The sequence below is a fragment of the Ziziphus jujuba genome, chromosome 11 (assembly GCF_031755915.1).
Source record: "Ziziphus jujuba cultivar Dongzao chromosome 11, ASM3175591v1".
NCBI lineage: Eukaryota > Viridiplantae > Streptophyta > Magnoliopsida > Rosales > Rhamnaceae > Ziziphus > Ziziphus jujuba.
The window spans coordinates 16355000-16498102 of NC_083389.1; the positions used below are offsets into that span (position 1 = coordinate 16355000).

Here is a 143103-nt window from a genome sequence, read left to right on the forward strand (position 1 = left end):
TATCAAATATGATTTTGCAAAATATGTATATATATATATATATAACTAAAGTGTTTAATAACCTACATAATACCAAACTAAAATTAAATGAAAAATCTAATCGTTTAAAATTACTTTTAAAATTCCATTTGAATAATAATAAAATTAATAAAAATTTAATTTTTTTAAAAAGTGATTTTTTTTTTCGGTTTGAATATTTATTTTGAGATGGAAAAGTTTGTACTTATAGAATTAAATTTTTATATGTGTAGAAAAGTTATTTATAAAGTGTTGTTTTAAGAATAGAAAATAGTTTTAGATTTTTTTTAAAATACTAATTTATGTTTAATTTATTATATAATATTAAATTTAATTATTTATAAGTTTCAACTTTTTTATTACTTATTAAATATTATGAAGAAAAATTTAATTTCTAAAAAAACTAATTTTAAAAAATTAAATTTTAAAATTAATTTCCTATTAAACTTTGATGGTCTCCATAAAAACTTCCTCTGCGGTGTTTAAAGGCTTGGATCCTTATTATGAATCTTGTATGAACGATACCTATCTCACTTACCGATTGCTCTGACAACATGAGACTATGTCCAACTTTTATGCACTGTCTTGGGCCGGCCTTCCTTCCTTACCTGGGCGTCGATGCTATTGGGCCTACCATTATAAAATTGGTCATGAACTGCGGCAATTACTAAATTAATACGCAGTGCACCAATAGAATAAAATTAATATTTTGGTATGTCTCCCCTATAAATTATATAGAACTAAATTGTTCCATTGCCACAAGGTAGTCCCACGGTAGGTGGTGTGTTCCCTACCAAACGTTGTAAAGTAATTAGTTTATTCTATGAAGGTTAAGTTAATTAAATAATTCGTTAACCAATGTTACGAGTCCTTGGTTTCCTTTTCATTTAGTTTTTTTTTATATTTTATGTATTTTATTTTATTTTATCGCTGATTGATAAATAAATTTGGAGTTATGGAATAGACAAAATATATAAAATGTGGTTTAACAATTTGATTATTTAAATTGTGAGCGAATTCATTTTCCTTATGTATAGTGGACCACCTTTTTTATCAAAAAGAAAAAAAAGAAAAAAGAAAGGGTTTTTCTACATGTCTTTCTATGATTATGTTTTGAAAATGGCCCATCTTTTCTTGGGTTTCTATGCCTGAATTATTTCATAGGCACATCTTACAAAAGAATGGGCTCACTTGAACCGTTTAATATTGAAACATAATCTACCTAAACAAAACCGAAATAAATAAAATAAAATAATGCGCGAGAAAAAAAATTAGCAAGAAAGGAAGAGTTGGAGGCAATCATACGGCAAGATGAAAATTAAGAGTTGCTCTTTTTGTACAATCAAAATTTTGTCCCCAAAAAAAGTGTTTTTATATATTCACCAAAAAAAAAAAAAAAAAGAAAAAAAGGTCTTTTCACTTAGCCGGATATATATTCGATAATCTTTTGACTTGTATACCGAACATACCATATTTATACCAAAAATATCTAATCAAATGAAAATATATATATATATATATATATGGTGTTAAAATAAATTTGATCTTATAAATAGAAACTCCCATAAATTAATAATTTGATCCAACCTTTTTTCAATCATTATAATGTGCGCGCATTTAGGTTAGATGTATAGGACCAATAAAGTAAAACCACTTTTTTTTCCATGGGAAATCCATATTATTAGAACTTTAATTCATAAATGAAAGATTTGTAAGAATCTGATTACATCATAATTAGCATCTCTATGGCAATATATTTTTTTTTCGATTATCGAAAAAAAAGACAGAAAAATGGACATCTATTTAAAAAAAAATTAAATTAAATAGATCTGTTTAAACATTATGTCAAATTGATAGAGTAAGAAAAAAAAAATTGATATTGTTAAGACAATCCTTAATTTTTAGAGGTTTTGTAAAATATTATAAAGTTTCTTTGAAAATAATTTTTTTTAAAAAAAAGAAAAAATTTAATAAAATATATATAATTAATTGATAACTATAAACAGTTTTTTACACATTATCATTAGAAAATAATTTTAAAATAAATAATATATTTATGCCATCTAAATTTAAATATTGTTAATTTTTATGTCAAATAAATAACAATTCACATTCATTGAAAATGCTCTTAGGCTTTCATAACTATATTGTTTTTCATCTTTTCTTCATGATATTCTAATTCTTTACTATAATAGTTAAGAGTTTTTCCCAATTGCTAAAAAAAGAAGGAAAAAAAAAGGAATAAGCAATCTTTTCATAATTGAGGTTGCATGCGTTAGTAGATTTGGATTTTTTTTTTTCATGAGAATTATTTAAAGTCTACCCGTCAATTGGGCATTTTTCATAAGTTTTCACCAAATTAAAGATAATTATATTTTGATATCTTTCACTTTTGAAATTTTATGACTTAAATTTTTAATTTAAAAAAATAATAATTTAAGCTTATAATTTTTTAATTTATTATGGATGGTCTTACTTTTGATTTAATCATATAAATTGATAAAAGCTTTGTCAAAACATTAATCTATTTTCCCACATATTCATAGACTTTATTATTAAAAAAAATTCCTAGACAAAACCGCTATCAATTTTTATGAAGAAATTGAGAATTTGACTAATTTATAATAAATTAAAAAATTAAAAATCTAAATTAATATTATTGAAAGTTGAAAATCTAAATTATTAAACTACATAAATCATGAATCCCAAAGTGCAATTAACTTCCAAATTAACCTTTAGGCTTTGTTTGGAATTCTAAAAAAGGGTGACTTAAGAATATGTAAACGAAAATAAAGAGGAAAACAACATGAAAGAAAAAAATTAAAATTACAAATCCATCTCATGTTTGGTGGTAAAATAAATGTGAGAGGAAAATAAAAAGGAAAAACATAAACTGCAAATAAAAGTAATAGAGAACCATAAATTGCTATCAATTTTTATGATTTGCCAAAGCTTTTCCAATTTGACAAAGTTCAAATTTAGAAGGTGAGGTGCTTTCCAAGGCTACAATGAATATTGAAGGTGAATGAAGAAGAACGAGAAGAACTGCTCTTTTGGGAAAAAAAAAAAAAATAATAAATAAAATATGGTAGCTGGAGCTTCATTGAAGTGTTGTCGGAGCTGTTAAAATTTGATTAGAGATGGATGGTGTTTAGATTGTAGAAGAGGACAGAAGAAAAATGTGAGTATTAGGATATATCTGAAGAAGAAAAATGATGAGGGTGCGGGCAACTATTGACTCTCGATTCTTTTCCCTTCAAGGAATTTATGTTTTTCTCATCTTTTTAATGGAAAACCAAAATCCTTCATATGTGTAAAATTTTCCTTCTACATTTTCGTCCATTTTTTTTTTTTACAACCAACAGTATAATTTTAAATCGGTAAATTATAATTTTTTCCTTCATAAAATTCGAGTTCCAAATATAACCTTACGATCTTAAAACCACTTATACATCATATTAGAGTGTAGTTTATAACTAATATGAGACTTTCAACTTTGGATTACCTCCTTCGTCTTAGATTAACCTCCTAAATTGTGGCTATAGAATCCACCATAGTCCATTGCACTACCTTTCGCAGAACATACACACTAGCTTAGTGGTTTGGCAGTCCATGAGCTCTCCCATTCTCTTGGGCCGTCAATTATTTCAAGGGAGATTTGGTCAAATACCCTTTTTTAAAGGACTATAAGGATATTTGCCCTTCTCATCTCAAATGTTTTTGTTTTGCCCTTTAATTTTTCAATACTCCTAGATTACACTTTTCAAATATAAAAGAAAAGGAAAAAATTAATGAGACGTATTCCATTTTTTCTCTAACCTGGACGGACCACGAAGAAAAGAGGAAGAGAAAGTGAGAGAGAATCAGGTCGTTGCTAGCAATCGGAGGCAGAGAGAGGTTAGCACCATTTGAATTGAAGATGGAGAGAAGCCACCTCAAGTCGCCGATTGAGGATTCGAGAAGGCTTGCACTTTTCGGAAATCGGCAGTGGTTGTGTGGCGAAAACCTGATGGAGAACACCGTTGTGCTTTCGCTTACGGACCAAAGTGAGGGCACGATCGAAATTTCAACACAAAAGAAGCATTTTGGGTAAGTTTTCATTTCATCAGAAAAATAAAAAAATACACACTATAAATTTTCGTTTCCCTCCCCATTTTTTATCTTTCCTGTTCTTCTTTTCTCTTTTGTTTCTGACATTTTGTCTGAACCATGGCAATTTCAAGCTACATTGTCCCTGGGTATCTCCTATAATTTCTCATCAATTTCTCACTTGAATCGGGTATTGCTTCAAAAAAATTTCAAAACCCATGCAATTTTTTTTTTTTTTGTTAGGGCATGGAAATAGGAGAAACTGTTATTTGAAGCTCAGTCCAATGGGATTCCTTATAAAAGGAGGTTTGGTGATCCTTCAAACGCTAACCTACAGTTCTGCTTCAAACAAATTTCATACTAGGAGCACTTTGGCTAGTTTTATATAAATCATTTGTATTTAAAAGCTAGACACAATGTGGTATGCATATTTCATCTTAAACATAAAGGCATATATCGCACTCAAGCATTACTATACATAATTTGAAAAGGAAAATTGATGACATTATTATGGTATGTGCTGCAGTGACAATAAAAAGGATAGGTTTATAAATTTTGGAGAGAGTAATAGGAATTATTGTGAGAGAAAAGGAACTTCATGCTTATTTTTATGATATTAAGACCAGTAATTATTTTCACCTAAAGATGACTACCTCAGCCAAAATAGTGCAGAATATATAGCTGGCAATATAGCTGGATTTAGCGTAATCCTCTATAGAAAGTAGCCCTGTAAGTATTAGATTGTGAGGGAGGAAAGGAGGAAGAACAAATGGTACCTAGGTTTAATCTATCTTCTATACGTCCTTTAACAGACTCTGGACATTCAAAACCTTGTGCATACATACTGAATATTCTTCATCTTTTTGGTGTCAGGTCAGTCATCATCCAATGATTGTTGCTTGCCACTGTGAGGGTAAACGATGGAAATTTTGAGGTGATAGCAATTTGAAGAGTAAATTTTAGGGTCACTCAATTCAGCTTGATCATGTTGTTCTTTTAACGGTGGAATTTGACGACAGAGAAATTTTTCAATGGAGTAAGGTAATGACTAATGATTCGACTAATATTCCTTTTTTTGTTTTTTGGTTAAAAAAATATTTTTTATATTATTTATTCTTTGTTGTGTTTCTGTTCTTTTTTCTACCAGGTTACAACATCAATTAACAACCTTATATTGGGAAAGCTCTATTGTGACCACTGTGGTACAATGCGTATACAGGGGAATCATAACTATTCTTGCAAGCTGAAATTCAAGGAGCAATCTATCATTGACCAAAATCCTCACCAGGTATTCTTTCTTTATCTTTTAATTTTCAAATGCTTTACTTGCATATAGTTTTATATGGATATTTGGAGGTCTTCTTGGATGACTGAAAAAAAAGCATGGCAATTTTTTTCTCTAAGAACGTAATTTGGCATAACTTCTTCAATTGTTTGGTTTGTTTCTTTGTGGGATGAGATATAATTATGTTGTTTAATAACTTTAATTTAATTTGATTGAAATTATACTAGGTGGAGGCTATCAAATTATTGAAATCTCTCTCCATATTTGTTGACAAAGGATTTATTTTATTTTTTTGAAAGCCTAATATATGATAAAGTCCGAATAGCCTATAATCCCATTATATTGGATATATAATTCCTTTAGTTTCTGAATATGATGATACCAACTTTGAATCGTCCAAAGGGGTTGGAGTTGACAGCAACAGAAATTTTTATTAGTTAATCCTTTATAGGAGTTGAAGTTGTCTGCAAGAACAATATGTATGGATTATGAGAGGCGGAGCATGAATCATGTTCTTACCCCTTTGGTTTTATTTTGCTTCTAGAAGAAAGGTGTTTTTTCTTTTTCTTTTTTTAAATAAATACATCAAACCAAAGGATTCTATTTTTGGGTGAACAGAATGGATTGAGGGTATAGATTCTGTTAATAAGTACTATAATATTGTTAACAAGCTTAAGGATTGTTCTTTTAAAATTATTGCTGTTTTCTTTTTCGGTCAGGTATGTGGTTTAGTTCAAGATAGAAATGGAAAAACGATAGCAATACTATTTGGAAAATGGGATGAGAGCATGCATTATGTGGATGGAAATTGTTCTGGGAAGGGAAAAGGATTGGAATCTTGACCTGATGTCCAGTTGCTTTGGAAGAGGAGCAAGCCACCCCAGTTTCCTACAAGATATAACTTGACACGCTTTGACATCACCATGAATGAACTCACCCCTGGATTAAAGGTAGTTTCAATGACTTCATTACTATTACTTAATGCGCAGGTTTGAAACACTACACTGGAACAATTTTTCTTTCTTTTTTTCTTTTTCCCAATTGGATTTTTAGAATGGACATGAATTGATGAAAAGAGATTTTAGAACATGCAAACAAAATAAAATCACTCAAGTGCTTTTAATTTTACTATTGTGTGAGTGGATGAGGACTTCTTAATCTTGATTTTAGTTGCAGGAAAAGTTGTCCCCTATAGATTTAAGGCTCAGGCCTGATCAAAGGTATCTAGACATTGATTGCTACAACTTTTTATCCCTCACCACAGGTAACATACATTTACATAACCGTTGTTGTTAAATTATTCATTTAAGTTATAATTTCCTGAAGCTTGTATCCCGAGGTACATAACAACATGTTGATTATTATGTTTTCTTTGTGGCTTGAGAGTAAGTTGGCTTTTAGGAAACCAGAAATACTACTTCGGTTGGGGAAACCAGAAAAGCATATGTGGATGCAAAGAGGCTGGGGACTTTTTAGAAAGAGTTCTTATGGGGAAATACTACTTTGGCTTACATATAAAGCATATGTTAAGGATGAAGAGGATGACAAAGCTGAGGCAGAATCCACTGACATTGATGCTTTGGATTGTGAAAGAAGAAACAGAGTATTCTAAAGAAGCAAATAAAGAGTCATTCATGGATGTCTTAGTTGCTTTAATTGCGAGTGAAGAATTTCGAGGAATAGTAGCGTCAGAAACCGGAACTACCAAAATATTGAATAATGTTTTAAGGGTAGAATCAAGAATATCAATGTCGCGTGGTCTTAATGATGAATCCGCACCCCAAGATTCAAACAATAGTTCAGAACGTTCCCAAGGTAATTCTTTGACATTACTTTCAGTTTAATGCTGGTTTGTAAACTTTTAATTTCCTAATGCATGATGAGAAAAAACTTGTGATTTATAGGATCAGCCTTATTTTGGCTTGCTGTGATTACAAGCATATCAATGCTAATTGCGATAAATATAGGTGGTTCAAGTCTTTTCAATCCTCGATATTGCAATGTGTAACTTAGAAGGAACTAATTTTTAGTCATTTTACTTCATCAATTAATTCTTCAAATCATAAAGGTCAGTTCACAAAATTAGATGCTTAGAAAACTGTCTTATTCCATGGCAGGCGGGGCAACATTTGTTGTTTATATATTGATGGTGGATTCACCAAGAAAATGAAAATAGTTTTTAGCAATTTTATAGTTGTTAGTAGAGGAATGTTCTATTGGCGGCAGAGAATTTTTGCTTCTTGTCAAAGCTTTATATACAGCAAGTGGAAAAAATCATCTTGTAATATTCTCTAGTTTTTATTCATAAAACACTTGTACATTTTGGTCTTACTAATTCAGATTTAGTTTTTAGTTTTTCTACATGATTCTCATTTCAAGAGGAAGTTTAAGGATCCAATTTCATTATTAAATTCTCCATATTTTTTGAGAAGTGGAAAAGCAAGAAATAAGAAGGATGAGAATTTAAATGGTAATTGAGTTCTCAAATATTGGCTCTCTAGTTTGGGACCATTTAAACTTGTTTGAATGGTATGCATTGAAATTTAGTTAGTTTTAGATTGGAGACTATTCCCAGCTTGAAAGCTTCTTCCAATCTCTTTTAGATATGCATTTCTCCTTTTTATAAGTCATCTATCGTATTGTGTTGGTAAAATATCATTCTGTGTTCAGTATTTTGTAAGTTTCTTACTGTTACAAGGATGCTATTAATGCCCAATGGTAATTACCGATGCATCGTCGGTAATTGATATTTGTCCACCGTCGCAAAAGAATCACCACACTTCCATCCGACAGCTTCGATAGTGTGTGTTTCCACCAAGAACGTGCTAAATCTAGCTTTATTAATGATAACCGTTGACAACATAAGAGAAAAAAAGACATTAAGAAGTGAAAACATTTTAATAGTGTTTATCCGAAACCAAATAAGAGAGAAACAGACCTTAAAAAGTGAAAACATTTAAAAAAAAAATGAATATGGATGGTGCATCGGTAATTACCAATGCTGACGATTTCATCGGTAATTACCGAAGGCCCTTCGATAATTACAATTGACAAATTTTTTGACTCCCACAAGTCCCCTAATGTGTGTTTCGTTCAACAACATGCAAAATATACGTTCATCAATGATCCTAAATAGCAAAATCCCATAAAGTTCGAAAAAAGTTCTAAAATTGCCAAAAAAATTTGATTACCGTAGGATCTTCGGTAATTACCAATGAAACCATTGGTAACCAAATTGCCCTTGCTGGAAAAATTACTGAAGGTTTCATCGGTAATTACCGAATGACCTTCGGTAATTACAGTTGACAAATTTTTTGACTCCCACAAGTCCCCTAATGTGTGTTTCGTACAACAACATGCAAAATATATATTCATCAATGATCATAAATAGCAAAATCCTCATAAAGTTCTGAAAAAGTTCTAAAATTACCAAAAAAATTTGATTATCGTCAGGCCTTCGGTAATTACCGATGAAACCATCGGTAATCAAATTGCCCTTGCTGGAAAAATTACTGAAGATTTCATCGGTAATTACCGAATGGCCTTCGGTAATTACAGTTGACAAATATTTTGACTCCCACAAGTCCCCTAATGTGTGTTTCGTGTAACAAAATGCAAAATATACATTCATCAATGATCCTAAACAGCAAGATCCCTATAAAGTTTGAAAAAAGTTCTAAAATTGCCAAAAAATTTTGATTACCGTAAGGCCTTCGGTAATGACCGATGAAACCATTGGTAATCAAATTGTCCTTGCTAGAAAAATTACCGAAGATTTCATTGATAATTACCGAAAGCCCTTCGGTAATTACAGTTAACAAATTTTTTGATTCCCACAAGTCCTCTAATATGTGTTTTGTGTAAAAACATGCAAAATATATATTCATCAATGGTCCTAAACAGCAAAATCTCCATAAAATTTGGAAAAAGTTCTAAAATTACCGAAAAAATTTGATTACCGTAGGGTCTTCGGTAATTACAGTTGATAAATTTTTTGACTCCCACAAGTCCCCTAATGTCTGTTTCGTGCAACAACATGCAAAATATACATTCATCAATGATCCTAAATAGCAAAATTCCCATAAAGTTTGGAAAAAGTTCTACAATTACCAAAAACATTTGATTACCGTAGGGTCTTCGGTAATTACCAATGAAACCATCGGTAATCAAATTGCCCTTGCTGGAAAAATTACCAAAGGTTTCATCGGTAATTACCGAAAGGCCTTCGATAATTATAGTTGACAAATTTTTTGACTCCCACAAGTCCCCTAATGTGTGTTTCCTGCAACAAAATGTAAAATATACATTCATCAATGATCCTAAACAGCAAAATCCCCATAAAGTTGGAAAAAAGTTCTAAAATTACAAAAAAAATTTGATTACCATAAGGCCTTTAGTAATTACCGATGAAACCATCGGTAATCAAATTGCCCTTGCTGGAAAAATTACCGAAGGTTTCATCGATAATTACCGAAAGCCCTTCGGTAATTACAGTTGACAAATGTTTTGACTCCCACAAGTCCCCTAATATGTGTTTCATGCAAAAACATGCAAAATATATATTCATCAATGGTCCTAAACAGCAAAATCCCCATAAAGGTCGGAAAAAGTTCTAAAATTGCCAAAAAAATTTGATTACCGTAGGGATTTCGGTAATTACCGATGAAACCATCGGTAATCAAATTGCTCTTGCTGGAAAAATTACCAAAGGTTTCATCGATAATTACCGAAGGCCCTTCGGTAATTACAGTTGACAAATTTTTTGACTCCCACAAGTCCCCTAATGTGTGTTTCGTACAACAACATGCAAAATATAATGAGTATTGATGATGGCATGCTGCTTGTGTTTAACCTGATTATCGTTAATACAATGAGTATTATTGTGTTTATACCACACCGGTCCACGGCAAGGCAACAAATAAACAAAAAAACAAATCCGCACCGATCTACGGCAAGGCAACAGATAAACAAAAAAACAAACCCACATCAGTCCACGGTAACATATAAACAAAAAAATAAAAACAATTACCTGATGATATATACCCGTTCAAGGGCGTTCAAGGGTCGTAAAAAGTGTATTTTTGTTTTTTCTTTGTTTAAAAGTTAAAAGGGACCTGAGATGAAGTTTTTTTTTTTTTTTCTTAAAAAAACAACATGGAATACTGGTGTGGTGTGGTGAAATTAACGTTTAGTAGAATGGATGCTGGGAAAGTAATATAAAGATACCTAAGTCATTTATCATTGTTTTAAGGTTAAAATGGATACTGAATGGTAGGAAAAAAAAAAAAAAAAGATAGCAAATAAAGGGGTACCAATTGTTAAGCTCATCCTCATGAGGGCATTGGGCCAAATTCCCCTTGTTTCAACCTAACAATGACTATGATATTGTTTGTAATGGCTTACTAGTCTACCAAATATCTCTCAAAAGTAACTAACTAAATTAATCTTAGGAATTTGGTCCATTTACCTTTGGACAGGCCTTAACAATTTATACCCTTTCCTCTGACATCTTTTTTGTTTTACCTTCTTATTTTTTAATATTCTTAAAATAGCCTTATGTCAAAATTAAACTTTTTTTTTCTTTCTTTCATCGTCAAAAACTCCTTTAAAGTCTTCCAAAAACTCTTTTGAAATCCATTCCTGCAAACTGGTTTTTCTCTTCTCCTTCATCAAGACGTTTTACTTTTTTTTTATTTTTTATTTTATTTTTTCTTCCTTTCTTTTTGTCTTTTCCTCACTTTCTTTTCTTTTTTTATTTTTTTTCCCTTTCTTTTCCACCACCTCTCTGCATTTTTTTTCCCTGTCAAAACCCAGCTCTTCTCTTCTCATTCATCAACATGACTTATTTCTTTTTTATTTATTTTTTTTTATTCTTTTCTTTTGTTTTTTCCTCACTTCCTTATCTTTTTTGTCTGTATTGAATCAAAAAGTAACGATTACAACAGAATGACAAAAGTGGGTTTTTGTTTGAGTTGAAAAGTTTTAAAAAATTACTATAGTGTGGTGGTATGGTGTGAAATTGGAGGAAGGTAAAGTGAAAATAGAAGGATATATACATCTTTTGAAAGTTTTTTAAGGGTACAATTAATATTCAAGGATAAAACAAAAAAAATACATAAAGAAGGGATATAAATCGTTAAGACCATGTCCAAAAGGGCAATAGGCCAAATTCCCCATTAATCTTTGAGGTCTTTTAAGCCCATTTATATACCATAATAAAACATAGTTGGACTTTTAACCTTGAATTATTTATCCTGACTCTACAAATGATCTTATCTTTCAATATGAACTTATATATAGAAATAAGCCAAATTTGGTGCATGCACGTATAATTCTAGTAAGTTTTGTTTCTACTTGTAGTCAGTTTCAAAATCAACCTCTATGTATAAATGTGTCTTTGATTTTGAAAATCACAATATATTCCCTCACATTTGAATTGAATCTCTTGGTCTAATACTATTAACTATTAGTCAATTTATGATTTTTTTCAAAATAACATTTTTGAACTTTAGTTACTAAGACTTTCATTTGATACAACTACCAAAATTTAAGTTAAACAAATATAAGTTTGTATAAATTCACTCTTATTTAAAACGTTACGTTTGTTAAGTAAGGGCAAATCATACTGTAAGGGCAAATTTTACTCTTATTTAAAACTTTACTTTTATTAAGTAAGGGCAAATCATACAGATGTTACTTTTATATTTTTTTGATCTCCTCACATTTTAAAATAAGAGTAATTAATATTTTAGAATATTAAAATGAATAATTATTGTACCTAAAAGGGAGAGGAGGATATTGAAATTTTTGAAATTTTTTAAGGATTCTGTAATTAGATATGAAGCTGGACAACTTACCAAACGGCACCGTTGAAAAAGAAATTATTTTGAATATGTGACACAATACCTTTTGTCACCATAATAGAGTAATATAATACCGATATATTTTTAGTAAATTAGTTAGAAATGAAAATGTTTGTTACCATTGATCCAAATAAATTCAAAAAATTTTGCCGCCAAACCTTACAAGGCTATTAATTACAAAAATATGTGACAAAATAAAAGCTTATAACTAATTAAATAAACCAATCACTAAAATGTGACCCAAAAAAAAAAGTTTTCGTCACAAATCATGTATATAGAGTGACAAAATTTGTCACTTAGATTGTTATAGGTCTAGTCAAGATTTTTATTAGAGAAAATCCACTATATATTAGAGAAAAGGAAAAAAATAAAATAAGAAAGTCAATGGCATTTATTTCACGATCTCTAAACAAGACAAGTAGATCGTAAAGAAATCATATCAAAATCGAAACGTAACGTTTTTGGCTATAGAATCATTTATCAAATCTGTTGGTACATAGAACTGGCCCATATATAAAAAGTTTGGCGGTTTGAAACATGTATTTTGTTTGCATGAGATGTACATGTCACTCTCTTTATAAAATCATCTTTGCATGTCCTAAACTTGTCATTTGCTTGGACATAATATTCTGAGATGAGTAATCACTTCTCACCGCCCACTGTTTTCACATTCAAATGCCAAAAATTCATGATTTAGTTTTCTCCTCTTTGGATTTCGTAATCTAGCTTTTTTTTCCTTTACCTACTTAATGCAAGCTTATACACGTGTTTTCCTCTTTATTATCTTTTTCTGCTATATATATATTTCTGGTATATATATCCACATACATATTGAAATGTTCTTCTGCAATATATAGACTTTTCAATCTTTTGCTTGGTGTGTTTGTATGTTCTAATCTCTGCTTTAATTGATCCAGAATGGAGAACAGTCCCATGCGTCAACAAATTGCTTCCATGAGGCAATCCCTCTTTGATGAGGTTTTCTTCTTCTTTAAACTAAGTATTTTTCATTTTCACTCTTTCCTAGTGGTAGAAACACTTGTTCAATATATATATATATATATATGTCCTTGTAATTAAGCTGGCAAAACCCTATTTAATTGTATGTTGTAGGAAATTCTTGACAATCATTATCTACAATTGGAGCAATTGGAAGATAGAGACAATCCCAACTTTGCAGAGGAGGTTATGACCTTGTATTGTAGGGACTCCACTAAAATCATAGCTTCTCTACACCAAATTCTGTGAGTTTTAAACCCTTGATTTCTTCATTTTCTTACTTAGTTTTTATCATTTAATTAAAATAATTTAATGATAACTTACTATAGGGAGAAACCCGGTCCGATGGATGTGAATAAACTCGACAAATTCCTCCATCAACTCAAAGGAAGCAGCGCCAGGTTTTCTCCTATGTATAATAGTGATTTTGCATAGTGGACGTCTGTCTACGAAGACTTTCTCATATATATATATATATATATATATGTATATAGCAAAGAAGGATTTTCTGTAAAAGCATGAATGTTTGATGAAATTGAATTAATATGATGTTAATTGTATATTTGCAGTGTCGGCGCTAACAAAATAAGGAATGAAGTGAATCTGATGAGGGAATATGTAAAAGAAGAAAACATTGAAAAGTACCTACCTACTTTGATTATGTTGTGGATCTCATTTATATTTGAGATTGAATATTTGATAATATTGGTTGATCAATTATAACGATGATGATGATGATAATTATGGGGTTATTTATCCATTACTTTATTCTAAATATATTATAAACAGGACTAAATCTGCCTTCCAGGAGCTCCAAATACAGCATGACATCCTGCGAGCTAAAATTGAACCTTATTTCCAGGTACTGTTTTCTGTTTCTTTCTGATAGAAGGTAACCTTCTCGTCTCTCTATTTCTTCGACCTTGACAGTTAATAAATAAATCAAACTCATATATTTTAGAAATTATTTACTGGATGCCATCATCCAGATTATTTAGGGCATATAACATCTCATTGTATGTAATTCCAATAATATAATTTGTTAAGTACATATAATCGGACACTAGAGGCTTAAGCTTAACATATCAAATCATGTATTGTCTGAGTTGTGCAAATGACAAATTTAATTCGTTCCTTTCAGTTGCTGCGACAAGTTGGGCCTATTGAAACGGCTCAGCGACCCAAGTGATTACCTCGGTGGTGTTAATGCAACATTTAGACCCTTCTATGCGGTCCAAAGGAAGCCCCAAGATGTTTTAATCTTGTGTATTTTGACTCTTCAAAGTACTTTTAAATTTTGTCCTGTGTTGTTGTATATGAGGGAAGTTCCCTATATATAAACTTCCTTTTCTCAATCTGTAAAAATGCTTTGTTTTAATTTCGTTGTCCAATTTATTGCTGTACTGTCTTACATTCTAAAGGGGTCCAATATATCTAAAACAGTAGGCAGACAGATAAATCTAAATCCACTTGTGCTCACATATGGCCTCTTATTTATCCATCCAATGCCTTTTAATTATTAATATTATTATTTTGAAGTAATCCATCCAATACCTTAAAACTATATAAACAGCCTTTACAACTCTTTTTATCCATCCAATACCATAAAACTATATATTATGTTAAACACAAGTTTTTTTTTTTTTTCCTTTATTACAAAATTAGTAGTGCATGATTGAGTTGTAGTATGCAGAAAAACATAAAGAAAAAGAGCTCAAAAAAGCAAGGTAATAGGTTGGTAAATAAAATTGTTTTTCTTTTTTTTTTAATTTTTCAGTTTTATTTTGAACTAGAAAAGAGTAGAAAACCGAAATTAACTACAGACTTAACCCGAATCCCAGATTAAGCTTGTTCTGGTGTTGGGTTTTACTAACTAGTTGGTCTACAATATTCCCACCCCTTTGCGTATTAACATTAGCAGCACTGGCATGACCCAATTCCAATCCCAACCAAATCATACATTTGGGCCCTCCATAAGGTCTGCCTCCCAAAAAAGAAAACTTCAATCTCTTTGTATCGACACTGACCCACCTATCAAAGTCCCTCAAAAGAGTTCTCTTCTCACTCCTCAAAGGCCGAATATGAAATACACCCACCTAGCATATTCATACAGCTACATAGTTATGTTTTAGTTATTTGCTGCTGAGCTTTGAAGGCTAGCAAGATTGAAGAATGCACCACGCTTGTGCTTTAGCTGAGCATATGTCCCTCTCTCCACCACCTTCCCATCTGCAACAACTGCAATGGAGTCCAAATTTTTGATGGTGTTAAGCCGATGAGCAATTACTATTGTAGTCCTTCCCACCATGATTCTGTCCAAAGCTTCTTGCACAACTTGCTCAGACTGAACATCCAGAGCACTCGTTGCTTCATCTAAAACAAGTATGGTCGGGTTCCGAATGATTGCTCTTGCTATTGCTATCCTTTGCTTTTGTCCTCCTGATAGCTGCACTCCTCTTTCACCACATTCTGTTTCATATCCATCTTTCAACGACCTGCAAATCAAAATATTTTTTTGACCAACCATTTATTAGAATCGCCATAATTTCATTAATGTACGAAATTTCGGACACATAATTGAAAACTGTTATTTGTCACCGCTGATGACCCACTAGCGGACTAACAATTTAACTAGCCACGATACCACAATTAACAAAACTTGAAAAAAAAAAAAAAAATGTAACTTTTTTTTGGGCTTAAAATCTACTTACGATATGAATTCATGGGCATTGGCAGCTCTGGCAGCTTCCACAATCTCATTCTCTGAAGCATCAAGCTTTCCAAACATGATATTGTCACGAATGGTGCCAGAGTATATGACTGGTTCTTGGCTAACAAGAGCAGTGTGCTTTCTGTACCATTGAACATCTACTTCTCTTATGTCTACTCCATCCACTTTTACTGATCCTGCTTCTACATCATAGAATCTCAGAATCAACCCCACAACCGTTGATTTCCCACATCCACTTTTCCCAACAAGTCCAATACTTGTTCCTGCCTTCACCTCCAAGCTGAATTGGCGCAGAACCAGAGTCTCTGGCCTACTTGGGTATGCAAAATCCACCTTCTTCATCTCTATCCTGCCTGTGACTCTTTCTAACTTTGTTCCACTGTTTTCCTCTCCACCCTGAAAAGCAAACAAGAAAAAAACAGAAACCCAAATCTCAGTTTAGTGTTTGATAAAAGGGTATTGCTATTTTTGTCAATGAGAAGAATGGTTATGGGAGTGAAAATTCAATGCCACTTACATTGTGAGAACCTGAAATGAGTGAATGGCGGTCAAGAATCTCAAACACTGATGCAACTGCTGCTGAACCTTTGGCTAAATCAGATGTCATGCTTCCGGCTTCGGCTATGACTTTACCGGTGCTAACGAGTATGAAAAATGTCTTGAAAACATCCCCAGCTGATATCTGTCCCTTTTCTACTAGTGTGCCTCCATACCAGAAGTCCAGAGCCCATGACATGAATGTTAGGCACTGAGCTGACCCCATTCCGATCCCTGCTAGCCATGACCTCTTTCTTGCCTCTTTCCTTGGTGCTTCTTGAGCTTCGTCGAACAGTTCGAGTACTTTTCGAACACTTCCAAATGAAGTCACAATTCTGTGATTGTATACTGCTTCCACTGCAATTTGGGTGCTATGGTTTTGTGCCATGACAAAATTTGCTGAAATGCTGGACAGAAGAACTTTTCTTGTGTAGAAGCATAGAATTGTGAGAGGTTGGACTGCGATCATCACAAGTGCTAGCTTCCAAGCCACAACTAGACCCAATATCATGGCTATGGTCACGGCTGAAGCGGTTTGGACTAACAAGGATACTCTGTCAGCCACGAGGGATTTAACCATGGAAGCTTCATTGCTCAATCTTGAACACAATGCTCCACTTGAGTTCTGTTCCTCGTCGAACCAAGCTGTTTCGAATGTCAATATCTTCTCCAGCATTCTGAGGCGGATTCTTTTTGTTAGGCACTCTCCCATGTAGGCAAAGTTGTAGTGTTGCAAGAGATTTAGAATGATAGAGATCAATGTGAGTGAGCAGAAAACTAAGGAATATATACGGATTCGAGAACGAAGCTGCTCATGGTTTTGGACAAAGAAAGCTGATATCATGCCACCAATGGTTAAGGCATAGATAGGCTGGATGGAACCAAAGGCTATAGCAGAAAGGCTTCCCACAAGGCCTTGTTTCCATTCAGGAGAATTAAGAGAGAGAAGGCGGCAAAAGGAAGCTGGGGGATGAGATACTGCTGCAGGCTGCGGTGTCTCTAGGGGTAATGGTGATTTTGCATAGACTGCTGGGCTTGATTTGGCAGTGCTGAGCCTTCCAGTGCTTCTTGTCGCAGAAGAGACTCCAATTTCGGAAGATTGGTCTTGTTGTTCGACGGTGTCACAGCTGAACTGCCTCTGCAATTTGGCAAGTTTTGCATAGTGACCATTCTGGCGGTTGATAAGTTCATTATGTGAGCCAATTTCAATAATGCAGCCACCGCTAACCACCGCAATAAGGTCAGCATTTCGGACAGTAGAGAGCTTGTGGGCAACCACCTGATCAATATGGTTCAAAACTTTGAGATGATGAAGATGAAATGTATACATACATTTACATATACATATATAATATATATTATTACCAAGGTTGTTCTTCCCATGGAGGCTTGATCAAGAGCATTTTGGACAATAGTTTCTGATTCATTGTCAAGTGCACTTGTTGCCTCATCAAGTAGGAGAATTACAGGATTCTTAATTATTGCTCTGGCTATGGCAATCCGCTGCTTCTGTCCTCCTGATAAAAGTGCTCCTCTCTCTCCAATCTGTCATAGAGTACATTTTATGTCAAAATTACTCTAAATTAATTGAATCATGGAAAACTATTAATAATCAATAAATATGCAAGCAATATAGATATATATATATATATACACATATATAATACATATGTAATGCTCTCTCTTCCTGGAAGAACATAGACTGCCTACAAAAATGGGAGTAAAAGCCTAAACTCAACTTTTCAGCATTCAACTTTTTTTCCTCAAATAAATGAATGTCAGAAAAGCAAATTCCTGTTTTTTTTTTTTCATTAACTTCATTACCATCAACTTTTTTTCCTGGGAACTTAGACAAAGAAAGGAAAATCCTTTCTTTTCTAAGGTTCACCCTCTTAATTAAGAAAGATGAAGCATTTTAAGTACCAAAAAACAAAAAAACAAAGATCAAGATCCTGAACTTAGTTTTGCCTAAAACTCGTTATATATAGTCATTTTAAGCATATGTTGGCAAAGTTACCCTAACCCACCTTGGTTTCATACCCTTCTGGAAGCTGCCTTATGAAATTATGAGCATTGGCAGCCATTGAAGCAGCCATGACTTCATCCATGGTCGCATCAAGCTTACCAAACATAATATTCCCCGTTATAGTTGTCCCAAACAAAGCATGTTCTTGACTGACAAGTCCCATTTTCTCCCTCAGCCATTTCAACTGCAGTGTCCTGATATCTACACCATCAATCCGAACTACTCCTTCATCAGTATCATAAAACCTTTGAACCAATGCAATGGCTGTGGATTTTCCACTTCCACTTGCCCCAACAAGTGCAACACTCTTTCCTGCTTCTACTTTGAGACTGAAATCCTTGAGGACCATTGTGTCCGGTCGAGAAGGATATGTGAACTTGACATTATCATATTCTAAATCACCTCTAATGTTGTCCAATACAATTCCTTTTGTTTCTTCTCCATCTATAGCTGGTACTCGATCAATCCTAACAAATATTCTCTGTGCAGCAACTGAGGCTTCTGTGAAGTACTTTAAATCTGGAAGTGCCATTCCAAGGGATCTGCATAACAAAATTCTCACCAGTTAATTTATATGTTTTTACAAACTCTAAATACAAAATAAGAAAGAAAGTGATCTTTGTTTAAAAATGAATGTTTAAAGCATGAATAAACAATTGCATATGCATGTAGAAGTGTAAGCTTATACTCCAATGAAGCCCTTCAATCCTTGTACAAGTGTTACTATGTTTACATTAGTTTATAATCAGAATAAACAATTCTTAGTTAAGAATTAGAATCAATATTTACTTCAGCTTTCATTTCACCTTTCCTTTGATCTCCCAATTGAAGTATCAAAAGGGAAAACAACTTCATCTAGAGAAATAAATTCCTTTAAGCAATTTGTTTATAAGGAATATGTTTCTTTTATTACAAGGCACTTCACTTACTTTTAGATTATGTGCACATTTTGGCAATGACATAAGATTCAAGGCATAATTATCTTGGCTAAAGATATTCATGAAATACATGAGAAATTTCTTGAACATGGCTAATTTTTTAGGGTATGTGTCCAATTCCAAAATTGATCTTACAAAGGCAACATATTATGAAGGGCTGCTTCAGTATGACAAAATTCTGATCTTTTCAATCACAACTCATTAAGTAAGACTAAATCTTATCTGATCAAGAACTTGCAACTATTTTCTTATATTTTTATCTCTTTGTTTTTTAAGATAACTACATTTAATCCCCTTAACTTTACTACCTTTTGCACTTTCCTCCCCAAATTACAAATCAAACTATTATTTTTCTATCATTTTGGTCCAATCATACCATTTCTCCCAGTAAATTTAGCAAAATATATCATGCATACTATCCAAAAATAAAATAAAATATAATAAAACAAATTCAAAACCAAGTTGCATGAGTTGTGTATTCAATTTCATCAAATTCATTTGTCAAAATGTATATTAAAACTTAACTGACCGGATTAATAGTTCAGGGGCAGTTAAGGGGTTTTCTAGTATAGGGGGCAAAGTACGAAAAATTGTATAGCCAAGGGGAGTAAATGTAATTATCCCTTTTTCTAATATTAACTCATTAATCAATTAGGAAAAAAACCAAATTACCGTAATTAAGATTCCTGTTGGAAACAAGCATATATACATGAGAACCAAGACAAATTTTTATAAAATACAAGCAAACAATTTTCAGTTGACATATATAAGGAACAAATTGCTATAATAAATTAATTTCTAAGAAAATTGAGAGTATCTTTTCAAGAACTCCAAGATGATATATATATATATATATATATATAAACCCCTATTTAGAGCCTTTTTTTTTTTTTTTTTTCAATTGTTGAAGCAAAAACCTTTATTGAGAATAAAGTTATATGACCACAACAAATCTTCAACAGCTCAGCACAAAAATGAATTTATTTGTTGCTAGATGGAAAATTTTGTAGTGATAAAAAATTCCACGATTCAATGATTGTTAAGTTAAACCCCGACAAAAGAAGTTTCTAAAAAGAAACAATTTTTTTTTTTTTTTATTTCATGTGCAATAATGACACTAGAAAAAGAAAATCAAAAAAATAAAAATAAAAATCATATGCATGATGAAAGAGAAGGCAGGAAAAAACATACAGTCCACTTAATACGAATGAAATTCCAGCTGCATAGATTCGTCCACCGGTTTCCCCTTTATACATGACCAAACGACTTCCATACCAAGCAAGAAAAGCCCATATCGAAAACGAAATCCCTGTGCTTCCCACGGCCAATCCTTTTGCAATGCCTTGTTTAATACCCAACTTTGTTGTTCTATCCAATATCTTTGAATACTTTTCAACAATTCTTCTCTCTGCAGTGAATGCATACACTGTTTTAATGGAGCTTAAAGCCTGTTCCAAGATGGTGTTTGCTTTCTGATACTCTTTCCCAGACTTTCTTGACAGAAACAGTAGGTACTTTCCGTAAATCATTCCGGGTATTATGAGAAGAATCAACGTCGGAAAAGCCACGAGAGATAGCCTCCATGAGAAGAAAGTTGAGAAAGCTAGCCCTGATATGAACACTGATGAGTGCATCAAGAAAATGGGTACCTGAAAAAATCCCCAAAAAAAAAAGTTCAAAGTTTGACCGAGATAGTACTGTTAATTCCTCGTCGTATTAGAATCAAAGACTTTGATGACCTAGTTCAAAAAAATTTGACAGCTTCATCCTAAATAAAAATATATTTAAAGATTTAAAAATAAGCTTATAAAGTTTATGAGTGAAGAAAAAAGTTTGAATGATATAAATGTAATGATGATCCATCCTTTAATATATTCAACTTTTCTCTTCTTTTATTTTTTTATTTTTTTTATTTTTTTCTTTTATTTATTTATTTTTTTTTAAATACCTTCTCGCTAAGGACTTCTTGTATGAGAGAGGTATCTTTGGAAATACTGTTAATGATCTCCGACGTAGTAGCCTCTTGTGAATCAAAAAACCCAACTTCTTGTCTCAGTACAGCTTCTAAGTACTTGAAACGAATCCTCAGAACCTGTCTCTCACTGGTTTTGCTCCAACAATATCCTTCTGCACCATTCATAATGATTAAAATTAATTAGTCATGGGATCTACAGAAGATTAAGCAAGTCCTTTTGTGAAAAGCATTTTATTTTTTATGGGTATTCGTTTTTTTTACAACTTGGATTCTAGGTTTCACAAAAACAAGCACTCTTTTACATGGATGTGATTCTGTTTGTGTCTCATTTAGCATTATTATCAACCTTCTCTGTGTGTGTGCGTGCGTGTGTGTGTGTGTGTGTGTGTGAAGCACTATTAACCGAGTTTGATTTTTGTGGTCAAAAATTCAAAACAGAAACTGTCCTTAGAAAGTAAAGCAAGAAATTAAAAAGGTTATTTGAAATTACCCATAAAAGCCAACACCATTACTGCTAATCCCAAGTATACAAAGTTCAAGCTGCACTGTTTGGACAAATCCCCAAAATAAAATAAAAAAAATGACAGAGAAAAATGTTAGAGACTAGGAAAGAGAAAAAAAAATAATAATAATAACGTTTAAATGAAAGATATGTAAACAAATAAGTAATTATATATGAGCTTTTGAAATTTACTTCACTAGGAAAAACAAAAAACAAACCTTTTCAACCTCATCCATGAAATTTCCATGAAACTGTTTGTTCTGACCGTATCCTAAACTATTCATAAGACGGCTTGCGAATACAAGCAAACAGTTTGTAGACATTCCATCTCCAATAGCTCCAACTGTTCCCAAAACCATCAGCAATATATCTACCCAATCTGCATATCTCACTATTATGGCTATGGAGGAATTGTTTTCCTTGTTCTGAAGCTCCTTACTATTCTTTTGTGGAGAACCCATTTCCATTTTCCTTCTCAGAAAAAAAAAAGAATAAAAAAAAAAGGATAAAAAAACTTGCTGGCTAGTACTTGGTTTTAACCAGGTTGCATATGCATATGTCTATATATATATTTATCAAGCACAAGAAGCAGAAAAGGGAGGAAAAACAGAAAGAAAGAAAGGAAGTAACAAAGAAAGAAAGAAAAAGGAGGGCTTTAATCTGTCTGCTCAAAGATAGAATATGTACAATTTTTTTATATATAGAGAGAGATGAAGTGATTGTGTACTGGGTTTAGTGATTTTGCCATTAAGCAAATATTTTAAAGTCTGTTTTTTATTTTTTATTATTATTATTTTTTAATATCATAAGCTTTTCGCGTGGGGTTTCTTTGAAAAGATACTCTGGTTGTGACTTTCAACAGTGTCCGTGTAAATGGAAAAGTATTTAGAGACTGTTGAACAAAAGATAACTATGACCAATAGTCCAATTGACTTAATTAATATTTGGGTTTTTGCCTTTTTCTTTTTATCTCACCCCTTTTATATGTGTATTAGTTATTCTGATGTGAGGTTACTTTTTGGACATACATGTCCTTTACTGTCACCTTTTTCTTTTTTTTTTTTCTTTTTTTTAATTGATCATACTTAATATTGAAACTGATGCTGTCATTAAAGCTATGGGGCTGCCTAGATTTTTGCTCTTATTCGCTGTATATCCATTTCATGTTTGCTATAAAGCTTTCTGATATTAATTAATTAAGTTCTTGTAATTATTAATATTAATTCTGCAAACCAAATCGGAGTGGGAAAAAATAAAGAGAAAAAGAGATATCCATGAACTTTCCTTTTAATGTGTATAAATATTTTGGTTTCTCTTTTCATATTCATTTCCTCTCCTTATAACTGAGTGTTGGCTCTTGATGATCAGGAGTTTCTTAATAGATTAAATTATTCTTATTTTTCTTTTTCTTTTTTTCAGAAAAAAAAACCCAATTCAATACGTGTGTGTATATATATATATATATATATATGGTAGAATACTTGCATTTAAATATATGATCCTATAATATTACAAAAGTATTAGAGCATTTTCATTGATGAATATAAATTATTCGTAATATAAAAATTAATATTATTTAAATTTAAATAGTATAAATATATAATAAATTATAAAATTATTTTATAATTGCAATATGCATGCAAATTAATGGTTATACTTATTAAAATTAATTTTTTTAAAAAATTAAGTTTTTAAAAAAAATTTACAATGTCTCACATAATCGTGTTCACTTTGATAATATTCTCATTGAAAATACTCTTATTCAACACGAAAATGGATCAATGTTGGATCATGAAAGCCTTTAAAGTGGGTCCAAGCCTTTAAGATATATAAACTAACTTGGAAGCCTTTAAAATATATCAACTAACAAACATAATTTAACCTAAAAAAGTATATGATTAAACAGTTAAATCAAATCGTAAAAGAGGTAGTGTAGGTCTACCACATCAATTATAGGACTTTCCAACTAAAAATTGCCAAATTTTTAATCAAAGGATTGTAGCTAATGTGGTAAACCCATCCTATTAAATAATTTCTTCTCTCTTATGATCAATTATTCTATATCAATTGGTATTAAAGCTGGAGATTACTTCTCTTATCATGTAGTAACTTCTATGAGAAATGGTTAAGTTTTCATCCTTCCATATTTTTCATTTTAATTTCTGCTCCACAATTGAAAATTATGTATATGTATTTTAATAAATATTCTAACTTATATATTATAGTTTATGTACCCATAGTTTACACACACTATACTAATTAATTGACTTTGAACACTGTAGAGTTAGTCTCTCTGAAACGTTTAGAAGTTTTTTGAAAATAATTTTGAAGATTAACAAAAACGCGTCTTTAGAAATTGTATATGTATTATATACAAGAAAAGAACCTATATAAAAATTAAAAAGATTATTTTATCTAAAATTTCATTTTAAAAGGAAAAAGATCAAGTATTTCTAAGTTGCTTTGATCATATGGTAAAGGAGAGACATATGTATATATATATATATATAGAACTTCTTCCTTTTTTTTATTTTCACTTTCTTTTTTGAAAGCATATTCCTTAATTTTCTTAATTGTCCCAAGGCCAGATCGTATATATTCTGTCACTCCACTATGTTTCTTAGCTGTATTTCTTGGACTCCTCTTTCTCTCTCTCTCTCCATGAATATATATAGTTTTCTAGCTAGCTACTTTTATTTTCCTCTTATTTTCACTTTTTGCTTTTAAATTTTGTAATTAATCCTGATACATATATATATATATATATATATATATATATAAAATGGCCGGAAAAATCAGATTGGTAAGCTTCCCAACCCATAAATGTATAAGGAAACTTGAATTTATCTTTTGGATTCTACCTTAGCATATCAAAAAACGTACCGAATTTTGACAAACTGCCAAAACCTACAATTTAATCGATAATATGATAATCTGACAGATTGTTGTTTGGCTTTCTTTTTCCCTCTAACAAAATTATCAACTAAAATTAAGGAAGAATCTTCCAGATCCCAGCTAATTAATAAGGATTATATATATATGTTACACTGTACAATCAAGTGGCAATAGATTACCTCTGCATGAGCATCTGCCTTGTTGTATGTAAGCAGCCCAACAAGATCATCCGAATATTCCCACCTGAAAAAACTAATTACCAAATCTCCAATTATCAATGTTTCTATTATCACATTATGTACTAAAGATATGCTCGAAGATCTTCCTTATGATTCCACCATTTAATCAACTCTATTATTTCCTTTTATTTTTACGGGAATATTAAAAATTATATAAAAACTGCAATTTTCCAGCAGAAGGGAATTGTGGTTAAAGCTGTTATTGGAACTTTATCATGATATCCACTTGACATATATAGATATATATGTATATATATATATATAGCAGCAAAATTCGAAAATCCTAAGAGGCCACTACCCTTTGTCGAATTCTTTCTGTTGTTTCTGCGTCCTTACTCAGATTTTGTGTTATTAAAATAATATTAAATCTTCTTTGTTTTTTTTTTCTTAGTAACAATAGCCACTGATTGTGGCATATATGTTTCTTTCTTCTTCTTTTTTTTTGGATTAATTATTGTGTATGTTTCTTGCTTTTTGGAAGAGAATATATATATATATATATATATATATATATATATATATATATGTATATGATATATTTCCATGCACGATTATTGGGAATGGAACAAGAACTTGCTGCCAAACCAATTAATTTACCATATAAGATATTTGACATGTGGTGGCACAGATTCGACCTGAAAAACAATTTAATGTTCCTATATATATATATATATATATACATACATATATATATATATATATATCCACCAATTTAATTAAAAGATAAAGATAATATGATCCATAATTTCTGATTTCTGATCCTTTTTTTTCCCCCTTTTTATATTGGAGTGGGAATTCTAAGACATTTGCCAAATAAAATGGTAGCGGTTGAGCTACTAGGCTACATGTTGGAGGAAATTACTACATCTAATGGTTGCATCATATTATCGTTGTATTACATTTAACTGTTATATTATGTGTAATTTTCATTAATTATGCTCAACAAAAGTTGAATTATCTACAATTTTGTGCAATATTTGAGAAAATAATAGTTCTTTTTCAAATATATAATGATCATTGATGGTCCAAATTATCATTATATATATATATATATATATGTAAACAAACATAATATATATATATATATATATTATTATACAAGGTAGACAGACAGATACATATTATTTCGTTCTTTAGGATATTAATTATAATTACATATAAAGCTTGTCAAGATAATCATTAATTTTACTTTATCTAAAATTATAAAATATTTATTTATATATAGCGCACCTGTGAAAGCTAATTAATCGATCCGTATTTGTTGGAGAAAAATCAAGTGAATCTTGGACCACCTTTCTCTACAAATTTACTCTATTCAAATATCAACAAGTGGTGTATCAAACAAAATATATATATATATATATATATATATATAAAAGTGGCAGAAATTAGTTGCTTAGTGCTTAAATTTTCCCCCGTCAAATGTTTCGATTTTTTTTTTTTTTTAATTTTGCCGAGTAAAAAATTCTCTATTTACCTTTTTCCTCAATTTAATCTTTTAATTTTTTTTTTCCATATTTAACATCTAAAAATAATTTTTCCCCAATTTAATATTTTTTATCAATACAATTATTTTTTTTTTAATTTTAATTTCACTGATTTGGCTATTAAAAATCCTATTTAACTAAATTTTTTAACATTTATGAAAATTTAAATAAAAAGACTGTAAAAAAAATATGATCCAGAAACCACTTGATGTTATTTCTCTACTACAGAAAATGCGACACGGGGCTGGATGCACGGCTGCTGGCTGTCTCCCATGATGAAAATTTGCAAGATCAGCACGTGTGGAATCAGCTTTTCTTAAATTGAAAACATTTTTAGTTTGGTAAATGAGCTCTTAATTAGTATTTTATTATTATTATTATTATTATTATTATTTGGAAATTCGTTCGGTTTAAAATGCACTAAAAATGAAATAATTTTTTTTATCTGGTTGCTTTTTTTTTTTATTATTATTACTTATTCGTCTGGGTGTCTATGCTTGCTTTTGAATAAAAAATAAAAATTTAAAACAAAAAAAAGAAGAATATATCGACAAATGGACCCGTATGTAATCAAAACTTATCAACCAAAAAGAATCCAAATTTTAAAACATATTGAATTAGATAGAAGATCCCAACCCCTTCTTCTAACCATACATACTATTACCACACAATCATTACAGGACCAAAAAAATTAATTTTAATATTTTACTATAACTCTATTACTTGATATCAATATCATTGTATACCTAAAAGTATATATATTATAATCAAGATTAACAAGAATGATTATAATTAATAAAAAAATCTATAAAAAAAAAAGTAATAATTAGGCCATTCTTCAAGCCGCACAAATTTATCAATTACCAATGATAAAAAAAAAAAAAATTGTCAACTACCATAAAATAATTCCTATCGTGAAAATGAACCAATTAGTACGTACCAATTAAAATCAAATTCCAGATCATGTGATGAATGATGTTGGAATATTATATACTAATTAAGTGCAATATATGTGTATATTTGTATATTAACTAGCCATAAGTGAGAATATACTCTGATGGTCCGGCTTTATTGGCGCAAATCAAGCTAAGTTTTGTATGGGGGATATTTTCTATGAACTAGCCCTAGAGGCTAAGGAAATAGGAAGTAGCTAGGAAGTGTAAAAGAGGGCGGCGATAAAACTAATAATATAAACTTGGTGGCTTTAATAAATAATTATAAATTATGTGAGACAATGTGTAGGTATCATTTTCTTAAGACACACCAAATGAACCAAACCTAATTCTTTTTTTTTTTTCTTTTTTTGGTGAATGAACCAAACCTAATTCTCTATCATCTATTAGAGCTTTTTTCTATTTTATACACATGAGACAGAAATAAAGGAAGGAAGAGATAGGAAGGCACACCTTTTAATATTGAGTCAACAAAACAAGCAAAAACCCACAAAGCTTTTTATTCCAACATGTTACGCTTTCAAATGTACGATCTTAGTGTATTGTGTATTTCCAAGTGTTTCACACATGAACCATGTGCTTTAATTGATATTTGATATATATATATATATATATACTTTTTTTCAATTATATATTCATATAAATACCATATTCCCATGATTAAAGTGTTGAAATAATGTCAATTTTATAATATTTTATGTACGTTTAAGGTGGCCTAATTCGAAGGAATTAATAATGTTTACTTATTGCCTTTAGACAATCCCTAAGAATGTATTTTTGAGCTAACCAATAAAAGGTGGACACACACGAGGATTCACGAAGTTCATTCTTGGTAGGTTGGTTTGTTAAAAGAGCATTATAATTTACTAAAGAGTTACTTCAAATTAACCTTAAGATACTTGTGTTTCTCATGACACGTTTATTATTTTTTATTTCGAGTCATATAGGTCCGGTGAAAACTACGCAACTTTTGACTGTTAATTCCTTGTAGAGCTTTGGTTCATTTTGTTTTTCCTTTTTGTTTTGTTCTTTTTGTTTTTTTTGTACTTTTTGTGCCTAATGACTTTTTGGTAATGTTTTTGTACCTAATGACTTGTATGCATAGTTTTCATCAAACTGATAAGAAATTTTTCGGTATACATATGTACTGATTTGGAATTTTATCTGGTACACATGACTAATTATAAAATACCATTTATATTATTAATTATATATTATAATAAAAACTGTCAAATCATCCAAAATATATTTTTATCCTTTTACCGTCTTCTATCTTATTTTAGTTATTTATTTTGCCTAGATTTTTTTTTTCCCCTTCTTATTGAAGCTTGCCTGCATCGTATATCTCAATTCCAATATATCCGTTTAGATCCATAGATGTTCATGTGGGTAAGATAGAAAAATTTTGATAACATCCATTTGTTCATCTTTTCTATCCGTTTGGATTTACACCTATTCATCAAAACATAACTTTGATGAAAACTATCTATATTTACACTGCCATCTTCTACCATGGATGCCTTCATGCACCCATTTTATTTTATTTCCTATTTCTTCCTTTGAACTTTTCTTTTTCCACCTTATCCCTTAGAATATAGACCGATCCCTTAGAATATAAACAGAAACATCAGTTTTCCTCTCTCAACTAAATTAACTTGATTATTCTTTTTTTTTTTTTCTATTTCGTAATTAAACCAGCATAAATATAGGAAACACATATGACTGAGAAGAATTTGCTGGAGCAGCACTACGCGAAAATTGATATCTGGTGACACTCATTTAGCGACGCTACGAAACAAACACGTCTGAAAAAACAAAACCGCGACTCTGAGATTAATGCGTCAGTAAAAATTCAATAAATATACGACGTACTATATAGATTGTGCGTCGCCTGTTCTCTCCTCCACTTTTTTTTTAGTTCTTTTAATTAATCTAATTTTAATTTAACAACAAATAACCCATAAAGATATTAGAGCAACATAACTGAGGTTGGTTTTTTCTTTTTTCTTTTTTGTTATACGTGTAACAGGCGACCCACTAGTAAGATTGTGCATCGCCTGTTCTCTTTTCACTTAATTTTTTTTAGATCTTTTAATCAATCTAATTTTATTTTAATAATAACAATCAATAAAAATATTAGTGCACCAAAACTGAGGTTTTTATATACATATATATATAGTTAACAGGCGACGCACCAATAAGATTGTGCGTCGCCTGTTCTCTCTTCACTATTTTTTTTTTTTGATTTTTTAATAAAATCAAAATAGGACCATAACAAGAATTGAACCCAGACCCTCTTACACTCTCAAGAAATCACCACACCATCAAGTCAAATAACTTGTATGTACAAATGCAACAAAAACTGCTTAATATAATGTTAGGCGACGAATTACTTAAAGAATGCGTCGCCAAATAGATGAACATGCGACGCATTCTTCAACAAATGCGTCGCCTATTCTTTTTTTTTTCAATTTTTTTATTCAAACATTTAAAAATAAATAAAATCAAAATAGGACCATAACAAGAATTGAACCCAGAACCTCCTACATTCTCAAGAAATCACCACACCACTAGGCCAAATGACTTATATGTACTGATACAGCAAAAATTGGTTAATATAGTATTAGGCGACGCATTATTTAAACAATGCGTCGCCAAATACAAGAACAGACGACCCATTCTTCAAAAAATGCATCGCCTGTTCTTTTTTTTTTTTTTCAATTTTTTTGTTTAAACATTTAAAAAAAAATAAAATCAAAATAGGACCATAACAAGAATTGAACCCAGAACCTCCTACACTCTCAAGAAATCACAACACCATTAGGCCAAATCACTTATATGTACTAATACAGCAAAATTTGGTTAATATAGTGTTAGGCGACGCATTATTGAAACAATGCGTCACCAAATACAAAAAATAAAATCAAAATAGGACCATAACAAGAATTGAACCCAGAACCTCCTACACTCTCAAGAAATCACCACACCACTAAGCCAAATCACTTATATGCACTAATACAGCAAAAATTGGCTAATATAGTGTTAGGCGACGCATTATTGAAACAATGCGTCGCTTGTTCTTTTTTTTTTTTTCAATTTTTTGTTTAAACATTTAAAAAAAAAATAAAATCAAAATAGGACCATAACAAAAATTGAACCCAGGACCTCATACACTCTTAAGAAATCACCATACCACTAGGCCAAATCACTTATATGTACTAATACAGCAAAAATTGGCTAATATAGTGTTAGGCGACGCATTATTGAAACAATGCGTTGCCAAATACAAGAACAGGCGACGCATTATTGAAACAATGCGTTGCCAAATACAAGAACAGGCGACGCATTCCTCAACAAATGCGTTTTTGTTTAAACATTTAAAAAAAATAAAATCAAAATAGGACCATAACAAGAATTGAACCCACGACCTCATACACTCTCAAGAAATCACCACACCACTAGGCCAAATCATTTATATGTACTAATATAGCAAAAATTGGCTAATATAGTGTTAGGCGATGCATTATTGAAACAATGCATCGCCAAATACAAGAATTCCTCAACAAATGCGTCGCCTGTTTTTTTCTTTTTTTTTCAATTTTTTTGTTTAAACATTTAAAAAAAAATAAAATCAAAATAGAATCATAACAAGAATTGAACTCAGAACCTCCTACACCCTCAAGAAATCACCACACCACTAGGCCAAATCATTTATATGTACTAATACAGCAAAAATTGGTTAATATAGTGTTAGGCGACGCATTATTCAAACAATGTGTCGCCAAATATATGAACAGGCGACGCATTCTTCAACAAATAAGTCTCCTGTTCTTTTTTTTTTTTTCAATTTTTTTGCTTAAACATTTAAAAAAAAATAAAATCAAAATAGAGCCATAACAAGAATTGAACTCAGGACCTCCTACACTCTCAAAAAATCACCACACCACCAGGCCAAATGACTTATATGTATTGATACCACAAAAATTGATTAACATAGTGTTAGGCGACGCATTATTCAAACAATGCGTCGCCAAATACAAGAACAGGCGACGCATTCTTCAACAAATGTGTTGCCTGTTCTTTTTTTTTTTTTCAATTTTTTTGTTTAAATATTTAAAAAAAATAAAATCAAAATAGGGCCATAACAAGAATTGAACCCAAAACCTCCTACACTCTCAAGAAATCACCACACCACCAGGCCAAATAATACAATAAGAACTAGCTAGTATAGTCGCTAAATAGACTAAAAGGCGACGCATTTGTAAACAACTGCGTCGCCGTTTCACCCATCCAATTTTTAACTTTTTTTTCAATTTGAAAGTTATTTTTAGTAATTTTTTAGTTTTGTAAATATGTTTTTTTTTTTTAAGTTGTAGATGACCAATCAACAAAACTAATTAAAGATTAAAAAAAGAAAATGGAATAGGCGACGTGTTTTAATGGAATTGCGTCGCCTGCTCCTTCAATTATTTTTTATTTTTTTTTAAGAAAAAGCAATTTAATAGAGTTTCAATTTTTAAAAACAAGTAAACTATCAATGACAACAAACACATGAAAGTTAAGCTCATTTAACATACTTATTTAGATAAATTGGTCAATAAATGATTGTTAAATTAGAATTCTATATTCGGTACCCTATTTCAAATTAGGTCTTGAGATATTTTGTCTCGTCTATACACATATATGTATAACTGAGAAGAGCATTGACAAAACTATTTTCTATTTTTAGATTAATGGAATTTATTTTCATTGGATTGCTACATGAATATATTTGTAGATGAACAATTAAAAAATTATTTAAAGATTATAAATAAAATATAAAAAAATGAAATAGGCGACGCTTTTCAACCATAATACGTCGCTTGATCCCAAAATTCAAGAACAGGCGATCCTTCTTGAAGAGAATACATCGCCTATTTTCTCAATTAACAAAAACAAAAATTTTGAAAGACATGCAAATTTTATAAAGAATAAAGGCATGTACTTGAAAAACAGAAAAATAAACAGCAATCTTCGATATTTTACTTCGCATTTTTAAGAAATATTTTAAGTTTTTATTTGTAGTTGAAAAATAAAAATATTAATCAAAGAAAAAAAATGCAATTGGGAGAAAAGGCGTGTTCTTGCCATTTTTTGAAAATTTTTGGCGCGTTTTTTAATTTTTACGCGCTCCTTTAAATCCATTTTTTCTTTTTTAAAACTACATCAAGTACACCACCTAATCGATATTAGATTTGGAAGCAATCTAAGAGAGACTTGAAGAATGAGATATTACAGGTTTCATTTTTCATTTGCCTACGTTGTCGTCGGCCGAGAAGCTAGATTTCTCTTTGTCGCCCTCGTGATTTTTTGGTTTTCTTCTTTCTTTATCTCCATCGTTTAGGTGAGTTTCTTTTTTCTTGACATGAGGTGGGTTGTTTTTTTTTTTTTTTTTTTTTCATTTTAACTGCAGCTTAGGTTCATTGGGTTTTATTAATCTTGTTTTTTTAGAAATTATGTTTGTGATATTGCTTGACATTATTTTGCTAAGCACGTTCAACAAGTATTTTGTGTTGAAGATTAACTTGAATCAAGATGGTCTATTAATTGTTTTAACTTCACCACAACATCGTACGGTTGTTGAAGAAGATGTTCTTGGAGATACAAAGATGGCTCACAATCCATTTGTCATATAGTTGCCAAGTGTAGATGAAAATGATAATGAGGATGAATGTGAGAGTGACTATGTTTGTAATGACTGTGAGGGGAGAAATGCGATTCGTCAAATCTTAAGAATAATGATAATATTTTTTAAATTTTCATTTATACTAAATTACAAATTTAATAATGATTAATATTTTATTTATTTTACATAAGTGCTAATAACTTTTTTAATGTTTCCATATACAGTATGAGGATGTAATATCGTCAACAAGAGGTCAACTTCCATCTCAATGAATATGCATTCATGGAAGTTTAATTAATATTAAATTTGTTATGAAAAATACAATAGCTTACAAATTATGTAAAAATATATCAATGAGATGATATTTAATTTATTTGATAATTAATTTGTTATGACAAAAGATTTATTTAAAATTTTTGTATTCTATTTATTTTGGATGAAGCTAGTTTTCATTTTTTTGTATTTTAATTATTTTTATATTTTTACTATTTTAATCACTTTTCACAAAATTTAAAAAAATTAAAAAAAAAAGAAGGGGCGACGCATTAAGAAATAATGCGTCGCTAAAAGTGTCGATCCGTGGTTAAATAGGCGACTCTATTAATGCGTCTCTAAATAGACAATTCTACTAATGCGTCGCTAAATAGTCAACTCTATTAATGCGTCGCTAAATAGGCGACTCTATTAATGCATCGCTAAATAGTCGCTTTATTAATGCGTCACTAAATAGACGACTCTACGAATGCGTCGCTAAATAGTAAACTCTTTTAATGCGTCGCTAAATAGGCAACTCTAATAATGCGTCGCTAAATAGTCAACTCTATTAATGCGTCGCTAAATAGGCGACTCTATTAATGCGTCGCTAAAAGTAAATATGAGTCGCTAAAAACTCAAAGATAGGCGACTCTTATAATGCATCGCTTGTTGTCTTATAGATTTAGCGACAAAACGTTAGGCGACACCGTGCGATACGTCGTTATTTATTTTGTGCGACGCATTTATTGCGTCAGTTATCAACGCGATTCTAGTAGTGCGGATAGTGGATAGATGGATGCTGCAATGTACACGATAGCCGCCGGATAGAAGGAAAAAGAAAAAACAGATGCAAAACTTGAACTTAACGACGTTATTCTTTTAATATGACTTGTAATTGCTTCTAAAAAAGAAATCTGACTTATTATTAATATTACATGTGGAATTACATGAGTGGCTATGTGTACCAAGTTAGCTGATACATAATGTGCATGGAAAAATTTCTCCAAACTGATAAGGATTGAAAGCTATTTTTAGACATTCACATGTTACTGCTAAATTGCCTCTTAAGTCTCAACCTCTCACATCATGCGGATTTTGAATTATATAATATTCGTTTTATATTAGGTAAAACTTACATGAAGTTTATATGAAAATTAAGTAGTGCTAGTTTAAAATGAATTAATGAACCAAATATCTACATCATGTATCAAAATCATTATAGAGGCCTATGCAGTGGTAGTACTTGAACCTCTTCCTTTTTAATCAAAATCAAAATATCTTGTCAATCCATCTAGTATTAGCATGGATACATGTACTTTTTATACTCACCAGCGTATATGGGACTCATATGCGAAATTCCACATGAAATTTGTATAGAATTTATTAGGTAAATTGACCAAATCATCAAGTACTTTCATACTAACTGGACTCCTTCAAAGAACAAAATCTTACTTGAAGCAAAATTATATTCTTATCAAATAAATTGCTAAGTATAAAATTTGTTAGGTTTTTGTTTAAAAGATGGATGACTTTTTAGAAAGCTCTAAACAAAAATCTTATACCGAGCGTGGTGACAGGTTCACCACGGGAGGCAAAGCATTACAAATGATATCAAAACTTGTACCTGACCGGAAGTGTAAGTGTGCCAGCGAGAATGCTAGGTGCAAAAGGGGGTGAATTGTGACAACCAATGTGGATGAGTGCAAGAGGCACTGACAGGCTAACTAATATCTAGTCCCATATCGTCTGGGTGATGTAATGATAGTCACTCTCATAATGTCGAGGCTTTTCAAATTAACTGACTTCAGAATTTGAAAAAACTTCAAAATTAAGTGTGCTTAGATGAGAGTAGTCTAATAATAGGTAACCTCTTAGAAAGCTCTGAATGAAAACTTTATATTAAATGCGATAGTTAAATTAGGGATAATATCGGCCTATACTGGATATGATTAAATCAATATAAGTTTGGCTCGATAAAAAAGGGTAAATATCACTATTGCCCTTTTATCTTGCTCTTTTTTCTTCTGCATTTTTATTATGAAAAATATCTAGATAAGTCTCTCATACTTCCTTTTCATTTCAATATAATCCTTTGGTAGTCAAATCGTACATAAATGCACATAATTTTTGGAGAATGACATTCTTAACCATTTCCTTACCCATGTATCCATGTAATTTATATTGATTATTCAAATTTTATATTTTACTATATTTGTTTTATTTATAAGTTATGTTACTTTATTATTTTTTTCTTTATTATTTGTTTTTGAAACAACTTTATTATTTTTCTATTAGGGATTTTGTTTAGCATTGCAGAGTGGAGACACCGATGCTTTGGCTTTGTCTTCATTGGTGAACCTTTAAGGTCTCGAATGAAGAAGCAAACTAGCGTGGCACTTCTTTTGTTTCCCTACGGATTGAATTAGAAAATACAACGCAAGTAAAACTGGTATCATAAAACTAGTAAAGAGAGGATGCTCTTGTCCTATATTTTCCTTCCATACATTTGCACTATCTTCCTTAGTGAAGCCTTGGTTATCTAACAAGGATCTCCACTTCAACCAATTCATAATGAATTATATAGGATTAGAAACTTATAACTTTCTTAACCTAATAATATTGACAAGGCTTGGAGAGAGAATAGGACAATTTGTATAGTAGTTTTATTAAATAGTTGCCCAGATTTTGGTTTCGATTTTATTTCCAAATTTAAATCACTAAAAGAAAGATGAAAAAGTTACTTACAGCAAGGTTATGTTTATCTCTTCATGAGCACAATTCAAATTCGACAAGGACCTTGAAGGTTCACCAATAAGGGCAAAATCAAGCATTGACATCTAAAAAGTAGAAATTTGTCTCATGATCATCTACTGGGGCGGAATATAGGGTCGTTGCTAGATGTCATGACTGAATTATACTGGCTTCAATCTCTAGTTATGGAACTTAGCATACACCTCAAAGACCCACCGATTTTGAACTATGATAATCTTAGTGCAACTTATTTATGTTTAAATCCTGCATTCCATTCCAAAATGAAGCACGTTGGAGCTGATAATCGTAGTGCAACTTATTTATGTTTAAATCCTGCATTCCATTCCAAAATGAAGCACGTTGGAGCTGACTTTCATTTTGTCCGTGAACGTATCACTACTGGCTCATTACGTGTTGTTCATGTTACAAATAATGATCAGCTGGCTAATACGTTTACCAAACACTTGTCTAAGCAGCCTTTTCTCTTTAATCAGTCCAAGATTAGTGTTCGAAAACAACCTCTAATCTTGAGGGGGCATAACAAGTCATAATCCCATATATTCTTGTACTTATCTCTAACTGTTGTATTATTTTAGATAAGTTTGTAGAGTTATTATTTAGTATATCCTCAGTAACAGTATCTTCTATATGTACTGTTTTAACAATCAATGTAAATAGTGTTCTCTTGCCAATTCTTACTCTCCCATTATCTTGTACTCTTTACCTAGGTGATTGATAGGAATTGATTATGCCCCTTCTGATAATTACAACTTTTTAGAGAAATGGTTACGTCATCCTACCTCAAACTTACAGATTTTTCATTTACCATTTTGCAAGTTCTGGTGGAAATTAGAAGATAACACTGACATTTTTCTTAGTTGCTATTTATCTGTATCAACATATTTCACATGGGACTTAACTTATTAGAATTATGACTGTGGATGATAAAATTTAGTAAGGTTCGTTTGGATAAGGAAAAATGTGAGCATTCACCAAAAAGATAAAATAAAATAAAATGTGACTTAGGCTTGCACATTTTTAGCAAATATGTGTGTTAAGATTAGCACGCATAGATGAAATTTCCATAGTCACTAACAACATTTAAGAATATATATCTTACGTAAATTAAAGTTGAGATTTTTTTTCTTATATAAAAAATTTAAACTTGAGACTTTGAAGATGGAATTAAGACAAAAAGTCGAGTCCAAATCTCTAAAGCCACTAATTATTTAATTCGGAAATGAATGCATGATTTACTTTTTCTACATGGGATAGCTCCATAATGAAAAGGAAAAAGAAATCAATTGGACAGATTTTTTTGGCATGAAATGATAGGGAAAGGAAAAAAGAAGAATTATGAGCCCAAGGACTGGGGACCTCCATGAAAATACAGAGAACGCTATAATCTCCATCACGTGACATGGGAAGCCTACCTTAAAGGAAACAAAAAACAAAAACGACGGGCTCGTGTAACGTGTTGGTTTTTTATTTTTGATTTTTTTTCCCCATTTAATTATGTATAATTTGTTTATTTTAAATGTTTATTAGTATTAATTAGTTATAATCAGACTGATAGGAATCTCTAATAACTATAAACATGAAAAAAGTGTTAACTAACTTTTGAAACAAACAAAGTACATACAATTAGGAGAAAAAAAAAAAAAAAAACAATGCTTTACCAAACGGCATCTACTTTCTATGTTTATGTTTTTTTTTTATCTTTTTTTTTTTCTGTTTGAGAGATTAAACTTTTATAAACAATAAATGACTCCTATGATAGCCATTTATAGTTGTAAAAATAAAAACATTTATCCAAATGGATCAGAATTCACTTTATAATTAGTTTGAAATGGTTCTCAATTTAGTATTTTTGAGTTTTTTTTTTCCCCCTTTAAAATTGCTGCTAGGTAAAAATCATTTAATGCATAATTCAACTACACATACAACCTAAATAAGACCGTTAACAAAAAACTAAAAATATAAAAATTACGGAAAATCAAAAGCTTTTCATGCCATACTACAAAAAACTAAAAATTTAATGCATAATTTTCTTTTTTTGTTTACATGACAGGATAATCTTTCTCTTTCACTAGCAAAATAACACTATGATTATTGCTTAATAAAGCTAATAATAAAGTAGGGCATGTAATGGGCCAAGTTGTACCACCATTACCATTTTGCTTAGTTTGATGAAGTGGGGTTCATTAACTTCAATGCAGGATTTGTTTTTTTTTTAAAGTTTTTTAGTTCCCTTTTTAAATGTGCTAATTCCATCCACTCTGTTTTCTCTCCTTATGGCCACACAAGAAAGACCAATCCACCCACTAAAGCCCTGAGCTGGGCCCGGCACTCATGTGTATCATTTCCTATTTCTTTTCAGCTTTATACTCATTTGTAATTGTGCCTATAATTTAATATCCTTGCATTTTGCCGAACCTTTTCTGTTTCTTTTTTTTTTTTTTTTTTTGTGGGTAAAATTGAATTTTCCTGACCTAAAACATAGTGCATCATCCGTATAATTTATATATATACATATAATTACGATTTTGATATATGAGAAACCTAATCATCCTTTCCATATGTCAAATGTCAATCGAAGGATGACACTCTTGACCTTTTGAATTTTAGCTTTAAATCAGCAATTAACATCATAACTTAATCACACCATTCTAGTCTCGTGATAATATCCACACTCTTTTGTATATCAGATTTTTCAATTTGAGTAACTTAATAGAAAAAAATAATACAATTTTAAAACTATATATGTGTTTTATTTCCTTTCAGTGAAAGGAAAATTTTTTTTCAAAAACAAAAAATGGAATATAACCATGTATTCAAACAAATAATTATACCATTACCAAAATAATAATAATAATTATACAAGTTATTTCAGTCTAGAGTACATCTCGAAACTTTATGCCTCATCAATATCTAAAATACTAATAAAAAGAAACATTGTCTACTTGAAAACAAAAATTGCCAAAAAGGCTTTAGTTAAAGGATGACCAACTGCAAGTAGACTGACCAGAAAATTCTTTACTAACAAAATCTTAATATACATTAATATTTGGTATACTTGGACTTTTTATCCTCTTTGCTTCTTTTTCTTGTTGGACCCTTTCTTTTTTCTTGGATTTTAGTTTTTCCATGAAAAACTGAAACCAGAAGGAGCTTCAAAAGTAGAATTTTCACAATTTACTCCAGCAAAACTTGAGTAAAATTCCATAAAGATTATCTGAATAGTTTTAACGGTCTATATCACCACAATCTGAAGGTTGTTGCAAGACAGAATCTACTCTTCCACCACTAAGAAAACCAAAAACCTGCTTAAGATTTCCTCTGGATGGCCGAGCGTTTACTACAAAGTTACAGATGAGTACCAATCTTCTCCGCATTTCCCATTTAGTAATACGTGTCTCATTGAAGGATTTTCCACCATCAAAGGTCCCTGATTAAATTTTTTTCGACAAGTCCAGAAAATTAGTCAACTTGACCACTCTTGTTCAAATTAATCAGCACTTAAATAGTAGTTATTCTGTGAATATCCAAGAGAGATGAGAAAATTGATAGATAAAATGTTCCCAAATCAGAAACAGAAGATCATGCTTTTGATAATGACCAAAACTGGCTATGCTTAAACAATTGGTATACTCCAGAGTATTTTGTTAGCCGGAGGTGAAAAATAATTATTCAATAAAATCCAAAAAAGTTAGAAAAGTCATAAAACCAACAAATCAGTTACATCAGAAATGTTTGTGCAAAATAACTAAATTATTTCCTAGTAAGATTAAGCAAATAAAATAACTTACCTTGATCATCAAATAACGATGTTAGGATTGCCAGACAGACACATACACTGATATCTTCCCCTGGAAAGCAGATGACACAATAAATTAGCAATACGAATAGACCCATTTAAATATACTAAATAATTACTTAATGAAATTGAAATCAATATTCATGGAAGCCTGAAAGAAATCCAGTATACATTACAGAACACTTGTATAAAATGCCACAAAACCAGACAAATATCTTTAATGCAAACACAAACTATAGACAATATAAGCATTTCCATTAGCATAAAACAATTAAGCCTTTAAAAAATATAACTCCATTAGGAGAAATAAACCTCAAGAGTTCTTACCATTCTGACAACAAATAAGGAGACTCTTCCCGTTGCTTAGATTTGATTTTGCAAAGTTTACTGCAGAAGGGAGATTGTTCAACAAGGAAAAGCGGTCCAGTTTTGAGATCTAGGCAGAATAAGCTAAAGTAAGTGGACTAAATACCAAAACGAAAATGGAAAAAGAAAATAGCATTTGATGGAGATACTCTTACCACCATAGGAAGATGTAGATATGCTTCAGTCTCAGGAAGGAAAGATATAGACTCCTGATCACAATTTAATATGCAATTAACATTTGACAGATTCGCAGCTGCACCATAATGTAAATAAAAGGTAAGCTGCATGAAAGAGGAAATGAAATAACAAACAGAGTAAAGAATAACACTCAAAGAAGCAGATGCAACGATTAATGGTTAACACTCATTATTAAGATGCAAAAAAACCGGATTTGAAAGATTTGGTTTTACTCGATTTAGAAGTGAAATTATTATGGAATAGAAATTTTGGACAAGAAGTTTATTTATCTTTCTACTTTTAAAGCTGTTTGAGTTCAACCCCTGTGATGGAAAGTTGAAACCTCAATGGATGGAGCAAGTTCAAGGGAATAAGAAGGCTAACACACAGTGTATAATTGAAGCATTCATGCAAGGGAAGAGAAAGCAGAAGAAATTACAAAATAAAAGGAAAAGCTAAATCATGTTAAAATTCATCATGAATTTCCATAGCATTTTGAAAAAAGAAAAAGGAAAAAGGGAAGAGTATCTAATCTATGTTAAGGGTAGCATTGTTGATTATAAACAACTTAAACGGCCATACAGATATGCATACTATCCCAGTGCTTTTAGTAAGAGAACCCTCGGGAATCAATGGTAAATTTGCAGTACCAAGTAGTTTCCTTTCGGTGTTTGGGAGGGAAGGGTGATAGGTAGTAAAACATTTAAATCATCAATTAGTGCTCTTGACGTATTTTTGAAGATCCTAAACTGTCTTTTTTATAAAAGTAGTTTTGAAATGTGCCTAGAAACCTTGAACACCTCCTGTAACCCAAATACTAAAAATAACAAAACTTGCAACATAAAATACGGAACAATACAAAGCATGCCATCTGCATACTATCACAACAAAGTTATGGATTTAAAAAAAAAAAATAAAATAAAATAAATAAATAAATAGTAGCTTATCAAGAGAGTTTTTTATTCAGCATACCAGCTTGAGATGTGCCTACAGCAAGATTAGTTGAACCCAGCCAAGATATTGCACAGCCTTCATCACAAGATTTAAGATCAATTTTAATGTTCGAGATATCAGCAGACAGTGTTGATTCTTCAAGTGAAGGATGAGCTAAATTGCCCGCCAACTTTTTGGACTTGACAATCACCTGAGGAGCATTTTGTCCTCTTTGAGCACGATAAACTCGATCTTTTTCAACTATATTAGCTACCTTCTGATTACATAATTCAGGCCCTGAGTTGATAATATCATAGGCATGATTCCAGAAAAGATTAGGCGATAAGCCCTTTGCCCAGCTCTCTTCATCATCTCCAGCCCCTGGTATATACCTCCAGCTAAACTCTGAGGTAGTCCTATGCTGAATTACACCAGTTGCGGAAGAGGCAGAAACAAGTATAATGGGTGTAAAATCCCATGAATCATGGTCAGGAACTTCATTCAACCAGATGACAGTTTTTTGAGATATCCATAGAGGGCGTAACGGTTTTTTCAAGCATGATGCAAGGGAGGCAATATCAGCTCCACTTTCATCCAACTGTTTCGTCCATTCCTCTAACCGATCCTCTATGGAAGCTCTCTCTGTCTCGGAAACCCACAGAGGAAGATGCAAGGAACAATCCCAATCAACAGAATTCTGTCTTTCATTCTGAAACTGTTCATCAGTAGTAGATAAGACCTATTATAAAGCAAAGGAGCAGATGGATCAAAAGTAAAGTAAAAATCTGAATCAAGTGAAGAAAGAAAAAGTTCCAATCTTGACAACCTAATTAGTTGAGCAATTACAGAAAATAAAACGCATAGGCCAATATTGAACAATTAGCTAGATCCAGCTCCTTCTTATAGTGAAAAGTTGAATTGGATTATCAACAAACTATAAGGGCAAACTGAACATTTTCAAGTTCATAATCCACAAGGGCAAAACAACTGAAATTAATATTCTTTACAAATAAACACAAACAACATTAACAACTTATGACATTTAAATCCAATTAACTTCTGGTTGGTTTCAAGAAAAGAACATTTGTATGTAGATGTAATTCCATTGGTTAACTACTACAGCAATCCATAGTAACATTACTCACCCCCTTCTCCAACTCTGCAACATCATGCATTTTGCTCAAGTGCTTGTGAATGGAACGATTCAAAACACAAGTCCAAATGGGTATAGTTTTGGACATGCTGTCCGGAAATCTCTTCCCTTTTCTGGTGGAATCCACTATAAAACACCCTCCCTTCTGTCCTACCCATTCAATCACAGGAAAAAAAAAAAAAAAAAAAAAAAAGGAAACAAACATTTTCAACATTAATTAATTGTTACCAATACCAAAATCTCACATAACACTACGACAGCCACCAAAAAAAAAAAAAGTTTCCCTCTTCCCAATTAAAACAAACAATTAAGCTCAAATTTTGCTGGCTGGAAAACCTCACTACGATTATAAATATCATATATTTTTGTTCTCTCCATCTTTTTTTCTCAAGTTCCAAACAACAAACAAGAAACACAAATCAATAAAAATTAAAAAATTAAAAAAAAAAAAAAGAGAGAGAATTGAGGAATGGATGTGCACCAGCAAGCTGAGCTACATGGAGGTTGAGACGAGAGGTGTTGAAGGACCAGTTATTGTTATGGCCATCAGTGGACTTGAAATAACAAGTGGAATGGAACTTGGGAAAATACCAGAGCCCACAACGGAGGTTTGCTAGGAGAGGGAGATCCGGCCATAGCTGGGAAATCTCACCCACAAAAATAGAGTCTTCGTAGATTGATCTCAAGGCGTTATAGAGGCTGTTGTCTCTGCGCTTTATGGTCCTGGCTGCTCTGTATATGCTCAGCTTCGTCGTCTCGTCCTCCATGGAACCTAAAGTTTTCAAGCTTTCTCGATTAATTTTATATGGGTTTCTCAATTTTTCTTTTTTTCCCCCTCTCTCTCTCTCTCTCTCTCTCTCTCTCTCTCACACACAGGATGGTTGCTATCAAATATGAAAAAAAATCGACTCTCTCTCTCTCTCTCTCTCTCTCTCTCTCTCTCTCTCTCTCTCTCTCTCTCTCTCTCTCTCTCTCTCTCTCTCTCTCTCTCTCTCAGGATGGTTGCTATTAGGATGGGCAAAATCCAATCCAACTCGTTCAATCCATCAAATTCAATCCATTTTTAACGGTTTGAATTGAATTTTTATATCAATTGGATTGGATTGGATTTAAAATATTATAAATTGTATGGATTGGATTGGTTATGGATTGGAAATATAAATCCAATCCAATCCAATCAAATCCAAATAATATATTATATAACTAGAAAATTATATATTTTTTTATTTTTTTTATTTTTATATATTAATTTTAGAATATTTTTTTCATTTTTATATATTAGTTTTTAAATTTTTTTTTCCATTTTTATATATTGATTTTTAATATATATATATATATATATTTTTTTTTTTTTCGTTTACATCCCCATATCCCAAATCCTAAATCAAATTGTAAGTTGTAACGCTAAACTAAACATTTACCTTTGTTGCCGCCCACCACCAATCCATCACCATCACTATAATATATATATTTTTTTTACATCCCCATCATATATATATCTACATATATTGTATCCAATTGTTACTTATATATATATATATATATATATATATAAATATTTAAATATAATTTATTGCTAATTTTATTGTTTTGATCTTTGTAGAGCTTATAGAATCAACTAAAATTAGTGAACTTGTCAACGTTGATTGACTTATGATTTACCAAAGTTTTAAAGTTAAAAAAAAAAGAAAGAAATTATGCATTGATTCTTGAGTGAATAAATTTTGACGAATGTATTATTTTACATTATTTATTCTAACAATTTTAATTTGATTTTATAAGAGTGAGATGATGACATTAATATTTGCTATTTAATAAGTGCATGATGTGTATCATTTGCTACATTTTCTTTTTTATTTTCCATTGTAGACTATGTTGTATTATTTTAATTGTATTTTATGTTTGGATAATTATAATTTATTATTTATATTTTATATTTGGATAATTTTTTATTTGTATTATATATTTATAAATTAGTAAGTTTCAAACCGATCAACCAATCCAAACCAAACCGATCATAAATGGTTTGGTTTGGTTTGGATTTAATACTTCAATAGTTTGATTTGGATTGTAAATTACAAAAACCGATATATATGAATTGGGTTGTATTTCGGTCCAAAACCGAACCAACCCAATCCATGCCCACCCCTAGTTGCTATCAAGGTTCAAAATATGAAAAACAATCGATAGAAATATCGAGAGTGTAAAATATGAAAAATTTTATAAAAATATCAGTAAATATTGTATATTTATAAAAAAAAATTATAAAAAATAATAAAAATTTATTTTAAAAGATAAAAAATTTTATTAAAATTTTAAAATAAGTTTATTTAATCCATCAATTATTAAATTGATTATAAAACTTACTAAAATATTGAATGGATATTATGTTCTTGTTAGTGAATTGATTTATAATGAATAATTAAATATTAATAACTATAGATAAATTATTATTAATAAAAATATATCAAAAAATATATATATGATAAAATTATTTATTAATTAAAATATATAAAACGATTATTACAATTACATTATAGTTCATAAATATCATCTTAATACCACATAGAACTTCTGGATGGTTGAAAATCATCGGTTTCTTCCTCATTTTGATTTTGAAATGTAAAATATGAGAAATAGTTATAAAAAAAAATATATCTCCATGATAGTTTTGCATATAATTATTAATATGCCAACCATATGGATCTTACATTATTGGTTGACTATGTGCATAACTACTACTCTCTAATGGTTGAGTTTGAGATGGTACCCATAAGTTGCTACTTGATGACATTCCATAATTATTTATTGAATAAGGGTTATGAAAATGACTTCCAACCCTCATAGATCCAAAATTCATAGAAATTGAATCTTCTTCTTATTGTGACATCTCCATCATAGATTTCTCTTTACGTGTATAGTCTTTTCCAACAGCATTGAATCCTTGACCTGCATTTCTACTTCCATGATCTTCATCCTGTGTTGCATGTGTATAATATTGTTCACCAGTAAATGGGCTTAATCCAACTTCTTGACTTGTTGATTCCCTTTGACCCCTACCTCTTCTACCTTCTAATTCAAATAATTTATTGAAGTTATCTTCATCACCACTGTAGCTAGAGTGACTACTAAGAATCTCAAATTGTGAATATGTACCACCTGATGGAGCTGAAGCACTAGTAGTTCTAGTTGGCTCTCTCATAAGCCTTTGAAATAAATCACCATTACTAGGATTTACTTCTTCAGTAATCACTTTTTGAACATTTATCCCTTCTTTTTTAGCTTGTTGAGCAATCTTTGGATTAGGATTCCCCTCATGATCATCTAAATGAACATCTCTAATCCATTGGTATATTTGGTTGCCCTCTTCATCATCATCTTCCATTATAGTTTCAAATATTATTGTTGGATCCAAGTCTTGATGATTTTCTTCTTCAGCTTCCATATCCCTCAACTTGAGTTTCATATTATAATAACAATAAACTAGTTTTTCAATTCTACTATATGCTAGTCTATTTCTTTGTTTTATATGTATTAGTGCAAAAGTGCTCCAATTTCTTTCACAGGCAGAGGATGATGCTGTTTGTGACAAAACTTTCAATGCCAATTTTCTTACTGTAGGTGCACTATCACCATACATGACCCACCATTCAACTGTTACAAAATAATTATTATATGATTACATATTTGTACTATTACATCAATTGATATTCACATACTACAATATTTAAACTTACCAATAGACATCTCTTTTCTAGAAGCAATTGCTGTTGGTCTTGCAAATCCTTTCCTTGCATCCTTGAAGTATGTAAGCTGTAAAATAAAATAAAATAAAGTTATAAACCCTTAAAATATATTATGTTAATAAATTATCATCATTATATCTCCTTTCCAAACTGGCTAATTGCGGCTGATTTAGGATTCAATGTAGCATAGACATCGTGTGCAACCTTTATAAGATTAGAATATTCTCCAACCCCAAATCTATATTGATATTGAGGATTTAAATAATAAGCTATATAAAAGGGAAAAATATATCTATATATATATATATATATATTTTAGTTTAATTAAAGATAAATAATGAAAGATATAAAGTATTTTACATTAACAAAAAATAAAAGTCTAACATATTTTATATAAATTGACTATGAGCTCATACCTGCTGCATGTAATGGATGCTTTAAGGTTTTATCCCACCTATTATTGATAATCTTTAATATCCACTTTGCACCATGCATTTTGTCAAGTTCCTCTTTAACAATTTGCATCAACTCATACACTGTTCCCATTGTTGAATAAACATCGGTGTCAACAATACGTAAAAACTTATATAAAGGCTCAAATAATTGACACATCTTATGTGCTTGATCCCAAAAAATATGATTAAGTAATATATTTTCCACTGTTTGGCCTTCTTTTGAAGCACTATAATTATGACTAGTCCAATCAGTAGATGTGAATAGTTGCTTAAGTTCGGCTTTCTTTTTAACCAAGCTATCAAGCGCAAGATAGTTTGTGGCAAATCGTGTAAGTCCCGGACGAATGATGTCACCTTTGCAAGTTTCACGCATCTTTGCTAGCAACCAATTATGATTGTAGATGTAAGTTGTGATTGCTCTAGCCTGCTTGATCACAATAGCCACATTCTCATTCTTCCCAATATCTTCAAACATGAGATCAATGCAATGTGCTGCACATGGAATCCAGTACAAATTGTAATCTCCCATCAATTTCTTCCCAGCTTTAACAAATGCAGAGCCATTATCTGTTACAATTTGCACCACATTTTTCTTCCCAACTTCCAGAATTATTTTCTTCAATTGCTCATATATGTATTTATGATCCTTTATTTGATTTGAAGCATCAATAGATTTTAGAAAAACTGTGCTTCCTTTTGAGTAAACCATGAAATTAATAATAGACATTCTGGTGGGATCCGTCCATCCATCACACATGATTGTACAACCATAGGTTTCCCATTTCGCTTTCATTTTGTTTACATGGTCTTTTATCTCCTCATACTCTATATCCAAATATTTTGTGCTGATCTCATAAGGGGTTGGAGGTTCTATACCTGGCCCTGCTTGTTAGCATCCTGCTACCAAAATCTTGAAATGATGGGATGATGCTTTATTTGCTGGTAAATTTTCATAAATAAAAAATTTACTTATTATTCTTCCCATACCTTCTTTTATTTTTCCTCCAGAAAATTTTTTTTTTATATTTTTTTGCTTTGCTTGAGAGGACTTGTATAAGCTTGGTGCAACAAATCTTGATTGTGGATTTTTAAGACTCCATGTCCGTTGTACTGCAGGTTTAGCACGACTACTAGATTCGCCTCCTTCAGCTTGATATCGAACTTTGTGGAGATGACTTCTTTCCCACTCTGATTGTTTAGAAGCACGAATTGCCTCTTGATAATCATTTTTCTCATATGGATCCATCCCATCCCAGGTGGATATGCTATGTCATCATCATCCTCATCATCCACATCATATGTTTCAGTATGCAGTTGTCCTCGTAAGTCTGCACGAATATCTTCCATTCTATTTGCTTTTTTGATCTTACGTTGTTGTTTTCCTTTTAACAAATCTATTATGAATTTTTTAACTTCAGGAGGCACTTGACCACAAGGTTGTACATTGTGTGAAGGATCAATACCACTAAGGTGGTATTTTAATCGTGTTACTCCACTACTCTTCATCACGCGATTACAATATTTGCATATTGTTCCACTTTTATTACCTTCAATTGGAAAACCATATTCCCATGCAGGATCACGTTTGCTTCCTCCACTAGCCATTATCCTATAATAATAATAATAATAAGAGTAATAGTAATAGTAACAATAATAATTTTAATATTTGTCTATGAATATATATATATATATATATTTGAATTTTTGATCGGAATTGGATAGAGATATTTGATTAAAATATTTTCTTATAACTATGAAAAATAATTTAGTATAACAAAAAAATCAAGATCTTTGAAATTAAATAATTCGTTTTTAATGAATGTACCTGGTACGAAAATGATTCCTTATAGATCTTCAATGCCTTGAGTATAGATGTTTACAATTGGAAAAGAGACAAAACACTACATAAAGAAATAACCAATATTTTCAAAGCAAAAAAAGAAATAACCAATATATTTAGGCAAATTTAATATACTTTAACAATGTATATTCTAGCTGACATATATATATATATATATATATATATATGTATAAGATTTATTTTCTAATCAAGTTTTTATTTATTGTTTATAAGTTTTAACATATTATATTATGAAGTTTTGCTTACGTAGAAGACAACATGAAAAAATTAAATGACAAAGTGGGTTTTTTAAGTTATGCTTTTTATCCAATAAGAAAAAACAATTATATTTTCAATCACACATCATACATTAAGTTTAAGGTATATATTAAATTTGAGTTTGTAAATCTAATCATTTATGATTACTACATATAAATATATATATATATATATATACACATATATACATGTTACATTTTCATCATATATATATAGAGATAGATACATATGTTAATATATAATTAATTAGCTTACAATTAATAATTCAAATAACAATAATACAAGTGAATTAAAGAATTTAGATCTTAAAGTATAAAAGTAAATATAAACCTCTTTTTTTTTAAGATAAAGAAACTAACCTGTAAAAAGGATATCCAAAGAAGTTGTATGAAAGAATTTGAAATTTTGTGAGAACCGAAAATATGTATAAAAAAAAATGTTAAGAACAAAGCATCAAACTTGCTCTTTAAATAAAATAATAATGTGATTTTTTTTTTCATGGAATATTTTATAATCAAAACCACACTCATGACTCATGAAGAATACGTATCGACTCTGGTAAAATATAAAAGACACGTGAAATTATGTAAAGATAAGAGAGTGGACAACCAATTATAGTATATAGAGATAAAAAAGTACCCAGGCAATGGTCAAATACACATTTATGAAGAATATTTTTTAATTTCAAAACTACATAATGATGTACTAATATAAAAGACATGTGAAATTATGCAAAGACAAAAGAGTGAACAAGCAAGTGTAATATATAGAGACAAGAAAGTGTCCATACAATGGTCAAACACACATTTATGAAGAATATTTTTTTAATTTCAAAACTATATAATGATGTACTAATATAAAAGACAAGTGAAATTATGCAAAAACAAAAAAGTGGATAAGCAAGTGTAATATATAGAGACAAGAAAGTGCCCAAGCAATGGTCAAACACACATTTATGAAGAATATTTTTTAATTTCAAAACTCTATAATAATGTACTAAGATTCTCTAGCATAAAAATATTTTTTCAAAACTATATAATAATGTACTGAGATTCTCTAACAAAAAAAATAATTTTTTAATTTTAAAACTATATAATACTATTATAAGATACCCCATGGTATAAGAAATTCATGGAGAGTATTTGGTTGATTGATATAATTGAATAATATATTGTCTTCTTCTTAAAAAAAAATGAAAAATATAATTTATGAATTTTTAAAAAAATTATGGATTGTCTTTTTCAATAATATTTATGAATTTAAAAAAAAAATTCATAGATATTTTTGAAATTTTCATGGAAATTATAGATTTTTTAACCAAATCATTAAGGAATTTATGTAGATATTTTACGGAAATTTTTATGGATATTATGGAAGTTTTATCCATTTCCATGTCGAACCTAAATTTTATATCGACCCCTTCAAAAAATAGAAATATCGAAAAAATTTCGAAGAAATATCGAATATTTTAAACCTTGGTTGCTATGCATATATATTACCTTATTCATATTGGACCGTGAAGTCCTATTTAGACTGCAATTTTATTTTATTTTTCGTCAAGAAATTAGATTGTAACTTGATAGAATAGAATTCGGATTATACTCATAATCCTTGTACGAATAATTTCAAGCCAAAAAAAAAAAAAAATCCTTGTACGAATAATATTTGCAATAAGGTTTAATTTCATCCACCATTATCATGTTTAACTCAAATGCAATTATTATTCACCAAAAAAAAAAAAAAATCTCAAATGCAATTATAAATGAATCTTTTATTATCAATTTCCCCTTACATTTTTTAAAATTATTTTATTTTCTAGTATTTCATTCATATTTTTTAAAATAATATCTACACTCTGTAATATACTAATTGTAATTTTCAAAATTTAAATAATTAAATTGTATCTATCATAGATTTTAAGGAGTTCTGATAAAAAATACCCTTGCAAAAACATGAAGCTTTTAGGATAGAATTGCAATTGACAAATAATACTTCCAACATTTAAATATATATATATATATATATATATATATATAAATTTATAAAATAATTTGAGATTCCCTAACTCTAATAAACAAAGATGATTAGAATATGTTCAATGGCACTGTTTATTTTTAAATTTGTTATCACATCAGAAAAGTAAACCTCCATTAAAAAAAAAAAAAATCTTCAATAGATTTGTCTAAACACTATATCAAGCTAATATAGCAAGAAAAATAGTAAATATTGTCAAGATAATCTCCTGTTTTTAAATGTTTTATCAAACATTATAAAGGTTTTTTAAAAACAAATATTTTCTTAAAAAATCAATAAAACATATATAATTAATTAATAGTCATAAAAATTTTTCTACACATTACTATTTGAAAACAATTTTAAAATTTACTATTTGAGAATAATTTTAAAATTAACTATATATTCATATCAGTTAAATTTAAAAAATAAATAATAATTCACATTTGCCATTTTTATATGCAATAAGTGCTAAAAGTTGCAAAACTCTTTATATTTCAATTGAAATAAATTAATTATCACTTTATCTAATGGTTAAACTTTTGTCATATAAATTAGAAATTCTCATATAATAAATTAACTCCATATATATATACAACTAGATTCTCATTTGGTTGACTAGATGATCTTACAATTAATATTTCTTTTTCAATCATTTAACTAACTTTATAACTGGCCATAGCTATGTTGGAACTAAATAATATTTACTTTGACCAAATAAAATTTTATTATATCACTAAATTTATATTTAGCTATTAATTAAATTTTAAATTCTAACCCAACTTATGATAGCAAATACACAAAAATACATTTATAACCATCAAATCGTTATTGATTTGATATTCTGTATTTAATTTTATTGAGTTTGTTTTGTTTAGGAATTCAATTTCTGTTGTTCAATAGTTATATATATATATATATATAGCATGAACCTAATTAAACCAATGTCAACATAAGATAAATATATATTTTTTAATGAAAACTTCTTTTTTATTTTTGAATTTCTAGTGAAAAAACATGTTGATTTTAAATTTTTCTTTTTATGCAAAGGCAATTAATTCTTGTTTATTATAAAGAAATATTGTCTACTAAAACAAAATTTATAAAACAATATGTTAATTGAAGTCAAGGTGTAAGGTCTCAAAATTGAAAAAGTTTAGCCCTCAATGGTAAAAATGTAAAGCCATGCAAAAACTTGAAGACGTAAAAGAAGAAATATGGACCTATTAAAATCGACATTTATACATTAAAAAAAATAATAATAATGAATAAATAAAAAGAGGGTAACTACATTTTACCTTCTTTCAATTATACCTCCTCCTCATCAGTTTAGCCTAATCATGCAATTTTCCCTAACAAATTTTGGTAAAATGGTAAAATTAGTCATAGATGCTATCTAAAAGTAAAGGAAGTTGAATAAAACGGTATTCCACATAATTACAAGAGTTATTCTATATTTAATTTCATCGAATTCATATATCAAAATCTGTAATTGAATTTAATTGCACAGGACTCACCCAAAAAAAAAAAAAAAAAAACAAAAGGAACTTAATTGTTTGGGGCAGCTTTTAAGGTTTTGTCGTATGGGAGGTAAAGTGTAAAAAGTATTAAAGTTGAGGGCATAAAATGTAGTTATCCAAAAAGAAAAAAGTCAAATGGGCTTAGACAAGAAATTAGTTTACTAAAAAGAAAAGAGAATATTGCAAATGCCTTACAAGTTGCAACACAGCACAAGCTGATTCGAACCCATGTTAAGTTTCACACCCACGAAACATGTTGTTCACTATGTTAAAATGGCTCTTTAAGATTTACTTTTTCTATTTTTTGCAGCACTTTTTAAAACTCCATTGGTGACAGATGATGAAGGATTGATTGCCTTGCGTATCTTAGAGATGTTCCAGGCAGTGTTAACACAATGCCCTGCTGTTGCAAGCGCATCCCCTGTGGCCTCCCCTGCACTTTCCCCAAACCTGGTTGCCCAACAATCATACACTAGACTATATTAAGTTATGAAGTTCAGTAATTCACATTTTAGTTGGACAGTTTATAACGTGTCGTTTTTGACATAGTAAAAATGATCCACAATGAAAGAAATTATCCATATAGGATCATGAATCTTCATGGTTCATAATGAATGATATTTTTTATTTTATGTCTTACAATTTAGTTGCCTACCTGTTGCTGACCATTCTAGTTGTTGCTGTGGAGGTGGCAGAAAAAGCTTGTTTTTCTGCTACTTCAACTGCATCTAAAACGATATCTGTACATTGCAGAGAGTGCACCATTTTTAGTATGTAAATTCATTCATCTTTTTTTTTTTTTTTTGTTTTTTTTAAAATATTTTTTACCATAGAGGGAACATAAAGAATGTGAACTTACTGACAGCATCAAGTGAAGCTAAGAGGACCTCTCCTGGAACCATGGATAGGAATGCCTTTCCTGCTTTGGATTTAACCACAGGTGCCATCACTGCTCCGGTTGCGACACCAACCCCATCAAGCATTGCTTTGCTTAGCTTCTCAGTCATCTTTGATAACTTTTTCACACTAAAGTGACATACAGAGAGGAAAAGGGTAAATCAAATCCTCTTGATTTGGGCAGAAAATTGTCTTGTTCACAAATTTATTCTAACGAATCATGTGATTGTTTAAAGATACATACCGTTTCAAGTTTTTGTTGAGTCCACTCTTCTTTGTTGTACCAGAATTCTTAATGCTGCTATCATTTGCTTTCCTTGTGACACCATTTCCATACTCAGAACCACCAGCTAAAGTCATTTCCCCTCCCTTCTGGACCTGCTTTTCACCTTAATTTTCTTAAACTGACTAATCATAACAATCTAAAGCAAGCAAGCATGACATGCTCTTGCACCAAAGAAATAGGTAATAACAAGTACGTAAGTTTAGCAACTTGCTACTAGGAGATTTTTTAGCATTCCTTTTTCCACTTTAGTTTAGTTACCATGTAACTAACCCATTGAGAAAACATTGAGATATGAAATTTTCTCCCCAGTGCATCTCAAAATCTATTAATGTTTCATAACTGTTCAATGTAATCAAATTTTGCTTTTTGGCTTTGCTTTTAGACTATGAAATTCAACATGTATCATAGAAAATTTTCTGTTTTGTTATCATTTTTGGGCTGAAATTCTGTTAAACTAAAAAGTATTTTGCAGTGTTGAATTTTTATAATTAACAAGTTGTTATAAAATATATATATATATATATATATATATATATTTATATATATACATATAAAAATCATCAATAAAATAACTTCCATATCATCCTAGAAATACTCCAAACAGATGGTAAAAGTGTGAGTAGTAGTAGTAAAAAACAGACCTGGTTGGTGTAAGCATTGCTACATTTGAAGATCCCCTTGACAATCTGACCAGTCCCTCCAGCAATTGCCTTAGCCAAAAAGTTGTTATAGTCTTCAACCCTCGGAGCAAACTCTTTCCAATCAACACCTTTACTCTTGTTCGATGTCAAGCCGGTAAAGCAAGAGTGTTCCTTCAAGAACGAGTCCAGTGACCCCAAACTACCACCATAGTGCTCTGGAAAAGACACACCATAGCTTAAGGGATCACCATCTTTCATAGGCAACGTAAACAGATAGCTGAGAGAATCAAGCTTCACTACTGGCTCATCTTTGGTCAATGGCCATTGAAGATCTTCTCCAACTTTCACTATGGTAGCAAGACAAATATCTTGGTCGAAGATTCTCAGCAGCATGAACTCCCCACTGAGAAGTTCTACAGCTTCTCCTTCATCCATCAGATGAACTCTGCATCCTGGGATCTGCAGTAAGATTTCTTGTCTGAGATTTTTGGGCTGTGAATTTTCTCCAACACCTTCTGATGTTGACGAAGATGAGGAGGCTTTCATGGAGGATGGGGTTTTTGAACTGCCAAAACTGAAGCAACCCATTATTGCTAATGCCGTTAATAACAAAAACTCTCTCTGTCTCCCTCCCTATCAATGTGTTATGGAAAGAGACTTTAATAAAAAGAAAGATGCTTAAAAAGTGACTGGCAAGAGGAAAAAGTAATAATTGTAGGAACTTGATTCGGTTTTTTTTTCTTTTTTTTTTTTTTTTCCCCCTCAACTTTATTATATTCCTGATGATTGGACTTTCGGTGGAGAAAAATTGAGCAAAGAGGATGACAGACTGATAAATATGTGAAAAACCAATAAGCAATGTGAACACAACCTCATTGGTGTAAAGCTAGATAGCTTTCATCAATAAGCCATTGATACAGTATTGGGTTGGTTTTTTTTTTTTTTTTTTTTTTTTTTTTTTTTTTTTTTTTAATGAGTTTGGAGTGGCTAAACTGGGCCAAACACGATTGCTTGGCGTCTAGCTTTCCTTTTTCTTTCATGCAGCTTCCCATCAAGACTATAATGCAAAATTCCCAAATTACTCTATTTTTGTTTTTGGGTTGAAGGTGGTTGCTAAGCTCCACTATTGTCAGTACAAATTTGTGAAGGTATTAAGAATTTGGTAATGGGTCAGGAGGCCCTCTTGTCCACTTCTGTAATTTTGTACATAAATTTTGTTACTTTGACTTGCATGTGGCAGCAATTAGCAAACTAATTCATTGATTGGTGTTCACCAAAATGTTTTCTTTTTCCCTTTTTTTTTTTTTTTTGGGTAAAATAAAAATGGACGAAATAGTGGTTTTATGTCAAATTAAAATAGAGGGGAAAAGTGGAAAACAACAGACGGTAGTAAGTAAATTATTATCCTTAGTATGCACATTGAGCCTCGTTTTTTTTTTCTGAAAGTGAATGATAATTATTAATTAAGGGTAATTATATTTGATTTTTTAAATCTGGAGCAATCCAATAGCGAACTGATTTGACGCTAATTGGGTTTGTATTTATATTGGGCGGGGGATTAAAATTATGAATAATGTTGGAATTACCCAAGAACTTTCTCAAATTTATTAGGAAAAGAAAGATTAAAAATGATTGAATAAAAATGATAGGACACACACCACACCATTGACCATTGTTATTTACCCGACCCATTTTTGAAGCCATGGTGCCGGAGTCCGGCCCGGATTGAACCGTTTTTCGGTTTCGTGTTTGAATAGACACTAATGCTACCAGTCGTAATTCGGATTCGGATTCAGTTTCAGTAGCAGTGGCTGATGAAAAACGTAATCTTGCAGTAGCTGCGAAACTCCTACTACTATTTGCTGGAGTTTGTGGCTGTGGGTTGGGTCAGATTCCATAACCTCTGGCTAATTTCCAAGCAATAGGATCTACTCCGGTGAATCCGCCGCTAAAAAGCTCTCAACTTTTCCATAACTGTCGCCGGAAAGTCAGACAAAGCAACCCTATTTACCCAAACCTAACAGGTGGTCAATCATCTTTCAAACCCATCATTCTTTGCATTTTGGATTCAAAATGTAGTTTTTTTTAACCCAAAAAAGAAAAAAAAAAAAAAAAACTAACTAAAAAACCCAATGTATCTTGCAAATTGATTTTTATGGTGAGCATTTCACCTTCTTAGGAGCAAATTTGTTAAAGCAACGGAAAGCCTCTGACAAGATATAAATGAAAACTGTTCCTGGGTTTTATGATATTGATTGTTACCTTTTTCTTTTTGTCTTTTTTTTTTATTATTATTATTTTTTTTCCTCCTTAGATTTATTGAGATTTTATTTTATTCATTTTATTTTGGTTTTGATTACTTATTTTAGTTTTTGGGTTTTTACAATCTGTCTAGGCAGTGGAAGGAGCTTGAGATATGATGATAGCAGTAGTGGCATTGGTCCTGGGTCTCGTGCTGGGAGCTTTCATTTTGATCCCTCGAAACCTAAAATCTGGTATCTTTTGTACTTTATATTTTTTACTGAATTATTTGGATTTAGATTTGCATTTGATTCCTTATAAAGATAATATTTTTTGGCGCAGACCGTACAAAAAATGATCAATCAAATGCCAAAGATAAGAAGGTAACTTTCATCCTTATTAACTTTCTTGGGATCTTCTAGGGCTTTAGGACTTTGACCTTCCAGTTTTTTACTTGCATAACTCTGCTCATTGCCTGTTTCTTCTCTAAAAAACCTGAGGAGAACGAAGGAAATGTTACGTTTAGCATTTTGTTGCTTTATTTGGTATCAATGGCATTGAAAGCTCATGTGTGGTAGATTGATCAGAACTCAGATTGGAATTTTTATTTATTTATTTTTTTTCCTTTTTGTTTTCTGTTTCATGCTTTCTTGGTTCCCAATTGAAGGAAGTCTTAAAATTTTGATTTCTAGATCTTCTTCACTTTGCAAAATCTTAGGAATGATTTTATTTGCCACTGAAGCTATTGTTGATTCGCGGCCTTCTGGCGACCGATAGAGAGTTAAGATGTGGAGCATGTGATTAGCTAGGGTTAAGGATAAAGTCTGCGAGTTTTTGAGTTAAAGCAAGATCTAATGCTGATTATAAATGTGTTTGATAAGAGTTCTCACAAGTTTTTATTATTTACAGAACTCATCTTATCATGAAAGTGTGTTTGCCTTTGAAACTGATTAGTTAAATAATAGTTTTATATCCCATAGTTTGGTGATGAGATCCTGCCAAAGCACCAATTACTACATTCTTTTGGGATCTTTATACGAAGTTACATATGACTAAGAGTCTATGACCTCTTGATTTTAGTTTTTTATACAAAACTTGGGACTCAATTACCATTTATTTGGGTTGATCTTTTTGTTTCTTGTTTATGGTTATGACCTTTCAAACATTGGTTGTGCTTATTTTTTGTTTGAGTACTGGTAGACAGCCCAAGCCATGAATTTCGTTGTTAAGTTGGCAACACTCACTTGTTGCCATGTGGCAGTGTGAGTCTCATGTTCTGCATATGGTGGTACCATCCCCAATGTGAATTTTACAAATTGGGCTGACAGCAATTTTCCTTTTTGCTTAGCAGCATTTGAAGCATAGACAAGCTTACTAAGTCTTTAAAATCTGTTTTATTAGGCATCCAAAATCTACAGCAAAGCTGAAGTCTCTTTGCATAATAAGAGGACTGATTGTTGGATCATTATCAAAGACAAGGTATCAATTCATCCTAATTTTTGGTCAGGAATTCTGATAAAGTTTCCAATTACTTAAGGTTTTTTGCATGTTGTAGGTGTATGATGTAACCTCATATGTAGAGGAGCACCCGGGTGGAGATGCCATCCTAGCACATGCTGGGGATGATTCAACTGAAGGGTTTTATGGGTATGTGGGCTTTTTCACTGAAAATTTTTCTGTTGAGAACTAATTGCTCCCTTAACTCTTATGTTTACAAAATTTTTTGATGTTCTGCGATAAAATGAATTTTTCATAATCATTTGGTTGGTTCTTTTTTCTGTGTTTTTTTGGGCACTCCATCGATGTTAGGCAACTTTATAATACTTTACAAAGTTTCTTTGTTTTTTTTTTTTTTAATTTCTTTTTTTTTTTTTTTTCCCAGTGCAAACTAATTAACACTCAAAGGTTTCGCTGGTGAAATAAAATGGTGCCTTATTTGCATTATAAAAATAAAAGGGAAAAATTATTGATAATTGATAAAGATTAATTTTCTAAGAAGAATGGGAGACCATAATTATATAAGAGCCCTGCAGGCTGCAGCGAAGCCTCTCTGATGCTTCAGTAGCTACAAAAATAAGCATTTGGCATGTTAGAAACTATGCATTTTGTTATAAAACAGTTTAACAATGATACTTCTCTTTGTAGTGAAACTCTATGAAATCAAATATTTCTTTTGTTCATGCCTTTTACTTCTATCTGGCAGGCCACAGCATGCAACTCGAGTCTTTGACATGATTGAGGATTTCTACATTGGAAATTTGGAGCAATAATGAAAGTAATTGGTTCATGATGAGTATAATTTGAGCTTCCAATTTTGCATTTGCTCACCTCTGTAGTTAATTCCAGTATTAGAAACTAATGTGAACTAGAATGTGCTTATATCTTTTCTTCCAGTCATTATAATTTCAGCTTGCAAGTTTAACTATTCTCCTGACTAGGCCCATTTCCAATTTACAAACACTAATCCAAGTTTCTATGAGATAGTTTAAGCTTGAGCTTTCAACCATGGCTTCTTCAAACTGGGCTAATTTTTTGGTGGATTTTTTTTTTTTTTTCCTTATTTTAATGTTCTCTATGAATTGTTCTAGACAAGATACTCGACAAAAACAACTTGTTGACATTCGTAGTTGGAGATGGTCAATCAAGAACCAAATGGTTGCCAATTGTTCTATCAATCTGAGTGTAATAATATTGATAAATATCTGGCTAATATACCGATCTAGGAATTTTCTTTGATGATCAAACTTCGGTAAAATTGGTTTTTTTTAGTAGAAGTTTTTTTAATCGGGCCTGTATCGGGAGGGATCCAAATCAAAAGTTCAATATTTGTCAAATCCAATCACTGAAAAGTTGCAAGGTCTATCGAAATATAAGCATAATCTTACAAGTTTCTATTATTATAAAGGTTGAATTATTTCAGAACATTATTTACATTTTATAAATTATTTCAGAACATTATTTAAATTTTATGTTACTAACATATAAGGTGTGCCCATCAGGAAAATAAAAAATAAAAAAAAAGGTTATTACAATGGGGAGTCGAATCTAAGATTGTTCTGGTCACCTTGAAACTGCACATAATTGGAAACCACATGTGCAGAACAAAAAATAAATAAATAAATAAAATTATAGATTTTTTTTTTTTTTTAATCCAGCAACAGGAAATTAAATAAAAAAATGGATAGAGTAGAAATTAAAGAGCGAATGGTAAATTACATCTCTAGTCTCTCAATTGAATTTCTAAGATTCTATAAATTACAAGGAGAGCATCAATACAGATTACAAACCAGCCCAGCCACAATTGGTTGAAATGCTGAAGAATGAAATGGATTGAATGGGGGACTAAAAAAATCTTCACAAAAAAAATCTAGACACTTTAATCAATCAAATATGGAATGAGCAATCCAACCCCAATTAAAATTTTCTAAAATTCTTACCTCCATGAGATCCCAAAAAGTGGGCAAATTTGATCACAAAGATCATTTCTAGATATCGAATTTCTTAGGCTGACGCCACTGTGCCAAACTTCTGGCTAAGGAGCTAAGGAATGAAGTTTTTGGAGGAGCTCCCTTCTTCCCAGACAAATGCTTTCCTCCCAAATCGGTATGTGTTGGACCCATATCCTTGCTTCTTTCAATCTGCAGCAAAATAAGAAAGTTGAAATAAGGAATTGAATTTTGTTGCTGCTCTGTCTCATTGTTCCTTCATATACTGAATAAAGTTGTGCTTTAAAAACCTCAGAGCATACCTTACTTATCTTCCCGTCCTTCAGGTGGTACCGGATACCAGACCAATTGATAGACTGAGAAAAATGTGATCGAAATGCGGAGACTGGGTATAAAAAGTTATCTACCACCAATGCGATAAATACCTGTCCAATAGAAAATGGTTCATTTTCACCCCCATCAAGATGTACCCAGCTCCAACTGACAAAGCTAAGTGTGGAGTTGTATATATAGTAAGGGTTTTCAAGAATATTGCTATTTTAATAGTCTATATCAAACAAAGCTCCTCTTTAGCTAACTATTCTACTTGCATATCCTGTCTACATCTTGTTGAACTATTAGAATTTGACATAGCACTTCTTGTTCTTCTAAACTTTCAACTTTAACTGCAGGCTTAATAAATATCGTCTTGCAACTTGGCACTGGCAGTTTTAATTTTGAATTCCATCCCAATGACTTGCAGTTGCATCAACTTCAAAGTTAATGAGATAATCAAGTCACGTAACAAAATAATGGCAACAAGTCTCTTAGCGTACTTCTACAATACTGGGTATCACTAAAAATTCCAGCTAAAATAAGGAGTGTTATGGTGATAGAATATATAACAGGTAGTATCCAACGCATGGGGAATGGAATTCCTATTTATAAGACAAGTTATTGGCAACAAAGAAAGAAATTACTTACCAGGCCCCAGTTGTAAGAAGCAAGAGTGAGTCGAGTTGCCTCAGGGGATAACAAGTTGCATAAATGAACTTCAATCCTTGTCAAGTTCCACATTGAAAAAAGTTCTAATAAAGTGCAAACGGCTAGACAAGTCACCAGTGTCAACCCTGAGCAAAAGTAGTTGGTCGTTGTAAGAACTACAAATGCTATTTTACAATCCAAAAAGAAATATCCAACTCTCAATGATCTGAAAAGCATCAATTTCTCATTCCAGGAAAGCATTTCAATAAATGAACTGAAACCCATAATTGAAATTTAAACAGAATAGAACTCATTAGACATATAGACATTTTATTAGAACTTTGAGTGGCATACTACAAGAATACCAGCTACAGATTCCACTCCCTGCTACATTACTAGAGCAACAAACATAATTCTTTTTTAAAGAGGGAAAAGGGAAAGATGAATTTATTCACCTTGTGAAACCCATTAAAAAAACAATGAATACATATATATATATATATGTATATAAAATGCACGCATCAATTTCACCAACTGAGAGATGGAATAGGGCTACCATGCAATATATTGGTCTATAACACCTCCAAAGATCAAAAAAGAAAGCAATATAATTGGACTTGCAACAGAAATAATCCAATATTTGACTGGGAAGATAAATAAAAAAGCACAAGCTGGTCTGCACCTTAATCCTGTGAACACTATCAACCTACCTAAAAAAGAAAAGAAGGGTGCTCACCACCAGAAGTAATCATAGTTTCCTCAACTGTATACCCTTTAATAAAGATTCGTAGTGCAGCTGTTATATGGATCATGCCCATTACATATGGCGCCACAAAGCCCCATGACAGGTAGCAATGGGATGTAAACAATGCACGGTTCATAACCCAATTAACCTTTGTTGCATATGATTCCAATACAAATGTTTGCTTTCTCAAGTAATTCCAATATCTACAAAAAGAAGTCAAAATTTCAACATGAAATGTGAGGGATTTGAATTTAAATAAGTGAGCATCACAAACCTTGAGAAACTAAGATCACGTGCAAGGGGGTGAGGAAAAACAGCTACTGGGGGTGATGTAATAAGCCTCTTATGAGCCCCTGGAAAAGATCATTAAAACCAACAGTGAATAGATACACTTTTTTTTTGGGTCAACAGTTAATACTTTGAGTGAAAGTGAAACCAAATTCTACATTTAATGGAAATCATAATTTCTTTCTTGGTAAAAGCTCATTGAAAATAAATAGTATATTAAGCAGGAATAGGAAAGTAGTCTGTCAATTCTGAATTATTAGATGAACAATGAACAAGTGTAAAAACTGACAAAATAAATCTTGTCAAGAAATTGAATGCCAGTTCCTGAGTGACAATGCTAAAAATACTTTCTAGATAAAACATCAGAAGAGCTCTTAAAAGTCAACCAAAATTATGGTAATAGAAAGACCCTGACCAATCAGAACCATAAAAGGAGGTAAATAAATAAACAAAATAATCAGATGGATAATCGATGAAAAGGAAAAGGGAAAATATGATATTTATCATAAGATCAAGACGTATAAAATTACATAGTTTTCATGTGTACATAAAATGAAGAGAATTTAATAACATAAAAATAATTAACTGTGGAGAATTCTTTATACCACGGTCCAAAGTAACATGATGACCAAGAGATCCCCCATCTTAGAGAAAGAACACCCATGCATGCTAAACTTGTGAAGAAAAGGTTCACAAGGATTCAGTTAACCAGTAAACTTAAAAGTGAAAACAGTAAAAAGCCCCAACAAGGAAAGAACAATAATTTCACTAAATAGTCACATAGTAGAAGCAATAAGTTCCACTATCTACTCATACAGCTTAACAGAGAGAAATAACTTAATATATTACCAGCTATGGCCGCAAGAGTCATATCGTCTGAGTAACCACCATCTTTAAGACTTGAAACCACACCACAATAGTCATGTCTAAAATCATCAGCATGCATCTGCAAACAATCCAGAACATAGTTAGGAAAAAAGAAAAAAAACTTCAATTTACTGCAGAAAATGCAGCATTTGATAACTAGGTAGCAGCTACTTGCCATCATGCAACCTCCCCACAGAAAGAATGTCCTCCCACCAGTTGCAAAACCCATTGAACAAGGCTGGAAAAAGAACATATCCAGATATTTATGGGTTAAAGAACACTTATTGAGATAAAAAAAAATTATAACTGCAGGGTAAGGTAAATTAGATGACATATATATAGTTCCACCATGTGCACCCCAGACACACTAAGAAGATTTATTTTATTAGCAACTAAGCAAAATGTAGTAAAAGAAGAAATAAACATATCGCAACCTCCTCGGCTTTTTTGAATAATAAAAAACAAATAAAGAAATATGAGTTCAAAGGGGGGAAAAAAAAAAATACTGAATCCCGTACTTGCCAGAAAATTAGCATACTATCGCAGGTTAACTTAGAAATGTTTTATTCAATCTATATTGTCATACTCAAGTGCAAGTATCTGGGTTTGAGTACATGTCAAAATTATAAATTACTTTATTTTCCAAAGTACAACCATGTATTTTGAGTTCCAATAGCCCTATCCTTATCAGCATCTAGGTATTGGATCTCGGTATGATGAAGTACAAAGTCCAAGTAACATTGTTTTCAATCACATGACAATCCATTTTTTTTTTTTTACTCTCTTGGTTAGCAGAGAGCTTGTATTTCATATTTTGAAATTTGTTAATGCTTTAAATTTTGAATGATAAGTCTTTTAGTTATGCATTTCGTTATTGTCTGATTATAATTCAAAAAAGGGTCAACTTCTTTGGCCGTTAGAGGATTATCAAACACGTAATTTTAAAATTTGTTCACATATAGGCATCAAAAAATGACTCCAAGATAAACTATACAAGAACTGGAGGGGAGGTCTCAACTCTAAAAAGCCACTCACATGATCTAATAGCATGTAGTCAAACCCAAAATCTAGAAAATGGGAAGGAGTTAACATGTAAAACCAGTGATGGCATACCCACCATACAACATGTGAATACTATCCTTAACCCAATACAATTTACAGTAAATGATCCTTGTTCCATGGTTGGTATAAGATGGAATAGTAGAAATCATCAAAACATAAGTTAAAATACAGAATGAAATATTTGAAGTATATGTCCATGCATATCAAATAGTCTTAGGAAAAGAAATAACAGATGCTTCCATACCATATGATATTCATAAATGCAATAACTCCCTAAACTCCCTGAAGGTAAATCAAGCGGATATCCAGTTTGAATAAATATCTGCAAATCATTGGCAAAATAGTTAAAGACCCACAAAAATAGAAATTTGACAGACCACAACCATCAAAAGTATACAGCCAATACTAGAAGTATAAGATAGGCGAAAAAAAGTGTATGCAGGTATATAGAAATAACTTTCAGGGTTGAAGACATCTAGGTAACAGCAAGAAGCATGCATTATTACCTCAGGATTTTTCTCCATCTCAGCAGTGAGGGCTCCAATTGTCCCAGGGTGAAGCCTAACATCATCATCTAAAAACAGTACATACTTAGTGTCTTTGTGCATTTTCTCCACTCCAACCTGCAGAGTATACTACTATTTAGTAGCATGCACAAACAAGTATTTGCCCAGACAAAACACAGAGATGACATACAAGTTTAAAAAGTATAGGTATGAGTTTTGTGCTCAAATTCAAGACAATATATCTTGTTTAGTGCAAATGTCTTTTCCTAAAAGCATTCTTCAAAAATACATTGTACGATTATCAGTACCAATGGAAAACTAACCTAAACAAACAATCCTACTCATAAGAGAAACAATTCAGTTTACCTGTTCCATAAAAATAAAGACACCTGATATCATGAATATTTAACAATGTACATCTAATATGATAACAATATTAAGGGGTACTCCATATGGTAAACATCCGTTATTTCATTAACAACAGGATATAGCACGTTGTAAAAACTTGATACTTACCAACTGGTTGTGAATTTTTTGACTACAAGTTGTTGAAAGACCAGCTACAATAATTTTCGCATCAACCTCATCCTGCACATCAAGAAATGCATATACAAGTTAAAAAGGGATCCAATGGTGAAATATATACAACATATCCCTCATGCACATGCATTTGCATGAACCATACTGAAAGGAAAAATTTTTATATCCAATATTGGCCATTTCACATTATTGAGGAAAAGAAGCATGCATCCAATTATAATAACACACTATCTATTTGTCGGAATATTCAGATGATTTATGTAAAAAAATAATGTCAAACTACACCTACCTTATACTCTGATATTAACATAGATACGGCACGATATGCAGGGTCTTCTGTACTTTCCACCACAAAAAGGAATTCCACAGGACCACCATAGAGAGAAGTGATCTAAAGTCATTACCAAATAAGAACAACGATGAGACTGAAGACCAACTCAAATCTTTGCAATTGATAGGTTACCTTAAATATAAAAGTAATAATGTAAAATCAGATAACAACAAGCAAAATGACCGTGATATAATCTCAGAAACTGGTCCAGATTCCCAGGCATCAACTCTAAAGGAAATTTGTAACACTTCAATTGATAATCAAATCATCCAATATACAGAATGGATTCTTCCACATAGAATGATGCAACAAACTGTACATTAAAAATTAAACTAGGAGGCAGGTACCATAGACATGCAACTAATAATGATTACAGTTGGCTGTCTTTTCTCTCCATACACAAGGAGTAAATAACACCTTGTAAACCAGGGAGCATATGGCATCCTGGTTGCAAACTGAAAAGATACGAAACATAAGTTGACCTATTACTTGTCCAACCATGTCTAGGTGAATATTCAACCTGATAACCAAAATAGTAGATAATGAACAGCATTACATATACCAACATCCCCTCATCTCAAGAATACAAAGGTATACATATAGACACAAAATAATAGGTGACACAAATTTCATACATATATATATATATATATATATCGAGAGAGAGAGAGAGAGAGAGAGAGAGAGAGAGAGAGAGAGAGAGATTGAGTTAATAAGTTCCTAGAACTGTCCAGATAAGAAGATGCATCAACCTCACCTGAGATCTCCAGTTGTGTAAATTGTGTTCTCCAAACCCCTTTAAAGGCATAACAACTGTCACTCTAGGCAGATTGACCTGATTAGAGTGCTCAAGTTCATTGATATCATGACAAAGAAATGAAAAGCTATTGCCTTGTCGAATACCATCCCTTATTCGTTTGATCTCTCTATTCCTGAAATTAAGCAAAAACATTGAAGCCAACTTAGCCACTTAATGTTAGAGATTCAACGAGCAACACTGGCTAAGTTAAAAGCATTATTGCTAAAATGATTTATTGAACCAATTACCTTACTTTAGCAGCAAACACCCAACCAACAGCAAGTATTAAGCAAATAAAACATCCCTGCAGAAGAAATAAGGAATTAGATTTATGTGCTAGAACTAGAACCATCACAACTAGCATTCATCACAGGCTCAATCCATGGAGTCTCTCATTGATTTGCCGCATTGACATATAGAGTTGAAGAAGTAAATAGCTAGGAATAAGGAAGATGGATAAATACTTCTAGCATCAATTAGTAAAATTTATACACTAACAGGTTTTCAGTACTTCTATAGTAATACAAGTACTTCTAAAATAATGATACTTCTAAATAACTACCATTCCATCTTTGCATCTCATTCTTCTCTATTGCTTCGATTTTTTTTTTTTTTTTCCTTTTTTCTTATGCTAAACCTCCTTATGGCAATCACAATAAATCGTCCAATTTCATTGTAAAAGTCTCTTGGAAGAAACAACTAAAATATTATCACCAGAAAAATTTTATTTTATATGTCCTAAAAAGTTTTCAGATTTGCATGTCCCAGAACAAAAAATAAACATACAAGTAGGAGTTAACTTCCTAAGCCAGCCAATCAGCAAAATTTGTCATATTAAATTACAATCACGGAAACATGATAGCAAGCATCTATTATTCCTTGAATTTGGAGAGGGCGAAAAAAAAAAAAAAAAAAAACAAAACAAAACAAAACAACAACTACAACAGCAAAGGCGAAATTGCAGATCTTTTACAAGTCAAATTTCATGAAAACCTCATAACAATCCACAATTCTATATGCAACTAATTCAAAGTTTATACATTTTATTTCTTTAACATAAAGACTAAATTTCTATAGCTAGTCAGGATTATGGTAACTAATCTTTGAGCAGAAATTACAAACACTCCCACCCTAATAAACCCAAATTTAACAAAGTGATACCAAACTCCAAATCTGTGACCGTATTAAAATACTTCTCTTACATTATGCATCCAAATTTAAAGTCCACCCACATTATTCAACAAAGTTCATCTTTGACTTTTAATGCAGTCTTACACCGTGGTTACTGAGCTTACTTGAATCTGAGCCATAAAATTAAAAGCTCTACTATCTATTGTAACCAAAACTTCATGAAAAAAAAGGACAGAGAGTCCAAGAAAAGGTTCTTAATCTTTTGGGGTTTTTCACCTTTCACCATGGAATAGAAAAAAAAAAAAATTCAAACTCTATGTTCTAAGACCAATTCTTGTCTTTGTTATAACTTTATAAAAGGAAAAAAAGAAAAGCAGAAAAATCAGTTTCCATTATTCACCATCAAAAAAAAGAAAAAAAAACAAAAAAAAAAAGGTAGTCGATAAAAAATAAATTAAAAATTTTAGACCGTAAAGACTTCAGTTATCGAAGAACCTCTTCTCAATCGATTCGAACAATTTAACTTGTTGGTTGGTAAAATCTAGAAAAATCAAAAGCACCGAAAACTTTCTAAAACTTTCTCGAAAACCAAATAGACCTGGATCTGAGTAGACGAGAAAATCGAAAAAAAAAATATATATATATATATATATATATATATATAGATTAACAAAAATATAAAAATAAAATAAAATAAAAAACAAACCTGGATCTGTACGAAAACGGCCAAAGGACTGCAAAATGATCGGCTGAGAGAGAAAAGCATCCAATCAATAGGATCCATCTCAGGCATTGCTTCTTCGCCGGCTCCTCTCACTCTTCCTCCTATATATATATATTGTACAACAACAATATGTAAAAATATAAATAAATTCCCTACTCCGCGTGCGAGCAAATGGGTCAGGGAGCGAAGCAGGGCCCAGTAAAGACGAAGAGAGAGAAAGAGAGTAACCCTGGGCTTTGAGCTACTCAGACATTCTCTTTCTCTCAGATCGCCATGGACGCGGAAGCAGGACAAAGAGAGAGAAAGAGAGAGAGAGTGAAAAAAAGGGTAAGAAAAATATAAGAGAGGCGCGTAATTTCTTTTTTTTTTTTTTTTAATAATTTCGAAGAAAAGGACCACGAAATCGCTTTTGTGTTTTTTTTTTTTTTTTTTTCCTAATGACAGAAAAGTTTTAGTGACGATAGGAATTTAAAAGAGCAAAACAAATAAATAAATAAATAAAAGAAGAAGAAGAAGGAGAGAGGGAGAGACCGTTAGAATGGTTGTTATTTATAGGGTTAAAAATAAAGACACTGAGAACACCGCATTACAGCGTGGAAAAGGATTAAAAATTTTCGGCCCAACTGCGCGCGTGTGAAGTGCCACGTGCGGATTTGTAGAAGAAGATGCTACTCCGTGATCCGAATCTTTCTTTTTCCGTCGTTTTTTTAAGAATTGTTTCAAAGCTTTTTTTCTTCTTTTTTTGTAATCATATCTTTGTGCTGTTGTTTTCCTTTTGTCACACTCTTCTTTTCTTTTTTTCTTTTTTTTCTTTTTTTTTGCTATATATATAATATATATATTTTGTTTTTTTGCTATAGTTTTTTTTTTTTACTACTTGCCTGATATTGACTTATGCGACTTATAGTTTGACCAAAAAAGGAGTAAAAAAAAATATAATGTTTTTTTGGGTGTGATAGTAAATGAGATTTTAAATCATATGAAAAGCCATTATGTAATTTTAACATAATGGACAATTGCATAAACAATTTTGTAGTCTATTATTATTGACTATTGTCAATAAAAATTTCACAGTTTTTTTTTTTAATATTTTTGTTGGACTTACCAATTTTACTTTTATATTTTGTTCAGAGCATTTCGAGTAGAATATCAGTTAGACATGTAAATGTAATTGCTACAATTTAGCATTTTTCTTCATTTGGTGTCTCTTATAAAGATGCTGAAATTTGTTAATGTCAAAATTGACACCAAACTATGATTGCAAAATTTTTATAATGAATTCCATGACAATAAAATATATAGGTCCCATATAACCATTTATTGAATTTTTTATCTTGTCAATAAAATTTAACTTGAGGTATGAGTCTCCTGACCACGTAGCTTTATTATTTATTATTTATTTTTTGGTTTTTTTTATTTTTAGCATTTGTCATTATATACTAATATTATAATTTAATATTAATATTTTATTAGAAAGTTTATATCAATATCAAAACAGAATTTACTGTAGAAAATGCTTTAGGATAAATATTCTTCTCTTGTGAATAATTAGATAAAATATTTATTTATAATGAAATATCTCAAATATAAATATACAATTATTATATTAGTGGGCTATGTACCTTTACGGTGAGCAATAATTACATGCTGCATCGTTAAATGGAAGCAAAACAGAAAAAGAGAATTCAGAATAGACTACGTGAGTGTTTATGCAGCTAGCTACTTACTCTAACCCAAACAATTTCATAATTTATTTATTGTATTTATCAACAATTATAAGAAACCTAAATTTTATATATCGTCAATCCTCCCACTTTTTAATTATATGAGTAGGGCCTCTTAAAACTTTAATCTTACTTTTATATATTCTTTGAAAAACACGTTAAAACACAAATGGTATTTTTTTTTTTCCATTTTATTAAATCTTGAACCTTTTTTTTTGTCTTTTTCTCTGTTTTCATCACTACATTTTTTGTTTTTCTAATGTATGGCAAATAGGTCTTTATCGCTGCATTACTGTTATATTTTCAATACAAACCATTGTTTAATAAGACAAGCAAAAAATAATAGTAGTCTATTATATTTATAATATATAAAAATAGCAAAAGAACAAATGTATTGATATTAGCAAAAGCTTAAGGCAAAATAGTAGAAAACAATACTTAACACACATACGAGTTGTGTGCCTAATTGTTAATTGGGTTTGGTTTTGTATAAAATAATTGTATACTAATTTAATTCACCCAAAAAAATAATTGTATACTAATTTATAGCACTTTATCAATCTTGTGAAGAAAGTGGGGTCTAGTTTCCAAAAACCAACACCAATTAAGGAAAACATCTTTGGGATGCATCAATTCTAATTAATAAATACAACAATTATTAATAATTTAATAATTCTTTGTCGAGGATATACATGTGGATCTGTTAATTTTGATATAGTTGGGATACAATTCCAACTACCAATATATATGTTTTAATTATTCTTATTGACAGGTAGTTGTTGCTTGCTGCCGTACCATGGGAGATAAAAGAAACATGCCCAAGAACAAAGATCTAAAATTAATAAAATTCATTTCAATTGTATTGTATTTTGATTCAGTTTTTATGTTGATTGCCATATGATGAAAAAAATATATATATAACATTTTTTTAAAAAAAATATAGAAATAATCAGTTTAGATCTTTTAAAGTTTGTATTAGTTTCGATTAAATTTTTAAATTTTAAAAATTACAATTGGAATTATCATAAAAGGTGTAAATGAAATTTTTTGAAAAAAATGATAATTTTTTAAAACTTAAGAAAGCAAATGATATTTTTAAAATTACAGATATCAAATTGTATTTATATCAAATTTCAAAAGATATAAATGAAATATACTCAAAAAATATTAAATCAAACTATTATGGTAATATCAATGGAAACATGTAAACCTGACAAATTATTAATTCCCTTTTGAGATTTTATTTTTGATAAAAATCTAATTGATCTACCATGTATTTCTTTAACAATCCTTACTACATTAAACCCCCAATTTTGTAAGTAGTACGTTTATTTTTTTAATTTTGGACAGAATAGGTGTTGATTAAAAGTAAAGGGTTTGGGATATTATCCTCTACGATGGAGGAAGAGAATGACTGAAGCTTGTTTAGCGATTCCACTTTATTAGTATTATTATGTGCAATGAAAAGGGGAAAAAAAATGAAAAAGACGACTTATGTGTTGGTAACGATTCGTGCAGATTATTCACCAAAAAAAAAAAAAAACGATTCGTGCAGATTCCCAATTATTAAATTATTAAAAAAAATACAAATTTGAGTAGAAACCAAACAAAGTTATGGTTTCCTCTAATAAATTATTAAAAAATACACAAAATATTCAGATTTATTTTTCAATACCTACTTTACTTGTCCACGCCTTATTGAGTGGGAAAGTAGGAGATTTCAAATTTAAATCCAATACGTAACAATTAAGATTTTTTTTTCCTTTTTGGCTAAATTACGTGACAATTAAGATTTTGAATTCAAAAACTAGTACATTATATTTTATGATAACCATAGAAGGGACCTGTCTCCATCATAATAAATGTTTTATTTTATTGCTTACTTTCTTTTTTTCAGCTTTATCATTTTTCATTGCAATTATTAAATTTATTCGTCCACACAAATTAGGCATAGAAACAATTTATTTATAAACCATGAAGTAGACAATGGGGATTTTTGGTACCTTCAATTTGGTGTAGTTACAATTTATGTTTTCAAATTTTATAAGTTACACCCCAAGTCATCAACTTTCATTTTGTTGCAATTTGGCCCAAATTCAATTCTTTAGCTCATTGCAGTTAGTGTCTGCATCTAGTATAACTAATATTAAAATACAAATTGGTCCAATTTAAGCATCTAGTTTTATTTGTTGAAAGTTTACCTTTTAGTATTTTTTATTGGTTAACTGAAATGTAAACATTTTAAAGTTAAAAATTGAAAATGCAACCAACTCAAACTAGAGATATGTACAAAAATACAATTAAACTTTGACAATAGCTTGAATTTGCTTAAACATCAATAATTGGTGTTACATATGTTATACATATGGACATAGGAATTTGTTTATATGGTATGATGCTCATGGAAATAACATTTATGACGTTATCAAAGTTTAGTTGGATGCATTGATCTCTATACGATAGTGTAATGTGAATACCATTCTATGATGTGACTGTGCATAAATGCAATTAATATAAACGTTATATTTTGCGGTCTAACATTGTTGAAAAAAATTCAACATCGGGTGTCTCTAATTGTGCAAGCGTGCTTCTTTCTAGATCGAAGGAAATAAAGAAAATAATAATAATAATAATTACAATTGTAAAAATAAAAATAATTTAGATGATTATATTTAATTGCAAAAAACAAATATTTAAAAAAATGTTATTGTTATAGAAGGCCTGCCCTAAAAAAAGGGGAAGTGGAAGAAAAAAATGAAAAAGAAAAGTGCTTATAATGTCTTAATAATTAAATAATTTTAATCAATTAAGAAAAAATAAGAAAGAACAACCCCAATAATAATAATAATAATAATTAAAACCAATAAAATAGGCAAACTAAGGACCAACACAAAATAAAATGACTAAAACTAAATAATAGATGGCCTAAGAACCAACACTTAATAACAGGCGACCAAAAATCCGACTATATGTTGAAAATTATAATTAAAAATGAGAGAAGTATTCTAGTATAAAAAGACGTAGTAGAAGTTGAAATGTGTTTCAATGAGTAAATTAGACTTCAATGTATAGTAAAAGAAGTCACCCACAAATATTTTACTTTTCCGATGATAATTAAAAAATTTATAGTTCTAAAATTCAAATGATTTTATTTCTCCTAATTCATGTGGGATATCTTTCTTTATGCTTTCTTATTATCTTAGACAAAAAAATATTGGTACAAACATTGCCCCCCATATTTTATAAAATTAGAATTATTTGATGAAACATGTAATTTTTCAATTTTTCGATTTCAGTTCTCCGTACTAGTACCATACAACAGTCATTGGCATGATCATGTTAGTCTTCATCTACGATATTTGGTCTTATGTCCAAACCAAAATGCTTTTGGATCTTGCTTCATAGTCACACAACTAGTTATCTTTAAAATGACTTTTTCAGCAGCTTTTAGATTCATGCTCAAGCCTTTATTCATATTGTTATTGATCTTTGATTGTCCAAAGTTTTGGTTGGTTTGAACGTTATAATGCCCATTCCTCCACCTAAGATTGTTAGGATTGGATTGGCTTGATATGGTTGAGGGATTCCATATCAACAATACTCCTAGTTACGGTCTTGGTGTGTAAACGGTTGCCCCCCTAGCCTAAATTCAATTTCTGGCCCGTGAAGGAGTATATGGTTGGATCATCTATGCCATGTCTTTGACCTGTTTCATCATTGTTGGCATGACCATAAATGCCTGCACTCTAGTAGATGCAATCCATGGAGTCACTATCGTTTTGGATACGGTCCGAAGGGTTAGTACCATGGTAGATATGACTGAAGGTGCTACCGGGATGGATGCAACCCTAAAAGCCAGCATTCCAATAGGTGTTGATACGGCTTGAGTGGCTTGCATCAGAATGGATCTAGCTTGGGGAACCAACATTGGAGCAGAGACGACCTTGGAGGCTAGCACTCCTATAGGTGTTGATACAGCATGGGATTCCTGCAACTGGATGGATGCAGCCTGGGGGGCTAGTATCAGTTTAAAGGCAACCTTGGAGGCCAGCACTCCTGTAAGTGTTGATGTGGCCTGAGGTTCTTGTCACTAGATAGATGCAACTTTGTGGGGTCAACATTAGGGCAAATACAGCCTGTGGAGCCAGTATCAAGGTAGAAGCGGCATTGAAGGCCAACACTCCTATAGATGTTAGTGCAGTTTAGGGCTCCTACAACTAGATGGATGCAGCTTGGGGGGCCAGCACCAAGGTTGATACATCCTAATTGGCCAGCATCGGGACAAATGCGGCCTTAGAGGCCAACACTTCTATAGGTGTCGATGTGGCCTGGGGTTCTTGTAGCTAGATAGATGCAACCTGGGAGGCTAGCATTGAGGCTGATACAACCTAGGGAGCCAGCATCGGGATGGATGCGGCCTGATTGGCCAACATTGGGATAGATGCGACTTTGAAGGCCAGTACTTCTATAGGTGTTAATGCGGCTTGAGGATCCTACAACTGGATGGATGCAGCTTAGGAGGCCAACATCAAGATTGATACAGCTTGTGGTGCCACCATTGGGAAGGATGCAGTTTGATTGGCTAGCATCGAGGCAAAGATGGTCTTGAAGGCCAACACTCCTGTAGGTGTTAATACGGCTTTGAGGGGCCTACAACTAGATAAATGTGACACGAAGGGACAATATCATGGCAGAGGTGGCCTTGGAGGCCTGCATTTGATACTCATTCTGATTATAAATTGATCACATGCCTTTTATTGCGACTTGGAGGCCTTGCAACTATTGGTGCATGAATTCAAATGATACTGCCATCTTTTTATTTTTCTCTTTTACATCGTTATTCATCTAATATAAAATATCTTGAATGACTTTATCATCATTTGAAATCATCTTAACTTCTCAGTTGATGGATCCCACCGAGCGTGCCAAAATGATATGTTGTAAAATGTTAAGAAAATATATAATAATCTGTTGTTTCCTAAATATACGAGCATGCCACTTGAAACCTGTAACAGTTCAAAGAAAAAAAAAAGTGCATCAATTGAATCAAATTACTCAGACAATTGTATTGATTATTGGAGAACAAAATAATTTGCAAAGTCCAATTGCCTTAATGATTAAGAACTTTTAAAAATAAAATTTCAATTAAAAACAATAGACTAAAGAAAACAAATTCTAATGAAAATAAACTAAATAGTCTATAATCTTGTAGTTATATATAAAGATGTATAGATGCCTTTTCAAAGCCAATGAAACTTCAATTTATATAAGAAAATTTGGTTTAAACATTTTACATGCTTCCAATGCCGGACTTTTTACAAACTTTAACTTCACAATTTTAATTTATACAAGTGCAAATCATATGATCCCTGAATCTCCAATCAATGTAGGATTATTGTCATTTAATTAATCTTCCAAAATATAGTATTGCAATGAATTAAAAAATATTAATTTGAAAAACTGATATTTTGGTCAAAACAAACATATAGTCTGCAGGGAAAACTAGCTTGACAATTAAGGATATATTATTAAATAAACCTTCTTTATACGTAATTTGAAATTTTTGCAAACTTATTTTTAATTTTAATTTTTATAGAAACTTTCCTTATAGTTTAAATTTTTGTATATTTACACTTGCATTTTCATTTTTGGCAAAAATATCCCTTTGAATTTCACTTTCTTTGTAATTTTTTTATTTTTTACAATAAAATATAAAATTGGATTAACGATTTTTAAGTGGAAAAACATTAAAAATTGAAGTTATAAATTAGCCATCTTATTAATAGATTAAAATAACAAATAAATAGTATTATAAACACTAGTATTATAAACACTGATAAAATTTGAATTATAATGTCTATAAAAATTAAATTTTTAAGCCTTGGATTATTTTTTTATTAAATTGATATATTATTTTAATCATTTTCTTTTTTCACCCATCAATTCAATTTTTTATTTTAGTAGTGCTGCATATACCAAATTATTTATTAAAAACATTTCAACAAACAACATGTGTTAACATATTATTGACGAAATATTAATATATCTTATATTTTGATAAATAACCATGGATAGGTGCAAAAAAAATTCAAATTAATTAAATATTATTATATTATTTTGTATACAAAATTGATGAATATTTTTATAAATCTAACATTATTATTATTTTTATATAAAAAAAATGGAGATATTGAAAATACTATAAAATTCAAAGGGAACTTTGTGCCAAAATTGAAAATTTAATGGTAAGTATAAGAGAAAAATTCAATAAATGAAACTATAAAATAATTAAGCGAGACTAAATTTAAACCAATTAAATAATAACATAATATCATTTTGTAAGTAATACCTTTAATATTTTAATGAACAATGATTTTGAAGTTCGAATACTCAAGATACAATTTCAATAATAACCATATATTATTTTTTCATATCACTTGCTAAATAAGTTGAAATGGAAAATAAAAGAATAAAAAATGTAAAAGGAAAGAAATCCCAATATATATATATATATATATATTTATGAAAGAAAGAAATTTCCTCGAACCAAATTTATTTATTTATCTGATATTGACAACTAAATAAAATAAAAAAACACTTTTTTTCTTTTGATGAATAAATAAAAACACTTTATGTTGTAGCGATCACGTCACGGGCATTCACTTTCTGAATTATAAAGTTTTTTTGTTTTTTTTTGGGGACCGAAATTTCTGTATTGTAAAGTTGTGTATCATCATCAAGCACAACTGTCTAGTCTACCTTATATAATAAGAAAACCAAATGAAAAGGCAAGAGAATCATATGATTGCGTGACAAACTTTAGTAGTAGAAGAGGAGAATGACATATTATTATCATAAAAGAAGATTAGAACGACAAATTGTATACCATTTTTTATATAAATTTTTAGACCAAAACAAAAAAGAAGCGTAAAAAATAAAAAATTAAAAAAAGCTTCTTATCACTCTGGAAAGGTGATGCAATGAATACAATTGAGTTTGCAGACTGTAATACTGGACCCCTTCAGCCTGGGGTTTTCCTGGATTGAAATTTTCTCTTTTTTTTTTTTTTTTTATTTTGATTTTTTGGCTTTTGGAGGATTTTAGTAGCTAGCTTTGAAACTCAATTTTGAATGTAATAAGATTACCAGTCAATACTGATAATGTATACCAAATAAAGAGTCAATTTGAAAAAAAGTCTTTGGTTCAGATTGGATAGCGTAGAATTATCTCTTTATGGAAAACAAGAGGGATTGGGTAACAGAAGATATACATGGAAAAAACTAAAGGAGATGATTTAGAATTATATTCTACGCTGCAATAGAATAATAAAAAGAAAAAAATGGCAGAAAACGAAGATACGAATAAAAGTGTATAATTTTAAAAATTAGATCCTTATTGTAAAAATATATGAAAAAAATTATGGTCTATCTCCTAGAAATTCAAATTTGAATTAAATGATTTATTTAAATATGTTATAAAAGTTTATGTTTAAATGCTGTCAAAGAGATAATCAAGTCCTATGTCCACACTCCAAATACTCACCCAAAAAAAAAAAAAAAAAATGCTCTATGTCCAATTATTATAAAAAATGGCCCTACTTACAAATAGATGGGAAAATTTCATATCCTAATTTTTAAAATTTAGATGTTTATATTGGATAATATATTATCTGAAAAATATTTCAGAAAATATGTTACTTTGTATGTATCTTGATTTTATTAAAATTAAAATATTTTCACGAAAAAAGACTATACATAAATAATATTTGTCATTTAGACCAGTGTAGAGGAAGTTATCTTTTTGTTTCTTTTTTCTTTTCTGCAGAGAAAGTATCCTTTAAATGGAATATGCCAAACTCTTATTTGTGTGACTCAATGTTTTAGTGATTTTTATCCTCAACTCGATTTAAAAAATAAAATAAAATTAATTATTAGTATTTCAAAGACCACAGCGTGGTTTGAATGTTGGGTTAAATTGGGAACTACTATTATCATCCTAACTACTTTTATCCTTCTGTATTTTGGGCGGTGAACTTTTTCTCCTTATTTAGTCTCTTCCTTGGTTAATGTTGTTGTTCTTTAAATTTTTTTGGTATTTTAGTTTTTAAACTTTAATCTATGTTATACTTTGATCCTTACAACTATTTTTTTATTTAATTTTATTAATTTTGAACTGTACAATGCATTGATATAACATGCAAGAGTTTACAAAGTTGTCTAAGTTTGAAACTTTGTTGTTTTGACCAAAATGTAAAAACAAATAAATAAAGATCAAAGTGTAAATGTTAGCATAGTTTAGGGGACTAACAGTGACAATAATTTATAAAAAAAAAAAAATCTTACTTAGTCCCTTTTAAAATATAAACAATTTATCTCACTTTCTAATTACCAAAACAGCTTTGAAATCACAAAATTGTATGGTGTACACTAAATGCTATATCAAATAATATGGTGACTAACATAATGCCAGAGATGTTTGAGCCCAAAAAAAATAAATAAATAAATGCTAGAGATATCGAAAATTTTATTGCGATGCACACCAAGACAACATGGAAAGGCATTTTGTATTATTTTATTGATTAAAATAGTATTTAATTTGAATATGGATAAACAAAATTTCAAAGGAATAAATGTAACTATACAAATCAATAAAATAAAAATCTTTCAATCACTTAGCATATATTACGGTATTATTTTTAATAGTTCTAACATTATTATTATTTTATTGTGTTAATTAAATTTATATTTATAATATATTAACTTGTCAACCACTATATATATATATATATATATACTTTTGATAAATCATGAAACCCAAAATCAAGACAAACTATTTGGTGACAAAACAATATCATAACATATTACAATAAATATTTGGTACAATACAATGATCTTGAATTCAAATCTCTTAGATATCTTCAATGTTCACAAAGTTTAAAAAAAGAAAAAAAAAAAAAACACGTATTACACAAATTATACATAAAAAATATATATATATATTAGGGAAGAAGTAGTCATTTTCAAAAAGCAAATTAAGGAAATAAAAAGAAAAAAAAAACAGAAGCAAGTGTTTTGGGTGAGAAATGGGTTGTCAATGTGCTGGTTAGCGGAATAGATAGGATGACAAAGCAAGGGGATGGACCATTTTCAAAAACTTCAAACTGAGTCCTTTCCCAATCACATGGGTTTTGCCAGCTTTGCTCTGTGATGGAAAACCATGGACCATATATATACACATGCCTAATACTTGTTCATTATGTATGGGTGGATATTCAAAAATGGTCATCATGATGAACATATCTGCCAGATATGATAAACCACCTATCAGTCAATCTATTTTGTTCTCACCTACAATTCTTTTTAGATTTCATACCAGTTAGTTAAACCAAATCATTTCAATTAGCAGACAAAATGTGGAGAAGTTTCCTATTTAAAGAGAAACTTCTCTCTTAAAAGATTCAATATAAAATTCCCAACAAGAAAATTGAACAAATTATATATATATTCTTTTGGTTGATTCGAAAAATCCATGCAAGGACTAGGATTAAAAAATAATTAATTATTTTTTATTTATTTATCTTTGTTTGATTGTGTATAAACACTAAAAATTAGTGCATCAATAATTATTTTATATAGGGAGAAAAATAAAACAGAAAAAAGGACAGAAATGGGAGTTGCTAGTTTGGCTGGCTCTTTGAAATTTCCAGTGATTTTACATTTATGAATGTATGTGATTTGCTTTAAAATTAAAGGAATGAATGAGACAGTAAGGGCCAGTGGAAGTTGGAAGGTTCGCATAATGTTTGGAACAAAGGGAAGGGGCCACAAAAAGCACAGGGGGGGTCCCATTAAATTAGATCCGTTTCCCACTTTATGACTTGTCTTTTTGTCTAAGTTTCGGTGGATACAAATTTTGCAACGCAGCCTTTGTTATCGGTTTCTTATTGAGGACCACTAAAGAAACTTGATTTTTATTTTTAAGATATATAAATTTTTAATAGAGGATGAAGACCCTTTTTTTTTATTTTTATTTTTTTGGGTAATAGAAGATGATGACAATTAACAATTATAATTCTTTTTTTTTTTTTTATGTTAGCTAAAAAAGAAATATATATAACTCTTTCTTTTTGAAAATGAACTTCAGAAGGTAATAATTTTTTTGTTTATAAATTGATTTTCATAGATCATTTGTCTAAAAATAAAATCATTTTTTTAACCATATGGCAATTAACATTTGGATGCTTTTTTTTTTTTTTTTTCAAGTACAATATGAAAATGACAAAAATCAAATAGTGGATGAGAGCTTGCAATGATCAAAACTATCTGTAACGTTTTAAACGTTTTGAATTTTGAATGCTTTGACATTGTGGGCTTTAATGGGCTTTTTTTGCAATTGATTTGTTTTACAATTTTGGGTCTTTTGGAATAAGGAAAGGTTTTTTGAGTTTTGGAAAGTAGTGTGGGTTTTTGAAAAAGAAAAATAGAGAATAGTGATTCCTACTCCTTCCCTTAGGGTGTTTCTGGAAAAATAGACAAAAATAGTTTTCTTGCATAGTGTGAGAAAGCAAACGTGCATTGAAAATTCAAGCGAAAGCTTCCGTGTGTTACATTCGAAAGTTTTGAGAATTCATTATATCAGACGATTTTTGAAAAACACCTATATCGATGGGATGGAAATAGTCTTAAAAATACTGTAATATTACACAAACTTCATACAATTTCACAAATCTAAAAATTTACAGGTTCTTAATTTTATATATTTTATTTACAATTATTTTAGATCCATATGTATATATATATATATATATATATATATTATTCCCATAATATTTTGATTACACTATCGACATATATAATTTCTCTAAACCACCACACTAGCACACCATCATCAAAGGATAACATCAGCTAGCTCTAGCATCCATTTTTGAAGAGCAATGCCTCAAGGTAGAATTATTATATATATCCACTGTATTATTAAAGTCTTTTTTATTTAAAAATATGGTGAAAATTTTTGGTCCAAAAATACATAAATAGAAAGTTTATGAATTCAATAGTACATAAATAATACGTTATAAATTAAAAAATATAGGATAAAAAATACAAGTGTTAAATATATATATATATATATATTAAAATTAGTTATTTTTAATATATGTGATAAAAATATAACTATTAGTAAGATAATGATAGCTTAATACATTAAAAAATAAAAATAATTAAATAATTAAAAGAATAAAATAATAAATAAAAAATATTTTATTCACATTTTTTTAGGGTGTTGTAAAAGACAAAAAAAATAATTGAAATTATTTATTTTTATAAAAAGTATGTGTTCTAATTTTTTTTAAAAAATGTATATTTTTCCACATATTTGAATTCGATATGGAAAATAAGAAATTTTATTTTATTTTTTTTTAAAAAATAGGTATGTATGCGTACTTTTCACTAATTAACTTAGGGTTGTTACTGCTACACCTTCTATGTATAAGCTTTTTGTCATGTACAATAATAGCTTTATCCACTAAAAGTTCACCAAGTAAACCATCATGTGCATCAATAGCTTTTTCCACTAAAAGGTCATCAAGTAAACCATCAATCAAAGAGTTGGATGTCGGAAACCATAAACATCCCATAATCATCCATGCATGTGGATAGAAAGCTAATGACCTTCCACCTTCCTTAAAGGATTCTCTGGTTCATCTCATAAACCATCAATCAAAGAGTTGGATGTTGGGAAACCCATAAACATCCCATAATCATCCATGTGGATAACAAGCTAAATGGCCTTCTTTAAGGGACTCTCTAGCAATGCAAACATAAAAGATGGTCAGTGGCTTTTTTTATTTTTATTTATTTTTGGATAAATACCTATTGTTATAAAAGTCTTTTTAACCAGTCACTGACTATGTCTAATTTCTAAATAAACAATTACCATAATATTCATGATTGGAGGATTATAGTTAAACCATGGGAAAAAATAAGGAATATGAACTTCTAAATTGAGAATGCATTATCAAAACATTTTATCTAGACAAGTTCTTAAATGAGGTTCACACATGTAATATACTTTAGTAGAACAATATAACCATGAGAAACCTAAAGGCATTTTTTAAACGCAAACGAAGAGTGATCAAAAAACTATACCATTCTATGGATTCTTTCATGCGAAAAGACTCATAAATTCAACATTTTGTTTATGGTCAACAGCGAAGAAGCGAGCCAAAAAGGATCGGAGAGAGAAATCGAGAGAGAAGGTAATGAATGTTTGCTGAAGCCATGCCTTATGAGTGAGCCATAGCCAGTCATGTTCAATATAAATCCTAATCCTGAAGCACTGCTTTTCAAAGACAGATCCTAGAGGTAGCTGGTATTTTTTCTGGTATGATGGTTTAAAGAAAAGGCCATGAATGTGCTTTACAGAACAAAATCCTCATTAGTTGTACACAATAGCTTGCGGTGTTCTTTTAAGATAACTTGCTATGATTGGTGCTCACATAATTTGAGTGACAATATTTAATTAATTTTTTATTTTCTTATTATTTAAGAATTTATATATTAATATATCAACTAACAATATCTTTATTTAATAAATAAGTTTAGTGGATATTTCAATGCCCTATTATCATTTAATCAATTAGCTTTTCTTCCATATTCACTTTAAAAAATGAAATTATAGCAATTTATTATTTTGGTTATATTTTATAATTTTTTTCTTTAAAATTGATCAATTAGTAATTCTATTTTTACTTGTCATAGCACAAACCAAATCATTCTATCAAATTTATTGATGTGACACAATTTGAGTTAATACAATTAAATTTGTATGATTTTAAATTTGGTTAATCTAAATTGAGGATCTTTGTCCGTAGAAAAGTTGAGTTTGTATGATTTGTTTACGCATTGCTATTTAATGGATTTTAATAATATTTATTTTTCTTCTGATTTGGGTCCAAAACCCCGACAGCAAACCCGAAGCCCATGCCCAGTTGCTATTGAGCCTCAGAAATTTGGACTCGGTCCAATATTGTGTTGAAATTTTCCTCAAGAACTTGGCTTACATAAACCAGAGGACGTATTCCCCCCCCCCCCCCCCCCCCCCCCAACCCAAAAAAAAAAAAAAAAAAAACAAAAAACATAAAACAAAAAACCAAAAAAACAAAAACAAAAACAGAGGAGGTCATTCTAATTTCTGAATACAATAGAAAAACACGTGGGTGTACAATTTTTTTTTTTACTAAAAACTGTTGTATGAATTTTCTTTTTATTTTGGGTAAGAAAATCCATGCTATGTTTTTTTTTTTTTTTTATGTCTTTGTTATGCTGCTGCTACTTTTTAATCAAAATGGGAATATAATATAATTATGAAAATTACAGTGCATATAATCACAATGACCATTTTTCTGAAAAATATATTCTTATGGCTTCTGCTGTGAATAACATATTATTTTTATCATATATTTTCTGTTTCAAGTACCCAGTACAGGTTCAGGAACAAAGAAGACAGTTTAAGAGTAACAAAAAAGTTGTAAATGCAACATTAATTAAGAATAAGCAGAAAGCAGTATGATCTAATAGTTTTCGACCGAGATTATTGAATAACTAAGAGGTTTGGAAACTGATATATTATGATGGATGCCTCTTCAAAAACATTCTAAAGGGCGACAAAACTAACAGTTGTAGGTGCAAATAGATGCAGTCTCTTAGGTGCAATGCAAACTAAGAGTGAACAACATTGAGAGTTGCTCTAATACAATTCAACAAGCTAGATAATACTCAACGGAATATCAGCTGAAGCCTGAAAAGGGTTAGTCAGACATTGCACCAGTTTAGCTGAGTCACTTTCGAAAACAACAAAATTCAATGCGCTTTAAACAACTCGATCCCATGCTTGAATCTTGATTTATTTCTGCAAAGAAATCAATGCTGAGGTCCAATTTAGAAGAAAACCAGATAAGTTTAAATTATTCACATTTGGATTTTGCTTTCAGTTTATGCTACTTTTTGTGAAAGATTGATGATAGCGAAATCAAATATTCGGCATATAGAGTCTAATTTAAGATATGAAAGGACAAAAAAATGGGATATAATATCATGGTAACATCAATTTGGGCGTTCTGCAAGGAAATCTCCTAGTTTATTAGCAAAAAGTGGGTAACATTTCAAATTACATATGTCCAAAAGCAATTGTAAATGTGATTTATCACTAGAACCCATTAGCTTTATACATCTTCAGCATCTAAAATGGAAACATTTGAATGCAGCTAAAGTAAAGTCACAACAAGAAATTAGTTCTTATAACCATTAAATACAGGAAAGCAACAAAGATTATGATACCAGGGCCATATGATCTCATCCAAGCGCATTATTAACACTTATCACCAAAATCATAAATTTCATCATACATGTTTCCACTAAAAAGGTGAGGTAAAAAGGAAAAATTCAAAATTATAAGCTACTCGGCTACTTCACCTCTGCTGATAGAAATTGTACAAGTTCTAAATCGTAAAAGAAATAAAAAACCTAGGCAAAGTATTCAATGCATGGGCTATGGAACCTCATTCAAATGCATTAGTTTGCTGACCAACTGTGCCAGTATCATTCTTGTACTTGTGTCCAGTTAAGTGGTGAAGAAGCACACCAGCTGCAACACTAACATTTAAGCTTTCTACGGCCAAAAATGACTGAAATTCTTCAGTTGAGCATCCAGAATCTTTTCCTGCGTCCTCTGCATGTTCAGTTCCACCTGTAACTATGTCCACGGGAATATTCCCAGGGATCCGAATCAACTGAGTACATGATCTTTCCACTAAGGGCCTCAACCCAGTTCCCTCGCTACCCAAAACCAGAATTGTTGGTGCACCAGGCACAATCTCATTCACGGGCATAGATTTTGGAGATACAGAACCTCCAAGAACGCACCAACCATTTTCAGCTGACGATGTTAAGAACTGCATCATATTTTTACAATATCGGAGCTCCATTAGTTCAAGTGAACCTGCACTGGCTTTGCTCACAACACCACTCAATGGTGCTGAATTCTTTGCACATAAGACCACTCCTGAAGCTCCAAAGAAGTAAGCAGACCTGATGATTGCCCCCAAGTTCTGAGGATCTGTAACCTCATCCAAAGCTACCCAAAGAGATCCCTTATCTTCCTCAACTGAAACAGGATCCAGTTCCATTATCTTTACCATCTCCAATGGAGAAGCATCTAACACCAGACCTTGATGGGGTCTATTATCAGCCACCATATTGAGATCATGCTTTGACACTTCCTTTATGCTTAACCCAATTTTTTCTGCCTTCCTCAAAACCTTCTCAAACCCCTTCTTGTCCTTTTTCTTCCTATTATTATTACTCAAATCAATTCCTTCCTGGACATATAATGCATAAAATTCTCTTCTCCCTGCTGACAAAGCAGCCAAAACTGGACCAACCCCATAAACCCCTTCACCAATCATCTTAGGCACAGTCGATTCAGTAGCCTCTTTCCATGTCCTTCTGCCCCAGTTTTCCTGTTTATTCCACCTTCGAAACTCTGGCTTCTCATGTCCATCTTTTACATCCACCAATCCCCTGAACCTATTCTTAATTTTACTCCATCTCGGATCTTTAACAACCTCAATATCTTCTTCGTCTTCCCCTCCAGTTCCTTCTTCAAATTCCTTTTCCCTGAGGACATAATCACTTCGATCATCTTCATCCACACCTATCATTTCTTTCCTACTTTCTGTACTGCCCTTCACTGATGGTCCACTTTCCTTATCAACATAATGACCATTTTTAATAATTTTTTCTTTCCCTAATCTTTTTGCAGATTCCCCCCAAGAGGACCTACTATTCTCTCTATCTAACCTCTTTGCTGATTCCTCCCAAGAAGCTTCTCTGCTCACTTTAGCGGATTCCTCCCAAGAAGAACTACTAGTCTTTGGAGTTTTTGCTTTGTCCGACCATTTTGCTTCCTTAGTCTTAGCTTTATTTGATGCTAACCAAGGAAGTGGCTTTCCAGCTCTTACTACAGTACTCCTTCTACTAACCTTCTCAATAGACGAATTCGAAAAATTTCTTACTCTTACCAAAGGCCAAAAATGCGTAGCACATTTAAGCCGAAACCCAGCTGAGACATTCCTGGGTTTTCCTATATTGCTAGTTTCTACTATCCTATATCGCGAGTCAGTTAAAAAGTTCAAAGCTTTATCCAAACGGGAATCCCCATATATTTTGTGACCAAACCCAGAAGGGGGAATTGTGAGGTTGAGCCGGATAGGGTTTATTGAGGGTTTTGGTGGAGACCCAATTGATAAAGACTGAGACTTCGATGCACAGAATAGTTTAAAACAACTGGGTCGTGTAGAAACCATTAAAGCCAAGGGAAATGCTTGGCTCTTTGCCAAGTTAGTGCACATTGTATTGAATAGAAACAAACAAAATTAAAAAATTTACAATCAAAGACAGAACCAGAGAGCTTAAACTTCAAAGTGAGAAGAACGAAACCTGAATCAGGACCAACATTTTAGCTGAAAAAATATGAAGTGGGCTGTACAAAAACCAAGCAATATCTTATCCAAACCATTATTATCTCATCGCCAAAGTCTCTTCACCCAGTTTAACCAACCATATGTTTCTCAGCGAGTGAGACTGTACTAGCGAAGAACGGAAGTGGTGGGTGGTGTGGCCAGAGAAATACTACGTCGTTTTAAGCTTAATTGCCACCGTACTGGGTATGGAGCCTCCAAGTAAATTGTCCGGATCCGCTTTGATTATTCTGAGCCCGATGAAACTGTGAGCGTGTCATAGGTCTTTCCTAATGACAGAATCACCCTTTTGGTTTGCCAGTGATGCGCTCATACCCTTGTTAAAACATCTTTAATAATTGAATAAAATTGTATAACAAAATAATAATAATAATAATAATAGAAATAAATATAAAATGTGGAAAATAATATGCAATAGGAGAAAACAGAAAAATAGCTGAATGAACGTTGCAATTCAACTACTCTTTGGAGAAACAGTACGATAATAAAATTTTATTACTCTGTTAAATATAAAAAGAGAGAGACAGAGAGAGAGGGATTAACTACATTTTACTTTACTATATTATTCTTTCTTTCAAACTTTGGTTTTCATATTAGAAATCCTTTACATTATCTCTTAAATAATTGTTTCTAATAAATTTAGTCTAATCATGCAAATTTTTCTAAAAAATTCAGTAAAATTAGTCATGCAGATGATATAAAACAAAATAAAATACAACAAAATAGTTTATAAAAAAAAGTTACATGAATTTTTTACGAGTTCATATATTAAAATCCATAATTGTATACAAGTTTAAAATTTTGATAACTATAAAAATATTGAAGATTTAAAATATAGAAATTTTTATGGAAATATAAAAAATATCGATCAAAATTTATAAAAAATATTCAAACTTGAGAAAAATTTATTTAAAAAAATAAAAACTTTTGATAAAATTTTAGTATTAGCTTATTTAATTAATCAATTATCAAATTAATTATAGAAATTACAAAAATATTCAATAGATATTATGTTTCTTTTAATCAATTTAATTTATAATAAGTGTCAATGATCATAAATAAATTATTATTTATAAAAATATGCAAAAAAAAAATATATATATATATATATATTTGATAAAATTATTTATTAATTAAGATAAAACAATTATTATAACTATATTATATTTTATAAATATCATGTCAATACTCATAGAAATTTTAGATAATTAAAAATTATTAATTTATTCCACATTATCATTTTAAGATGTGAAATATAAAAAATAATGATTAAAAAATGTATCTTTGATAGTTTTTCATGTAATTATTAATATATCAATTATAAATATATTATATTAAATATAGTTATTTTTAATTTTTAGTATAATATATTATATCATTTTTTTTATTTTTATCAGCGAATAGAATTTAAGAAAGTTATTTAATTTAATTTATTTATATAATTAAATAATTAAATATAAAAAAAATTATTATCAAAATTAATTTGATAAAATAATTTATTAAACATCAATAATATTTATAAATTTTTGTATAAATTAAATTTTTAAAAAATTCATAAATATTTTCATGAAAATTGTTAAAATTTTTATAAATATTATGAATTTTTTAATAAAGATTTAATATTGATATTTTGATGGAAATTTGAATAATTTTTGCAATTGATAAATTTTGATAATGGTCCCATAATAATAAAATTTGTAAAACCTATACCATTTACTAATATATTTTTGAATTTTTAATTGTTAAAAAACAAAATACAGTGGAATCTATATAATTAAAATCTCAGACATTTAATTAAATAATTTTATTTTTAAATTTTCTAAGCTATATTTTAGCATTATTTCATTAGAAAACTCATTTTAAAATTTTAGTATTAAAAAATTTATAAAATACCATTTATCATTTAAGATATAGTAAGGTATCTATCAACGTGTTCCTATTGTAAGTGATATACAGAGAATCAACGAGCTTCTTGTGATACTTTTAGGGGAGAAGGATATTTCCGTCAAAACGCCTCCAAATTTCACGCCATTGAGAAATGAAACCTAGAAGATCGACATCTCTTTCTCTCTGAGGTTCACCGCACCCTCTCGATCAACCAAAGAGAGAGGAACCAAAAAAAAAAGACACAAATCGTAGGAAAGTTTCAGATTTCTGAGAATCCCATGGGAACTCCAGAGACTACACGGGAACCGTGTCCCGATCGTATTCTTGACGACATCGGGGGCGCTTTCGCCATGGGAGCTGTCGGCAGCTCCGCTTATCATTTCATCAGGGGTCTCCGAAACTCCCCCACTGGTGCTCGGTTCGTCGGTGGCTGCCAAGCCGTCAGGATGAACGCTCCTCGTACCGGAGGCGGTTTCGCCGTCTGGGGCGGCTTGTTCTCGACTTTCGATTGTGGCTTCGTTTACCTCCGCCAGAAGGAGGATCCTTGGAACTCCATCATGGCCGGCGCCGCCACCGGCGGTTTGCTTCAGATGCGTCAGGGTTTGGGCTCAGCGGCTCGCTCGGCTGCTTTTGGTGGTGTTCTGTTGGCTTTGATCGAAGGTGCTGGAATCATGTTCACCAAGTTCGCCGAACGACAGCAACAAATCCCCATTACGTTTGACGAGCCGCCGCCGAATCTTTCCGGCGTCCCCGGGTATCAGACCCAGCTACCGGGCCCTGAAGTGTCTTCTTCGGGTTCGGGGTCGGATTCGGGTTCGTGGTTGGGTGGGTGGTTCGGTGGTGAAAACAAGAAAGAGTCTCAAGGATCATCGAGTAGTGGAAGTGAAACGAAGATCTTGGAGAGCTTCGATGCACCCCCTGTGCCAAGTTTCGAGTACAAGTGAATTTTTTTGGGTGAAGAAATTGTGATTTTGATCAAATTAGTTCGTTGTTAGAAAGAGGTATGTATGGTTTTGATTTGAGAACCTTGGGAATTAGTTTTAAAATTTGTGGGTTTTTTTTTTCTTTTTTCTTTTAATGCTTTTTTTTTAACTGTTGTATTGAATTTGGAACCTGCTATTTATAAAACAAAATGGTGAGCAAAAATTTTATAGGGCAGAATAATTTTAAAAATTTTTGTGATGGAAAAATACCCTAGGGAATTATCATTTATATGCAAATTAAAAAAAAAAAAGTAAAAATAAATATTAATAATAATCAATCTGAATAAATTGTGTTTAAAACTTTATTATGAATGCATAATAAGTAAATAACAAAATTTTTACTCTTTTGAATTATATTATCTTTTTTTCTATTCAAAATTAGAAAATTTTCACTTTACCATTTATTCGTTCAACTATTATGTTCGACTATTATTTTCTTGTTTGTTTAATTTGATCCTACAATTTTTTTATTTTTTTTCCTCAGTGAATTTGATAAAATTAGCATACCATCCGAAAGTAAAATAATAATAGTAAATAAGAAAGAATTGGACCAAAAAAACCTTTTTCTAATAATTTTAGGAAACAAAAATAAGGATATTACCGTCGAAATGCACCCAATTTCGACGCCTTTCACAAGAAACCTAACATACATCGGTCCTCTCTTTAGAAGGTTAAAGAATAAATAAAAAGCGCTTCAAAAACACAAAACCAGAAGAAACCCTAGGGAAAAAAAAATAAATAAAAATTCAGAGCTCTCAATCTCATGGGAAGTGCTGATAACAATCGGGAACCATGTCCCGATCGTATTCTCGACGATATCGGTGGCGCTTTCGGAATGGGAGCTGTTGGCAGCTCCGCTTATTACTTCCTCGGGGGTCTCCGCAACTCCCCTAGTGGTGCTCGGTTTGCTGGCGGCTGCCAAGCCGTCAGGATGAATGCGCCTCGTACCGGCGGCAGGTTCGCTGTCTGGGGTGGCTTATTCTCGATTTTTGATTGCACCTTGGTTTACCTACGCCAAAAGGAAGATCCTTGGAACTCCATCATAGCCGCTGCTGCTAGTGGCGGCTTGCTTCAGATGCGTCAGGGTTTCCGTGGGGCGGCTTGCTCGGCTGCTGTTGGTGGTGCTCTGTTGGCTTTGATAGAAGGGGCTGGAATCATGTTCAATAAGTTAGCTGAACAAAATCAACGAGTTATTGTTGAAGAGCCGCAGCCAAATCTGCCTGGCTTCCCTGGATATGCGGGGCAGCCAGGTCCTGAAGAGACATTGTCAACTGGTTCTTCTTCTGGCTCATGGTTTGGTGGGTGGTTCGGTGGTGGAAAGAAGAAAGAGTCTCAAGTATCATCAAGTAGTGGAAGCGAAACCAAGATTTTGGAGAGTTTTGACACACCCCCTGTGCCAAGTTTTGAGTTTAAGTGATTTTTTTTGGTGAAATATATATATATGTATATGATTTTGATTAAAACAAATCAATTCCAAAGTTATTTATTCTTAGAAGAGGTGAGGTTTTGAGAATTGGGGAATTAGTAAATTTGAGGTTTTATTCTTTTACTATTGTCTTAGAAACCTACTAATTACTGCAATTTTTTTTAATATATAATTATTTATGACTAGAATAATGCTTCTTACCGATGGAATTTTGACCGAGAGCAGCTAGCCATTAACTGCTAGATACTATTAGACAATAAAGAGCTTGTAGTTGTAGTTGTATGTGACAGTGGTTTATTATCTGACCTTTCTTTTTGTTCATTTTAGGATTAACTTATAGGCTTGATTATTTATTTATTTATTTTTTTTTGAAAGGTGTTCATTTGTTTGTTTGGTGATTAGTTAGAACAAACCTGTTACATGCAACATATGTATGGTAGTGGGGTTGTGACTGGCTGGGTAGAAAAGTTAGCCACGTTTTGATTCTAATTTTATCGGTGGAAATTTTCTTTCCTTGTCTATGATTTTGTGGGTATCAATGCTTGAAGCTTGGGAAGCAAATGAGATACTAACAAATGCTGTTGAATTCCTGTCACTTCATGGTTATCATCCTATGGATTTGCTTCTCTTTCTTGTTAATTCCCTTTTTTTTTTTTTTTTTTTTTTTTTTTGGTTGTGGTACTTGTGCAATTAGCATGGTGTCTTCTTTAACTGTTATGAGAGTGAACTTTGTAATGCATTTATTAATGGTGTCAATACTTAGGCTCTCTGCTGATTAACATAGAATTCCTATTTGTAGGGAGATGATGACATTTTGTCTGAAAACTTGGATCAAAATATTACGGAGTTGAATGTATGAAATATGCCATGCACGATATGTTATAAGGATGAGCCATGACCATGATATGTTATACCGTGTCCTTTATGATTCCTTTCCCTCCATAGGATTTGCTAAAGCAGTCAGCGATGTCTATTTATATCTATATGATTATGCATGTTTTTTTATTTATATAATATAGTAGTTTTTTCAGACAGAAAATAAACACTAGAGGCTTGCTTACTAATCAAAAAAATAAAAATTATGCAACTGTCTTTGAGTCGCCAAAACTAACTTTTCATAAGAAAACATTGTATATTTCCATGACATTAATGTTTGATTAAATATTTTCATGGATGTCCTCTCACCCGCTTGAACTCGGCAATGCAAAATTATTTACATATTTAGTTATATGCCATTCCGTGACTTATTTGTTTTAATTTAACCCTCCTCCTAACATAGAAAGAGATAATAGTGAATTTATTTATTTATTTATTTTTTATTTTGGGGGACAAATTTGGTCTTCTTCAATAGATTTTTTTTGCTGAATCGATTTATGCTTATGTCAAATGACACTGTTATAAAAAATATTATATAGCTTGACAAACACTAAAGTACCATTTTCCTTATAGATGGGGATAAACTGAAACAAAATTATAATTTAAAGGCATATTTGAACAAAAAAAATTACAAAATAAAGTGATCATTTTGAAATTCAAAGATTTTGTTTTGCCCCCAAGTAACTAAACAAATTCGGCTACTTAGTAAAGACTTAAATGGAAATAAATTATAAATCCCATAAGACTTAAATGGAAATAAATTATAAATCCCATTGTTATTCTAATTCCTTATAAAATTTGCATTAATTTTTATTTTCACATTTATCCATTTCGATTCTTGCTTAGCGGAACACTACCTCTCAACGGCAAAGCCATTATATTTCCTTGAGAAAATCATAGTTCGACTCCTCCTCTCTACAAAAAGAAAAGAAAAAAAAAAATTATTATTTATCATTATTGGTATGTTATAAATTTTAATTAGGATATTTAATTTTATTATTTTTATTTGAAACTTTTAAAAATAAATCCTTCAATGGTAAAAAAAAATAAAAAAAAATTACTATTTAACATATAAATTCTTTGATAATTATTTACTAATGATAATAATAGTAGTTTAAAAAAAATGGTAATACTTCTTTATTTTGAGATTTTTTATTCATACTGCAAAATTTATTAAATATACTACAATTTAAATAATTTTTAATATTACAACTATATCCATTAATAAAATGTTAAACCTTAAATAAAGGGAAAAATTTTCATTTAGATCATTTTGATTTTGTTTAATCATATTTAAATCCATATTTATAAAAAATTATACTCTGTACTATCAATTAATTTTTTTGATTAATTTTTACAATTAAAATCATAATTAAATATAATAAAACTAAAAAATCTAAATGAAATTTGTCTTAAATAAATAAAAAATATATGGCAAAATTAATATTAAGTTGGAAATAATTTTTAAAGTTCAAAAAGCGCTCTAAAAACAGTAAAAACACCTCCTCTAATATTTGATAAATTATTTTTATAGAAAATTAAATAGAAGAAATAATTATTATTCGTATAAAAAAATCAGTTGAAATAATTTCTAAGTGAGGCCCTTGTTTATAATAATAATAACAATAATAATAATAATAATAATAAAAAAGTGAACCCTTTGTCCCTGTGCCTTGAAATGTTGTTCCAAAAACGTTAAGCTTCCGTCTCGACACTGCGTGTCTCTTTACAGCCGTTCTTTTCGTTTCTAAGGAAAAAAAAGAAAAGAAATTCAGAACTGTGGGTGAGAATTCGCATGGGAACTCCGGAGGCTACGCGAGAACCCTGTCCCGATCGTATTCTTGACAACATCGGCGGTGCTTTTGCTATGGGGGCCGTCGGCAGCTCCGCTTTTTACTTTCTCAAAGGTCTCCGCAACTCCCCCAGTGGTGCTCGGTTCCCTGGCGCCTGCCAAGCCGTCAGGATGAACTCCCCTCGTGTCGGCGGCGGCTTCGCCGTCTGGGGCGGCTTGTTCTCCACTTTCGATTGCGGCTTGGTTTACCTCCGCCAAAAGGAGGATCCTTGGAACTCCATCATGGCCGGCGCCGCCACCGGCGGCTTGCTCCAGATGCGTCAGGGTCTCCCCTCAGCGGCTCGTTCGGCTGCTGTTGGTGGTGTACAGTTGGCTTTGATCGAAGGTGCTGGAATCATGATCAACAAGTTCGCTGAACAAAATCAACGGGTTATACTTGAAGAGCCGCCGCCCAATCTGCCCGCCTTGCCTGGGTATCCGAGCCACCTGCCGGGGCAGCCAGGTCCTGAAGTGGCGTTGTCAACTGGGTCTTCTTCCGATTCGGGTTCCGATTCGTGGGTTGGTGGGTGGTTCGGTGGTGGAAAGAAGAAAGAGTCTCAAGTACCGTCGAGTAGTGGAAGCGAAACCAAGGTTTTGGAGAGTTACGATGCACCCCCTGTGCCAAGTTTTGAGTATTATTGAAACTTAATTCAATACAGAACTCATCACAGCAACATATAGAAAGAAACAAACAAGAAGAATCACACAAAGAACACACAAATTTTACGAGGTTCGGTCTAGAAATGACCTACATCCTCGGTGAACTCCATCCAAGAAGTTCTTGCACTATGAACAAAACAGATACACCTTTGTAGCAGTTTCTCTCTTGATTTTACAGATTTTCTACACCCATAAACCACACCAGAAACCCCTTTACAACCTTTCTCTTTCTCACAAATCACTCACCCAGAATGATCCTAAACAATACCTAGAGAAAGAGAAATACAAAGAGAAAGAGGCTACAACAAGAAAAGAGAAAACCAGAAGAAAAAACTTTGATCGAGAACTAGCTGCTTCTATCATCTGTTTTTCTGTTTCTGCAGTTAAACCATTATTTATAAACCTCCAAAACAGAAAACTAACCGCTGACTCATCCTAACTACTTCCTTAAGTGCAACGGCACCGTTTCACAAGTGATGCTTAAAAGAAACGTTAACTTTTGACCATCTCTCAATTGAATCACAACCAGCAGCCACCTGCCGGGGCAGCCAGGTCCTGAAGTGGCGTTGTCAACTGGGTCTTCTTCCGATTCGGGTTCCGATTCGTGGGTTGGTGGGTGGTTCGGTGGTGGAAAGAAGAAAGAGTCTCAAGTACCGTCGAGTAGTGGAAGCGAAACCAAGGTTTTGGAGAGTTACGATGCACCCCCTGTGCCAAGTTTTGAGTATAAGTGATTTTTGGGTGAAAAAATGTGATTTTGATTTAAAAAAAAAATCAATTTAAAATCAGTTCGTTGTTAGAAGAGGTATGGTTTTGAGAACTGGGGAATTAGTGAATTTGAGGTTTTTATGCTTTTACTATTGTTTTAGAAACCTGCTATTTACTGCAATTCTGCTTTTTATTTCATATATAATTATATTTATGAATTCTGCCTGTAAAATAATGCTTCTTACCAATGGAATTTTGACTGAGAGCAGCTGCTATTGAGTATTAGATATTTGGGAGTTCAATCTAATACTTGTATGATTGTGGCTCTGAAGTTCATTTTCTAAGAATGGAATCATGAGAGAGAAAATAAAGAGCTTGTAATTCTTGTTGTATATGGCAGTGGTTTATTGTCTTGCTCTTACCTTTCTTTTGGCCAGAAAGGTGTTCATTAAAGGATTAACTTACAGGCTTCATTGATTGGTTTCCCATTATGTTTGTTTGGTGGTTAGTGTTTGAACAAACCTGTTACATGCAGCATATGGTGGTGGGTTGTGACTCTCGCTGGTGGGTTAGTAGAAAGGTTAGCTACGTTTTGATTCTGATTTATAGGTGGAGATTTTGTTGTTATCAGCTCTTGAAGTTTGAAAAAGCAAATGAGATACTATCAAACGCTGTTGAATTCCTGTCACTTCATAGTTTATCATCCTATGGATTTGCTTCTCGTTCTTGTTGATTCATTTTTTACCGTTCTTGTTGGGGTACTTGTGCACTTCGTATGGTGTCTTCATTCACTATTATGAGAATGTACTGTGTAATGCAGTTATGAATGATATTAATACCGAGGCTCACTGCTGAAGAACACAGAACTCCCATTTGCAGGGAGATGACATTTTGTCTGGAAACTTGGATCAAAATATTATGTAGTTGAATGAGTGAAATATGCCTTGCACAATCATATACGGCTCTTTACCTAGTTCATTCAGACCGCAGTCTAGTAGTTGTATTGAAATTCTGGAAATGAATATCTTTATTGGATTCAAACTGCAGATTGGACTCAATCTGGAGAAAGAATGCTGGATGCTTTGTTGGTTTAGCCTGCAGTACTTTTGGCGCTATTTCTCTTACCAATGGTAGAACTCACTTGAACTATAATGTTAAGAATCTCACTTGCATTGATTCCGTAGTTATGTTTCAGAATGAAGGATTTCATAGACCAGTAATTTCTGTAATTTGTATATCAAAAGACTGATTTAGATCTTGTTTTATGAATTTGTAAATGGTAATATTGCAGTTTTACTTGGCGCAAGCTTTGTAGAGGTGCTTTGTTTCTTTGGTGGATCATGCTTGGCCATTGCTGCACCATTGAGAATATGGATATTTTTCTTTTCCATCATTAGCATGACCATTACTCTATTCAATTGATCTAGGTGAGCGAAACCCTTCAAAGTTCTAGCAGTAAGATTGGCTCAATGTTAAGTAAGAATGAGCCATGAGCATGAATTCATGATATGTTATATGGAGTGTAAATGCATTGCCCGTTTTAATTCCTTTACCTCCATAGCTTTGTCTGCAATTTCTATTTATGCTTTTAACATTATTTCGTATATTTATATGATTATGCATGGATTTTGATTTATATAGTGTTTTTTTTGGGATAGAAAATAAATACTAGAGGCTTGCTTACCAGTCAAAAAATAAAAATAAAAATTATGCACCTATTTTTGAGTGGGGCCAAAAATTTTTCCAAAAGAAAACGTTGTATATTTCCATGACAATAATGTTTGATTAAATATTTTCCATTGATGTCTTCTCAGTCTCGCTTGAACTCGACAATGCAAAGATATTTACATATTTAATTATGTCATTCCGTCACTTATTATTTGTTTTGATTTAACCCACACAACCTGGCAATTGGCGAGAGCTACGAGTGAATTGTTTTGTTTTTTTGACATTCTTTGTTAGATTATACCTATGTCAAATTGACAATATTATAAAAAATATATATTATAGGTTGACAAACACTTTAAGGGTATTAATTTACCAAAAATAAAATAAAACAAAATAAAACCCCATTGTTATTCTAATTCCTTGAAAAAATTTGTCGTAAACATATAAGGATATTGCCTTAACTCTTATTTTAATAGTTATCCAGTTCAATTCTTGCTTATCCGGCATAATTCAGTGTTAGAATCCTCCTATTGCTACTTCAGAACAAGGTCACATTGGGGGAAAAAATGAAACAAACAAATGCATAGCGGCCTCTATTTCTAATGATATGTAACGGACCTTAAAATGGAACAAAATTACCAAAAAGACATGTTCGTTTTTCCTCGGTGGCCTTGAAATTCCCGGAACCAACACTCGGATAAGACATAAAATGCTACTCTCACTCTCACAACGCTCTCACCTTCGCTACTTCCACTCCCACTCCCACTCGTCCATTTCCTCACTCTCTCTTCACCTTCTGACAATGCTCCGCCGCGCCATGGCCACCGCCGCCGAGCCCATCGTCAGCCCATCAAAGACCCGCGTGGGCTGGATCGGTACCGGAGTCATGGGCCGCTTCATGTGCGCCCATATCATCAACGCTGGCTACTCTCTCACCGTCTTCAACCGCACTCTTGCCAAGGCCCAACCCCTCGTCGACTTGGGGGCCCACCTGGCCAACTCCCCCCTCGCCGTCGCTTCCCAATCCGGCGTCGTCTTTACCATCGTCGGCTACCCCTCCGATGTCCGCTCAGTTCTCTTGGACCCCACCTCCGGAGCACTCGCCGGCCTCCGCTCTGGGGGTGTCCTCGTTGACATGACCACCTCGGAGCCCTCCCTTGCCATCGAGATAGCCACCGCCGCAGCTGCCAAGGGTTGTGCCTCGATTGATGCTCCTGTATCCGGCGGCGATCGTGGAGCGAAGAACGCTACACTGGCTATCTTCGCCGGCGGCGATGAAACCGTGGTTCAACGACTGAATCCACTATTTGCCCTCTTGGGTAAGGTTAATTATATGGGCTCTCCGGGAAGAGGACAGTTTGCGAAGCTAGCGAACCAGATAACCATAGCTTCGACCATGGTGGGGTTGTGGAAGGTATGGTTTATGCTCACAAAGCGGGTCTCGATGTGGGTTTGTTTTTGAATGCGATATCCACCGGTGCCGCCGGGTCAAAGTCTCTGGATTTATATGGGCCTCGGATTCTTAAGAGGGATTTCGAGCCCGGGTTCTATGTGAATCACTTCGTTAAGGACTTGGGGATTTGTTTGAAGGAGTGCCAGAACTTGGGGCTTGCTCTTCCTGGGTTGGCCTTGGCTCAGCAGCTTTACCTCTCGTTAAAGGCTCATGGGGAAGGGAATTTGGGAACCCAAGCTCTTATTTTGGCTCTGGAGCGGCTTAACAATGTTACCCTTGAAGCTGCTTCTGCTCCAGCAACTTAAATCGATGAATTGAATAATAAGATGATGATGAGATGATTGTGGGCAGACAATTGAACTCATGTAATACCCTATATTATGAATACATGAATAATATTCACGTTAAAAATATTTATCTTCCTGCTGTGTTGAATTTGTACATTTTCCTGCTGTTTCTTAACATGTCCTCTATTTGGTGGAGATGTGTGGTTTTATGGTCATTAACGTTTTTTGCTCTGATGCTTTTGTATGATAGAAAATTGTTAATGAGATACAGCAATTTTATCTGGATTTTTGGAATTATGTTGTGTTAATCTAGCTCTGGGTACTTAAGTTTTGAGTTATGTTAGAATTGCTCAAGGTAGTTATGGCTATAAATTCACTTCTCTGAGTTTATGTTATCACAACTGGAGTTAGAGATCCAACATGGTAGGCACTGTGAGCTGTGGAATACTAAAATTCTTATTTGAGCGGAGCTGATTTTCTTGGAGAAGAAACAATGTTTCCCTTGAATCTGCATCTGTTCCAGCAATTTAGATAAATAAATATGTTGATCTTGGCGAGACATTTGAACTCATATGTAATCCTATAATATGATTATTTTAATAATATTCAAGATAAAAGGATTTAAATTTTTCTTCCTGTAGTGTTGAATTTGTACATTTTCCTGATGTTTCTTAAACATGTCCTCTATTTGGTGGAGATGTGTGGTTTTATGGTCGTTCACATGTTTTGTTGCTCTGATGCTTTTGTATGAGAGAAAGTTGCTCTGATGCTTTTGTATGAGAGAAAATTGGTAACGAGATGCGGCAATTTTATCTTGATGTTTGCAATTGTGTTTTGTTAATCTAATTCTCAGTGCTTAAGTTATGAGTTATGTTACTTTTAATTTCTCAAGTTAGTTATGGCTAGGTTTTTTTTATCACAATTGGAGCTAGAGATAAAACATGATAGGAGCTGTGAGCTGTGGAAAGGTGAAATTCTTATTGGAGTGGAGCTGATTTTCTTGGAAGAGGAAAAAACATACAAAAGGCAAAGGAAAATGCTAAAATGTAAAAGTAAATTTTAATGATGCTATGGATTAAAAAAATAGTCATGGTATTACCAATATAGAGATACAGAAGACGAGGGTCAAGCGGGATTCCAAGATTTCTATGTCATGTTATTGACTATAACACCACACCAAATTAGACATAGATGCAGACATTTTACAGTGGCTACAGATTTTGTTTTGCCCCCAAGTAACTAAGCAAATTCGGCTACTTAGTAAAGACTTAAATGGAAATAAATTATAAATCCCATAAGACTTAAATGGAAATAAATTATAAATCCCATTGTTATTCTAATTCCTTATAAAATTTGCATTAATTTTTATTTTCACATTTATCCATTTCGATTCTTGCTTAGCGGAACACTACCTCTCAATGGCAAAGCCATTATATTTCCTTGAGAAAATCATAGTTCGAGTCCTCCTCTCTACAAAAGGAAAAGAAAAGAAAAAATTATTATTTATCATTATTGGTATGTTATAAATTTTAATTAGGATATTTAATTTTATTATTTTTATTTGAAAATTTTAAAAATAAATCCTTCAATGGTAAAAAAAAAAAAAAATAAATAAAATTACTATTTAACATATAAATTCTTTGATAATTATTTACTAATGATAATAATAGTAGTTTAAAAAAAATGGTAATACTTCTTTATTTTGAGATTTTTTATTCATACGCAAAATTTATTAAATATACCACAATTTAAATAATTTTAATATTACAACTATATCCATTAATAAAATGTTAAACCTTAAATAAAGGGAAAAATTTTCATTTAGACCATTTTGATTTTGGTTAATTATATTTAAATCTATATTTATTAAAAATTGTACTCTGAACTATCAATTAATTTTTTTTGATTAATTTTTACAATTAAAATCATAAATAAATATAATAAAACTAAAAAATCTAAATGAAATTTGTCTTAAATAAATAAAAAATATATGGTAAAATTAATATTAATTTGGAAATAATTTTTAAAGTTCAAAAAGAGCTCTAAAAACAGTAAAAACACCTCCTCTAATATTTGATAAATTATTTTTATAGAAAAATTAAATAGAAGAAATAATTATTATTCGTATAAAAAAAATCAGTTGAAATAATTTCTAAGTGAGGCCCTTGTTTATAATAATAATAACAATAATAATAATAATAATAATAATAAAGTGAACCCTTTGTCCCTGTGCCTTGAAATGTTGTTCCAAAAACGTTAAGCTTCCGTCTCCACACTGCGTGCCTCTTTACAGCCGCTCTTTTCGTTTCTAAGGAAAAAAAAGAAAAAAAAAGAAAAGAAATTCAGAGCTGTGGGTGAGAATTCGCATGGGAACTCCGGAGGCTACGCGAGAACCCTGTCCCGATCGTATTCTTGACGACATCGGCGGTGCTTTTGCTATGGGGGCCGTCGGCAGCTCCGCTTTTTACTTTCTCAAAGGTCTCCGCAACTCCCCCAGTGGTGCTCGGTTCCCTGGCGCCTGCCAAGCCGTCAGGATGAACTCCCCTCGTGTCGGCGGCGGCTTCGCCGTCTGGGGCGGCTTGTTCTCCACTTTCGATTGCGGCTTGGTTTACCTCCGCCAAAAGGAGGATCCTTGGAACTCCATCATGGCCGGCGCCGCCACCGGCGGCTTGCTCCAGATGCGTCAGGGTCTCCCCTCAGCGGCTCGTTCGGCTGCTGTTGGTGGTGTACTGTTGGCTTTGATCGAAGGTGCTGGAATCATGATCAACAAGTTCGCTGAACAAAATCAACGGGTTATTCTTGAAGAGCCGCCGCCCAATCTGCCCGCCTTGCCTGGGTATCCGAGCCAGCTGCCGGGGCAGCCAGGTCCTGAAGTGGCGTTGTCAACTGGGTCTTCTTCCGATTCGGGTTCCGATTCGTGGGTTGGTGGGTGGTTCGGTGGTGGAAAGAAGAAAGAGTCTCAAGTACCGTCGAGTAGTGGAAGCGAAACCAAGGTTTTGGAGAGTTACGATGCACCCCCTGTGCCAAGTTTTGAGTATAAGTGATTTTTGGGTGAAAAAAATGTGATTTTGATTAAAAAAAAAAATCAATTTAAAATCAGTTCGTTGTTAGAAGAGGTATGGTTTTGAGAACTGGGGAATTAGTGAATTTAACGTTTTTATGCTTTTACTATTGTTTTGGAAACCTGCTATTTACTGCAATTCTGCTTTTTATTTCATATAATTATATTTATGAATTCTGCCTGTAAAATAATGCTTCTTACCAATGGAATTTTGACTGAGAGCAGCTGCTATTAAGTATTAGATATTTGGGAGTTCAATCTACTACTTGTATGATTGTGGCTCTGAAGTTCATTTTCTAAGAATGGAATCATGAGAGGGAAAATAAAGAGCTTGTAATTCTTGTTGTATATGGCAGTGGTTTATTGTCTTGCTCTTACCTTTCTTTTGGCCAGAAAGGTGTTCATTAAAGGATTAACTTACAGGCTTCATTGATTGGTTTCCCATTATGTTTGTTTGGTGGTTAGTGTTTGAACAAACCTGTTACATGCAGCATATGGTGGTGGGTTGTGACTCTCGCTGGTGGGTTTGTAGAAAGGTTAGCTACGTTTTGATTCTGATTTATAGGTGGAGATTTTGTTGTTATCAGCTCTTGAAGTTTGAAAAAGCAAATGAGATACTATCAAACGCTGTTGAATTCCTGTCACTTCATAGTTTATCATCCTATGGATTTGCTTCTCTTTCTTGTTGATTCATTTTTTACCGTTCTTGTTGGGGTACTTGTGCACTTCGTATGGTGTCTTCATTCACTATTATGAGAATGTACTGTGTAATGCAGTTATGAATGATATTAATACCGAGGCTCACTGCTGAAGAACACAGAACTCCCATTTGCAGGGAGATGACATTTTGTCTGGAAACTTGGATCAAAATATTATGTAGTTGAATGAGTGAAATATGCCTTGCACAATCATATACGGCTCTTTACCTAGTTCATTCAGACCGCAGTCTAGTAGTTGTATTGAAATTCTGGAAATGAATATCTTTATTGGATTCAAACTGCAGATTGGACTCAATCTGGAGAAAGAATGCTGGATGCTTTGTTGGTTTAGCCTGCAGTACTTTTGGCGCTATTTCTCTTACCAATGGTAGAACTCACTTGAACTATAATGTTAAGAATCTCACTTGCATTGATTCCGTAGTTATGTTTCAGAATGAAGGATTTCATAGACCAGTAATTTCTGTAATTTGTATATCAAAAGACTGATTTAGATCTTGTTTTATGAATTTGTAAATGGTAATATTGCAGTTTTACTTGGCGCAAGCTTTGTAGAGGTGCTTTGTTTCTTTGGTGGATCATGCTTGGCCATTGCTGCACCATTGAGAATATGGATATTTTTCTTTTCCATCATTAGCATGACCATTACTCTATTCAATTGATCTAGGTGAGCGAAACCCTTCAAAGTTCTAGCAGTAAGATTGGCTCAATGTTAAGTAAGAATGAGCCATGAGCATGAATTCATGATATGTTATATGGAGTGTAAATGCATTGCCCGTTTTAATTCCTTTACCTCCATAGCTTTGTCTGCAATTTCTATTTATGCTTTTAACATTATTTCGTATATTTATATGATTATGCATGGATTTTGATTTATATAGTGTTTTTTTTTGGGATAGAAAATAAATACTAGAGGCTTGCTTACCAATCAAAAAATAAAAATAAAAATTATGCACCTATTTTTGAGTGGGGCCAAAATTTTTTCCAAAAGAAAGCGTTGTATATTTCCATGACAATAATGTTTGATTAAATATTTTCCATTGATGTCTTCTCACAGTCTCACTTGCTTGAACTCGACAATGCAAAGATATTTACATATTTAATCATGTCATTCCGTCACTTATTTGTTTTGATTTAACCCACACAACATGGCAATTGGCGAGAGCTACAAGTGAAATGTTTTGTTTTTTTGACATTCTTTGTTAGATCATACCTACGTCAAATTGACAATATTATAAAAAATATATATTATAGGTTGACAAACACTTTTAAGGGTATTAATTTACCAAAAATAAAATAAAACAAAATAAAACCCCATTGTTATTCTAATCCCTTGAAAAAATTTGTCGTAAACATATAAGGATATTGCCTTAACTCTTATTTTAATAGTTATCCAGTTCAATTCTTGCTTATCCGGCATAATTCAGTGTTAGAATCCTCCTATTGCTTGCTAATTCAGAACAAGCTCACATTGGGGGAAAAAATGAAACAAACAAATGCAGAGCGGCCTCTTTTTCTAATGATATGTAACGGATCTTAAAATGGAACAAAATTACCGAAAAAACATGTTCGTTTTTCGTCGGTGGCCCTGAAATTCCCCGGAACCAACACACATAAAATGCTACTCTCACTCTCACAACGCTCTCACCTTCGCTACTTCCACTCCCTCTCCCACTCCTCCATCTCCTCAATCTCTTTCACCTTCTGACAATCCTCCGCCGCTCCATGGCCACCGCCGCCGAGCCCATCGTCAGCCCATCAAAGACCCGCGTGGGCTGGATCGGTACCGGAGTCATGGGCCGCTTCATGTGCGCCCATATCATCAACGCTGGCTACTCTCTCACCGTCTTCAACCGCACTCTTGCCAAGGCCCAACCCCTCGTCGACTTGGGGGCCCACCTGGCCAACTCCCCCCTCGCCGTCGCTTCCCAATCCGACGTCGTCTTTACCATCGTCGGCTACCCCTCCGATGTCCGCTCAGTTCTCTTGGACCCCACCTCCGGAGCACTCGCCGGCCTCCGCTCTGGGGGTGTCCTCGTTGACATGACCACCTCGGAGCCCTCCCTTGCCATCGAGATAGCCACCGCCGCAGCTGCCAAGGGTTGTGCCTCGATTGATGCTCCTGTATCCGGCGGCGATCGTGGAGCGAAGAACGCTACACTGGCTATCTTCGCCGGCGGCGATGAAACCGTGGTTCAACGACTGAATCCACTATTTGCCCTCTTGGGTAAGGTTAATTATATGGGCTCTCCGGGAAGAGGACAGTTTGCGAAGCTAGCGAACCAGATAACCATAGCTTCGACCATGGTGGGGTTGGTGGAAGGTATGGTTTATGCTCACAAAGCGGGTCTCGATGTGGGTTTGTTTTTGAATGCGATATCCACCGGTGCCGCCGGGTCAAAGTCTCTGGATTTACATGGGCCTCGGATTCTTAAGAGGGATTTCGAGCCCGGGTTCTATGTGCATCACTTCGTTAAGGACTTGGGGATTTGTTTGAAGGAGTGCCAGAACTTGGGGCTTGCTCTTCCTGGGTTGGCCTTGGCTCAGCAGCTTTACCTCTCGTTAAAGGCTCATGGGGAAGGGAATTTGGGAACCCAAGCTGTTATTTTGGCTCTGGAGCGGCTTAACAATGTTACCCTTGAAGCTGCTTCTGCTCCAGCAACTTAAATCGATGAATTGAATAATAAGATGATGATGAGATGATTGTGGGCAGACAATTGAACTCATGTAATACCCTATATTATGAATATATGAATAATATTCACGTTAAAAATATTTATCTTCCTGCTGTGTTGAATTTGTACATTTTCCTGCTGTTTCTTAACATGTCCTCTATTTGGTGGAGATGTGTGGTTTTATGGTCATTAACGTTTTTTGCTCTGATGCTTTTGTATGATAGAAAATTGTTAATGAGATACAGCAATTTTATCTGGATTTTTGAAATTATGTTGTGTTAATCTAGCTCTGGGTGCTTAAGTTTTGAGTTATGTTAGAATTGCTCAAGGTAGTTATGGCTATAAATTCACTTCTCTGAGTTTATGTTATCACAACTGGAGTTAGAGATCCAACATGGTAGGCACTGTGAGCTGTGGAATACTAAAATTCTTATTTGAGCGGAGCTGATTTTCTTGGAGAAGAAACAATGTTTCCCTTGAATCTGCATCTGTTCCAGCAATTTAGATAAATAAATATGATGATCTTGGCGAGACATTTGAACTCATATGTAATCCTATGATATGATTATTTTAATAATATTCATGATAAAAGGATTTAAATTTTTCTTCCTGTAGTTTTGAATTTGTACATTTTCCTGATGTTTCTTAAACATGTCCTCTGTTTGGTGGAGATGTGTGGTTTTATGGTCGTTCACATGTTTTGTTGCTCTGATGCTTTTGTATGAGAGAAAGTTGCTCTGATGCTTTTGTATGAGAGAAAATTGGTAACGAGATGCGGCAATTTTATCTTGATGTTTGCAATTGTGTTTTGTTAATCTAATTCTCAGTGCTTAAGGTATTAGTTATGTTGGTTTTAATTTCTCAAGTTAGTTATGGCTAGGTTTTTTTTATCACAATTGGAGTTAGAGATAAAACATGATAGGAGCTGTGAGCTGTGGAAAGGTGAAATTCTTATTGGAGTGTGTGGAAGATGAAAAAACATACAAAAGGCAAAGGAAAATGCTAAAATGTAAAAGTAAATTTTAATGATGCTATGGATTAAAAAAATAGTCATGGTATTACCAATATAGAGATAAAGAAGACGAGGGTCAAGCGGGATTCCAAGATTTCTATGTCATGTTATTGACTATAACACCACACCAAATTAGACATAGATGCAGACATTTTACAGTGGCTACAGAAACATTAGCTGTTACACTTTCTTATTGTCTCTTTTACGAGATTTATGTCATCTTCTTACCTTAACAAATTTTAAATCTTGAAATTATGTTTATGGATGATTAGATATGTTTATATGTAATTTTTTGTTCCCTACCTGAATAAAGCTCTTTGGGTGTTCAATTGTCCTTGATACCATAAGCAAATGCATTGTATTATGGCCTGTGGGTAGGTTGGTGAATGCTACAAAACCACTCCTGTGGATTGTGTTTTTGCAGCCTGAGCTGTAACATTGAATCAGTTAATATGTGTAGATTGATGCATTTGTCTAAGATTTGAGCTAATGCCAGATACTCTGGTTTTTGGCTTTTTATGTTTTTGTCTTTAGTGATTGTTAATTCGGGAAACTTCCCAAGTCAATTTCATCAGGTATACAATGAGTCAATGCCAGTTCCAACATACATCCATCAAGTGGTTTCTCTTTATGAGTATATGCCATAAAATATTGAAAAAGCAAAGTGGAGTTTCTTCTCTCAAAGCTGAGTTTATACCGTAAAACACTGAATTCCTCACCTTAAACGTTGGAAACTCTCTGTTTTTGGCAGAATGATAAGCAAGTTCTACAAAGAAACTATATGTTAAGTTCCATGTTGTGTAGACAGTCAAGTTTACACTTCTACTGAACCACATTCACTAATGACTGTCATGTAGACGGTGAAGTTTACACTTCTACTGAGCCACATGCACTAATTACTCCATGGATTAGCACTTTTTGAATTTTTGCCTTGAGAAACTTATCAACTCAACTCTGGGAATGTTTTTTAGCTATCCATGTGCTCAATTTGGTGATAATTTGTCAGTCAACTCAGTTGTAAAATAGATATTTTATTCATTGTTTTGTTTTTTTTCTATTATATAACTTTCAAATATAATTATGTCTAGGATGATATCCATCTAACTCACCTTTTTATTTTTATTTTTCTTTCTGGTGCTGTTGAGGAAGTTTTACAAGCACAGATATGATTATCAACTGAGCTAATTCCGGATCGTTAACTTTTTAAGCTATAATCTTAGACTGAACTAAGGTGAAAGGTTGTCATATTCTGCTTTCATCATGCATTTTGAGAATGTATACTCCCAACATTCTCATAACTAGGTCGTGTAAACATATTATATATATTGAGCTATGCTTTCTTTTATGCCCTTTTTCTTCATCCACTAAATCAGTCTTTTCTTGCACCAAAGTGGGTTTATCATCGAACCCTCCTTTTAGTAAGAAAGACAATCATTAAAGGGTTATCTTACAATGCATGCGGGCTTGATTGATTTTCCATTATGTTTTTTTGGTGATTATTGTTAGAACAGGCCTATTAATGCAAGCATGGTGGGTGGTTGTCACTGGCTGGTGGATTAGTAGCAAGGTTTGGTAAGTTTTGATTTTGATTTTATCGGAGGAAAATTTATTTTTTTGTTTAGGATTTTGGTGTCTTCTTTAACTATTGTGAGAATGTAATGCATTTATAAATGATATCCATACTGTGGCTCCCTGCAGAGAAATGTTAAACTACAATTGCAGGTGGATGTCATTCTGTGTAGAAACTTGGATCAAAATAATGTGCAGTGGAATGTGTTGGCCTAACTAGTGGCTCTTTACCTAGTTCATTCAGTTACTAGTCTAATAGTTGTGTTAAAACTCTGGTAATAGTTATCTTCACTGGATTGAAACTGCAGATTGGAATCAACCTGGAGAAAGAAAACTGGATGCTTTATAAGTTTGGCCTAGTACTTTTGGAGCTGTTTCTTACCAATAGTAGAACTCACGTGAGCTACAATATATAGAATCTCACTTGCAATGATTGCATAGTTATGTTGCAGAATGAGGGATTTTGTAGTCCAGTAGTTTCTGTAATTTGTATATCTGGACTGATTTAGAACTTCTTTCATACACGCTTGTACGTTGTATTGATACTGTTCTAACTTGGTGCATGCTTTGGGGGGGCTTCCTTGTAATGTTTGTGAAAAGTGGTAATAGTCACTATTATGGCCCTTCTGCATATTGCTTCAGTAACTCTCTTCCTAAAATGGTGGTAAGCCTTCGCTTGGAGAAGGGTGCTTTGTTAGTTTAGTGGACCAGGCTTGGCCACTGTTGCACCATTGAGAATGTGGATATTTTTCTTTTCCATTCAGTAGCATAACCACTGAATGACTGAATGGTTTACTGTAGACCCCCTTCATACTATGCTTATCAAATATGAATTATATAGTCAACAAACTGCAGGATGAAAAAAAAAAAAAAAAAAAAAAAAAGACAGTAGTTTCTGAGGTTCTAGCGGTTAGATTTGCTCAAGGTTTAGTAAAAATTGAGACATGACTATGATAATTTATCAAGTTGGATTTGAATAATGCAAAATATAAGCGTTTCTTTTAGACATAAAATAAATGCCAGAGGTTATGGGAATTTATGTAACATTTTTGAGTGGCTCAAACCTTTTTTTTCCTTTTCTTTTCTGGCATAAGAAAACATTGTATAATTCAGAGTAATCCACATATTTAAAGCATGCATAAGATAAGAGCTAATAGTGAAAATTTCTTCAACAAATTTACTTTCTTTAACAGACTTACGTTTATGTCATAATTGATGTGCGAGGGGCTAAATCGAAGCAAAACTGAACTGCAAAGACATCTAAACAAAAGAAAACAAAACAATTGACTATTTCAAATTTAAATATATATTTTTTTCTAGTAACTAATGGTTTGTTTGATAGGCCATATTAAGCAATGCTAGTCTGTACTAAATAATACATTATTATGTTTGGTGCAGTTCAAAATTGAACAAAAGTGTACTTGCCTACACAATATCTTGCAGTATCTTGCAACTAAATAAACCCAAGACCCCGTTGGGTTTATGTTGCCTACACTAATTTTTTTATTTTTGTGTTTATTTACGAGTTAGAACTAAGATATAGACATTTACTTTGAAAAATAAAATCCATTCAAATAATATAAATCTTTATATTTCAATAAACATAGTTTTTCTTTTTTATTTTAAATATTATTTTCCAATATTATAATTTTGCGCAAAATTGTTTTTTTCCTTATTGCGTTTTCTTTTTTTCTTTTTCTTTTTTTCTCTACTAACAACTAGCTATTTCTATTTATAAATTATTTAATTTCTTAAAAAAAAAGTAAATCTCTACATAATTATCAAACAAATTGAGACACTTTTTGTCATAAAAATTTTTAATTATTTTTTATTTTTTATTTTTTACTTTTGTAATGTTATATAGCATTATATACTATAACTAGTAACATCAAAATAATTTTTTAAAATACATGAATAAAAATAGAAAATCAATTTTTATGTGGATAATATACTTTTTAATGAAAAATTATATGAATAATAATAATGAAAAAACAATTTTGTACAATTCAATAATGTAATTATTTTTTTAAAAATAAGATGAATAATAATAGAAATAAATTTTATTATGATAAAATGATTTTTTAACAAAAATTTATAGTACAGTATGACCTTGTATCAAAATAGTAAGTAAAGACTTTAAGGGAAATAGGTTACAAATCTCATTCTTATTCTGATTCCATATAAAATTTTTTAAACATGTAAAATTATATTTGCTTTAATTTTTATTTTCATACTTATCCTTTTAATACTTGCTTATTGAAACATCCTAACGGCAAAGCTTTTAAATTTCCTATAAAAGTTGAGAGTTCAATCCCTTACCCTTTGTAACAAAGGGAAGAAAAAAATATATACATAAATCCGTTTAAGAGTGATTCTTATAAATCATTTTCTAAACAGAAAAAGTGATTTTGTCAAAATTACCTAAGTGGTTTTTCAATAACAAAACCATTAAAAATGATTTCACAATTTTTTACTAATTATTATGAAAATTATTTTTATTCGTTTGGAAATGACTTTAACTATTTTAAAATCACTCACACTAAACATGCCTAATTGTTAATCTACACTCTTATCTCATGTCTGTCAATGTTAAGCACATTTTTATTGGTAAAAATAAAATAAAATGAAAGAATGAAAATGCATGGCAACCATCTATTAGAATGAAATGAAAAGCACCTTAAAAGGGAGCCAAATTCACCACCTAATTTTTCTTTTAAATTTGCACTAATATTTTGTTGTTTTTTCTTGGCAATACAACTTTATAAAGATATGAACGAAAGAGATTGTTAATATTTTTGAAACAAAATTAATTAAATTGTGTTTAAGGCAAAGCGCCAAAAAGCTAATGATATTAACCAAAACTTGTCGGTTCCCGGAACAGTACTTGGATAAGACATGAAAATTCTACTCTCACTCTCACTCTCACTCTCTCCAACTTCCACTCCTCCATTTCCTCACTCTCTCTTCCCTCTAAACCGACCTCCGCCGCTCCCATGGCCACCGCCGCCGAGCCCGTAGCCAGCCCATCAAAAACCCGCGTGGGCTGGATCGGAACCGGAGTCATGGGCCATTCCATGTGCTCCCACATCATCAATGCCGGTTACACTCTCACCGTCTTCAACCGGACTCTCTCCAAGGCCCAACCCCTCGTCGACTTGGGGGCCCACTTAGCCAACTCCCCCCTCGCCGTCGCTTCCCAATCGGACGTCGTCTTCACCATCGTCGGCTACCCCTCCGATGTCCGCTCAGTTCTCTTGGACCCCACCTCCGGAGCACTCGCCGGCCTCCTCTCCGGTGGGGTCCTCGTTGACATGAGCACGTCGGAACCCTCCCTTGCCGTCGAGATAGCCTCCGCGGCAGCCTCAAAGGGTTGTGCCTCGATCGACGCTCCGGTCTCCGGCGGCGATCTTGGAGCGAAGAATGGGACGCTGGCTATCTTCGCCGCCGGCGATGAAGCGGTGGTACAACGATTGAACCCACTATTTGCGCTTTTGGGTAAGGTTAACTACATGGGTTCTCCGGGAAAAGGACAGTTTGCGAAGCTGGCGAACCAGATTACCTTAGCTTCGAACATGGTAGGATTGGTGGAGGGTATGGTTTATGCTCACAAAGCGGGTCTCGATGTGGGTTTGTTTCTGAATGCGATATCTACAGGTGCGGCCGGGTCAAAGTCTCTGGATTTGTTTGGGGATCGGATTCTGAAGAGGGATTTCAAACCAGGGTTCTATGTGAATCACTTCGTTAAGGACTTGGGAATTTGTTTGAAGGAGTGTCAGATCATGGGTCTTGCTCTTCCTGGTTTGGCTTTGGCTCAGCAGCTTTACCTCTCGTTAAAGGCTCATGGTGAAGGGAATTTGGGAAACCAAGCTCTTATTTTGGCTCTGGAGCGCCTTAACAATGTTTCACTTGAATCTCCATCTGCTCCAGCAACTTAGACTGGTAAACTGAATAGTAATATGATGATGATGATGGGGCAGGTATTTGTAACTTATATGATTCTAAAATCAATAATATTCCCTATGAAAATATTAAATTTTCTTGCTGTTTTATCTGGATTTGTACATTTCCCTGCTGTTTCTTACTATATTCTCGGTTTGGTGGATATGTGGGGTTTCATGATCATTCATATTTTTTGATCTGATGATTTGTATAAATACAAAATTGGGAAGCAATTTTATATTGATCTTTGCAATTATGTTTTGTTAATCTGGTTCTCGGTGCTTAAGTTTTGAGTTATGTTGTTTGGAATGCTCAAGTTGGTTATGGCTGTCACTTCTTTGAGTTTCTGTTACTACGATTAGAGTTAGAGAACAAACATGATAGGAGCTGTGAGTTGTGGAATAGTGAAATTCTTATTTGAGTTGAGCTGATTTTCTTGGAAGAGAAGAAAACATACAAAAGGCAAAAAGAAATGCTAAAATGTGAAGGTAGATGTTAATGATGCTATGGATCAGGAAATGGTCATGGTATTCCTAATTTTATAGAGATAAAGAAGATAAGGGTCAAAGAGTGTTCAAGATTTTCCATGTCATGTTATCCACTGTTGCACTACTCTCCAGGACAAGGGGGCGGCAGTCATTTTTCCACTCTCGGGATTCATATTGAGAAGTTTACTGTTGGTTTTTATTCCTCGCTCTCACATAGGTGAACTTGGTTCGTTCAATTCTAAGTAAGACATAGATAGAGACATTTTAATGTGAAGGTAGATATTGAGGATGCTATGGATCAAGAAATGGTGACGATATTCCTAATATAGAGATAAAGAGGACTAGGGTCGAAGGTGTTCAGGATTTTCATGTTTTCATGTCATGTTATTGACTGTTACACTACTAAGTCAGACGTAGATACACACTTTACAGTGGCTACAGGAACATTAACCGTTAAACTTTCTTATTTGTCGCTTTTATAAGATTTATGTCATGTTCACACCTTTACAAAATCGAAATCCTGAAATTATAATGCATCTTCTGCTTCCTACCTGAAGAAAGCTCTTGCGGTGTTCAAATGTCCTTTCAGGTAGGTTGTTGAGTGGCATTAGAAACAACACTTTGGACTGTGTTTTTGCAGCCTAAGCTGTAACGTCGAAATGAGCAAGTATGTTGATTGACGGGTTTGACTAAGATTTAAGCTAATATTAGATGCCTTGGATTTTGGCTTTATGTTTGGCTATAAAGATTGTTAATCCTAGTCAATTTTATTACAATGGGTCAGCGCGAATTCTGACATGCATCCATCAAGTTATATCTCCTTATGAGTTCGATATGCCATAAAATACTGGAGAAGCAAAGCGGAGTTTCTTCTCTCAAATCTAGGACCTTGTGAAATAACACTGAACTCCCCACTTTAAACGTTGCAAACTGTCTGATTTTTAGCAGAATGATGAGCAGGCTCTAGGATATTAAGTTCTGTGTGGTGTAGACAGTGAAGTTTACGCCTCTACATAGCCAAATTCATTAATGACTCCAAAATTCACTAATGACTCCATGGTTAGCATTTCTTCAATGTTGCCTTCCAAACCTATTAACTCAACTCTTGGAAGGTTTTCTAGTGTTCAATTTGGTGTTATTGGTTAGTCAATTCTGTTGCAAAATAGATCTTTTTGTCATTTTTTTTCTTCTTCTCTATTATATGTAATTTTCAATTACAATTATGTTTAGAATATCTCTCTGCCTCACCATTTTATTTTCTTCTTTTTAGTGCTGTTAGAGATACTTTCACTATCACAAATATGATCATAGTTGGGCCATATATTCATGATCTGGAATTTTATAAGCTGTAAGGTTGGAGGTTGCAAGTCATATTCTACTCACATCGTGCGCATTTAGAGGACCTGCTCTTCCAACATTATCATAAGCAGGCCATGTAAAACATATAATATATCTAGTGTGCAATGTTTTCTTTTATTATCTTTTTCTTCTCTGGCATTAAGGATTGGTTCTTGAGAATAATTTTTGTCACATTAGATTTTTTTAACGTATATGGTACAAGATTAGACCAAGTCATTGAAAGGTCTATTTTGGTCAATATCCTCTGATAACACCTCCACTTTCATATTGGCACATCATTAAGGAATTTTGGCACTCAAATTTGAAATGCTACATTTCTTTGACTAGAAAATTCCTCTTTTCATTTTTACTTACATTTTTTTATTTTTTATTTTTATTTTTTGTATGAAGTAACAAATGAAAAAAGAAAGTAAAACAAAGGAAGACTGGAAATTAAGCAATAGAATCTTCTGATATTCATGGTTTCCTCTGGTTGGGTTGGGAGTGGGAGGTTCACAGCTTCCACTTCTTGTGCTTCCCAAATCTGTTCCCAAATTGGATTTATGACTAGTTTGTAACGCTCTTTTTCTTTATTTTACAGCAGGAAGCTGGATAACGTTGTAGAAATACAATGTGAAAGGAAAATTGATCCCAATATTAATTCCTCTAGAGGTATGCATTTTTTCAAATTGAATAATGACGAGCAAGAAAAAGGAGGACAGGAAAAATTGAAACGGGTGGAAGAATGATTTCTTTGATTTGTTTTTAGCATGAAAAATCTGAGTGGGATTGCTTTTTTTCCAATGAAAAAATTTCATTTAAATCCTATCTGAGTGGAGTTGTTTTTTTTCCAATAAAAAAAATTTCATTTAAACCTTTTTAATTTTGTTTTATTACACCTATATTTTTAAAAAATCATATTCAGAATTCATTTATCGGTTTTTTAAAATTAATTTTTATATATAAAAATTATAATTATAATTATGAAAAAATAAGGATTTAAATGAAATTTATGCTTTCCCAAAACACAAATTTGTGGAAAATACGAGTCAAAGTCTTGTACCACTCTGTGTCCCTTTTTGTGATTTATTTTATTCAATTTGGTTGTCTTCTTTGAAATGTCTTTGTTCAACAAAGGCGTCCCATTGTTTTCAAGTTTCTAGATTGGCGTTCCTTCTAGGAAAGTTCAATGCCGATTTTGCACCTTTCCTTCACGTAAGGTAAACGTTTACGGTCATACACTTGGGATAATAACGGGTTGTAAAATGACCCACAAACAATATTACAATCACCTTTTTTTTTTTTTTTGGGTGAATACATTACAATCACTTATATCTTAGAAATAACATTTCTTTATTGATTTTCTGGCCATCTAAAACCTCTAGCTGTTGACAATATTAATATAATAAAACCATTAGAACATGGATTTGGATCTTGTTCACCAGCAATGAAGTCAACGTTTGGTATTTGGTAATACTTGCTCGGTTCTTATCTAAATATCAGATTTCATTTAATATATTCTAAATTAAAGTATGCATAGTATATGATGCAGGTGCATTATCCAGTATATTGATGGGTTCGAAAGTTGTGACTTAGCCAGAAGAAGTGGTTCTAACGATGATTAATAGGAGTTGATTGTCTTTTACAATTTTTGGCAGAATAGGGATCTCTTCATCAGTATAACCATTGTTTTTAAATCAACAGAATAGGAATCTCTAAAGTCTGAATAGACTCTAAATAATGCACGATTGGTGGAAATTCATTTATTTCGGAGTTGACCATCATTTCTTTTGGTCCACTTTAGGAAAAAGAAGATAACCAACCCATTGATCACTCCCATTGATCTTTAAAAAGTCCAAAAATCCAAGCTTCTAACAACTAGCAGATTTCGGCTGTTTTCACGTTTCAGCTGTTGGTTTCACACCAGCTGAGCTAACATGCCAAATCAAATAACCATCCTCTAATAACACTCATCCTCAAGAAACAACATCGAAACCGAGGAAAGTTTTCCTAACTCTTTTCCAAATGGCTAAGACAACCACAACCCAAATATGTCTACAACTCCCACTTTGCGCCCTTGTCTTCCTTTTCATCATTCTTGGCCATGCAGACTCACAGTCACTACAAGATGAAGAACAAGCAGTCCTGCTGAGGATAAAGCAATACTGGGGAAACCCACCATTACTGAGTCGATGGAGTACAGCATCAAATTCTCCTCACTGTTCTTGGACAGGGATCCACTGCACTGATGGCTCAGTCACTGCTCTGTCACTGTTTACTTTCAACATCGAGGGGAAGTTCTCGCCTTTCATTTGTGACCTCAAGAACCTCACAAATCTTGTACTTGGGAACAACTCCATCGCTGATGAGTTCCCCAGGGCTATCTACAACTGTTCAAAGCTTGAGCAGTTAGACCTTTCTCTGAACTATTTCATTGGCACTGTTCCCAGTGACCTATACCGCCTTGATAAGCTTACCCATCTCGACCTTAGCGGCAATAACTTTTCCGGTGAAATCCCGGCGACTATTGGGCAGATGCAACAGCTTACGTACCTAAAGCTTACCAACAACTTGTTCAACGGTTCTTTCCCGCCAGAAATAAGTAACTTGTCTAACCTTGAAATGTTGGGATTAGGCTTCATGTCAAACTTTAAGCCATCCAGGCTTCCTTCCAACTATACCCAATTGAAGAAGTTGAAGTACTTATGGATTCCCCAGTCGAATATGATTGGGGAAATCCCAGAAAGCATTGGAGATATGGTATCTCTGAATGAAGTGGATCTATCAACAAATGGGTTGAGTGGGAAAATTCCAAGCAGTTTGTTTATGTTGAAGAATTTAAGTATTCTTTACCTTCACGTCAACCAACTGTCTAGGGAGATTCCACAGGTGGTTAAAGCTGTAAACTTGCGCGTGCTTGATCTCTCACAGAACAACTTAACAGGGCCAATACCAGAAGACTTTGGAAAGCTAACCAAGTTGACTGGTCTGAGTTTGTTTACGAATCAGTTCTCTGGTGCTATCCCAGAGAGCGTTGGCCGTCTACCATCGCTTATGGATCTCAAATTGTTTGACAATAATCTGTCAGGCACTCTGCCTCCAGACTTTGGTAGGTATTCACCGCTCAGAGAATTCCAGGTAGCTATGAATAGGCTTACTGGAAAATTACCTGAAAATTTGTGTTATGGGCGTAACTTGATAGGAGTTGTGGCTTTTGATAATGATCTCACCGGCGAATTGCCAGAATCACTCGGGAATTGCAGTGCTTTGTTAACAGTAAGTGTGAAGAATAACAGGCTTTCTGGGAATATTCCTAGTGGTTTGTGGACATCAACGAATATGTCTATCTTCACATTGAGCAACAACTCCTTTACCGGGGAGCTTCCTGAGAAGCTGTCCTTGAAGCTTTCTCGGCTCGAAATTAATGACAACAAGTTTTCTGGAAAGATTCCTGTTGGAGTGTCTTCCTGGAAGAGTTTGGTGGTGTTTAAGGCCAACAATAACCTCTTGACAGGTTCTATTCCTCAAGAATTAACTACTCTTTCTGGCCTAACAACTCTTTTTCTTCATCACAACAAGCTTACAGGCTCCCTTCCATCAGATATAGTATCATGGAAGTCCTTAAATACTCTTAATCTTGCTCAAAACCAACTCTCTGGACCACTTCCAAAGAAACTTGGTTCCTTACCAAGCCTTACTGATTTAGACCTTTCAGAAAACCAATTTTCTGGTCAAATTCCATCTGAATTTGGCCATCTGAGACTCAATATTCTCAATCTTTCTTCTAATCACCTAAGTGGGGTAATCCCACGTGAATTCGAGAACCCTGCATATAGCAACAGCTTCTTGAACAATCCAGGTCTATGTGCAGGTAGTGGATCGGTAAATCTCAGGAACTGCAATTTTAATCCCACAAAGTCCAACAAAATTTCTGTCCAATCTCTTGCTCTGATCGTGGCATCAGTGGTAGCAGCAATTTTGTTGGCTTCTTGCATATTACTTTTTGTGATCAGAGGCTACAAGAAAAAACATGGTTTGGGTGCAAAATGGAAGATTACCTCATTCCAGAGGTTGAATTTCACAGAATCAAAAATCCGGTCAGGACTGACTGAAAGCAACCTGATTGGAAGTGGAGGCTCAGGTAAAGTTTACCGAGTTCCTGTGAATCGTATTGGCGATGTTGTTGCAGTTAAAAAAATATGGAACAAAAGGAAGTTAGATGAGAGACTTGAAAAGGAATTCAATGCAGAAGTCAAAATTCTGAGTTCAATTCGACATTCTAATGTAGTGAAGCTGATGTGCTGTCTTTCCAGTGAGAACTCAAAGCTTCTGGTCTACGAGTATCTTGAAAACCGGAGCCTGGATCAATGGCTGCACAGCAAAAACAGGCCACCCGCCATTTCAGCAGGTTTTGGTACTGTCCAAAATGTTGTTCTGGACTGGCCTAAGAGGATGCAAATTGCCATAGGAGCTGCACAAGGACTCTGCTATATGCACCATGATTGCGTGCCACCTATTGTTCATCGAGACATTAAATTGAGCAACATTTTGCTGGATTCAGATTTCAATGCAAAAATAGCTGATTTTGGTCTAGCCAAGTTGTTGATCAGGCAAGGTGAACCTGCTACAATGTCAACTGTGGCTGGTTCTTTTGGCTACATGGCTCCAGGTAAACTGAACCCCCTACAAAAACTCTCCTTATCCTTTACTCATTTACTTTTTCCGTCAAAGGTCGTGAAAAGATTCATGTTTCCATATCTTTAATTGCAGAATATGCTCAATCAACGCGAGTGAATGAGAAAATTGATGTTTACAGTTTCGGGGTTGTCCTCCTTGAATTGGCAACTGGAAGACAAGCTAATCAAGGTGATGAACATACATCCCTTGCAGAATGGGCGTGGCGTCATGTTCAAGAAGGCAACGACATAGTTGAAGCCTTTGATGAAGAGGTCAAGGAACCTTGTTACTTGGAAGAAATGCGCAGTGTCTTCAAACTTGGGATAATCTGTACTGGGACACTGCCTTCTACTAGGCCTTCCATGAAGGAGGTTGTTCACATTTTGCTCAGATGTGGCAACCAACTTGCTTATGGCCAAAAGATTGTTTGGAATGAATATGATTTTGCTCCTCTCCTCAAGAACTCTAAGCGTGAGAGAGGTTTAGAAGAGGACAACCATAGCAGTTTGGCTACCATTGTATGATAATTTTGTTTCTTATTTTCTTTGGAAGAAAGGCTAGGAAGGGGGTGTCCGACAATGGCACACCTCGCTATTTGGAACAATAAGGATGTCTGAAAGTGCTCTTTAAGCTGATTGAACCATAGCTTGTACGTCAAGTCCTACCAACTATGTTACCTTGTACAGAGTAGTACATAGGGAGTAAGCCAATTATGTTTAAGCAAAAATAAGGACTATATTAGTGATCATCATTAATAATAATTCCAAAGTTTTGAACTTAAAAAAAGAACTATCTATGTCATATGTTCAATTTATGCTAGTGACCACAAAGAAAAAAAAAAATCAAAGGGAAAGAATGAACAATCGTTTACATTTCACATTTCACACTTTTCAGCAATGGGGTCTGTATCAATGGATCATCGTTCTCACTCAATTGTCCAGTGAGGTACATGGTATATCTTCCTCACTTTTTGTGGGGGGGGGGGGGGGGGGGGGGGGTGGGGGGCGGTGGGTGGTGTGGTGGAATGCACAGATTACAGAAAGTTACAGAGAATGATTCACCAAAAGTGACTGCTCAATAAACAGTTTAACATCTCCCATTTTGTTCCATAATTCAGGAGAAAATGATCTTATACGCTTTATACCAACATAATGCCAAAATTATAAACAAAATAAGCAGAGAATCACAGGCTAAGGCATGAAAAGCTTGAGCCCTGCAGCCCACTCTTGACTGCATATTTGGTCCGTCACAGTTATTAGATCTGGACATTTACCATGATACCAAAATAATGGTATTGTACATGCTGGAGGAGGGGCCCTAAAAGGTAAGCCATGTTTGGAAAAAGTTCATAAATTTTGTTTTTATTTTGGTTTATACTTTTGGGCCAAATACTCGGAAAAATTGATGACAAAATTTCATAGCACTACACCTCTCCCAACTTAAGTAGGAGACCGTGCCATTTGGGATTGCATGAGCCCACATCCTTCATTATGATCCTTATGATTATAATCCTTCATTACGATTATAATCAATATGATCCACCATAGAGTATGGTGATTAAATTTTCTTGCAGTGTCTGGATTTGTACATTTTCGTGTTGTTTCCTACTTTTTACTCTTGTTTCGTGGTCATTTACATGTGGCTGTTTTATCTTCATATTTGCAAGTACATTCTGTTAAACTGGTTCTCAGTGCTTAGGTTTGAGTTATGTTAGTTGTTTGAATTGCTCAAGTTTGTTAAGTTATAAATTCACTTCTCTAGATTTCTGTCATCACAATTAGAGTTAGAGACCAAACATGAACGACTTTGAATTGTGTAGTTTTGAAATTCTCATTTCAGTTGAGCTGAATTTCTTGGAAAAAAGGAAAATATACATGGAAAGAAGAAATACTAAAATGTGAAGGCTAGGATTTTAGGATGCTATGGAACAAGAAAATGGTGATGGTATTCCCAATAACAGAGATGAAGAAGACAAGGTTCAAAACGGTGTTCAGCCTTTTTCTTTAAGTCTTTTTTGTACAATTTATGTCATATTCATACCTTGACAAATTCAATTTATGGAAGATTGGATAATATTCATAATGTAACTTTTGCTCCCTACCTGGAGACAACTCTTTAGGGTGCTCAAATGTCCTAACTTTTCTCCGTATCTCATTGGTGAAGAAGACCTTTGGTGAGATCTTACTCTGTACCTCTTTGGTCGGTTTCCTTAGAACGATGAGTTTATTTAGTTCTGTATCCCTTTGTAACTTCCTTTGGATGGTGATTTTGTGTATCTCTTTTTGAGACCAAAACCTTTTTTGCAAAGAAGTAAAACGTCGACCTTGGCCTCTACCTCTGTTACGTTGTCCAAGTAAAGCTTGAGTGTATGTTTTAGACTCTGCTTCTCTTTATTGTTAACTAGAACTTCATCATGTCCCTTTAAAGCCTTTGATAACATAGCTAACCGAAATGTTGATATTTATTAGCTTCCAGACCATGGACAAAATCAAAACACTTATCTAAAATCACCAATGAGGTTTCCTATGGCAGCCAAATTATCACAACTTGAGTTAAACTAAAGAATATATTTATAGATTAAGAAATCACCCTTTATCCAATCCCATGAGATTATCAATTAGAAATATCTCGTTCTCCTTTGTGGTTGGCAATAGATGTTCTTCGATTGTACGTGCTCCAAACAAAAGTAGCTATATTCAAGCCGTATGTAATACTTAGTATGTCCACTGTCATTGTGCCAAGCGACCAAGTAATCAACAAGGAATCATTGCAAGGCATAATCCGGATTGTTCATTGTTTTATTAAAGCGGGATCTGCCTCGCTGGTTTTACAGATGGTGAGTCTAGGTTCAATTTCGATTGAGAGATTTTTTTGCTAAAAGTTAGGACTGACTGCTTTGATATCATAGTGAATTTTATTTTTCTCAATGTATAATTTCACGACACTTTGATGCAGGAAATTTATTGTGTTATAATTTACAACCCCTCAAAGATCGCTCTAGATCGACACTTGGGCCTGTTTGGCTGCACATTTGTGTACCAAGCTGGCTCACATGGTCCACATATCCAATTGAGAAGGGCCAGGCGTCAAACTGAATCCCATTCATTTAAAAAAAATCCACCTACCCATGTAAGTTAGGTCTGAGCCATATATAAATATATATGAACAGCTCCACTAAATATATATGGATGGACGTTGATGCTCCCTGCATACAGCATCTCAAAAAGCGACTTTATATGCATATACTTGTATTCTTGCTAATAAGTACAACAAAATGTAAATCAACTGTGTGCATCCTGGTTTTTGTCAATACAGATCTCCATTGGCATACAAGAACTATGAATTTAGAAGAAGTGGCTCCAGGTCCTGCCATGTTGGCTTTTGCACCAGATGGAGACCCTACTAGTTGCTATTTTGATCGGACTGAAGTTGCTGAATTTTGATTTTGTCCCTTTTTCTGGTACCACTATAGCTTTAAGATTCTGTATGTTCGTATGTGCTATCCTAATACTATTTTGCGTCTGCCAAAAATATGAGAAAAGATTTTAGTTGAAAGAATAAAGTACACCTTAGATGTGTGGGGGTAAACAATTTGTGCTCGTTTGGTGAGACGTTGCTTTTTGTTTTCTTCTCTATGTAACATTTTCAATTTAAATAAATATTTGAGAAATTGATATCATTGCTATTTGAACTTTGTGGAGATTAACAGTTTACAATTTAAAAAATATTTTTTGGTAATTTACACTTCAAATTCACAAAATTCTTGCACCGTTGGTATTCTAATACTAAACAAAAATGAGGATGCAAAGTATAATTTTATATAATTTAAATTTTAAATTGCAAAAATTTGTAAAGAAGATTATTATTTTTTTAATAAGTTAATAAACAAATTGCAAATATAATTTTAAAAAATAAAAATTAATATATTTACATATAATGAACAATTTAAAAGTAAATAAATTTAAAACAATAAAAATTTGAATATGTAAAAAAAGAGAAAAAAGAAAAAAAAAGAGCGTAGATTATTAGAAAAATGCAAATGTAATTTTCAATGAATAAAAATAATAATTTGTGCATATACTTTAGAGATTAGCAAAAAGAAAATAACATAAAAGATCTATTAAAAAACAGTGATAAAGTATTTATAACACATAAAAGAAAACTTTGAAAAATCGTTTATATGTCCTTTTATTTATTATATGTAGTTTTTTATATTTATATTTGTCAATTTTTTAATTTACTTTTTTGTGCTTGTTCATATGTTTTTATCGGTGTCTATTGTTTTTAGGACATCAGTTTTATTTTTATAAATTCTAAATAATAATTTGTACGTATTATATAGATTCTAACTATAAAAAGAAATAAATTAACACCTAAAAAAATGATAAGTTATTTATTAAATCTAAAAGAAAAATTGATAAATTATTTTTATAAAATATGTACTTATAATTTATTACAAGTATTTTTTATATTTTATTAGATGATCGTGTTTGAATGTAATACATGATAAAATTTTATGGGATTCATTAACATGATATAAACTTAGAAAAATAATTCAGTATTTAGATTTAACATATACAGATCAAATTGATAACGTTCAATTTGTTAACACCTATTACGTTAACGGATTATAACAGATCAAAACCGCAAATGACCTATTTCACCCATTAAAAGGGTTATTTTAGTATTTATATAATAAGTAAAAAATAGGTCTAGTTTAATGGTTATGATTTGCATTATTTCCAACAATTCATGTTTCTAATTCCCCTTAACTTAAAAAAAAAAAAAGGAAAAAATTATTTCTAAATTTTCCACAATTGGTTTGTAATAATATATTATTATTTTGTGTATGTTGGACTATTTATGTATTTTAGTTGCAATTTATAAATTTTATTGGAATTTAAATATATTTTGATTGCTAATATTACTTTTTCTTTTTTTTTTTAATAATTTTTTTTATAAAATATAATATAAAATATACAGGTCAAATGGGTGAAATGTTAATTTATACATATATAAAAATAAAAATCATATATCATAAAAAGGTATAATTTCAAATTAGTTTCTTCCATCTTTGGCCACCCTAAACAATTTATTCTGGTTCTATCTCTGTGAAGGAAGAGTTACAGTATAAATATAATGATATAATTAGCTTAAGCTTGTTGTTTTATTAATTAATACAATAAAACCATTAACCAAGGGTCCATTAAGCCATGTGTTTGTAGTCATCGGATCGGTTGTTGGTTTTACTTCCTCGTTCTCATCAAAATGTTGGATTCATTTGGCATTTTTGGTATTTAGGATAGATGCAGAAATATAGCTATAAGATTCGTTGGTTTTTTTTTTTTTTTTGTGTGTTTGATATATTCTCAAATTTAGGAATAGTTATTCAAAATTAATGGCATTATCTCCATTTTAAAAAAATGACTATTCCGTTTTAAATTATAATCATATTTCTTCAATTTAAGTTGGATAAGCTTTAAATATATTATCTTCATATTTGCAATAATTTAAATTTTGATGGATTATTATATAATAAAAATGCATTAATAAACATAAAACTTAACTTTTCTTAGAACAAATTTGAATATTTTTGAAAAAAAAAAATATTTATAAAAGCTAAAGCTTAAATCTAATTCAATATTGTCACTAAATATATAATAAGAATTGTTATTATTATTATTATTATTAGGTTAGGCTTATTTATTGTATCCCTCGCACCTATATTTATGGGTTCAAGATACATATCCCTTTCTGCTTTAGATTACAATTTGTTATAAAGATAAAAAAAGAAAAAAAATATATATCTTTAGCAATTAGAATTTTCACCTTTGTAAAAATTTGCTGGGAAAATCAGAACTCTCACGGAAAAAATTGTTAGGCTAAAATTATTTTTTTCTTCAAACCAACATTTTTTCAATCTTCGCCTTCACTCGTTGCTTGAAAGAAAACCCATACTACTACAATGTTACTATTGGCCGTCGGCCATTATCCCTTTTAGAACTAATGATGGAGCTCCAACAAGCAAATGTCTTCCATCAAGAAGCTTCACATATCCAATGGATGAGTTTTAATCAACATATTCACAACACTGCCGGCTTAAGGGTAAGACAAATGAGGCTTCTGCCTAGGGCGATCAAACGAGGCTCCTAAAAGTTTTTTCCTTATTAAGTATATGTATTTTTTACATGAAAAAATTATTTGTTATGTTACGTTTAGTAGTTTTGTTTTTATCTTTTTGGAAAAATAGAGACATATTAATACTTTTTTTTGACTTCTACGTTGGATTTAAATAAATAAATATCTCTAATTAATTTTTCAAAAAAAGTGTCAACTTTTAATTTTTTTAAATTTAATTTCTCTCATATTCTAAATATTGTAAATGTATACTAATTTCATTCCATCAAAATCATTCTTTCCTGTAAATATTTTCTCATATTTTATTATCTTATAATCTTTATAGGAATTAGGGAATGTGATAATAACCTTCTTCTTTACATGAATTAGAAACGTAACAATAATTGTCATTCTAACATTTTTGTTACCATTTTTTCTGGTTAAAATTAGGAAAAAAAAAAAAAACCCAAATAAGACAAATTTTGAATATTTAATTATATTTTTTATTACTTGCCATTTTATTGTTGACTTAGGCCACCAAATTGGTTGAGCCGGCCTTGATTCACAAACAAATTTGATAATCTCATTTTATCTAGGTATCAGGTGCATACTTTATCAAATAAAATCCTAGATTGATTCTTCTTCTTTGATTCATCTATATCCATTGCCATCTGTTACAGTCGAGCAAGAGAAAGGTGGACAAGAAAGATTGAAATCGATGATGGAATGATTTCTTTGATTTGTTTTTAGCGTGAAATAGCTGAATGGAGTAGCTTTTTTTTTTTCAGTGAAAAAATTACATATAAACTTTTTGAGTCTTATTTTATAGATCCATGCTTTTAAAAAATTATATTTAATACTCATTTATAAGCTTTTTCAAATTAACTTTTATATTTAAAAATTATAAATATAATTATGATAAAATTAAAAAATCTAAGTGAAATTTATGCTTTTTCCAACATATAGCACAAAAGTTGTGGAAAATATGAGTCAAAGTCTTCCACCACTTTGTGTCCTATTTTGTCTTTATCTTATTCAATTTGGTTGTTTTCATTGAAATGTCTTTGTTCAACAAAGGCGTCCCCATTGTTTTCTAGCTTCCTTCTGGAAAGTTCAAAGACCTTTTTGCACTCTTTACTTGACTTAAGGTAGATGTTTGTCATATGCTTGGGATAAAAACTGGTTGGAAAATGACCCACAAAAAATATTACAAAATATATATATATATATATATAGATATTACAACCACCAGTTTTTTTGTTTTTTGTTTTGGGTGAATACATTACAATCACTTATATCTAAAAAATAACATTTCTTTATTGTTTTTCTGGCCGTCGAAAACCTCTAGCTGTTGACAATATTAATATAATAAAACCATTAAAACATGGATTTGGATCTTGTTCACCAGCAATTAAGTCAACGTTTGGTATTTGGTAATACTTGCCCGGTCCTTATCGAAATATTGAAGTGGTAGCGTGGATTCTACATCAGCATAGGCTTTGTTTTTAAACCCCAGAATAGGAATCTCTGATAAGTGACAAATTGTTCCATACACATTGTGTATGTGTTGAGTTGTACACATAACCGGTTAAAGTTAAAGAATGACACATATACCATTTTTTACACGTCAGATTAAAATGATAAATTAACATTTTTAACTTCACAACATTACCTTTTATCTATATTTTTTATTTATTTATTTTCTTTTGCTATGCCATTATTCTTTTAAGTTGCAAATACTCTATTACAAATCTATCTTCGCAATGCCTGCCTCTGTACCAATAAGAGTTTCCAGGCGTCATCTTTTTCATTTTTGTTTTGTTTCTCCTTTTTTTTTTTTTTTTAAAATTTTCTTTTTAGCCTACCAATTGTTTTCTTTTTAATTACCTCTGTTGGCATTCCCACAGATCAATCTATTTAATAATAATAATAATCCATCAATCAAACCATTAATTCCCTAATTTTGCCCAATAAATTAAAGAGTTTCACATGCAATATTGATGTACCACGTTAGAATTCATATCAGTACACAATGTGTAATCAATAATTTCTCCTCCGAAGTCTGAGTAGACTACAAATAACGCACGATTGCTGGAAATTGATTTATTTGGGAGTTGACCATCAAATCAAATAACTATCCTCTAAAAACACTCATCCTCAAGAAGCAACATCCTAACCAAAAAAAACAAAAAAAAAAAAAAAAAGAAGCAACATCGAAACGGAGGAAATTTTCCCAGACTCTTTTCCAAATGCCTAAGACAACCACAACCCAAATATGTCTACAACTCCCACTTTACGCCCTTCTTGTCCTTGTCATCATTCTTTGCCATGCAGACTCACAGTCACTACAAGATGAAGAACAAGCAGTCCTGCTGAGGATAAAGCAATACTGGGGAAATCCACCATTACTGAGTCAATGGAGTACAGCATCAAATTCTCCTCACTGTTCTTGGCCTGGGATCAACTGCACTGATGGCTCAGTCACTACTCTGTCACTGATTACTTTCAACATTGTGGGGAAGTTTCCACCTTTCATTTGTGACCTCAAGAACCTTACAATTCTTGAACTTGGGAACAATTCCATTTCTGATGAGTTCCCCAGAGCTATCTACAACTGTTCAAACCTTGAACAGTTAGACCTTTCTCTGAACTATTTCACTGGCACTGTTCCCAGTGACGTAGACCGCCTTGATAAGCTTACCCATCTCGACCTTAGCGTTAACAACTTTTTAGGTGAAATTCCAGCGACCACCGGGCGGATGCAACGGCTTATATACCTGATGCTTTCCGCCAACTTGTTCAACGGTTCTTTCCCGCCAGAAATAGGTAACTTGTCTAATCTTGAAATGTTGGGATTAGGCTACATGTCAAAGTTTAAGCCATCAAGTCTACCTTCCAACTATACACAATTGAAGAAGTTGAAGTACTTATGGATTCCACACTCGAATATGATCGGGGAAATCCCAGAAAATATTGGAGATATGGTGTCATTGGAACAAGCTGATCTATCAACAAACGGCTTGAGTGGGAAAATTCCAAGCAGTTTGTTTATGTTGAAGAATTTAAGTATTCTTTACCTTTACAAGAACAAACTGTCTGGGGAGATTCCTCAGGTGGTTGAAGCTGTAAACTTGGGCGTGCTTGATCTCTCAGAGAACAACTTAACAGGGCCAATACCAGAAGACTTTGGAAAGCTAACCAAGTTGACTGGTCTGATTTTGCTTTCGAATCAGTTCTCTGGTGAAATTCCAGAGAGCATTGGTCGTCTACCATCGCTTATGGATCTCAGATTGTTTGATAATAATCTGTCAGGCACCCTGCCTCCAGACTTTGGTAGGTATTCACCGCTCAGAGAATTCCAGGTAGCTATCAATAGGCTTACTGGAAAATTACCTGAAAATTTGTGTTATTCGGGTAACTTGATAGGAGTTGTGGCTTTTGATAATGATCTCACAGGCGAATTGCCAGAATCACTTGGAAATTGCAGTGGTTTATTAATAGTCAGTGTTAAGAAAAAACAGCAAGAACAAGAACTTAAAAACAAAAGAAAAACACACACAGTTTTAACGAGGTTCGGCCAAACTGATGCCTACGTCCTCGTGCTCAGGTTCTAAGCTTCTGCTATTATTATTCAAAATTGAGAACAACAAGAGCTTCACAGGTTCTTCAATGGTGACTCACATAGAACAACACCCAAAACCAACCCGTAAGCCCATATACACCCTCACTCAATCTGTCTTAACCAATCTCACAAAGAAATTGTTCTACACCTACAGATTATCTCAAAGAGTTTGTACAATACACGAAGAACTTAATTCCCTCTCAAAATCTCTGAAAACCAAACTCAATTCTTAGCTCTGTAATCTGTAAAACCAGTATATTTGAAAGAAGATGAAGGCCGTTATTTATACTCAGTATTGCTGTTGCTGATGTGGCAATCCAAGATGACGTGGACCAATGATAATTAGCCCTTCATATAACAACCATAACTAACCCACATGGCCTGCACGTGGTTCTGTTATTCAGATAAAACCAACATTGAGCCAATACGACGCCGTCCTACTTATATCATTAAACCAGATACAAAACGCTGTCGTTCTTCTTCTCCAAATGATATAACTGTATTATATCCAAAACGACACCGTTTCTTACTTCCTTCATGCACAAGCATAAGCAGATGTACACCAGTTCTCTACATTCCTCAACTCTTGAGGATTATTTCTTTACATTTCTCCACCTAATCCTCAAGAGTGTAATTATAGCAGAAACTCTGTGAACCCTCCTTGCAATCTTCCTTTAAATCAACATTAGCCTACCCCAATATTGAGCAAGGTTTTACATGAATTAAACCTGCTCAGGGGTAAAACTTTTGTACCCATATCAATAGGATTCAGTTCTGTAGGTACCTTTTCTAACTTGACTTCCTTCCTTTCCACCATATCCTGTATGAAATGATATTTAATCTGAATATGTTTGGACCTCTCATGGAATACAGGATTCTTAGAAAGATGTATTGCACTTTGACTATCTGAATAGAGTATGACAGCCTTGTGCAACATATCAAGTTCTGACAGTAAACCTTTGATCCATATTGCTTCCTTTGCAGCATCTGTGATCGCCATATATTCTGCCTCTGTAGTAGACAAGGCTACTATGGCTTGCAAATGTGACTTCCAACTTACACAATTCCCACAAACAGTGAATGCATATGCTGATATTGACTTTCTTTTATCTCGATCCCCAGCATAATCTGCATCTGTGTAACTAAGCAATTCTATTCCATCTTTGCTGCTTTCAAACACCAATCCTTCATTTGCAGTGAGCTTTAAATACCTTAAAAGCCACTTTACTGCATCCCAATGGCTCCTTCCAGGATTTGACATAAACCTGCTCAGCACACTTACTGCATAAGCCAAATCTGGCCTTGTACTGATCATAAGGTACATAACTGAACCTATTGCACTTGAATATGGTACAGTGATCATATCTTCTCTTTCTTGAGCATTACTAGGACACTGTTCCATTGACAACTTGTAATGACCACCTAGTGGCACAGATACAGGTTTAGCATCATTCATACTGAACTTGGACAGTATCTTTTGAACATATGAAGTCTGATGCAGTTTCATTTTCCTATTTCTTCTGTTCCTCTCGATTGTCATGCCCAAAATCCTTTTTGCCTGACCAAGCTCCTTCATATCAAACTCTGAACTTAGTAACTGTTTGACTGAATCAATTACTTTTGCATTTGGTCCTGACAACAACATATCATCCACATACAAAAGCAGAAATACAGCATTTGAGCTTGCTGTCTCCTTGAAGTACAAACAACTATCAAAATTGCTCCTCATAAAACCAGCCTTCACCATAAAAGTGTCAAATCTTTTATACCACTGCCTTGGTGACTATTTTAAACCATAGAGAGACTTCTTTAGCATGCATACTAGCTCTCCACCCTTTCTAGTCACTTCATATCCCTCTGGTTGTTTCATGTAGATAGTTTCTTCCAAATCCCCATGAAGGAATGCAGTCTTTACATCCAACTGTTCTAGTTCCCAATCAAAATGGGTGACTAAAGAGAGAATAATTCAAATAGTGGTATATTTGACTACAGGTGAGAAGATTTCATTATAATCTACACCTTCAACTTGAGTAAAACCCTTTGCTACCAACCTGGCCTTGAATCTCACTGGATCTGACTTGGTCAACCCTTCCTTAACTTTATAAATCCATTTACAGTCGACAACTCTTTGTTTTGCAGGTGCCAACACCAGGTCCCATGTATGATTATCATGAAGTGACTGCATTTCCTCATCCATTGCTTGTTTCCATTTTGATGATTCTGAAGACTTCATAGCTTCTTTATAACTCTGAGGCTCATTATCAGAGAATTCTTGAAATCCAACCAAAGCATATGCAATAAAATCTGCATAGCTGTATCTCTTATTTGGGATAATCTTCCTTCTGGCTCTATCTCGAGTCAACAGATAACCTGGTGATGCAACAGTTCTTGAAGATGAAGAAAGCTGTTGTCCTTGCCTTTCTTCATCTGATTCTGACTCTGAATGCTCAGGAGTTCCATGTACTTCAGTTTCTGATGATGATTCCTTTGGTTCACTTCCCTCATTGTCTTGAAAATCAATTTCAGGTATTACCAAGTCCATCTGCCTTGACATGTGTTGTGGTTGGTCACTTTCAGTACCTGCACTGTTAGTATTCTTGCAAGGCATAATATTTTCATTGAAAATGACATCTCTACTAACAATGACTCTAAAACCATTGCTATCCTTAACCCACAGCCTATAGCCTTTGACACCTTGAGGATATCCTAGAAAAACACATTTGATACCTCTAGGTTCAAGCTTACCTTCTGACTGATGTGCATATGCTGCACATCCAAACACTCTCAAATTATCATAATTTGGCAACTTTCCAGACCAGACATACTCAGGTGTTTCAAAATTTAAAGCAGTCGATGGTGACAAATTAACAAGATGCATAGCAGTCATAACTGCTTCACCCCAAAATAACTTTGGCAAACCTGATGACACTAGCATACATCTGACCTTATCCAGCAAGGTCCTATTCATCCTCTCAGCAACACCATTTTGCTGAGGGGTATGCCTGACAGTTCTGTGTCTCACCATTCCTTGAGTCTTACAAAAATTATCAAACTCCCTATTACAGAATTCAAGACCATTATCTGTTCTCAAAGCCTTTACTGTCCTATTTGCTTGTTTTTCAACAAGTAGTTTCCACTCTTTAAACTTATTGAAGGCCTCATCTTTGGACTTCAATAAGATGACCCACACTTTCCTAGAATGGTCATCTATGATGGACATAAAGTACCTGTTTCCACTCTGAGTGGAGACTTTAGCAGGACCCCAAAGGTCAGCATGAACATAATCAAGTACAGCTTTAGCTCTATTTGAATTCAAATTAAAACTGAGCCTATGTTGCTTACCTAAAATGCAATTCTCACAAAAGTCTAATTTGCTTATTTGATCCTTACCAAAAACTTGTTGCTTATTCAGATAATACATACCTTTCTCACTTATATGGCCTAATCTATTATGCCATAACAGAGTTTTATCTGTAAATGTCTGAATTGAAGCATTGCATGAATTAGACACAGCTTCACCAAGCAAAACATACAAACCATTTTTCTTAATGCCTTTAAAAGCAACAAAAGAGCCTTTTGAAATTCTCATTTTTCCATTCTCAGTTTTAGTGGTATAGCCAGCCTCATCCAGCATTCCAAGAGAAATTAAATTTCTCCTTAAACCAGGCACATATCTAACTGAGTTTAGAGTCTTAACAGTGCCATCATCTAGTTTAAATTGAACATTACCTAAACCAACAACTTTACAGGAATGATCATCACCAAGGAGAACTTGTCCTCCTTCATATTCCTTATAAGACTGAAAAATATCAAGTATAGGACTCATATGGAATGAACACCCAGAATCTAGAACCCATTCAGTCTTATTTTGTTCAGTGTTAGCCACAAGAACTTCACCAGACTCATCACTCGAGGTGACAGCAGCAAGATCACTGCTCACCTGAGTCTTACTTTTGTCATCTCTCTTTTTCTTGTAGCAAAATCTCATTATATGACCTTCCCTCTTACAGTAATAACATTTTCGACCTCTAGTTCTTGATTTGGATCTGGAGTGATCTCTACTCCTAGCTCTAAACTCAGAATTACCCAAAGTCCTTGTTTGACTTCTTCCTCGAACATTAAGACCTTCTGCCTTAGACTCAGATTTCATTTCAATATCCCTAGATTTTAAAGAACTTATCACCATATCTAAGGACAAGAAATCACGGCCATACTTTATGGCATTCTTAACCTCTCTATAAGACTCAGGTAAAGAGTTTAACAGAATCACAGCATTGTGTTCATCACTAAAAGTGACTTTACAATTAGCAAGATCAAGTATTAAATGATTAAACATATCAAGATTAGAGTCCAAATCTTTATTGGTGTCCATCTTAAAGCCAAAAAACTGCTCAAGCAAAAGAATACGATCAGGCAGAGACCTTACCAGATATAACTGTTCTAGTTTATGCCACATTTCAGAAGTGGTAGTTACATCATCTACCTTTCTCAGCACATTATCTGACAAGTGAAGAATGATCGTACTCAGAGCAATCTTATCCATCTCCAATTTCTTGTCTTCCGAGAGATCTGCAGAGAATGTTCCATCTATAGCTCTTGCTACTTTCATCTGGACAAGAACAGCCTTCATTTTCTTCCTCCAAAGCAGGAAGTCCCCTTTGCCATTGAAGATCTCCACTTCAATCTTTGATGCCATTCTTGATCATATGAGTTCTTGATACAGAATCTTCACCAACCTTCCTAACCAGGCTCTGATACCACTTGTTAAGAAAAAACAGCAAGAACAAGAACTTAAAAACAAAAGAAAAACACACACAGTTTTAACGAGGTTCGGCCAAACTGATGCCTACGTCCTCGTGCTCAGGTTCTGAGCTTCTGCTATTATTATTCAAAATTGAGAACAACAAGAGCTTCACAGGTTCTTCAATGGTGACTCACATAGAACAACACCCAAAACCAACCCGTAAGCCCATATACACCCTCACTCAATCTGTCTTAACCAATCTCACAAAGAAATTGTTCTACACCTACAGATTATCTCAAAGAGTTTGTACAATACACGAAGAACTTAATTCCCTCTCAAAATCTCTGAAAACCAAACTCAATTCTTAGCTCTGTAATCTGTAAAACCAGTATATTTGAAAGAAGATGAAGGCCGTTATTTATACTCAGTATTGCTGTTGCTGATGTGGCAATCCAAGATGACGTGGACCAATGATAATTAGCCCTTCATATAACAACCATAACTAACCCACATGGCCTGCACGTGGTTCTGTTATTCAGATAAAACCAACATTGAGCCAATACGACGCCGTCCTACTTATATCATTAAACCAGATACAAAACGCTGTCGTTCTTATTCTCCAAATGATATAACTGTATTATATCCAAAACGACACCGTTTCTTACTTCCTTCATGCACAAGCATAAGCAGATGTACACCAGTTCTCTACATTCCTCAACTCTTGAGGATTATTTCTTTACAGTCAGTGTGAAGAATAACAGGCTTTCTGGGAATATTCCTAGTGGCTTGTGGACATCAATAAATATGTCTATCTTCATATTGAGCAACAACTCGTTTACTGGCGAGCTTCTTGAGAAGCTGTCCTTGAAGCTTTCTCGGCTCGAAATTAATGACAACAAGTTTTCTGGTAAGATTCCCGTTGGAGTGTCTTCCTGGAAGAGTTTAGTGGTGTTTAAGGCCAACAATAACCTCTTGACAGGTTCTATTCCTCAAGATTTAACTACTCTTTCTGGTCTAACAACTCTTTTTCTTCATCACAACCAGCTTACAAGTTCCCTTCCATCAGATATAGTATCATGGAAGTCCTTAAGTACTCTTAATCTTGCTCAAAATCAACTCTCTGGACCACTTCAACAGAAACTTGGTTTCTTACCAAGCCTTACTGAATTAGACCTGTCACAAAACCAATTTTCTGGTCAAATTCCATCTGAATTTGGCCTTCTGAGTCTCATTATTCTCAATCTTTCTTCTAATCACCTAAGTGGGGTAATCCCAAGTGAATTTGAGAACCCTGCATATAGCAACAGCTTCTTGAACAATCCAGGTCTATGTGCGGGTAGTGGATTGGTAAATCTCAGGAACTGCAATTTTAATCCCACAAAGTCCAATAAAATTTCTACCCAATCTCTTGCTCTTGCTCCGATCATAGCATCAGTGGTAGCAGTAATTTTGTTGGCTTTTTGCATATTACTTTTTTGTGTTCAGAGGCTACGGGAGAAAACATGTTTGGATTCAAAATGGAAGATGACCTCATTCCAGCGGTTGAATTTCACAGAATCAAAAATCCGGTCGGGATTGACTGAAAGCAACCTCATTGGAAGTGGAGACGCAGGTAAAGTTTACCGAGTTGCTGTGAATCGTTTTGGCGAAGTTGTTGCAGTTAAAAAATATGGAACAAAAGGAAGTTAGATGAGAGACTTGAAAAGGAATTCACAGCAGAAGTCAAAATACTTAGTTCAATTCGACATTCTCATGTAGTGAAGCTAATGTGCTGTCTTTCCATTGAGAACTTAAAGCTTCTGGTCTACGAGTATCTTGAAAACCGTAGCCTGGATCTATTGCTGCACCGTAAAAACAGGCCACCTGACTTTTCAGAAGGTTTTGGTACAGTCCAAAATGTTGTTCTGGACTGGCCTAAGAGGACGAAAATTGTAGTAGGGGCTCACATGGACTGCTATATGCACCATGACTGTGTTCCACCCATTGTTCATCAAGACATAAAATCGAGCAACATTTTGTTGGATTCAGATTTCAAAGCAAAAATAGCTGATTTTGGTCTAGCCAAGTTGTTGATCAATCAGGGTGAACCTGCTGCAATGTCAACTGTGGCTGGTTCTTTTGGCTACATGGCTCCAGGTAAACTGAACCCCCTCCAAAAACTCTGCTTATCCTTTACTCACCTACTTTTTCCATTAAAGATTGTGAAAAGATTCATGTTTCCATATCTTAAATTGCAGAATATGCTCAATCAACACGACTGAACGAGAAAATTGATGATTACAGTTTTGGGGTTGTCTCCCTCGAATTGGCAACTGGAAGACAAGCTAATCAAAGTGATGAACACACATCCCTTGCAGAATGAGCGTGGCGTCATTTTAAAGAAAGCAACGCCATAGTTGAAGCCTTGGATGAGGAGGTCAAGGAACCTTGTTATTTGGATGATATGTGCAATGTCTTCAAACTTGGGATAATCTGTACTGGCACACTGCCTTCGACCAGGCTTTCCATGAAGGAGGTTGTACACATTTTGCTTAGATGTGGCAACCAACTTGCTAATGGCCAAATGATTGTTTGGAATGAATATGATTTTGCTCATCCCCTCTAGGACTCTAATCGTGAGAGAGATTTGGAAGAGGACAACCATAGCAGTTTGGTTTCCATTGTATAATTTTGTTTTTGGCTCTTATTTTCCTTTAGAAGACAGGCTTGGAAGGGGGTGTTCGACAATAGCACACCTCGCTATTTGGAACAATAAGGATGTCTGAGAGTGCTCTTCAAGCTGATTGAACCATAGCTTGTACGTCAAGTCCTAACAACTATGTTACCTTGTATACAGTAGCACTTAGAGTGATAAACCAATTATGTTTAAGTAAAAATAAGGACTATATTAGTGATCATCAATAATAATAATTCCAAAAGTTTAAACTTAAAAAAGAATAAAAAAGAACCATCTATGTTATATGTTCAATTTATGCTAGTGACCACAAAGAAAAAAAAATCAAAGGGAACGAATGAACAATCATTTAAATTTCACATTTCATACTTTTCAGCAATGGGGTCCCTGTCAATGGATCATCATTCTCACTTAATTGTCCGGTGATGTACAAGGTATATCTTCCAGTGGAAAAGAAAAAAAAAAAAACATAAAGGCTAATATATAGGGGGAAAAAAAAATGCACAGATCACAGAAAGTAACAGAGAATTATTCACCAAAAGTGACTACTCAATGAACAGTGTAGCATCTCCCATTTTATTCCACAATTCAGGAGAAAATGATCTTATACGCTTTATACCAACATAATGCCCAAACTATAAACAAAATAAGCAGAGAATCACAGGCTGAGGCACGAAAAGCTTGAGCCCTGCAGCCCACCCTTGACTGCGTATTTGGTCTGTCACATTAATTAGATCTGGACATTTACCATGACACCAAAATAACGTTATTGTACATGCTGAAGGACGGCCCTAAAATGTAAGCCACGTTTGGAAAAAGTTTACGAAGTTTGTTGGTTGGCCAATTCTTTTGGGCCAAAAACTTGGAAATATTGATGACAAAATTTCATAGGGGGGAATTTGGCCCAATACCCTCATAGGACCGAGGTTAATGAATTTTGCCCCCTCACTTCATATCTTTTTTGTTCTACCCCTTCAATCTTTTATAATCCCAAAATACCCTTATTTTATTTTTTTATATGTTTTTTTCTTTCCTTTCTTCGACTTTTCTCCTCCATGTCTTTATCCATAACCAGACCATTAGGAGCCCTTTGTTTCCTTTCGCATTGGCCGGATTGTAAGCGTGGAGATTGTGCGTTATGAAGAAGATGGTGAAGAGGCGGCTCAGAGAGAAAACTGCAGGGTTTTAGAGAGCCCTAGGAGCAGAAGCAGAAGCAACAGGTAGGCAACAGCGAAGTAGGAAAGCATGAGGCTCATTCGATCAATCACTGGTAATCTTCTCCTCTCCATTTTCAAATTCTTAAGCTTTTCCCCAGACATTTTCTTACTTGTTTCGCTAATAATGAAATAGTTTTTTTTTTTATAAAATAAATAATATATTTTAGATTGTTATTGGGACGGAGGAACTACGCAAGCAGTGTCTCTAATTTTGATTTTCTTTTACTGGTTTTGGGATTTTCTTTTTTTTGGGAGAAATTGTGAAAGTTGTGTTCTGTTTTTTTTTTTTTTTAATAACGGTGGTGGTAGGCATTTCTTGCTGAGAGATATGTATGATGATATGATGCTGGATGGAGTACAACCAACTAGGGATACATTCCATTCTGTCATCAGTTAGTGGAAAGGTGCTTTCATGTTTGTTATTATGGACTTTCATTCTTTCTGGAATTTTCCGTTTGCTTGATTTTGTTTTGTTGCAGGTGGATAAGCAAAATGCTCATTTCTTTGGTGTTACGATCAATGCGCAACAAGCCGAGTGTGGTATTGTAGTAAGAGTTACTTCAAATGCACAAAGCAAATTTAAGGTATGTATATTTCATATTTTTGCATTTAAATTTTTTATATACCATGTTTGATGACTATGAACTCTCTCTCTCTCTCTCTGCATCTGCATTTTCTTTTGTGTTGCTGATGTGACATTAAATTTATAATCTAATTGCTTTATTTTCCAGTTACTTTATTTCGAGCAAGATGTGAATGGCGGTTATGGTTTGGCCCTACAGGTACCATATCTTCCTTTCTATTGTGTCTCCAATCCAATTTCCATTTTATAGTGCATATGATTTTTGCATTCTGAAAGCTGTCATGGTTGTTTAAAAATTTTGAAGCATAGATGGAGTCAACAGTGCCAATGATCATATACAATTGGTAGAAATGTTTTGTAATACTCTTGTCATGTTAAACTTTCTGCTGTTATATCCTTCAATTTCTAAGTACTATGTGTCTCTAATTTATTTTCAAAGCATAAAATTGTGGCTGTGAAATTGTGATTTTGAATATCACACATGGGTAGAACTTAAAATTAGTAACCTACCTGTGAATGTGAAAATGATGCTCAACTTGTCTTTTCAAGTGAATGCTTCTTCATCCAGCTTCCAATTTCCACACACCCCCCCCCCCCCCCCCCCAAATGAAATCCATGGGTTTGGTCCCTGATGTATGTATTTGTATATATATGCTTCTTTTTTTTTTTTTTCATTTTTGTTTTTTTTCACATGGATCTGCATTAATTTTTATCTGCTGAATATTATATTCTTTCAAGATTGGAAATTTTGTATAAAGTTACTTTGTGTTTTTTTTTTCTTTTTTTTTTTCCCTAGCTATTACAATGTATTGTTTTGTGTTATAGGTTACTTTATACAACAGTTTAGTTTCTTGATGTAGTGCAGATGAACTCTGTCACTGTTGAGTCGAGGCCAAAGTGCTTGGTTGGCATTATTTTTTATGGTTTCCCTTCTTATTCTAGAATGTATGCAGAAGAAACAAGTTACTACTTTTTCTCTAGGTGATTGATGAAATGGATGGAGCTCTTGGTGATGGCAAAGGTGCTATGGAGGTTATTCTAAAGATGGTAATTGTGTGTTTTCCATTATTGAATGCTGCTTATTTACACGCTTATTTGTGTTTTAATATAATTGTAGTTATAGTTATTTTATTACTATAATTGCTGTTGGTGATTAAATATAACTGCTTTCGTTGTTATCAGTTATTGTTGTCATGTATAATTCTTGTTTTCCTTAATGTTTAATGCAAACTGTCAGTTATTGCATTTACTTCATTATCAACATGAGAATCATAAGGGAAATTTATTGTTTAAACTCCATGGTTGCACATTATATACGTTAACAGAAACCTCCATTTCTACCGAGGGTAATATATTCAGCTATGGTGGTTTTTATTTCCCAGTGCTCATTATATTTTTCACTTTTATTTTATGTTGTTCATATATTTTTGTGCAGATAAGAAGTCTGATACAGGGAAGGAGAATTTGCCTTACATTGCAGAAAATCATGAAAGTACATAGAAAGTTTATCATTCATATGGAGTTTCCTTTTCATGATTCCTTGGAAAATGGTACACCCGAAAGTTTATCATTCATGTGGAGTTTCCTTCTCATGATTCTTTTCATGCAAACTAGATAGTATTTTTTGCTTATTGACAGCTACTTGCTATCTACAGGGTTCATATATTTGTTCAACCAACAGTTAATCGTGTTGCCAGGAGGTGATCCTTGACTACCATGGCTGATGTTTAATTGCTGTGACAATTTCAAGCCTTTCCATTTCTGATGGGGAACATTGGGTCAAGTCGGGATTGATACCAACAGAGGCTTTTGTAGGAGCTGTAATATTATCTAGGAGCTGTAATATTCTCTAGGGGTGTAATATTCTCTTGTTTTTATTCATAAAACACTTGTACAATTTCCTCTTGCTAATTCAGATTTTGTTTTTAGTTTTTGTACTTGATTTTCGTGTCAATATGATGTGTAAGGATCCAATTTCATTATTAAATTCTCCATATTATTTGATATGTGGAGAAGCAATAAATAAGAAGGATGATAATTTAAATGGATGGTATCAATCACTTTTACATGAATGGCTCCATGGTAGTATGTCCAAATGAGACTTGTTAGGAGGGAATTAATTGTCTGGCTTTTGTAAACTATTTAAATACATGGATACCTATGAAAGTGTAAAGTAAAAATAACAGTTTTCCATTTCTCATTGACTGTCTCGAATACAGGTGATAATATTAAAACAATTTTTTTGACCATCCCTCATTTCTATCTACCCTCATTAACTTCTGTCCCTGCTACCACATTAAATGTATACTGTATCTTCCTCTCTCTTTCTCTTTTGTTGGTTAGGTACCTTTCAGCCTTCTTTCTTTGCATTGAGGAACATTGTAGAAAATCCCAAAATCTCTTCAGTTCAGTTCACTCTCCCTGCATCATCTGAAAATCTTCATTGTGGAGCCCATACACTTCAAAAGGATGTAATTAAATTGTACGTTTCTGCAGATCGGAGTTAACGATTACCTGGTATGTGGATATATATACATATATATATACATAATTTGGCTTTATGCTACTTCTTTACATAATTTTTTTTATCATTTATAATAAATTTTTTCTATCTTAATGTTTTGAAATCATGAACTCCTAATAGTAAACATAAATGGCTTAATAAGTAAGCCAAAAAATAAATACAATATACTTCATATTAATTTTGTTAATTGATTTTACGAAAAAAATTTCCTAAAATATATTTTACGTATAGGTGATAGATAAAGTCAAAATCAAATAATGACTTAGCCTTATCACAATACTAGTAGTGAGGAAAAAGTATGAATTGGTACGAACAAAGGAGGCGTTATAAACTATGAACAAAAAATTAAATATAATATTATAAAAATGAATCAAAAATGTTTTGTTTGAATTCACAGAAAGATGATATCGAGGTCAAATTTAGAGCATTAGACCTTTCAATGGATTGATTTAATTAATAAATATATATATATATATATTAGCCTAAGAATAAGAATTTAATTAGTCAATATTGTATGAAAAAAATAACATTTACATGGTCAGAAAGGGAAAACATTGACCAACTACAAAACTCGTTTGTCTTCTCTATCCAGCAGCTAGTACCTTCTATCAGCTTTCATAGGGTGTGTTATAAATATAAATATGTGTACATATATGGCAACATTTTTCCCTTAAACAGCATTTGTACTCATTTACATAAAATGCATTCCTATTTTATCTTTACTCATTTACTGAAAATGCATTTGTATTTGTATTTAAAATGCTATTCTAGTAGGCGTTAATAACATAATTGTTTGGCTTATTTTATATACTCATTTACTAAAAATGTATTTGTATTTTTTCATTACTTTTGCTTCAGGATTATAGTTAAACCTTCCAGCAAAGATTCTACGATTGCAGAAGTAGATACTTAGTATGTTTTGAATTGGTAAACTCTTTGTGCTCAATGTCACAAATTTCAGTTTTACTGTTCTACGATGGAACATGGAGTGTATGTTCTGAAGGTACCTGGAGATACCAACGTCAAAGAACGAAGATTATACGTATCAAAAGGAATTGTACGTTGGCCGAACTTGAAGATGTTGTCTACAACGCTCTCAACTTAGATTCTACACAACATCAATTAATCTTCAAGTTCATATACCATGTGTGTTTGTCATGTGAGCCGTACGTTGTGGAAAATGATGAAGACCTACAAAGTTTTATAGAAGAGTATAGTTCACACAGACCTCAAGACAGATCTCCACTTATTATTGATGTGTTATCCAGGGTTCCAAAGAGTATTAATACTGCTGGATGTGCTGTGAATAGGATACCTACAAGTTCAGGATTTATGACTATTTCCCCACTATCTGCAGTTCCCGAGATAGCTACTTGTACCTCTGATGCCGACATGCAGTCCCCAGCGACCGAACTTCATGTGCCGGAAACTCAACCTGGATTCTCTGAAAATCAAATTTGTGAAAACAATGTGCAATTTGTGGAACATGGTCATGATAACGAGCACTTCGACATTAATGATTTGAATGAATATCGTGGACATGATTATGATCAAGATGAACAATTTGAGGTTGAGGTCAACACTGATCGTAGTGAAGATGGGTTACGAGACATTTGTTGGACCCAACATTCGGGACTTTCAGCTGGTGATAGTCGACATGGTGAGTCTCCTTATGGTAGTACTCCAATTGATAATGTGAATGATGATGTGCTTGCCTCTCCTTGTACCGAAAACCATTTGGACATTCGACAGGATTCGACGGCAACCATGGCTGAACTTAGGGTTAACCATCGCTTCTCATCCGTCAATGCCCATGAAATCATTTGAATCAACCAAATCTTTGCGAGTAAGAATGTGCTACAGAAGAAGATTAGTCTTTATGCACTAAGGAGAAATTTTGAATTCAAGGTCAAGAAGTCAGATAGAGTCCGATATGAGGTTGTATGTGCAAACGGCAATTGCATGTGGCGAATGCGTACTACCAAACTACATGGTGATAATACAGAGGCCTTCATGATTAGGGCCTTCAAGGATGAGCATATTTGCTCTTTAAATATCATGAAAAGGGATCATCGTCAAGCAACAAGTTCAGTTATCGGAGACATCATCCAGCCAATGTTTGATGGGATTTCAAGGCAATACAAACCTCGAGATATCGTGCATGACATTCGCTCTAATTACGGAGTAAACATAAGCTACAACAAAGCATGGGCCGCTAAGGAAGTTGCACTATCGGGTTTGTGGGGCACGCCAGAAGATTCATATGCAAAACTTCCTTTATGGAGTCACGTTTTGAAGAGCAAAAATCCGGGCACGTTTACTCGAATTGAAACTGATGATCAAAACAGATTTTTATATTTTTTCATGGCACTTGGAGCTAGCATTAGAGGGTTCCAGCATATGCGGAGAGTCGTAGTTGTCGATGGAACTACACTGAAGAATAGATATAGAGGTTTGTTATATATTGCATCATGTTTGGATGGGAACAATCAAATTTATCCACTTGCTTATGGAATAGGCCCTGGGGAGACGAATGCGGCTTACACGTGGTTTTTTTAGAGCTTTAAAGAAGCATTTGGGGATGATCCGAATATAGCTTTTATATCGGATAGACACAAGAGCATTGCAAAAGCAATACGTACAGGTTTCCCTAATAATCACCATGGCCACTGCACATATCATCTTGGTACAAATTTACGTGCTAAGAAGTTTAAAGGTAATGTCAACGCGATTATATCAACTTTTAATGATGCAGCTAGAGCATATATTGTTGAGGATTTTGATAAGGCCATGCAGCTTTTAGAAGGGGTTAGTATTGAAGCTGTACAATATCTCAAGGATGCAAGTCCTTCAAAATGGGCTAGATCACATTTTCCGGGCAATAGATACAACATAATGACAACTAACATTGCAGAGAGCATGAACTCTGTGCTTATTGATGCTAGGGATAAACCTGTTTTGCCATTACTAGATCACATTCGTGATGTCTTGCAAAGGTGGTGGTATGAACATCGAACTAACGCTGCTGCAATGCAAACTCCTGTTACTAATTGGTTGGAAAAAATCATGCAGGACCGCTCAAATAATGGCAGAGGCTTACGTGTTATGCCAATGAACTTATATGAGTTTCAAGTTGTTGGCCATGGCATGTTCGTTGGAGTTGTTAACTTAGAAAATAAGACGTGCTCATGCAAGGAATTTGACATTGATGGATTTCCTTGTGTCCATGCAATTGCAGCATGTAAGCATCGACATATTTCTCCATATTTCCTTTGCTCGGCGCATTACTCAGTTGACTCACTCCGTTATGCATATTCGGAAACCATATATCCACTTGGAGATAAATGTCAGTGGCATGCTCCAGATGATGTCATAAACCAGGTTGTACTTCCACTTCAAATTGGCAAACAGTCAGGAAGACCGAGAAAGAAGAGGATTCAATCTCAAGGAGAGGAGCGTCATCAATATAGATGCGGGAGGTGCAAACAGGTTGGTCACACCAGCCGATCATGCTCCGCCGCCATACCTCTTGATAGCACTAATAACCAACAGCACCACTGAAACGAATGCCCATCAATCGCATGATGCTATATTCAGACAATGGGGCCATGTTATGTGGTATGCGTGTGTATGAAATGTATCAGGAATGCAATTAGTTGCTCAACTGCGTAACATGTGTTTTGGCGTAATAGACGTTGGCTTTATGTGTTCTTTTATTGTCAAATTCATCTATCGTATTGTTTTGATAACATATCATTTCGTCTTCAGTTTTTGGTTCAGTTGTTTGTATGTTTCTTACTATTGAATGGATGATATTACTGCCCAATGGTAATGACCAATGCATCATCGGTAATTGACATTTGTGCACCATCGTAAAAGACTCACAACTGTAACACCCCGTCCCGAACCATGTCGGAATTTTTGCACGTTGACCGAGGTTGACCGAAGGGGTCAAAAGTTGACTTTTTGATCCGGTTGGAATTCTAGGTTGACTGAGGTACCGTTACGAAGTACACGTTGGCACGAGTTCGTAAACTGGTAGCACGTTGAAAACGGAGCTACGGTTTGAAAGTTATAAGTAAAACAAGTTGAGGTCCAAACTGTCCAAGGGGTGCCAAAGTTGACTTTTTATTCATGCA

General features: G+C 32.7%; 15 protein-coding genes, 1 long non-coding RNA gene and 2 pseudogenes across 31 annotated transcripts; 12 read left to right on the forward strand and 6 right to left on the reverse strand.

Moving 5' to 3' along the window:
• Positions 1-3548: 3548 nt before the first annotated feature.
• Positions 3549-7753, forward strand: LOC125419539 (uncharacterized). Of its 11 annotated transcripts, none has more exons than XR_009634734.1 (8): positions 3550-4107; positions 4351-4413; positions 4981-5148; positions 5255-5395; positions 6112-6342; positions 6563-7207; positions 7297-7359; positions 7510-7753. It is a non-coding gene; the product is annotated as an uncharacterized LOC125419539 (long non-coding RNA). The 11 variants fall into 11 exon arrangements; XR_009634735.1 differs by having other exon boundaries at positions 3552-4107; positions 6563-6656; positions 6777-7207; positions 7297-7753; XR_009634736.1 differs by having other exon boundaries at positions 3552-4107; positions 6563-6656; positions 6783-7207; positions 7297-7753.
• Positions 7754-13096: 5343 nt separating this feature from the next.
• On the forward strand, positions 13097-14632 carry LOC125419389 (pseudo histidine-containing phosphotransfer protein 5). 2 transcript variants are annotated; one of them, XM_048466075.2, is made up of 6 exons: positions 13097-13233; positions 13369-13499; positions 13584-13655; positions 13824-13895; positions 14044-14116; positions 14396-14632. In XM_048466075.2, the coding sequence occupies exons 1-6, from the start codon at positions 13174-13176 to the stop codon at positions 14441-14443; spliced, it is 456 nt and encodes a 151-aa protein (XP_048322032.1). In that variant the 5' UTR covers positions 13097-13173; the 3' UTR covers positions 14444-14632. The 2 variants fall into 2 exon arrangements, with proteins under 2 accessions (XP_048322032.1, XP_048322033.1); XM_048466076.2 differs by lacking the exon at positions 13584-13655.
• A 357-nt stretch (positions 14633-14989) lies between these two features.
• On the reverse strand, positions 14990-22654 carry LOC125419386 (putative ABC transporter B family member 8). The gene is made up of 9 exons (XM_048465142.2): positions 22182-22654; positions 21952-22006; positions 21435-21613; positions 20678-21135; positions 18550-19090; positions 17888-18067; positions 16503-17801; positions 15966-16381; positions 14990-15749 (listed from the first exon to the last, which is right to left on the reverse strand). Exons 1-9 carry the CDS (start codon positions 22428-22430, stop codon positions 15383-15385), a joined length of 3744 nt encoding a protein of 1247 aa, XP_048321099.2. The 5' UTR covers positions 22431-22654; the 3' UTR covers positions 14990-15382.
• Positions 22655-39039: 16385 nt separating this feature from the next.
• LOC107425492 (tRNA A64-2'-O-ribosylphosphate transferase) lies at positions 39040-43511 on the reverse strand. 3 transcript variants are annotated; one of them, XM_048465153.2, is made up of 7 exons: positions 43136-43511; positions 42647-42804; positions 41541-42216; positions 40547-40644; positions 40353-40461; positions 40018-40077; positions 39040-39656 (listed from the first exon to the last, which is right to left on the reverse strand). In XM_048465153.2, the coding sequence occupies exons 1-7, from the start codon at positions 43419-43421 to the stop codon at positions 39454-39456; spliced, it is 1590 nt and encodes a 529-aa protein (XP_048321110.1). In that variant the 5' UTR covers positions 43422-43511; the 3' UTR covers positions 39040-39453. The 3 variants fall into 3 exon arrangements, with proteins under 3 accessions (XP_048321110.1, XP_015890982.2, XP_024932641.2); XM_016035496.4 differs by having other exon boundaries at positions 41541-42240; XM_025076873.3 differs by having other exon boundaries at positions 41541-42240; positions 42647-42799; positions 43136-43276.
• Positions 43512-45388: 1877 nt separating this feature from the next.
• Positions 45389-52339, reverse strand: LOC107423774 (uncharacterized). Its single transcript, XM_048465155.2, has 4 exons — positions 52286-52339; positions 48681-48756; positions 46817-48464; positions 45389-46467 (listed from the first exon to the last, which is right to left on the reverse strand). Exons 3-4 carry the CDS (start codon positions 47646-47648, stop codon positions 46409-46411), a joined length of 891 nt encoding a protein of 296 aa, XP_048321112.1. The 5' UTR covers positions 47649-48464; positions 48681-48756; positions 52286-52339; the 3' UTR covers positions 45389-46408.
• A 309-nt stretch (positions 52340-52648) lies between these two features.
• Positions 52649-55017, reverse strand: LOC107425493 (senescence/dehydration-associated protein At4g35985, chloroplastic). Of its 2 annotated transcripts, none has more exons than XM_016035497.4 (5): positions 54332-55016; positions 53649-53782; positions 53367-53533; positions 53163-53247; positions 52649-52957 (listed from the first exon to the last, which is right to left on the reverse strand). In XM_016035497.4, the coding sequence occupies exons 1-5, from the start codon at positions 54917-54919 to the stop codon at positions 52789-52791; spliced, it is 1143 nt and encodes a 380-aa protein (XP_015890983.2). In that variant the 5' UTR covers positions 54920-55016; the 3' UTR covers positions 52649-52788. The 2 variants fall into 2 exon arrangements, with proteins under 2 accessions (XP_015890983.2, XP_015890984.2); XM_016035498.4 differs by having other exon boundaries at positions 52800-52979; positions 54332-55017.
• A 941-nt stretch (positions 55018-55958) lies between these two features.
• On the forward strand, positions 55959-58997 carry LOC107435731 (cytochrome B5-like protein). Its single transcript, XM_016047357.3, has 6 exons — positions 55959-56355; positions 56727-56826; positions 56915-56955; positions 57974-58051; positions 58128-58219; positions 58776-58997. The coding sequence occupies exons 2-6, from the start codon at positions 56748-56750 to the stop codon at positions 58840-58842; spliced, it is 357 nt and encodes a 118-aa protein (XP_015902843.2). The 5' UTR covers positions 55959-56355; positions 56727-56747; the 3' UTR covers positions 58843-58997.
• Positions 58998-59737: 740 nt separating this feature from the next.
• LOC107425495 (uncharacterized) lies at positions 59738-68459 on the reverse strand. The gene is made up of 14 exons (XM_048465154.2): positions 67957-68459; positions 66368-66423; positions 66078-66252; positions 65279-65380; positions 64966-65037; positions 64450-64566; positions 64188-64265; positions 63057-63119; positions 62864-62960; positions 62001-62079; positions 61718-61929; positions 60982-61127; positions 60321-60443; positions 59738-60210 (listed from the first exon to the last, which is right to left on the reverse strand). The coding sequence occupies exons 1-14, from the start codon at positions 68041-68043 to the stop codon at positions 60058-60060; spliced, it is 1560 nt and encodes a 519-aa protein (XP_048321111.1). The 5' UTR covers positions 68044-68459; the 3' UTR covers positions 59738-60057.
• Positions 68460-84046: 15587 nt separating this feature from the next.
• LOC107435727 (uncharacterized) lies at positions 84047-86479 on the reverse strand. The gene has a single exon (XM_016047352.4). The coding sequence runs from the start codon at positions 86101-86103 to the stop codon at positions 84253-84255; it is 1851 nt and encodes a 616-aa protein (XP_015902838.3). The 5' UTR covers positions 86104-86479; the 3' UTR covers positions 84047-84252.
• A 1708-nt stretch (positions 86480-88187) lies between these two features.
• Positions 88188-89184, forward strand: LOC107435728 (mitochondrial import inner membrane translocase subunit TIM17-2). Its single transcript, XM_016047354.4, has one exon. The coding sequence runs from the start codon at positions 88398-88400 to the stop codon at positions 89061-89063; it is 666 nt and encodes a 221-aa protein (XP_015902840.2). The 5' UTR covers positions 88188-88397; the 3' UTR covers positions 89064-89184.
• Positions 89185-89338: 154 nt separating this feature from the next.
• LOC107435721 (mitochondrial import inner membrane translocase subunit TIM17-2) lies at positions 89339-90719 on the forward strand. The gene has a single exon (XM_060812754.1). It carries the CDS (start codon positions 89866-89868, stop codon positions 90517-90519), a length of 654 nt encoding a protein of 217 aa, XP_060668737.1. The 5' UTR covers positions 89339-89865; the 3' UTR covers positions 90520-90719.
• A 2450-nt stretch (positions 90720-93169) lies between these two features.
• LOC132799998 (mitochondrial import inner membrane translocase subunit TIM17-2-like) lies at positions 93170-96236 on the forward strand. Of its 2 annotated transcripts, XM_060812861.1 has the most exons (3): positions 93170-94697; positions 95648-95730; positions 95892-96236. In XM_060812861.1, exon 1 carries the CDS (start codon positions 93200-93202, stop codon positions 93875-93877), a length of 678 nt encoding a protein of 225 aa, XP_060668844.1. In that variant the 5' UTR covers positions 93170-93199; the 3' UTR covers positions 93878-94697; positions 95648-95730; positions 95892-96236. The 2 variants fall into 2 exon arrangements, with proteins under 2 accessions (XP_060668844.1, XP_060668843.1); XM_060812860.1 differs by having other exon boundaries at positions 95648-96236.
• Positions 96237-96803: 567 nt separating this feature from the next.
• On the forward strand, positions 96804-98142 carry LOC132800068 (probable 3-hydroxyisobutyrate dehydrogenase-like 1, mitochondrial; annotated as a pseudogene).
• Positions 98143-100224: 2082 nt separating this feature from the next.
• Positions 100225-102661, forward strand: LOC125418108 (mitochondrial import inner membrane translocase subunit TIM17-2). Its single transcript, XM_016047350.4, has 2 exons — positions 100225-101124; positions 102073-102661. Exon 1 carries the CDS (start codon positions 100375-100377, stop codon positions 101050-101052), a length of 678 nt encoding a protein of 225 aa, XP_015902836.3. The 5' UTR covers positions 100225-100374; the 3' UTR covers positions 101053-101124; positions 102073-102661.
• Positions 102662-103289: 628 nt separating this feature from the next.
• Positions 103290-104568, forward strand: LOC107435733 (probable 3-hydroxyisobutyrate dehydrogenase-like 1, mitochondrial). The gene has a single exon (XM_016047360.4). It carries the CDS (start codon positions 103511-103513, stop codon positions 104450-104452), a length of 942 nt encoding a protein of 313 aa, XP_015902846.3. The 5' UTR covers positions 103290-103510; the 3' UTR covers positions 104453-104568.
• A 5296-nt stretch (positions 104569-109864) lies between these two features.
• On the forward strand, positions 109865-112964 carry LOC107435718 (probable 3-hydroxyisobutyrate dehydrogenase-like 1, mitochondrial). Its single transcript, XM_016047345.4, has 2 exons — positions 109865-111018; positions 112739-112964. Exon 1 carries the CDS (start codon positions 110035-110037, stop codon positions 110974-110976), a length of 942 nt encoding a protein of 313 aa, XP_015902831.2. The 5' UTR covers positions 109865-110034; the 3' UTR covers positions 110977-111018; positions 112739-112964.
• A 1164-nt stretch (positions 112965-114128) lies between these two features.
• On the forward strand, positions 114129-118272 carry LOC107435719 (receptor-like protein kinase 5). Its single transcript, XM_025068059.3, has 3 exons — positions 114129-114276; positions 114359-117475; positions 117577-118272. Exons 2-3 carry the CDS (start codon positions 114832-114834, stop codon positions 118005-118007), a joined length of 3075 nt encoding a protein of 1024 aa, XP_024923827.3. The 5' UTR covers positions 114129-114276; positions 114359-114831; the 3' UTR covers positions 118008-118272.
• A 7551-nt stretch (positions 118273-125823) lies between these two features.
• On the forward strand, positions 125824-134571 carry LOC107435722 (receptor protein-tyrosine kinase CEPR2-like; annotated as a pseudogene).
• The last annotated feature ends 8532 nt before the right edge of the window (positions 134572-143103 follow it).

Excerpts from the sequence above, each read along its gene's own strand:
- LOC125419389 (XM_048466075.2), top strand. The coding sequence starts at position 13,174 with ATGGAGAACAGTCCCATGCGTCAACAAATTGCTTCCATGAGGCAATCC. Across the intron at positions 13,234-13,368 it reads GGCAATCCCTCTTTGATGAG|GAAATTCTTGACAATCATTA; the intron begins GTTTTCTTCTTC and ends TGTATGTTGTAG. Across the intron at positions 13,896-14,043 it reads AAAGAAGAAAACATTGAAAA|GACTAAATCTGCCTTCCAGG; the intron begins GTACCTACCTAC and ends TATTATAAACAG.
- LOC125419386 (XM_048465142.2), bottom strand. The coding sequence starts at position 22,430 with ATGGAAATGGGTTCTCCACAAAAGAATAGTAAGGAGCTTCAGAACAAG. Across the intron at positions 19,091-20,677 it reads TCATTCGTATTAAGTGGACT|ATCCCTTGGAATGGCACTTC; the intron begins GTATGTTTTTTC and ends TTTGTTATGCAG. Across the intron at positions 15,750-15,965 it reads AATGCCCATGAATTCATATC|GTCGTTGAAAGATGGATATG; the intron begins GTAAGTAGATTT and ends TTTGATTTGCAG.
- LOC107425492 (XM_016035496.4), bottom strand. The coding sequence starts at position 43,421 with ATGGAGGACGAGACGACGAAGCTGAGCATATACAGAGCAGCCAGGACC. Across the intron at positions 42,241-42,646 it reads TTGCAGAGTTGGAGAAGGGG|GTCTTATCTACTACTGATGA; the intron begins GTGAGTAATGTT and ends GCTTTATAATAG. Across the intron at positions 40,645-41,540 it reads TGTAGGCACATCTCAAGCTG|CTGCGAATCTGTCAAATGTT; the intron begins GTATGCTGAATA and ends ATTATGGTGCAG.
- LOC107423774 (XM_048465155.2), bottom strand. The coding sequence starts at position 47,648 with ATGAAAGCGAAATGGGAAACCTATGGTTGTACAATCATGTGTGATGGA. Across the intron at positions 46,468-46,816 it reads GCATCCATTACATGCAGCAG|CTTACATACTTCAAGGATGC; the intron begins GTATGAGCTCAT and ends TTTATTTTACAG.
- LOC107425493 (XM_016035497.4), bottom strand. The coding sequence starts at position 54,919 with ATGGGTTGCTTCAGTTTTGGCAGTTCAAAAACCCCATCCTCCATGAAA. Across the intron at positions 53,534-53,648 it reads CTCAACAAAAACTTGAAACG|TGTGAAAAAGTTATCAAAGA; the intron begins GTATGTATCTTT and ends ATGTCACTTTAG. Across the intron at positions 52,958-53,162 it reads ACTAGAATGGTCAGCAACAG|GTTTGGGGAAAGTGCAGGGG; the intron begins GTAGGCAACTAA and ends TTGGGCAACCAG.
- LOC107435731 (XM_016047357.3), top strand. The coding sequence starts at position 56,748 with ATGATGATAGCAGTAGTGGCATTGGTCCTGGGTCTCGTGCTGGGAGCT. Across the intron at positions 56,956-57,973 it reads CAAATGCCAAAGATAAGAAG|GCATCCAAAATCTACAGCAA; the intron begins GTAACTTTCATC and ends CTGTTTTATTAG. Across the intron at positions 58,220-58,775 it reads TCAACTGAAGGGTTTTATGG|GCCACAGCATGCAACTCGAG; the intron begins GTATGTGGGCTT and ends TCTATCTGGCAG.
- LOC107425495 (XM_048465154.2), bottom strand. The coding sequence starts at position 68,043 with ATGCCTGAGATGGATCCTATTGATTGGATGCTTTTCTCTCTCAGCCGA. Across the intron at positions 66,253-66,367 it reads GTGTTTGCTGCTAAAGTAAG|GAATAGAGAGATCAAACGAA; the intron begins GTAATTGGTTCA and ends GCTTAATTTCAG. Across the intron at positions 60,444-60,981 it reads CTTCTTACAACTGGGGCCTG|GTATTTATCGCATTGGTGGT; the intron begins GTAAGTAATTTC and ends TCTATTGGACAG.
- LOC107435727 (XM_016047352.4), bottom strand. The coding sequence starts at position 86,103 with ATGTGCACTAACTTGGCAAAGAGCCAAGCATTTCCCTTGGCTTTAATG.
- LOC107435728 (XM_016047354.4), top strand. The coding sequence starts at position 88,398 with ATGGGAACTCCAGAGACTACACGGGAACCGTGTCCCGATCGTATTCTT.
- LOC107435721 (XM_060812754.1), top strand. The coding sequence starts at position 89,866 with ATGGGAAGTGCTGATAACAATCGGGAACCATGTCCCGATCGTATTCTC.
- LOC132799998 (XM_060812860.1), top strand. The coding sequence starts at position 93,200 with ATGGGAACTCCGGAGGCTACGCGAGAACCCTGTCCCGATCGTATTCTT.
- LOC125418108 (XM_016047350.4), top strand. The coding sequence starts at position 100,375 with ATGGGAACTCCGGAGGCTACGCGAGAACCCTGTCCCGATCGTATTCTT.
- LOC107435733 (XM_016047360.4), top strand. The coding sequence starts at position 103,511 with ATGGCCACCGCCGCCGAGCCCATCGTCAGCCCATCAAAGACCCGCGTG.
- LOC107435718 (XM_016047345.4), top strand. The coding sequence starts at position 110,035 with ATGGCCACCGCCGCCGAGCCCGTAGCCAGCCCATCAAAAACCCGCGTG.
- LOC107435719 (XM_025068059.3), top strand. The coding sequence starts at position 114,832 with ATGGCTAAGACAACCACAACCCAAATATGTCTACAACTCCCACTTTGC. Across the intron at positions 117,476-117,576 it reads TTTTGGCTACATGGCTCCAG|AATATGCTCAATCAACGCGA; the intron begins GTAAACTGAACC and ends CTTTAATTGCAG.